Source organism: Phyllobates terribilis, unplaced genomic scaffold (genome assembly GCF_046119375.1).
Source record: "Phyllobates terribilis strain yellow unplaced genomic scaffold, ASM4611937v1 Scaffold_5__5_contigs__length_657084704, whole genome shotgun sequence".
NCBI classification, from domain to species: Eukaryota; Metazoa; Chordata; class Amphibia; order Anura; family Dendrobatidae; genus Phyllobates; species Phyllobates terribilis.
In genome coordinates this window covers 323,318,102-323,447,732 of record NW_027362765.1, presented here as the reverse complement: position 1 = coordinate 323,447,732, position 129,631 = coordinate 323,318,102, and the positions used below count along the sequence as shown (strand labels likewise).

Here is a 129,631-nt window from a genome sequence, read left to right as displayed (position 1 = left end):
CGTTTACGCTGCGGAAATTCCGCAGCATATACGCTTGAAAAACGCTACGTGGGCACACAGCCTAAGGATGGCTTGTTTCACCTACATGGAGAGCTCCTTTGACCGCATGTTTACTTCACAGCAAAACCTTCCAAATGCAAGCACCACACCTCAAATCAACTCCAGGCCTTTTATCTGCTTAATTGAGAATGACATAACGGAGGGATTGCCCACACCTGTCCATGAAATAGCCTTGGAGTCAATTGTCCAATTACTTTTTGTCCCTTTAAAAACAGGGTGGCACATGTTAAGGAGCTGAAACTCCTAAACCCTTCATCCAATTTTAATGTGGATACCCTCAAATAAAAGCTGAAAGTCTGAACTTCAACTGCATCTGAATTGTTTTGTTTAAAATTCATTATAGTAATGTCTAGAACCAAAATTAGAAAAATGTTGTCTCTGTCCAAATATATATGGACCTAACTGTATATGATATTTCCACAGTATATTCCCCCACTCAGTATGATGCTTCCTTGTTCTCCATCGTACACTATAATGTCCCACCACAGTACCCCTGAAATAAATGATTTGCCACCACAATCACAACAGTACAGTTTAATTCCCCAAAAGTGCCTACCAATGATGCCTTGAGGACTGTGCAATACAGCATGAAGCACCCACAGTGCTACCAATATAGTGTAAGACCACTACAATGCACTTGAATACATTGTATGTTACAGTGCCCACCAAGAGATGAGCACCCAATACAGTATCATACCCCCCACAGTGCCCCCAATACAGTGAGCCATAACCATTATCCAAAACAGTATGATGCCCCCAAAGGACCCCAATACAGTATGATTACTTTGTCACCCAATCAACTGATGCTACCACAGTACCCCCCACTATTGTATGAGGCCTTCACTGTGATTCTCCCACTGTGTTCCCAAATATAGTGTGATGCCCCTAGAGTGCTCCTATATAAAGTATGGTGCCCCTCCTCCCTTGGTAGAAAAATTCACTGATACAATAAAAATTAAATAAAGCTAGCTCTGCTCCGGTCTGTACATAATGTGGACTGAGGCTCTGTGCAGAAGGCATGACCTATTGATCTGTGCGTACAGACTGGTGGAACAAGGAGCTGATGGCTCCATGTTACACCATTGCATTCATTTGTATTTGCGTCCTAATGATTCAGATGCCATTGAAATTGGGATGATGAGCATGGCCAATAGCACCAGTTTTCTCCGGTTCACATGCCAGTTGAGAATCAAATAGTTGCCTCAACAACTATCTCAATCACAAAGAAGCCTTTTCCCATGCCTAATGTCAGATCAAGTGGAAGAGAGAAGCATGTCGGCCAACCACTTTCAAACTTGTTACTAATCGTTATTAAACATTTGTTTTTAAAACCTATATCCTTCTAGTTGGATCTATATTTCTTACAGGGGTGTTCTCAAGTTGAAACTTCAGCAGTGCACAGCTCTTGGCGCAGAGCTTCATGCTTTGCTGTGAGGCGATGCCCTCCTGAAGATTGACCTTTCCGAACTATGTTCTCTCTCTACAACATGGGAGAAGTGCAGAGGCACTGAGACTGGTCGGATCCAGTGATCCGGACAGCTTAAGAGCGGCTCAAGCAGGCTATAAAGTATAGAGCTTTTTCCTTCAGCACGTTCTTTGTCTAGGTAACTGGCCACACTAGGGCTGCAGGGTGGCCAGTAACCCAGACAATGAGCTGTACATTCTAACATTGTTACCCTCCATTCTTGAAAATGTAGAAGATTTCTAATAAAGGGCATATTGCAAAGTTTTTTAGGTTTACAAGAACTTTGCAGCTTTACCCATTTATGAACTTGAGACAAATCCTTGAATTTCTTAGATGTTAAGATATTGTCCTACAGTGCTGCTCACCATTATTGGAACCCGTTCATTTTTTTCCTAGACTGTACAATATCTTCAGAAATAAATGGACATGTACCAAAGTTATATCCTCAGGATTTTTTAATTAGTGATCCAAAGTAATACAACAATAAAAAATAGTTTTTCAACTATGTTGCAATTTCAAAGAAGAAACAGAATAAACAGCATGTGCAGCAATAAAGGCACCCCTAATTAATACTTGGTTGCTCACCCTTTGGCATTGCTGACAGCCTCCAAACGTTTCTTGTAGCCATCTATAAGCTTCTTGCACTTCTCAGCTGGATTTTTCTCCCACTCTTCCTTTGTAATTTGTTATATATATAATACTAAAATATGTAATGCTATGGCAGATGGCAATGAATATAATATAAATGGTTATGTCCTAACTTGTGAAAAATGTAAGTTACAATACGTTGGGTGCACCACCAGAACACTGCGAAAACGTATCTCAGAACATGTGTATAATGCACAGAATAAAACCACACGCAGCCTCTCGGGTGCTTCCCAATATTTCTACAATTATCACAAACTTCATTTAAGCACCTTTAGAGTTTGTGCTGTCGAAAATGTCCCCCCACCCAAAAGAGGAGGTGATAGATCACGCATTCTAAAACATAAGGGAGCATCGTGGATCTTAAAATTAAACCAAATGGTATGAATATTAGAACAGATTTAACCCTTCCACCCCGAAGCCTGTTTTCACCTTCCTGACCAGGCCAATTTTTTAATTCTGACCACTGTCACTTTGAGGTATAACTCTGGAACGCTTCAATGGATCCCCCTGATTCTGAGAATGTTTTTTCGTGACATATTGTACTTCATGATAGTGGTAAAAATTTCTTCGCTATCACTTGCGTTTATTTGTGAAAAAATCTGAAATTTGGCAAAAATTTAGCAATTTTCAAATTTTTAATTTTTATGCCCTTAAATCAGCGATATGTCACACACAATAGTTAATAAATAACATTTCCCACATGTCAACTTTACATCAGCACAATTTTAGAAATTTTTTTTTGTTAGAAAGGTTAAAAGTTGACCAGTAATTTCTCATTTTTACAACAATTTATAAAACCATTTTTTTTAGAGACCACATCACATTTGAAGTGACTTTGATGGGTCTACATGACAGAAAACACCCAAAAGTGACACCATTCAAAAAACTGCACCCCTCAAGGTGCTCAAAACCCCATTCAAGAAGTCTATTAACCCTTCATGTGCTTCACAGGAATTAATGGAATGTGGAAGTAAAAATAAATATTTAACTTTTTTTCACAAAAAATTTACATTAGACCCATTTTTTTTTTTACTTTCACAAGGGTAAGGGGAGAAAATGGATCCCAAACTTTGTTGAGAAATTTTTTCCTGAGCAAACCGATACCCAATATATGGGGGAAAACCACTGTTTGGGCGTACGGCAATGCTTGGAAGGGAACGAGCGCCATTTGACTTTTTGAATGTAAAATTTGCTGGCATAAATGGGGGACACAATGTCGTGTTTGGAGAGCCCCTGAGGGTCCTAAAAAGTGGAAACCCCCCACAAGTGACACCATTCTGAAAAGTAGAGTACTGCTTAGCCATATGGCGAGACTCTGGAGGGATGGTCCGCTTTTAGCCTTCTGGAGTGCAGATTTTCCTAGAATAGTTTGCGGACTCCATATAAAGAGCAAGTACGTGCTAGAAGAGCAGAACCCCCCTCAAATGACCCAACTGTGGAAATTATACCCCTTTGTGAATTCGGGGTACAAATTCAGGGAAGAGGCGTCTCAGCTCCTTCTCTCTTGAGCAGGTGCTGACAGGCCGCCTTCCCTGAATATCCTGAAGGACCCCGCAGAAATCTTGGGACCGAGGGTCACCATAGAGACGATCAGCACAACGTGATTGCATCGCATTGTGCTGATGGAAGCACAGAGGGAGGCCACTCCTCCTGCGATGCCCTACGATGTCACTGCACCATATTAAAGGGAGGATGGATGGGGTCATGTATCGAGAGATTTTGACTAACAACCTCCTTTCCTCAGTAAAAGCATTAAAAATGGGTCGTGGTTGGGTTTTCCAGCATGACAATGACCCGAAACACACAGCCAGGGCAACTAATGAGTGGCTCCGTAAGAAGCATTTAAGGTCCTAGAATCGCCTAGCCAGTGTCCAGGCCTGAACCCAATAGAAAATCTTTGAAGGGAGCTGAAACTCAATGTTGCCTAGGGACAGCCCTGAAACCTGAAAGATCTGGAAAAGATCTGTATGGAGGAGCTGGGCCAAAATCCCTGCTGCCGTGTGTGCAAACTTGGTCAAGAACTACAGGAACCATCTGACCTCTGCAATTGCAACCAAAGGAGTCTGTATTAAATATTACGTTCCGTTTTTCTAATGTATCAATACTTATTTCATGCAATAAAATGCAAATTAATTATGCAAAAATAATACAATATGATTTTCTGGATTTTTTTAAGATTCTGTCTCTCACAGTTGAAGTGTACCTACGATACCTCCATTCTTTGTAGGTGGGAACACTTGCAAAATCAGCAGTGTATCAAGTACTTATTTTCCCCACTGTATGTTAGATGCATTTATATCTAGCTAACTATATATTTATCTATCCATATATCAATCTAGTGAATATCAAACTATACAAGTGCTTCTCACTAAATTAGAATATCATCAAAAAGGTAATTTATTTCAGTTTTTCAATACAAAAAGTTAAACTCCTATATTATATAGAGTCATTACAAACAGAGTGATCTATTTCAAGTGTTTATTTCTGTTAATGTTGATGGTTATGGCTTACAGCCAATGAAAACACAAAACTCATTATCTCAGTAAATTAGAATACTTTATAACAACAGCTTGAAAAATGTCTTTAAAATCCGAAATGTTGTCCTACTGAAATGTATGTTCAGTAAATGCACTCAATATTTGGTCGGGGCTCCTTTTGCATCAATTCCTCATCAATGTGGCGTGGCATGGAGGCAATCAGCCTGTGGCACCGCTGAGGTGTTATGGAAGCCCAGGTTGCTTTGATAGCAGCCTTCAGCTCGTCTGCATTGTAGGGTCTGGTGTCTCTCATCTTCCTCTGGACAATACCCCATAGATTCTCTATCGGGTTAAGGTCAGGTGAGTTTGCTGGCAATCAAGCACAGTGATACTGTTGTTTTTAAATCAGGTATTGGTACTTCTGGCAGTGTGGACAGGTGCCAAGTCCTGCTGGAGAATGAAATTTCCATCTCCAAAAAGCTTGTCGGCAGAGGGAAGCATGAAGTGCTCTAAAATTTCCTGGTAGATGGCTGCGCTGACTTTGGTCTTGATAAAACACAGTGGACCTACACCAGCAGATGACATGGCTCCCCAAACCATCACTGATTGTGGAAACTTCGCACTAGACCTCAAGCAGCTTGGATTGTGGCCTCTCCACTCTTCCTCCAGACTCTGGGACCTTGATTTCCAAATGAAATGCAGAATTTACTTTCATCTGAAAACAACACCTTGGACCACTGAGCATCAGTCCAGGTCTTTTACTCCTTGGCTCAGGTAAGATGCTTCAGGCATTGTCTATTGGTCATGAATGGCTTGACAAAAGGAATGTGAAACTTGTAGCCCATGTCCTGGATACGTCTGTGTGTGGTGGCTCTTGAAGCAATGACTCCAGCAGCAGTCCACTCCTTGTGACTCTCACCCAAGTTTTTGAATGGCCTTTTGTTAACAATCCTTTCAAGGCTGCGGTTATCCCTGTTGCTTGTGCACCTTTTTCTACCACACTTTTTCCTTCCACTCAACTTTCCATTAATATTCTTGGATACAGCACTCTGTGAACAGCCAGCTTCTTTAGCAAAGACGGCTTACCCTCCTTGTGGAGTGTGTCAATGACTGCCTTCTGGACATCTGTCAAGTCAGCAGTCTTCCCCATGATTGTGGAGGCTAGTAAAACAGACTAAGAGATCTTTTTAAGCGCTTAGGAAGCCTTTGCAGGTTTTTTTTGTTAATTATTCTAATTTACTGAGATAATAACTTTTGTGTTTTCATTGGCTGTAAGCCATAATCATCAACATTAACAGAAATAAACACTTGAAATAGATCACTCTGTTTGTAATGACTCTATATAATATGAGTTTCGCTTTTTGTATTGAAGAACTGAAATAAATGAACTTTTTGATGATATTCTAATTTTGTGAGAAGCACCTGAATATCTACCAACCTATCAAGCTATTTATTATCTATTATACTTGTGTATATATATATATATATATATATATATATATATATATATATATATATATATATATATATAGAATGTATCTGGCTAGCTATTACATATCAAATCATATCTATCTATATCTACCCTAACTGCCATTTCCATGGTATTTACCCCCTGACTCTTTGTATATTCAATATTCCTATGAATATACAGTACATAGACTTTCTACCTCACCTTATCCATATAAACTAGGCAGCAAGAAAAATTATATTCATTATATATTGTAATGGACCGGTGGCACAGTGGGGTTGAACTTGTTCTTTTTATAAAATTAATACCGATATTGCCTCACTGGCAGAATATCATGAGCAGAGGTGATATATGTCTCCTCTTCTGCGTACTCCCACGCTGGTCCTCTGTAAACAGTGGGTGGCGTGTGCGCAGATTGAGACCTCGAATCGATGACTTGTAGATGTGACTGCGCTTGCATCGCAGATGGCGCTAATCTGTTGAAGACCTAATGTTTTTTTGGAGACCACATAAATTATGGCACTGCCACGATATTTAAAATAGGAGGCAGGTCACCAACGGATCAGTGCCTTGTCATTTAAACACAGGAGGATGTCGGAGGGGCCAGAGCACTAAGAAAAGACCCTGTGAACAGTCCCGCCCCCATACACGGAGATATGATTACAGGAAATCTTCAAACACTGATTAAACAAAAAACAAATTCTTCATGGATTCTTCCCTGCAGATACCACTTTAAATCAGTATTACAGCGCCAATATGGCCATGTCTGTACTCTACTTAGCAGAATCTGCTGACAAGATAAAAGTGAAATGAGGCCTGAGGTGTGGGGGTTGTAAATGCATATTCGTTCAAAGAAAGTGAATTTCTGAAAGCCACCCGTCTTTTCTATTAAGGTAAAGTCAAAATATTTCTGAACTGGAGATATCATGAGATGTTTTCAGAGTTAAAAATGGGATTATTCCTGATTCTGTCAGAAGATGAAGTAATTTAAGGAAACTATTCCAGTGCAACCATTGTTTTATTGAATCCCAGACAGAGAGTAGGTCATAGGATGGCCTAGAACGTGAGGTTAGCCACATCAAAGAGTCTAGAGATATAGGTTCTATATTCTAAAAGAGAGCAGAGTGGCACCCCCGCCGCTCAGTTGTTATCGGTGTCGGCGGCCGCAAGTCCTTACCTGCGGTGCTTGGTCGTCAACTTGTAGTGGCCGGCGCTTGTTACTGCACATCCGCCTCCTATTCAATTGAATGGGAGGCCGATGTGCAGTACCCCGTGCCGGGCACTATAACTTGACGGCCAAGCACCGCAGGTAAGGACTTCCGGCCGCCAACACCGATAACAGCTGATCGGCGGGGGTGCCGCCTATGGGACCCCTGCCGATCATACATTGATGCCCTATCCTATGGATAGGGCATTATTGTGAAAGTAGTGGACAACCCTTTTAAAGGAGTTGTCCATGCCTGGGGCGCAAGTCTGCAGTAACTCTTTGACTACAGATTTGTGACTGCTCAGGGTGCACAGTGTGCGCGCTGACAGTGTTCTCCAGTGCCGGTGGCAAGAGAAGGCGGGAGCATGACTGCAAGTATGCAATTTCCATACATGTGATCACATGCGCAGCCACATTCAATACAAGTGAACTGAGTGAAGCTGGACAGGTCTAGTCAGAATATGGCCGGAAGTATTCAAATTGCACATTTGCAGTCCCAGTGCACGCTGTGAGGATTCACAAATCTGCAGTCATATAAAGTGACTGCAGACTTGCAGCCTAAGCCTGGACAACCCCATTAAGTCTATGTGTCTATAAAATACTGTATGCCTAGCTATTCTTCGTCGAGAGGAGGCATTTGTGTCTTGTACATCTACTTACAGGGAATAATGGGGAGAACTCCACGTACTGGACTGTGGCAGAGGGGAAGCATACAAAGCAGAGAGTCATTGTAAGAAGTGGGTGCCAAAATTCTTTTTTTTTTTTTTTTTAGCATTAAAGGGAACCTGTCACCATCAAAAACATTATTTACCTGAAAACATAGCATTATTCTGAAGTTAAATAGCATTAAAACCTTGTGTAGACAGCTGACGAGAAGTGCGGCTACACATAGAAAATTAAGCTTTAATCTCCGTGTAACCACTCCCTCCGAGTCTCCGCCCTAGAGCAGGGGACTGATATTAGCTCTCATTATAATGTGAGCGCAGCTGTAATCACGTCCCAGCACTTTTGATTGACAGCCTGTTCCGCAGCATGTGTGCAGAGCAGACTGTCAATCAAAGTGCCAGGGTGTGATTATAGTCGAGCTAACAGTATAAGGAGTAGTGACGTAATCACTCCTCTGCACCGCCTCGGTGACTTGTCACATGGAGATTAAAACTTCATCCTTGAGTCAAGGTCTTTTACTCGGTTTAGATGTAGAGAAATAGAGGAGCGATTAAGTCTATGCAGATGATATGCTGCTTCTTATAGATAACATAACATCCTAAATTAGTTCAATAATGTCAATCACAACAGACTTCAGAAGATTGTCAGGTTTATCAATTGGAATAAATCTGTCCTGATGCCAGTAGATCCTCTGCTCCATTCTCCAATAGTGGATCAATCTCAGTTACAAATTGTAGTCAAGTTTAAATACTTGGGAATAACTGTCGGTACCAAACCTAAAGAATATGTAAGATTAAATGTAGACCCTTAGTTAGACAAAATTTAGAGCTAAGGTAAATGCATGGTCCAAACTCCCCTTATCAGTTATAGGTAGAGGAAGTCTTATCAAGATGATCCTTATGCCACAATTGTTATATGTGCTACATAACGCTCCCTGTTGGCTTCCTCCCCCCATATTTCGTAAAGTACAAACCATGTTCAAGGAATTAATATGACGTAAACAGCATGCTCGAATAAAACTACAAACTCTCCAACGTAATAAGGATGAGGGTGGACTGGCCATTCCTGATCTATGGCTGTATTTTATTGCATCCCAATTACAACACCTCCATGGATGGGGAAGTAGAAATGACATGGGCAAGTTGGGTGCTCTTCTTTAACAGAATATGAGATGGGCCTCATCTCTGTGTCTTCTGGAGTCTGGGATTTCTCCTCGGGGGAATCCTCTTACTCCCACACTGGCGTTAGTCTATAAAGTATGAGACAAGGGAAAGAAATTTATGGGTATTAAGGGATACACCAAATACACACCGCTATGGTATAATCCCAATTTGGGTGAAGTGTCAACGTTAAAGGGTTTTTCTGATTTGGAGCAAAAAGGGATCTGAATCGATAGAACAATTATTTACAAATTCTGTCCTTAAAAGTTTTTAACAGCTCCAAGAGGAATTCAATTTATTGTGTAACACTTTTTACCAATACTTACAAATCCGACATGCTCTCTCAGCTCAATCAGGTCTGATGGATATTAACATACATCATCCCCTAATAGATACCATTGTTTCTACAGGTCATACAAAGGGTTTAATTTCTACCATATATAAGTGCCCATTGTCATCCCAACTGACTAATCCCCCTCAGACAGTTAAAGCTAAATGGGAGGTGGATGTAGGCCTTATATCGATGGAGCAATGGAGAGAGACTCTAGAAACTACTCCCAAATTATCAGCCTGTGAGGACCAAAGGCTCTCTCAACTATATTTAATTCACAGAGTATACAAAACTCCAAGCTTTTTACACAGGGTATTTCCATGATGCAAAATGCCCTAGGGTGTGGGATTGATGAGGCACATTTGATGCATATGATGTGGGAGTGTAGACAGATAGGCCCAGTTTGGAATGAGATCATCTTGATGGAAAGGGTGTATGGAGTGAAATTGTTAATAGATCCCCTTATATGTATATTGGGAATATTTGAGGATGGAGTGGATCCCGACTTGCCCCTATTCATAGGTATCTCTCATATCTTATTTCAAGCACGTGAACTTCTTTGCATTTCACTGGTTAGACATACAACCTCCATCTATAACTACAACTAAAGATAAATAATATCATCTGGTTGGAAAGAGGAGTCTATCATAAACGTTATTCGATTCACAAATTTGAAAAGCTATGGATTCCTTGCTTGGATGCTCCAGGACTGCCCACAAATCTTCTAAATAGAGATAGCATCGTAAATATGCTAGTTGTTAGTCCTCTTTTTTACCTTCTTCTTCCCCTTTTGACAAATTTTATACTCCATTATTCTAGGAATGCTCTGAAAATGGTCCTCTCTGGAATGTTGGGATTTAGGTTTAGGGTGGGTTAGGGAATTGAAGTTGAGATACTTTGTCTATGTTTTATACTACAGAATTTTGTCATTCATGTTGTTTGAAAAATGGAAAATCTGTATTTGAAATTCTCAATAAAAATTATTTGATTTAAAAAAAAATAATAATTCTCTCTGTAGCCACACTTCGTTAGCTGGCTACACAGTTTTAATGCAAGCTATATCTGCAGGTAAATAGCATTTCTGGAGGTGACAGGTTCCCTTTAAGAGCATATAGCTCAAATCAATCGCATAAAAGGCCTTGCAGATATATAGAGTAAAACATGCCTCCTAAACCTTTTTCAGACATAATAAGGGCAAGGTGTATGGCTCTATGAGCGCTGTCCCCTGCCTGACAACCCAGCACAAATCCTGTTTGGTCGCTAGGAAGGTGTTATGGAGAGATAAAAGAATTTTAGTTCAGATTTTGATATCTATGTTTAATAGGAATATGGGACGGTAGTTGAAATCATTTAAGTTGTCCTTATCTGGTTTGGGGAGCACAGTGAAATTCACTGCTAAAGAAAAGGTCCTCAAGTAACCTAAAGCCTATGGTGCTTTTTGAAGGACATTGAACATGAAGACAAAATGTGGACCTGTGAGGCCGATATGTTTCTTATAATAAAAAAAAGTCTGAAATCCAATGGTTTGGAATTTTTGAGTGTTTAACAGTGGCAATCGCCTCAAGTGAAACCTCAGAGTATGTCAGCGACATATGCTAAGTTGTCGAGACTGTAAACTGAAGATAGGGAATAGGGATTCAAACTAGGTATGGGAAATACTCTGGTGTTTAGTATAAATAATTTAAACATTTTTTGGAAAATAATAGAATTAGCTGCAATAGGTTCATTTGGTTCTTTTATAGCAGGTGGAAATTGGTTTATAATCAATATAAAGCATTGTTGCTAACAGTGGGCCTGGCTTTTTACAGAGAGAATAGTGGGCCTAACTTATTAAAAGTGAAAATTGACATTCTGCTGCCTCGAAGTTGTGATTGTAAAATGGTTATCCTGTTGTTTCTAAGCTTTTGTGTGTGTGTGAGGCAAGCTCAATCAGTTGGACTGTCCAGGTGACAACCTCCCACAGAGTGATCGGAGAGAATACTTTGATCATATTCCTGATTGACTCCGAGGTAGTAGCACAAGAGAGAAGCGAGTCATTTAAGCGCCATGTAAGAATGGATGGGGTCTGGATGATGGTACATCATGTGTCAGACAGACTGAACATGGGGTGAATAGAATTGAGGCACAGGTGAATAAGGGAAGAGAGCAATAGTGGAAAGTGAATGGTCTATGCGACAGCAAGAGGAATGAAGACTGGAATAAAAAGTGGAATCCTCCATGTTAAGATGAAGTTCTTGCCAGATGTTGCGCAGGCTGTAACTTTGGAAAAGTTGTGAGAATGTAGATACTCTGGTATAACGGGGTGCCAGATTAGGGTGTCCAGTGGATTTACCTATAAGAGGGTCAATAATGAGATTTGAGTCTCCTGAAAGTAAGGGAAAGCCCTGATGAGGTGAGTGGGATCACTTTAAGATGATGGGAAAAGTGCTCCTGATGTGTGTTGGGGTGTAGTAGGAAATAGTAGTAAGGCCAATATCATACAAGGAGCCCTGAAGTAAGATATACCTTTAGGGGCAACTACTGTGGCTTGTGAAAGTGTGTATTCCCCTTGACTTTTTACCTATTTTTTTTTTAGATTACATTGGTTTAAGGGGAAATGTGTAATTGCTTTGGAGTGGCTCAGACAAACCCCAGATCTTAATCCAATTAAGAATCTGTGGTCAGACTTGAAGATTGCTGCTCACCAGAGGAAACCATCTAACTTGAAGGAGCTGGAGCAGTTTTGCCTTGATGAATGGGCAAAAATCCCAGTGACAAGATATGGAAAGCTCATAGAGACTTATCCAAAGTGACGTACAGCTGAAATTGCCGCAAAGAGTCTCTATAGAGTACTGACTTTAGGGGCTGAATAGTTAAGCACACTGAAGTTTTCAGTTATTTTATCCGATTTGTTGTTTATTTCACAATAATAAGAAAAACAAATATTCACAGTTGTAGGCCTGTGCTTTACATAAACTGATGCAAACGCTTCAAAAAATCTGTTAAATTCCTGGTTGTGAGGGAGCAAAACAGGAAAAAATGAAAAGGGGGTGAATACTTACACAAACCACTGTATTTCCTTAGAGTAGATATAGGGAAGGTTTTTCTTTAAAGCGATGGACACATCTCTTCTCCCAGGGCAAAAATGTTAAAATATACATATTTCATATATTTATTTATTCAGGACTTTTAACCAGATGTGATACTCCAAAGAAAATGTCACGATAATTCTTATAAAAAATGTAGAGCTTTATTGGATTGTCCACCAAAAGGAATCATTGCAGCAAAACATAAAATATGTGAAGTAATTACAAAGTAATTCTCCATTTGTCCATAATTAGCTCATTAGATTAGTTGAAGTTTGTTACCCATCTTTTCCTGGATTCAGAATGGAAGTTTGCATCTGTCGGTGTCAATATCATGGCCCAAGATGTTGCAGAAATAGGAACACGTGTCAGGCCTTTATGAATGAGTGTGAATGTCCATACTCTGGAATCACATGTCAGCTATGCACGCAGACCCTCTAATCAATGAAGTGAGAGAGAAGAAACCCCCCCCCCAACCTGTGTGTCACGTGGTATGTATATACCGTATTTTTCGGACTATAAGAAGCACTAGACCATAATAAGCACTTAGGTTTTAGAGGTGGAAAATAGAAAAAAAAAATACGCAAAAAATGTGGTCATGATGCACTATTAGCGGGAAGGGGGACTGCTGCTGACACTGTTATCGGGGTAATGTCCCCCAATTGTTAATATCCCCCATCCTGGTGTATATGTCCTCCTTTCTGTTATATGTGGCCCCCATCCCCATATGCATATGCACCCCTCATCCCCATCCTGGTATGTAAGGCACCCACTGATCACCATCCTGGTATTGCATGGCCCCCCCTGATCCCCATCCTGGTAATGCATGGCCCCCCCTGATCCCCATCCTGGTAATGCATGGCCCCCCTGATTCCCATCACACTGTGCACACAAAAATAAACAAACAATCATACTCACCTCCTCTCTCCTCCAGCGCTGTGTCCCAATCTGCTGCTGACACTCTCACTGTGTGAGCTGCGCATGGCAGGGCGCGCATGGCGTCCTTGCCATGCGCCCACACACTGGGATGCTCTGCTGGAATAGTTACTGTTCCCCGCGCCGGGACAGTGTGCATGGGGAGCAGTGACCATTCACACTCCTTAATAGCACGCACACTGTAGCTGAAGCGTGGCTCCTGCTGCCGCGCTGCGGTCAGTGTGCCCACTATTAAAGACCATGAATATTCACTACAACCCATGGGAGTGGGTTATAGTGAATATTCATGGGCTTTAATAGTGGGCACACTGACCGCCGAGCACAGCAGGAGCCGCGCTGCGGCTACAGTGTGCGCGCTATTAAGGAAAATGAATATTAATTGCTCTCCACGCCCATGGGCGTGGGGAGCAGTGAATATTCATTTTCTTTAGCAGCGGTCACAGCGTGGGCTGCAGCAGGCAGCTGCTACCTGCTGTGCCCGCTCCTCCGCCACTGCCACTCTCCCCACCACCCACAGTATATACAATGACTAGTATTCGGACTATAAGAATCACACCCCACTTTTTTCCAAAATTTTGAAGGAAAAAAGTGCATCTTATAGTCCGAAAAATATATCTATGTTTCACATAGCACCTGTTTCTATATATGGCTACCATTTACCTTGAGCTAATTGTACAAGAATAACCTAAACGTCATGTCAGCAAATATATCCAGCAGAGTGAAGAGTAAAAAATTAATGACCTAATTAACATTTAAGAAAATGATAAGTAAGTAGAATAAAGGAAAGTGAGGCTGAGAAATTTAGGTATAGCAGAGTTACAGAATCTGGTCTCCTGAAGGCAGACTATGTCAGCATGGCAATTCTTGTAAAAATGAAAGGCATTGGGGTGCATGTTAGGCTGGTTGAAGTCCTGTACGTTATGAGAGGGGAGTTTTAATTTGGCCATGGGAGGGTGCTAGAACAAATATGTGGGGTTGAATTTCTGTGATGGGAAAATAAAAAAATAAAAATAAACATACAAGTGGGTGGTGGTGGAGGGGCTTAAGGATTATTATTAGTGGATCATTATTGATTCCATGGTGCTGTACTTGATGAGGGGTTGCATACAAATATAAATTACAGTGAACAAACTAACAATGAAAGACTGGTACGGAGGGGAGAAGGCCCTGCCCTTATGGGCTTACAGTCTACAGGATAATGGAGAAGACAGAAGGTTGGGAGGTTTCGGCAGCTCCGATGGTGATAAGTGGTGGCAAGCTTTCTTGAAGAGATGGGATTTCAAGTTCTGTCTGAAAGTTGCGAACATGGTGGATGATCGGACATGTTAGGGCACAGAATTCCAGAGGATGGTGGATACTCGGCAGAAGTTTTGGAAGCGATTAGGAGAAGAATGTATAAGTGTGGAGGAGAGAAGGAAGTCTTGGGAGGACGGGAGATTACATGTTGGAAGATATCAGGAGATTAGCTTGCAAATATATGGAGGAGACATATGTATGGCTTTGTAGGTCAATGTTAGTAGTTTGAAGTGGATAAATTGGGGAATTGGGAGACAATGAAGGGATTTGCAGAGGGGAGAAGCATAGGAGTAGTGAGGAGAGAGGTGGATTAGTTAGGAGGATGAAGCTGAAACAAGTAGTAAGGGTGAGTAGCATTAAAGAAAGACACCAGGACTATGGTGTACAGACACAACAAGTAAATATGGCCAAGATCAAAAGCAATTTTGTGGGCCTTGGCCTCTACCAGAGATGGAGACATGGAGAAAACATAATTAATGTAAAGAGTGTAAGATGGCTGCCGGACATGTCCTTGAGGGGAGATATGTATCGCTGAAGTTGGCAGCTTCAGTGATGTAAAATCGGGAAAACATGCTCCAGCACACATAGTGCTGAGAGGGTTAATAGGGAATATCAGGGCCAGTTTTTACGAGCAGTCATAAGAGATGGGTGGGAGTGACTGCTCACATATCCCCACCCCAGGGCGTGGTTTGTTGTAAATAAAATGGAGGTCAAGTGTCTCATTTGCTGTCTGTGTCTGGAGACGTGTGGATCTCCAGTGTGTTGGTCTGTGCTAAGGCCATGAGAACTGGACACTGACCTCTAGCGGGCGAACCCACACCATTGCATGGACATTTTGCTTGTGTTTTCCCTTTGTGCCAGAAAAGGCTGTCTTTTGTTTGCCTATGCTAAGCGGTTTATGAAGTCAGAATAAACCTGCCTGAACATTTTTATGAAAACGTTTCCTGTTCCTACCTGCACCATGGCTGAGTGAGTACCAAACCCCTACAAGATGTAAGATCATCTCATCTCAGGCACCCGGAATATTATAATAGAATTATAGCTGCTAAAATAAGAGGACATTAAGTGGAAACAAGATGTCCACATCTGTTTGAAGTAGGCGTAAATGTAATTAACCAGCAAATAAGAAATTATACAGGTACGCGTGGTGTTTTCACCTCACCTAACTTGTCAAAATTGGTCAAAACAAAATATTCAATACAACATATGATGCATTAAGTGTTGTAGGATATTCTCTGCATAAAAATGGAACATAAAAACTTTATATAAAAGGATAGCATGAATACATTTGACTCAACATTGTAACTTTGAGTACATTGTACTTTGGTAAACTATAATGAACTACTTGGTTATTGTTGATATGGTGTTTCCACCAAAGAGAAAGAAGAAAATTGTATGTAGATAAGTCAGCAAATTGTTCTGTAAGAGTGCACAGGGAGTGGTTCTGTGTGTTGATCAGTGAAAGGGTTAGAATAGGCTGGAACTATGTAGAGTGTTTGATACAATGCACTATCTCCTAACTAGCAATATATTATAGAGATAACAGGACAGATTTAAAGGTGGGTTGGTAGCCCATGTAGAGGTGAACACTTTAAGTAAAAATGGGGGTGCAGGATAGTAATCAGCTAGATGTTTCAGGTTGGATCAATTAGCTGGTGATATGCTTTCTTGAGAATCGAGAATGCTTGGGTTAAGGTGGGAACTTAGTCCAAGATGATTGAGTGTGTTATCTCTCACAGTTTTGGCTTGGTTCGGTAGGCTTAAAGTGTTGATGAAGAAGCTTTAGTTGAGTCAACTTAGCGTTGAACTTACTAGCGCAATATAATAGTGTAGCGCCATCGTACTAGAAGGTCAGGTTAAATGGATTGCCCCAACGGTATTTGATGTTGGCAAAGGATCTCCAGTTGGGGGTTAAATTCTCATCATCTCTGTATTGTTTTAGGGGATAGGTCATCAAATAAGTGTAGCTATAATGATTGGAAAGTCAGAGAGAACTGGTTCCTGACCACTTGCATTCTAGATTTTTTGGATTGGTTGAAGATCAGTTTATCTACCACATCTCAGGGTTTGTCATCTGATCTTTTTGGCCCTAGATAATGATGAATTCTGTACATTTCGAGTCGTTCTATAGGTATAGAGGGGGGATATATCCTGGATTATGATTGTGAATGAGGGATTCAAAATTTTTGTACAGTTGAAATGAGAAGTTAACATACACTCTATAAAAAGACACATATGCATGTTTTTCTCAATACTTGACATGAAATCAGAATAAACCTTTCCCATTTTAGGTCAATTAGGATTACCATCATTTTTAATATTTGACAAATGGAGAGAGAGAGAGAGAGAGAGAGAGAGAGAGAGAGAGAGAGAGAGAGTTTTAAGGCATTTTTATTACTTATTGCAAAGTCAAAAGCTTACATACACTAAGATTACTAAGCCTTTAAACAATTCTGGACTGCCCATATGATTATGTCATGTGTTTCGAAGCTTCTGATTTTTTTGGCATCTTCTGAGTTAATTAGAGACACACCTGTGGATGTATTTTAATGCACACCTGAAACACACTGTTTCTTTGTGTAGCATCATGGTAAAGTATAAAGAAATCAGCCAAGATATCAGGAAGAGAATTGTGGACTTGCACAAGTCTGGCTCATCCTTGGGCACAATTTCAAGATACCTGAAGGTGCCTCGTTCATCTGTACAAACAATTGTATGCAAGTACAAACAAGATGGGAATGTCCAGCCATCATACCGCTCAGGAAGGAGACGGGTTCTGTGTCACAGAGATGAACGTGCTTTGGTCCGACATGTGCCTATCAACCCAAGGACAAAAGCAAAAGACCTTGTGAAGATGATGGCAGAAGCTGGTAAGATTATGTTGATATCTACAGTGAAATCAGTACTGTATCAACATGCGCTGAAAGGGCACTCTGCCAGGAAGAAGCCATTACGTCAAAAGAAACATAAAAAAGCCAGATTAATGTTTACAAATTAACACAGGAACAAAGACCTTAATTTTTGGAGACGTCCTCTGGTCTGATGAAACTAAAATTAAACTTTTTGAGCATAATGACCATCGTTACATTTGGAGAAAAAAGGGAGAAGCTTAGAAGCCTAAGAACACCATCGCAACTGTGAAACACGGGGGTGACAGCATCATGTTTTGGGGTTGTTTTGCTGCGAGGGACTGGTGCACTTCACAAAATAGATGGCATCATGAGAAAAGAAGATTATGTGGCAATGTCGAAGCAACATCTCAACACATCAGCCAGGATGTTAAAGCTTGGGCAGAAATGGGTCTTCCAAATGGACAATGATCCGAAGCATACTGCCAAAATGGTAACAAAGTGGCTTAAGGATAACAAAGTCAATGTTTTGGAGTGGCAATCACAAAGCCCTGATCTCAATCCTATTGAAAAATGTATGGGCAAAGCTGAAAAGGCAGGTGTGAGCAAGGCGGCATACACACCTGGATCAGTTACACCAGTTTTGTCAGGAGGAAAGGGTCCAAATTCTGACCAACTATTGTGAGAAGCTTGTGGAAGGATATCCCAAACGTTTGACCCAAGTCATTCAGTTTAAGGGCAATGGTACCAAATACTAATAAAATGTATGTAAACTTTTGACTATGCAGTAAGTAATAAAAATGCCTTAAAACATTCTCTCTGTCTCATTATTCTGGCATTTGGCAAATATTAAAAATCATGGTAATCCTAATTGACCTAAAACAGGAAAGGTTTATTCTGATTTCATGTCAGATATTAAGAAAAACATGCATATGTGTCTTTTTATAGAGTGTATGTAAACTTCTGGTTTCAACTGTATCTAATACTTTCCTGCTCCAATATTTGTACCTTTTAGAATGCATGGTAGACCTTTCTGGGGTGGTTCAACCTCCAGTACTAGTTACTCCAAAGATATGCCTGTTTGATCTTCTTAATGATGAGAGGTGACTATATCATAACTGTATATAATGATATGAAACTTTTTTTTCTAGCTTGGATGGATAGGAGACCCACCCTAAACTGATTCAGTGGTGTAATATGGTTAATAAAATTATCCCATATAAAAGGAACATTTGAAAAACTGAAGGTTTGGGATGATGTTGCTGTACTCTATCAGAACAGTTGAAGAGAAATCGATCCAGTGGCCATTTGGTCTCATATGAGCAATAGAACATCCTAATTGTTAGATGTGGCAAGATGGGTGTCAGATAGTTGCCTCAGCAACTGTCCTGATCATGTATAACAGAGAAGTGCCAGTCAATGCAGTTGCAGTTATAGTGTTTATATAAATAACAAGGTATCTACACTGCTCAAAAAAAATAAAGGGAACACTTAAACAACAGAATATAACTCCAAGTAAATCAAACTCCTGTGAAATCAAACTGTCCACTTAGGAAGCAACACTGATTGACAATCAATTTCACATGCTGTTGTGCAAATGGAATAGACAATAGATGGAAATTATTGGCAATTATCAAGACACCCTCAATAAAGGAGTGGTTCTGCAGGTGGGGACCACAGACCACATCTCCGTACCAATGCTTTCTGGCTGATGTTTTGGTCACTTTTGAATGTTAGTTGTGCTTTCACACTCGTGGTAGCATGAGACGGACTCTACAACCCACAGAAGTTGCTCAGGTAGAGCAGCTCATCCAGGATGGAACATCAATGCGAGCTGTGGCAAGAAGGTTTGCGGTGTCTGTCAGCGTAGTGTCCAGAGGCTGGAGGCGCTACCAGGAGAAAGGTCAGTACACCAGGAAACGTGGAGGGGGCCGTAGAAGGGCAACAATCCAGCAGCAGGACCCCTACCTCTGCCTTTGCGCAAGGAGGAACAGGAGGAGCACTGCCAGAGCCCAGCAAAATGACCTCCAGAAGGCCACAAATGTGCATGTGTCTACACAAATGGATAGAAACCGACTCCATGAGGGTGGTATGAGGGCCCGACGTCCACAGTTGGGGGTTGTGCTCACAGCCCAACATCGTGCAGGACGCTTGGCATTTGCCACAGAACACCAGGATTGGCAAAGTCGCCACTGGCGCCCTGTGCTCTTCACAGATAAAAGCAGGTTCACACTGAGCACGTGACAGAGTCTGGAGATGCCGTGGAGAGCGATCTGCTGCCTGCAACATCCTTCAGCATGACCGGTTTAGCAGTGGGTCAGTAATGGTGTGGGGTGGCATATTTTTGGAGGGCCGCACAGCCATCCATGTGCTCGCCAGAGGTAGCCTGACTGCCATTAGGTACCGAAATTAGATCCTCAGACCCCTTGTGAGACCATAAGCTGGTGCGGTTGGCCCTGAGTTCCTCCTAATGCAGGACAATGCCAGACCTCATGTGGCTGGAGTGTGTCAGCAGTTCCTGCAAGATGAAGGCATTGAAGCTATGGACGGGCCCGCCCCTTCCCCAGACCTGAATCCGATTGAGCACATCTGGGACATCATGTCTCGCTCCATCCACCAATGTCACGTTGCACCATAGACTGACCAGGAGTTGGCGGATGCTTTAGTCCAGGTCTGGGAGGAGATCCCACAGGAGACCATCCGCAACCTCATCAGGAGCATTCCCAGGCGTTGTAGGGAGGTCATACAGGCAAGTGGAGGCCACACACAATACTGAGCCTCATTTTGACTTGTTTTAAGGACATTACATCAAAGTAGTAGTGTGTTTTTCCACTTTAATTTTGGGGGTGACTCCAAATGCAGGCCTCCATTGGTTAATAAATTTGATTTCCATTAATTATTTTTCTGTGATTTTTGTTGTCAGCACATTCAACTTTGTACAGAACAAAGTATTCAATGAGAATATTTCATTCATTCAGATCTAGGATGTGTTATTTGAGTGTTCCCTTTATTTTTTTGAGCAGTGTATATACATAGTGAAACATATAGGAATGTTATATGGATTCTGCTTATTGATAACTAAATACGTTCCCCAATCATCATTTAGTGTTATAAATTGCTTTCACTTTTAGATGTGTGACTAACTTATTTGTAACTTTTCTTGTACAATTTGTCAATATAATTATTTTTTTAAAAAAGTAAAATTACTACTTACCTGTGTGATTTGTTTGATGATGTTTAAGAAAATATAATTTCTTGGTAAAACATTTTCCACATTCTGAACATGAAAATGGCTTCTCCCCCGTGTGAGTTCTCAGATGCATAACAAGAGCTGATTTAAAGAAATAACATTTCCCACATTCTGAACATGAAAATGACTTCTCCCCTGTGTGAGTTTTGATATGTTTAGAAAGATCTCCTTTGTAAGTAAAACATTTCTTGCATTCTGAACATGAAAATGATTTCTTCCCTATGTGAGTTCTCAGATGCGTAACAAGAGATGATTTAAAGAAATAACATTTCCCACATTCTGAACATGAAAATGGCTTCTCCCCTGTGTGAATTCTGTTATGTTTTACAAGATCTCCTTTGTAAGTAAAACATTTCAAACATTCTGGACAAGAAAATGGCTTTTCCCCTGTGTGAGTTCTGTTATGTTTAACAAGACCTCCTTTGTAAGTAAAACATTTCCCACATTCTAAACAGGAAAAAGGCTTCTCCCCTGTGTGAGTTCTCTTATGTTTAACAAGGTCTGATTTGTAGGTAAAACATTTCCCACATTCTGGACATGAAAATGGCTTCTCCCCTGTGTGGCTTCTCTGATGTCCAACAAGTTTTAGTTTACTGATATAACATTTTCCACATTCTGAACATGAAAATGGCTTCTCCCCCGTGTGAATTCTCTCATGTATAACAAGATTTGCTTTACACGTAAAACATTTCCCACATTCTGAACAAAAATATGGCTTCTCCCCTGTGTGAATTCTCTGATGTGCCACAAGACTTGCTTTGTCATTAAAACATTTCCAACATTCAGAGCAAGAAAATGGCTTCTCCCCTGTGTGACTTCTGTGATGCCTAACAAGTCTTGATTTAATACTATACGATTTCCCACATTTGGAACATGAATAAGGCTTTTCCCCTGTGTGAGTTCTCTGATGCATAAGAAGTCTTGATTTAATGCTAAAACATTTCCCACATTCTGGACATGATAATTGCTTCTCCCCTATATACATTTTTTTATGTTCAGCATCCCTCCTTTTATTTTTATTTTGCTTAACAGTCTGTGATGAATCAGATCTGTGGACCTGTTGAAAATGATTAGATAATAGATTTTTGCTGTGAAAGTTTGGAGATATATCTGGGATAATGTCATGCTCTTCATTTAGATCTGGCATGATACCACAATCATCTGCTTTAAATTCAGAAAATGCCAGTTGTCCATTTGACCTCCTAGTACAGTCATCTGCCAAGAAAAAAAATAAACATTTTTTTTTTTTTTAAAAATACTGCCTTGCAAAACAAATGATTAAATGTCAATTATCAATCAAGACAGCGGTAACAACAGTAGACGTCAATGCAGGGACCAATAAAGTAGCATATTAAACTTGAAACGAAGAGAAGGCAGCACTCACCGGTCCCTTTAAAATCCAAAGTAATAATCAAAACGTCACATTAAAACTGGCAGCAGGGAAGAGTGTGGCACATAGTACGGTCAATGGCCATTTTGTGCCAGGCTGCACCTCAACAGGTCCTGGATGCGTCCTATGTGCCACACTCTTCCCTGCTGCCAGTTTGAATGTGATGTTTTGAATATACCTTTAGTTTCTAAAAGGACCGGTGAGTGCCGCCTTCTCTTTGTTTCAAGTTTCACATGGACTGTTTCTGATGAGCACCTGGTTCCTTTCGATGGGATTGTTTTAATACGTTTGGAAACGTGCATGTTTTTTGGTGCCGGCTTTTCCTTCTTTTTTTGCCACAGTAAAATATGATGTTAGACCGATATGTTGTGCCCTTTCAATGTCCCATGCAGGGGGAGCTGATGGTTTGGATTGAATTATAAATTGAGTTATCCCAGGCTTAGGCAGGAGATGAGGCTTAAATTCATTGTGAATTTAATGGTGATGACAATGATGACATTGGCTTTGATGACCGGTTATCACATTCAGGGGAAAAAAGTGGTCACACTTGTGAGCATAGCAAGCTTCTTGCTCAGTTGTTTGCAGACTGTCAGGCATATTGTTGGCTGAATCAAAATTAAATCAAACTTTGCTGATCTCTACCATTAGCTAATACTTCTCCAAGAAAGCTTTCCCTACATTGTGCTTTCACCTGGCATAGAGCATGGGCTGCTCTTTGGAATTGCCGTTGTACAGCAAGGTGCACTCCAGCACAAGCACATGGAAAAACAATTACAGCCATGTTTTTTCTTGGCCACCTATAGTAGGTCAATGTTTTGCATAGTAGTGGTGACGATGCACCACAACCACAAGGCTGGGTTCTAGTAACATCTCCACGGTTGGGCAGGCCTGGCTCCAATAATAGATGGCGGTAATTCACCTTCTCCACATCCTCAAGAATGGATATCTTCTCGTACCGATTAGCAACAGGACAGAACTTGCTTCAACACCCTGTACCCCACACACTTCTTTGTTATATGTAAGCTCAAGCTCTGCCCTGCTATCAAACAGCTGACGTGCCTGGGCAAGAGAAGCCAAACAGCAAAGGAGTTGCTCCTCTGCATTAAACAGCAAATTTCTGCTCGATGTCTCCTCGCCAGCTAAAACTGGGCAAAGTAGTCAATGACAGTGGGAGGAACATTGCGGTTGTACTGCAGTTGAGCAATCTAACTTATTCTCCCTGAGTGGAGAATGTCATAAATTTGTTGTTGCAAAGTTTGTTTAAAAACATATACAGTGGCTTGCGAAAGTATTCACCCCACCTTGGCATTTTTTGTGTTTTACTACCTCACAACCTGGAATTTCACAGATTTTTTTTTTGAGGGTTTGCATCAGTTCCTGTAAAGAACATGCCTACAACTGTGAACATTTGGTTTTCTTTTTATTGTGAATCAAACAAATAGGACAAAATAATTGATAACTTCAGTGTGCATAACTATTCACCCCCATAAAGTCAGTACTTTGTAGAGCCTCCTTTTGCAGCACGTCGCTTTGGATAAGTCTCTGAGCTTTCCACATCTTGACTGTTCCAGCTCCTTAAAGTTAGATGATTTCCTCTGGTGAACATCAATCTTCAACTCTGACCACAGATTCTCAATTGGATTAAGGGTCTGGGCTTTGACTAGGCCATGCCAAAACATTTACACGTTTCACCTTAAACCACTTGAATGTTGCTTCAGCAGTATGCTTTGGGTCATTGTCTTGTTGGAAGGTGAACCTCCATCCCAGTGTCAAATCACTGACAGACTGAAACAAGTTTTGCTCAAGAATATCCCTGTATTTCGCACCATCCATCTTCCCCTCAATTTGAACCATTTTCTCTGTCCCTGCTGCCGAAAAACATCCCCACAGCATGATGCTGCCACCATGTTTCACTGTGGCGATGGTGTTCTTGGGGTGATGGGCTGTGTTGGTCTGACGCTAGACATAACGTTTACCTAGGTGGCCAAAAAATTTAATTTTGGTCTCATCTTACCACAGCTCCTTCCTCCATATATTTGGAGAGTCTCCCACAAGTCTTTTGGCAAACTTAAAACAAGACTTACAATTTTTTTTATAGCCCAACCTTGACTTGTACTTTTCAACAACTTTGTCCCTGACTTGTTTGGAGATCTCCTTGGTCTTCATGGTGTTGTTTGGCTAGTGGTGCCTCTTGCTTAATGGTGTTGCAGCCTGTGGCCTTTCAGAAAAGATGTGCATCTACTGACAGACAATGTGACACTTAGATTGCACACAGGGGGACTTGCACATCATGCACCAGACCACACAGAGACTGTGCTACTTTAATACCAGGTCAATTGCAGCTATGAAGCTCATGTGTTGCCTACTCAGGCCCTTTAAAGAGGCCACCAGATTTGTCAGTAGTGACCACTATGGTATAATTTCCCTGCTACTTATGTAAGGAGGAATGCTCACAGTAATGCAAATATGGATGGAGAAACAACAGTAAGTTCTAAATTCTCCATGCTGCGTTGGGGACTTATTGGGGACAATGTCACATATAGGAGGATATGGAGGAGGGCTTGAGTAGAAAGAGCAGCTGGATTTAGAGTGGAACATTGAGTTCTCAGCTTCAGGCAGGGAAAGAGAATTACACTCATTGTTAATTTGATGACCATGATGCAGGTTATGATTACTAACCATCGTATCCAGGGGCAGAATGTGAGCAAACAGATTCCTCAGTCAGTCACACTGTCCAGCAACCTACAAGGATCGGTACTTACATGTGCACAGATGTATCATAAACATCAAACAGAGGGAAGACTATTAAATAGTCATGCTTTTAGACCCAAGCAATAAAACAAAATAGGGATTTTTTTCTGCTTTTGAATGGGAAGCAAATTGGAATATTACCAGGATAAGATTTGCACACAGGCGGAGGCAGCTTTCACCGAGCAAATGCCTGCTGGTTGTATATCTGATGAGAAGGCCCTGCTCCACTCCCTGCAAAATCAATACTTCACCTTCTTTATCAGTGTTACAAGATTATGGGATATGATGAACCAGATGTTTTATCATCAGCTGTGCCAACCTGACATATTAATACATGGAGATATACCACAGGAACTACCAGGTTCAGTCATACCAGAACTTTTTCCTCTCTCTGAAAATTACCCGGAGGCCTGACCTCATGGACTTCTTGGTCAGCAGATTAAACCAGTAGCAGGATCTAACCCAGCATGAAAATGCTCAGATGGACAAGATTGTTTTCCACAAGTGAAAAAACTTGCATGTATTAAACATGAATCATGCATGGATCTGTGAGGATTTTCACACACACCTAAAGCTGATGACAGTTATATGATTTGCCATTACTGAGAGTGGGGACTGACTCAATGCTGCCACAGCCTTTCCATAATTTTCTTAATTGTACAGTAGCGTTCAAAATAATGGTAGTGTGTACAAAAACATGCATTAAGCACAATCTTTATACTAGTTTTTATTTCCATGCACTGAGAACATTGCACACTGTTTTCTAATTCAAAACATGAAGAGAAATGTACATAATTTTTAACTACTTTACCAAAAAATGAACATTGGGCTGTTCAAAAAAAATAGCAGTGTCTGCATTTGTCTTTACAAACTCACAATATGTACTCGTTTTAAGGATTTAGCATTTCTGTGAATCACTAACCTAATATTTAGTTGTATACCCATTTTTTTAGAACTGCTTCACATTTATGTTGCATAGAGTCAACCAACTTCTGGCACCTGTCAACTGTTCCAGCCCAGGATGCTTTGACTACATCCCACATTTTTTGGGGATTTGTTGGCTTTGCCTCAGAAACTGCATTTTTGATGTCACCCCACAAGTGTTCTATCGTATTAAGGTCCAGGGATCGGGCTGGCCACTCCATAACCTCAATTTTGTTGGACTGGAACCAACATTTTGCTCGTATACTGGTGTGTTTAGGGTCGTTGTCTTGTCGAAACACCCCTTTCCAAGGGCATATCCTCTTCAGCGTGAGGCAACATGACCTCTTCAAGTATTTTAATATATGCAAACTGGTCCATGATCCTTGGTATGCGGTAAATAGGTCCGGCACCATAGTAAGAGTAACATACCCGTACCATGATGCTTGCAGCACCATGCTTCACTGTCTTCAGAGAGTACTGTGGCTTAAATGCAGAGTTTGGGGGTCATCTGATGAATTGTCTGCGACCCAAAAAGAAAAATTTTACTTTCATCAGTCCACAAAATATTTCTCCATTTCTCTTTAGGCCAGTTGATGTGTTCTTTGGCAAATTGTATCTGCTTCAGTACGTCTCTTTTTTTAACAGTGGGACTTTGCAGAGACTTCTTGCTAAGATATTAGCTTCACACAGGCGTCTTCTAACTGTCACAGTACTCACAGGTAACTTGAGACTGTCTTTGATCATCCTGGAGCTGATCATTGGCTGAGCCTTTGCCATTCTGGCTATTCTTCGATCCATTCAAATGGTAGTCTTCCATTTTCTTCCACGTCTCTCTGGTTTTGCGTTCCATTTTAAAGCATTTGAGATCATTTTAGCTGAACAGCCTATCATTGTCTGCTCTTCTTTATAAGTTTTATCATCTTCAATCAACTTTTTAATCAAAGTATGCTGTGGTTCTGAACAATGTCTCTAAAGACGTATATTTCTCAGGCTTTCAAGGAGAAATGCATGTACAACATGTGCTGGCTTCACCCTTAAATAAGGGCCACCTGATTCACACCTTTTTCTTCACAGAATGATTGATCTCACTAACTTGAACTCCACAATGCTATTATTTTGAACACACTCCCTTTCAATTAATTATTCAAATACACCGGCTCAAAAACATGCAGATCATGAATATGGAGTCTGTTGGTTTTCTTAGAATCTACAGCATCAACTGGTAAATTGTTTGACATGTGGTAATATAATTTATACCAAAAAAAGTAATTAATCTAGTTAGTCATATTGGATTGCTATTATTTTGAACTCTACTGTATTAATGCTGTTCTTAGTGCTGATGTACCCATAATGCCATACATCTCCTGCTTTTCATTTTGGTTCCTTACTGTGATGATGCGGTCGCTGCAGCTACCCCTACAGATCCAGACATCATCATCTTGTCCATTATCTGCTATACATCATGTTATACCAGCCATGTCCTAATACCTCTACACCAGACCTGGGCAAAGTGCAGCCAGACTGGAACAACCAGAGGGCCAGATGTGGCCAGTGGACCGAGACAGCAAAAGGGCTGAAACAGTGGCCCATGGGTTGTACCGTGCCCTCCTCCACCTGCCATCCATCTGCCGCTTGCTGTCACTGCTCTCTGCATCCTGTGGATGCAGACAGCGATGAATACATTGGTGGAGGACGGCCCGGCTAGCTTCATTTTCCACCAATCAGCAGGTGAGCCAGCAGGCGCGATGACGTCATTTCATGGGGACTCATACTGTATATAGGAGGCTATATGGGGGCTCATACCGTATACAGGAGGCTATATGGGGGCTCATACTGTATATAGGAGGCTATATGGGGGAGCTCATGCTGTATATAGGAAGCTATATGGGGGAGCTCATACTGTACATCGGAAGCTGTGTGTGGGCTCTTATGGTAAATAAGGGGCTGTGTGCAGGCTCATACGGTATATAGGGGGCTGTGTACGGGCTCATTCGGTATATAGGGGATGTCAGCATACTTAATTCTGCTCAATATTAAGTCATACAGTTAATTTTAATATAAAATTATAATTAATATTAATATTGAGCAGAATTAATTTTAGCCTATTGGTTCAGTCCTCCACAACAGTCACGGTCTTTCATGTCGCCCCTCGGGAAAGTCATAAGTTACTTACCAGTAACGGGATTTTTCGGAGACCATGACAGCACCACGAAAAAGGGGATCCGCCCACCAAGGACCGGAAACCTACAGGCTTAAAATGGCGGCCCTCTCTCTCGCCTCAATTTGGATTACAGAGCATTGAGAGGACCACCAGGTTAGTAGACACAATAAACAATCATAAAAATAATATTTTTATACACCACTAAGTGAGAAAATTATGATTAATAAATGAGGAGTGCTCCCATAAAGTGAAGGAAGGTAATATAAGGGTGCTGTCATGGTCTCCGAAAAATCCCGTTACCGGTAAGCAACTTATGAGTTTATCGGTCGACCATGACAGCACCACGAGAGAATTGCAGAGATGAAGAAGTTTAGGGAGGGACCACAGCCTGGAGCACCCTTCTTTCAAATGTGAGGTCAGATGAAACACCCAAATCCAGTCTATAGTGCCTATAGAAGGTAGATGGAGAAGACCAGGTAGCAGCCTTACATATGTCTTCCATCGAGACACCCGTCCTGCCAGGTCACAGTTATATAGGGCACCTAAGGCAGAGACTTGGACTTTAAGGGTACTTGTTGCCAACCCCAACTCGAGGCCCTTCTGTAAAAACTCTAAAATTTTTCCAATTGGCAGCCCCTCACCAACTGTAGAACCAGAGGAAGATAAAAATTTCTTCCAAGTTCTGGATTAAATCCTGGTAGTGACAGGTTTTCTACTACGCATTAATGTAGCCACTAGGTTTTGGAAAAATCCTTTGCATTCTAACAGAGACCTCTCCAGTTCCACACCGTCAAGTGGAGGCCAGGAGCTTGAGGATGGACTATTGGACCCTGGCCGAAGAGATCCGGAATTTCGGTCAGGACCAAAGGATCGGAGATGGACATGTTCCTCAGGCATGAGAACCAGGGCCTCCTGGACCAAAAGGGGGCGACCAGAAGGACCCTCGCCTTGTCCTCTATGATCTTTCTTAGGACCATGGGAAGAAGATTCAGTGGGGGGAAGGCATCGGCCAGACTGAAATCCCAAGTCACTTGGAGAGCATCCACCGCCAGGGGGTTTTCCCTGGGATTTAGGGAGCAAAAGAGCTTTCGATTTAGCCTTGTAGCGAAGAGATCTACCACTGGAAGTCCCCATTTTCGGACTATTTGGGAAAAAATGTCCTGCTTTAGTTCCCATTCACCTTGCCTCAGAGAGAAACGGCTTAAGTAGTCTGCCTTTATGTTTTCTTTTCCTTTGATGTGGAGGGCGGTTAAGGAAAGGAGATGGCATTCCGAAATCTGAAAAAGATGATCAGTCACTCATCAATGATCCAGAACGTGTACCCCCCTGATGGTTCACGTAAGCTACCGCTATCCTATTATCAGAAAGGATCTTAACGTTTTTATCATGAAGGAAAGGCAAGAAATGATTAATCGCTTTATCCACTGCTAGTAGTTCTTTAGCGTTGGAGGAAAGGCCCTTTTCCGTGTCTGACCAGGACCCCTGGGCAACCATATCCCCCAGATGGGCCCCCCACCCGCGGGAGCTTGCATCGGTTGTAATTATTTTAGTGACTCTAAATACCCAGGGAACTCCTAGTGACAGGTTCGCCTCGTTCACGCACCACCGCAAGGATTCAAGTGATTGGGGTGACAAGGACATTCGTCCTTCTAAGTGCCCATCTAACAAGACTTCATTATGTAGGACGTCCCACTGTAGAACCCTGGAGTGGTATTGTGCCCACAGAACCCCAGGAAGGCAAGATGACAGGGTACCCAACAAGGACATCGCAGCTCTAAGGGACATGACTGGGTTTGATAATGCTTTCTCTTCCAGGATTTTAACCTTTTGTTTTTTTGGCTTCCGGGAGGAAACATATCTGAAGGTCTGAATCCAGCAAAATACCCAAGAACTGATGTATTTTTGAAGGCACTATCCTGGACTTCTCTAGATTTAGGATCCAGCCTAGACTTTCTAAGATGGAGGATACTAATTTTTAGGTGATTATAACATTGGGAGGCTGAGTCTCCAACTATCAAGAAATCATCCAGGTAAGGGATAATTAAAATATTATGTTCCCTAACATGAGCCATGACTTCCGCTATAATTTTAGTAAATACCCTGAGGGCGATGGCCAGACCGAACGGTAAGGCCCTAAACTGGAAGTGCTTAATTTCTCCATCTATGATCAAAGCCACCCTAAGGTATTTCTGGAAATCCATATGTATAGGTACATGGTAATAGGCGTCTTTTAGATCTAATACTACAATGTAACAGCCTGAAAAAAGTAACTTTATTGTAGATTTAATGGATTCCATCTTAAAGGTGGGAACTAACAAAAACTTATTAAGGGCTTTAAGGTTAATAATGCACCTAAAAGAACCGTCAGGCTTAGAAATCAAAAAAAGAGGCGAGTAGAATCCTAGCCCCTTTTCTGCTGTCGGGACCTCCACTAGGACCGCTTTATGGACCAAGGTCAGGATTTCCACTTGTAGGGCCGTCTGCTCTAATACCGAGGCACGGTTTGGGGTCAAGATGAATCTCCCACGAGGAATCTGCCGAAACTAGAACCTCAGACCCGAACCTACCAGATCAAGTATCCAGTTACTAGCAGAAATTTTTGTCCAGGCAGGTAAGAAGCCCAACAGCCTCCCCCCTACCTGGGCTGCGAGTCATTGACTTGGTTTCCGGGGTCCCCGGTTAGAAGGAGAAGAGCCAAATAGGAGCCCTCTACCTTTCGGTCTGCGGTCTTCCCACTTCTCGTGACCCTTCTGCGGTCTTTTTCGTAGAAACCTTCTCCTATGGAAAGGACGTTTATAAGTGGGGAAAGACAAGCTAGGGAAACCTTTCTTTTTGTCACTGGCTTTATCCAAAAGTTTGTCCAGAACAGGCCCAAAAAGATGCTCTCCTTCACATGGAATAGTACAGAGTCTCGTTCTTGCTTGATTATCACCTGGCCAACATTTAAGCCACAAGGCTCTACGGGCTGCGTTGGACATGGCGGCTGACCTCGCTGCCAATCTGACTGAATCCGCCGAGGCATCCGCCAGGAAGGCTGCTGCCCCCTGTAGGAGTGATATATTTGATAAAATCTCCTTCCTGGGGTGTTATTTCTCAAATAGGATTCAAGTTGGTCCAACCATATCATTAGGGACCTGGCAGTACAAGTAGCGGCAACCGCTGACTTTAAGGCCCCCGCAGACGTTTCCCAGGTCCCTGAGAAAGGTGTCAGCTTTCCTATCCAAAGGGTCCTTAAGAGCCCCCATATCGTCAAAGGGGAGAGAGGATCGCTTAGATGCCTTAGCTATAGCCACATCTATTTTTGGGGCTTTCTCCTAGGAAGAAGAAGCTGAGTCTTCAAAGGGATATTTTCCTTTAAAGAATGGAGGAAGAACACCCTTTCTTTCTGGCCTTTTCCATTCTCTACGTATCAAGTCCTGAATTTTATCGTTAAAGGGAAAGCTGCTTCTTTTCCTTTGTGCCAGCCCCCTAAACATTACATCCTGGACTGATTTTTCTGGTCTGGCCTTTGTAATACCCATGGTTGACCGAATTGCTTTAATCAAGCCATCAACTCCATTAAGTGGGAAACAATGCTGACCCGCACCACTATCTGAGGAAGTGGATGATGGCTGAGTCGTCAAGAGTCCAACTCATAAGCCGATGACAGAGAGTCATCAGGGGCTGGGGAGATCTCCTGGTCTGTATCCACCTTTCCTTTAGTCTTTTTAGAGAGGATTTTACTAATTTCAGACCTGACCAAGGTTTTTAATCCTGAGGTCAAGCTAGGGGTCTCCTCTGCTAGCGTCTGATTTATACAGGACTGACACAATTTTTTGGGATATGAGTCGGGAAAGACGGTGTTACACAATGCACATTGAACATGCTTGGTCTTGGAGGTACACTTCTTCCCCTATTAAAAATAGAAGGGTAGAAGGGATACTCCATCACTGAGTGAACTTTCTCGAAGATCACTTACCCAGGTGGCTCAAAAGGGCTGGTACCTATTTGGAGGAAGGACCCTTCTCAGCTGGGGGATCGTCCCTGGAGGCGGCAGATTCGTCCAACCTGTTGGAACCGTGATGACTGGACTTAGACGCCGAACCTCGCTTTCCTGAGGGCCGGGCGTTACCAGTAACACGAGGGCGATGCACTTTTTGGGGCTCCCCAAACAGCCGCTGAGATGGTGGAGATGGCGGCTGCTGAACTTGCTGCTGCTGCTGCTCATTATCGGACTCCATGATGGGGAGAACGAAGCTGGGAAGCCCTGAACAGTGGTGCTTGGGCCAGTTAAGTAGCACCTGTTCCACCCCTCAGCCACCTGAGTTTAATCGAATAAATCCCCCTTTTTTTTTTTTTTTTTTTTTTTTTTTTTTTTACACAGGGAAGCTTGGCGCCCCCTCGACGCGGTTAATACCGCACTTACAATTAGGTGCACGTGACATGCGATTGCCCAGAGGCGCGGTGACGTCGTTGGGCCCAGACTTACAGGAGGAGGCCGGAAATGTGCGCTCGCACAAGCCTCGCCCCGGGAAGCTCCAGTCGCCGCCGCTCCAGGTAGGCTCCCAAGTGACGTGCATGAGGTGAGCTGAGTTCATTGGACATGACCTCGGCTTATCTTTATGCCGTCACAGCCAGACACTGAGGAGCGCAAGCATGCCTGCTTTTCTCAGTGTCTGCAGCATGGCAAGCTGGATGGCAGCTTTCAGCTGCGATCCAGCCTGTTATGTGAATGTAGCAGAGCTGAAGCTGTCCTGGGAACCATGGAAAGGTAAGGATGAGGTTGCTTTATTATTTTTCTTTTATTGCAGGGGATCGTTGGCTTCAACTGGAATGGGCGTAATGGTAAGTATGGTTTAATTTAGAACAATAAAGAATTGTGTGTTTATTTCAATTAAAGAACTTTATTCTGGGTGTTTGTTTGTTTTTAACTTTCACTATGGGGTTAGTAATGGGGGTGTCTTATAGACGCCTCTCCATTACTAACCTGGGCTTGATGTCAGCTGGCATTATAAGCTGACATCAACCCCAGCCCTATTGCCCCACTGCCACCGCTACAGGGCAGTGGGAAGAGCGAGGCTAAGTGCCAGAATTGGCGCTTCCTATGGATGCGCAATTTCTGGGGCGGCTGACGGCTGGTGTTTCTAGCCTGGGAGGGGGCCAATATTCATGGCACCCTTCCTGGGCTATTAATATCAGCCACCTGCTGTCTGCCTAGCCTTTGCTAGCTATTAAAATAGGGGGGACCCCACGTCATTTTTTGGGGGGTCCCCCATTTTAATAGCTAGTAAAGGCTAGGTATTTAGCTGGGGGCTGATATTAGTAGCCTGGGAAGCTCTGTGGGTATTACCCCCTTCCCAGGCTTCAAACATCTGCCACAGCCGTCTGCTTAACCTCCGCTAGAGACTAAAATTACGGGGAACCCCACGTCAATTTTTTTTTTAATAAATCCTTTATTTTAACACTAAATGACAAGTACAGTAATCAACACTATCACTGTACTTCTTATATATGCAACTGACATGTTTCTATCTATCTAATCTATGTGTGATGCTCTATTCTTTCCATTCTAAATTGTCGGGTACCGATGCTGAATTGTCGGCCGGCTTTTTTAAAGAGACGGTGCATGAAAACACTATTATTTTTTTTAATAAAACCTTTAACACTAAATGACAAGTACAGTAAGCAACACTGTCACTGTACTTCTTATATATGTGATGGACATGTCTAATCTATGTGTGATGCTCTATTCTTTCTGTTCTAAATTGTCGGGTACCGGAGTATGCCGCTGCTGAATTGCCGGCTTTTCATGTAATACATTCTACATTATTCTTAGTTGTTTTCCTTCATGTAGAATTAACCTACAAGGAAAAAAAAGGGTTTATTTTCATTCCGATATTTGTGTCCCATTGACTTGCATTGGTTTCCGGTATCGGAATCGGCGATATCCGATATTTTTTGGGTATCGGTCCGATCCAATCCGATCTGATATTTCCCGATATCGGAAGGTATCGCTCAAGACTAGTGAAGAGCCAATATAGGGACGGTAGTTGAGACAGGGTGACACTAGACCAGACTAGTCTCCACTCCCCACTTTCCCTATTGTCTGGGCTCTCTTTCCCTCTGTGTTGCCTTGCGTGACCCAGGGTTGCCAACTTATCTTTTATTTTTTCTGGACAGCTTATCTGTCACGCGCAGTCTAGCGCTAAGTATCTGCGGTCTATTCTAGATGTTGCTGTAACTTTAACTGTGTTATTTTCCCTAGTACTGCATGAGTTAATGTGTGTCTCCTCCACCTAGCCTCTTTTTCCACCAGGTGGTGCTGCTAATAGAGTTTCACTCTATACCTGGAAGCAGTGCTGTGCTGATGCTGACCTGTTTGTTTGTGCGGCTGAAGTCCTTTCCTTTGAAGTTGCTGTACCTTTTCAGTGGAGGGAGGTGAGGGGGATTAGCACAGGGCTTGTGAAGGAGTTAGGGCTTAGGGTGGAGACCCGAAACCTTCTCACCATCAGAGATACCTTCGGGATCAGGGCTATTCAGGGTTCCCAGTCTAGGGACAGACTAGTTTTCCCTGCTCACCCTGCCCGTATCTGCCTTTTCCTCACCAGCATTCCCCCTACACTGTGACATTATCAAAAAAAAAAAATCAGACAATATTTTTTATGGAAAAAGTTAACCGATAAACATTTTGTTTCTGTCTTAGGTTTTACCTGTTTAATGGCCAGTGTGAACATGCTCCTATTTTGCATGCATACAAATGTATACTCCAGTTAATTTTTTCGGTTAAGTTTCAGGTTTCCCATTTTCTGGGTAGCCATATTCGGGACCCGGTCCTGCTCAAACCTTATTCACATATATGTTACTTTGACACATGGTAACATTTTAATACTAAAGGTTAGGACTGTTCCGATTTGAGTACACCTTGACACTGGTGAGATGGTTTTTAAGATTTTTTTTTTTTTTTATTAAAAATGGTGTTTACTAAGTACCCTATGTTATTTATATGCACTATTGCTTTTACTTATTTGCTTACAGCAGGGTATATGTTCATTTTGTTTCTGTTTAAGTTTTAAATACTTTTACGGACACATTTGTAAACCATAACTAATTATGATTATAATTGATACATATTTACAAGCCCAGAATTCTGATAAGACATAATCTACATTCACGGTAAACTGTAAAATGATGATAATTACAGTCAAAACAATCTGTATAAGTTCCTTAAGCTTTAAAAAAAAAATCAGACACAGCAACCCTGTCTGATACACCTGTGCTTTTAGAACTTACATGGCTAAGGCTACATGCTCTGATCTTTGATTGTCTGTCCAACCAGATTTCCCATGGGGCACCAACTTCTTTTCAAAACTGTCTAAAAGAGCTCTACTTCAACCACTATCTCTGGAACTCTGCTCTGCAAGTGGATGCCTCTGCTATTGGTCTAGGTGCAGTACGGTTGCAAAATTCTTCTAATTGAAGAAATCATCCCTGCGGATTCTTCTTAAAGAAATCTCTATTAGAATGGAATTATTTGATTGGTGACCATGAGCTCTCAGTCTTAAAGTTGACTCAAGAGGAAAGGCGATACCTACTTGAAGGAGCTACATTTCCGGTGTACATTAATACTGACCATAAAAATCTGAATTATTTTCAGTGAGCCGAAGGCTGAATCCTCCCCAATCTTAATGGTCCCTCTTTTCTCATGGTTTTATTTCATCCTCACTTACTGTGCAACCAAGAAAAACTAAAGGCTTTACTGCCATTCTAGGTCCTTTGATCCAGGTGATGCTTCTGGAAACGTGTACCCACATGTAATTGAACCTGAACGTATTCTTGATAGCATCTCTTCTTCCAACTTTCCACCTCAGGCCAGGGCCTCACTATCAGTATTTGGTCAGTGTTCGGTCAGTATTTTTTCTCAGGAGTGGGAGCCAAAACCAGGAGTGGGTGATAAATCCAGAATTGGTGACTTGTTTCTATTACACCTTTTCTCCCATTGTTCCTCACCTGGTTTTGGCTCCCACTCCTGAGAAAATATACTGACCAAATATTGATAGTGTAGCCATGGCCTAAAGGACATATTCTTGTCTCAAAAGCAGGGCTATAGAGTTGGAGTCCACTTAGGTGGAAAAGGAGTTGATATAAAATGGACCGACTCAGACTCCTAAAATATATAATAAATTGGGTACAGTAGTTCAGTTCAGTATATGCTGTCAATTTTTTTCATAAGAATTTGGGAAAGTTATGAAATGTCCTATAAATGTCTGTTCTATTCCTGATCTAAGGATCTCGGCTTTTAGTTGAGATGAATCTGTGCAGCAGTTTATGTACACGCTCAGTAGTGAGGCAGTGAGATGAATCTGTGCTGCACTTTATGTACATGCTCAGTAGTGAGGCAGTGAGATGAATCTGTGCTACACTTTATGTACACGCTCAGTAGTGAGATGAATCTGTGCTGCACTTTATGTACACGCTCAGTAGTGAGATGAATCTGTGCTGCACTTTATGTACACGCTCAGTAGTGAGATGAATCTGTGCTGCACTTTATGTACACGCTCAGTAGTGAGATGAATCTGTGCTGCACTTTATGTACACGCTCAGTAGTGAGGCAGTGAGATGAATCTGTGCTGCACTTTATGTACACGCTCAGTAGTGAGATGAATCTGTGCTGCACTTTATGTACACGCTCAGTAGTGAGATGAATCTGTGCTGCACTTTATGTACACGCTCAGTAGTGAGGCAGTGAGATGAATCTGTGCTGCACTTTATGTACACGCTCAGTAGTGAGATGAATCTGTGCTACACTTTATGTACACGCTCAGTAGTGAGGCAGTGAGATGAAGCTGTGCTGCACTTTATGTACACGCTCAGTAGTGAGATGAATCTGTGCTGCACTTTATGTACATGCTCAGTAGTGAGGCAGTGAGATGAATCTGTGCTGCACTTTATGTACACGCTCAGTAGTGAGGCAGTGAGATGAATCTGTGCTGCACTTTATGTACACGCTCAGTAGTGAGGCAGTGAGATGAATCTGTGCTGCACTTTATGTACACGCTCAGTAGTGAAGCAGTGAGATGAATCTGTGCTGCACTTTATGTACACGCTCAGTAGTGAGGCTGTGAGATGAATCTGTGCTGCACTTTATGTACATGCTCAGTAGTGAAGCAGTGAGATGAATCTGTGCTGCACTTTATGTACACGCTCAGTAGTGAGGCAGTGAGATGAATCTGTGCTGCACTTTATGTACATGCTCAGTAGTGAGGCAGTGAGATTAATCTGTGCTGCACTTTATGTACACGCTCAGTAGTGAGGCAGTGAGATGAATCTGTGCTGCACTTTATGTACACGCTCAGTAGTGAGATGAATCTGTGCCACACTTTATGTACACGCTCAGTAGTGAGGCAGTGAGATGAATCTGTGCTGCACTTTATGTACACGCTCAGTAGTGAGGCATTGAGATGAATCTGTGCTGCACTTTATGTACACGCTCAGTAGTGAGATGAATCTGTGCTGCACTTTATGTACACGCTCAGTAGTGAGATGAATCTGTGCTGCACTTTATGTACACGCTCAGTAGTGAGGCAGTGAGATGAATCTGTGCTGCACTTTATGTACACGCTCAGTAGTGATGAATCTGTGCTGCACTTTATGTACACGCTCAGTAGTGAGGCAGTGAGATGAATCTGTGCTACACTTTATGTACACGCTCAGTAGTGAGGCATTGAGATGAATCTGTGCTGCACTTTATGTACACGCTCAGTAGTGAAATGAATCTGTGCTGCACTTTATGTACACGCTCAGTAGTGAGATGAATCTGTGCTGCACTTTATGTACACGCTCAGTAGTGAGATGAATCTGTGCTGCACTTTATGTACACGCTCAGTAGTGAGGCAGTGAGATGAATCTGTGCTGCACTTTATGTACACGCTCAGTAGTGAGATGAATCTGTGCTGCACTTTATGTACACGCTCAGTAGTGAGATGAATCTGTGCTGCACTTTATGTACACGCTCAGTAGTGAGGCAGTGAGATGAATCTGTGCTGCACTTTATGTACACGCTCAGTAGTGAGGCAGTGAGATGAATCTGTGCTGCACTTTATGTACACGCTCAGTAGTGAGGCAGTGAGATGAATCTGTGCTGCACTTTATGTACACGCTCAGTAGTGAGATGAATCTGTGCTGCACTTTATGTACACGCTCAGTAGTGAGATGAATCTGTGCTGCACTTTATGTACACGCTCAGTAGTGAGGCAGTGAGATGAATCTGTGCTGCACTTTATGTACACGCTCAGTAGTGAGATGAATCTGTGCTGCACTTTATGTACACGCTCAGTAGTGAGATGAATCTGTGCTGCACTTTATGTACACGCTCAGTAGTGAGATGAATCTGTGCTGCACTTTATGTACACGCTCAGTAGTGAGATGAATCTGTGCTGCACTTTATGTACACGCTCAGTAGTGAGGCAGTGAGATGAATCTGTGCTGCACTTTATGTACACGCTCAGTAGTGAGATGAATCTGTGCTGCACTTTATGTACACGCTCAGTAGTGAGATGAATCTGTGCTGCACTTTATGTACACGCTCAGTAGTGAGGCAGTGAGATCAATCTGTGCTGCACTTTATGTACATGCTCAGTAGTGAGGCAGTGAGATGAATCTGTGCTACACTTTATGTACATGCTCAGTAGTGAGGCAGTGAGATGAATCTGTGCTGCACTTTATGTACATGCTCAGTAGTGAGATGAATCTGTGCTGCACTTTATGTACACGCTCAGTAGTGAGATGAATCTGTGCTGCACTTTATGTACACGCTCAGTAGTGAGATGAATCTGTGCTGCACTTTATGTACACGCTCAGTAGTGAGATGAATCTGTGCTGCACTTTATGTACACGCTCAGTAGTGAGGCAGTGAGATGAATCTGTGCTGCACTTTATGTACACGCTCAGTAGTGAGGCAGTGAGATGAATCTGTGCTGCACTTTATGTACATGCTCAGTAGTGAGGCAGTGAGATGAATCTGTGCTACACTTTATGTACATGCTCAGTAGTGAGGCAGTGAGATGAATCTGTGCTGCACTTTATGTACACGCTCAGTAGTGAGGCAGTGAGATGAATCTGTGCTGCACTTTATGTACACGCTCAGTAGTGAGGCAGTGAGATGAAGCTGTGCTGCACTTTATGTACACGCTCAGTAGTGAGATGAATCTGTGCTGCACTTTATGTACATGCTCAGTAGTGAGGCAGTGAGATGAATCTGTGCTGCACTTTATGTACACGCTCAGTAGTGAGGCAGTGAGATGAATCTGTGCTGCACTTTATGTACACGCTCAGTAGTGAAGCAGTGAGATGAATCTGTGCTGCACTTTATGTACACGCTCAGTAGTGAGGCTGTGAGATGAATCTGTGCTGCACTTTATGTACATGCTCAGTAGTGAAGCAGTGAGATGAATCTGTGCTGCACTTTATGTACACGCTCAGTAGTGAGGCAGTGAGATGAATCTGTGCTGCACTTTATGTACATGCTCAGTAGTGAGGCAGTGAGATGAATCTGTGCTGCACTTTATGTACACGCTCAGTAGTGAGATGAATCTGTGCTGCACTTTATGTACACGCTCAGTAGTGAGATGAATCTGTGCTACACTTTATGTACACGCTCAGTAGTGAGGCAGTGAGATGAATCTGTGCTGCACTTTATGTACACGCTCAGTAGTGAGGCAGTGAGATGAATCTGTGCTGCACTTTATGTACACGCTCAGTAGTGAGGCATTGAGATGAATCTGTGCTGCACTTTATGTACACGCTCAGTAGTGAGATGAATCTGTGCTGCACTTTATGTACACGCTCAGTAGTGAGATGAATCTGTGCTGCACTTTATGTACACGCTCAGTAGTGAGATGAATCTGTGCTGCACTTTATGTACACGCTCAGTAGTGAGATGAATCTGTGCTGCACTTTATGTACACGCTCAGTAGTGAGGCAGTGAGATGAATCTGTGCTGCACTTTATGTACACGCTCAGTAGTGAGATGAATCTGTGCTGCACTTTATGTACACGCTCAGTAGTGAGATGAATCTGTGCTGCACTTTATGTACACGCTCAGTAGTGAGATGAATCTGTGCTGCACTTTATGTACACGCTCAGTAGTGAGATGAATCTGTGCTGCACTTTATGTACACGCTCAGTAGTGAGGCAGTGAGATGAATCTGTGCTGCACTTTATGTACACGCTCAGTAGTGAGATGAATCTGTGCTGCACTTTATGTACACGCTCAGTAGTGAGATGAATCTGTGCTGCACTTTATGTACACGCTCAGTAGTGAGGCAGTGAGATGAATCTGTGCTGCACTTTATGTACACGCTCAGTAGTGAGATGAATCTGTGCTGCACTTTATGTACACGCTCAGTAGTGAGGCAGTGAGATGAATCTGTGCTGCACTTTATGTACATGCTCAGTAGTGAGGCAGTGAGATGAATCTGTGCTACACTTTATGTACATGCTCAGTAGTGAGGCAGTGAGATGAATCTGTGCTGCACTTTATGTACACGCTCAGTAGTGAGGCAGTGAGATGAATCTGTGCTGCACTTTATGTACACGCTCAGTAGTGAGGCAGTGAGATGAATCTGTGCTGCACTTTATGTACATGCTCAGTAGTGAGGCATTGAGATGAATCTGTGCTGCACTTTATGTACATGCTCAGTAGTGAGATGAATCTGTGCTGCACTTTATGTACACGCTCAGTAGTGAGGCAGTGAGATGAATCTGTGCTGCACTTTATGTACACGCTCAGTAGTGATGAATCTGTGCTGCACTTTATGTACATGCTCAGTAGTGAGATGAATCTGTGCTGCACTTTATGTACACGCTCAGTAGTGAGGCAGTGAGATGAATCTGTGCTGCACTTTATGTACACGCTCAGTAGTGATGAATCTGTGCTGCACTTTATGTACATGCTCAGTAGTGAGATGAATCTGTGCTGCACTTTATGTACATGCTCAGTAGTGAGATGAATCTGTGCTGCACTTTATGTACACGCTCAGTAGTGAGGCAGTGAGATGAATCTGTGCTGCACTTTATGTACATGCTCAGTAGTGAGACAGTGAGATGAATCTGTGCTGCACTTTATGTACACGCTCAGTAGTGAGATGAATCTGTGCTGCACTTTATGTACACGCTCAGTAGTGAGGCAGTGAGATGAATCTGTGCTGCACTTTATGTACATGCTCAGTAGTGAGGCATTGAGATGAATCTGTGCTGCACTTTATGTACATGCTCAGTAGTGAGATGAATCTGTGCTGCACTTTATGTACACGCTCAGTAGTGAGGCAGTGAGATGAATCTGTGCTGCACTTTATGTACACGCTCAGTAGTGATGAATCTGTGCTGCACTTTATGTACATGCTCAGTAGTGAGATGAATCTGTGCTGCACTTTATGTACATGCTCAGTAGTGAGATGAATCTGTGCTGCACTTTATGTACACGCTCAGTAGTGAGGCAGTGAGATGAATCTGTGCTGCACTTTATGTACACGCTCAGTAGTGAGATGAATCTGTGCTGCACTTTATGTACATGCTCAGTAGTGAGGCAGTGAGATGAATCTGTGCTGCACTTTATGTACATGCTCAGTAGTGAGATGAATCTGTGCTGCACTTTATGTACATGCTCAGTAGTGAGGCAGTGAGATGAATCTGTGCTGCACTTTATGTATATGCTCAGTAGTGAGGCAGTGAGATGAATCTGTGCTGCACTTTATGTACATGCTCAGTAGTGAGATGAATCTGTGCTGCACTTTATGTACATGCTCAGTAGTGAGGCAGTGAGATGAATCTGTGCTGCACTTTATGTACATGCTCAGTAGTGAGGCAGTGAGATGAATCTGTGCTGCACTTTATGTACACGCTCAGTAGTGAGGCAGTGAGATGAATCTGTGCTGCACTTTATGTACATGCTCAGTAGTGAGATGAATCTGTGCTGCACTTTATGTACACGCTCAGTAGTGAGGCAGTGAGATGAATCTGTGCTGCACTTTATGTACATGCTCAGTAGTGAGGCAGTGAGATGAATCTGTGCTGCACTTTATGTACATGCTCAGTAGTGAGGCAGTGAGATGAATCTGTGCTGCAGTTTATGTACATGCTCAGTAGTGAGGCAGTGAGATGAATCTGTGCTGCACTTTATGTACATGCTCAGTAGTGAGGCAGTGAGATGAATCTGTGCTGCACTTTATGTACATGCTCAGTAGTGAGGCAGTGAGATGAATCTGTGCTGCACTTTATGTATATGCTCAGTAGTGAGGCAGTGAGATGAATCTGTGCTGCACTTTATGTACATGCTCAGTAGTGAGATGAATCTGTGCTGCACTTTATGTACATGCTCAGTAGTGAGGCAGTGAGATGAATCTGTGCTGCACTTTATGTACATGCTCAGTAGTGAGGCAGTGAGATGAATCTGTGCTGCACTTTATGTACACGCTCAGTAGTGAGATGAATCTGTGCTGCACTTTATGTACATGCTCAGTAGTGAAGCAGTGAGATGAATCTGTGCTGCACTTTATGTACACGCTCAGTAGTGAGGCAGTGAGATGAATCTGTGCTGCACTTTATGTACATGCTCAGTAGTGAGGCAGTGAGATGAATCTGTGCTGCACTTTATGTACACGCTCAGTAGTGAGGCAGTGAGATGAATCTGTGCTGCACTTTATGTACACGCTCAGTAGTGAGGCAGTGAGATGAATCTGTGCTGCACTTTATGTACATGCTCAGTAGTGAAGCAGTGAGATGAATCTGTGCTGCACTTTATGTACACGCTCAGTAGTGAGGCAGTGAGATGAATCTGTGCTGCACTTTATGTACATGCTCAGTAGTGAGATGAATCTGTGCTGCACTTTATGTACACGCTCAGTAGTGAGATGAATCTGTGCTGCACTTTATGTACATGCTCAGTAGTGAGGCAGTGAGATGAATCTGTGCTGCACTTTATGTATATGCTCAGTAGTGAGGCAGTGAGATGAATCTGTGCTGCACTTTATGTACATGCTCAGTAGTGAGGCAGTGAGATGAATCTGTGCTGCACTTTATGTACATGCTCAGTAGTGAGGCAGTGAGATGAATCTGTGCTGCACTTTATGTACACGCTCAGTAGTGAGGCAGTGAGATGAATCTGTGCTGCACTTTATGTACATGCTCAGTAGTGAGGCAGTGAGATGAATCTGTGCTGCACTTTATGTACATGCTCAGTAGTGAGGCAGTGAGATGAATCTGTGCTGCACTTTATGTACACGCTCAGTAGTGAGGCCGCGCTGTGGAGTCTGAGTCATGGAGTCTGTGTTGGGAGCCAGGGAAAATGAGGAGTGAAAGGTTTGGCTTACCGACTCTACAGCCCTGGTCAAAAGCCCTGGAAAATCTTAACTTTGGCCCATTTGATTTCTTTTCTCACTTCTACTGGTGGCCCAAATGAAAACAAAAAGTCAAAGAATTTGTAATATCTTCTACATTTACGTGAGTCGCTCCTTGGTCCAGTTTGACCTATTCCTATACCACAAAAGGCCTAGACTGGGATTTCTATGGACTTTATTACAGATCTGCCTGGGGTGCAAAGGGTCAATACTACCTAGGTCATAGTGGACCATTTTTTCCAAGAAGTCTCATTTTGTTATGCTACCAGAACTTCTATCTGCTCTACAGTTCACAACATTTTTTTTTCAAATAAAATTTTCCGTTTCCACGGTCTCTCAGCTTGCATAGTCTGACCATAGTGTGCAATTTATTTCCATAAGGTAGATAAACAAAAAAAGCAGCCTCACCGTGTCCTCTTTGTATAGCTCAGTCCGTTTTGCAATGCTGTGGGTCTCCAACCAATAGCCGTGACTTAAGGCTTCACATAAGAAAAATAAATTTAGTGAGTCCCAAGAATAATTAAAATCCTCAATTTATTAGAAAAAAAATTAAAAGATCATACAGGTTGGGGATACATCTCAACGCGTTTCTGGCAAAAGCCCTTATTCACTGAGATACAGATTCCTTATGATACATGGTATAAAAACAAATGGTGACCAACCATTGATCAATAAACACATATGTTAATAATCAGTCACATTTGAGAATAATCAGAGAGAAAAAAAAAAAAAAAAACGACATTCAATTCTCTGAGATCTAATATAGATAAAGGGTATCATTCCTATAGTTCATGCCATTGGGGTATTTTGTATCCAGTTTGATAATCCAAAATAACTCTCTTAGGAGGAGTTTTTTCCTCCAATCCCCTCCTCTAATAGGAATATCTACTTTTTCTAACCCATAGAAAGAAAAAAATTTTAATTCCCCTTTATGTCTCTCTACAAAATGTTTGTAAGCTCCTGAATAGGATGCGTTTTTATTTTTGATGTTGGTAACATGTTCTGCCATCCTTTTCTTTAATTTGCGTATTGTGCAGCCAATGTATTTAATTTTACATTCTTTGCAAAATATGCAATACACAACATAGTTAGTATTGCAATTAATAAATCTTTTTATATCATTGGCTGCATCAATTTTCTGAGTTTGCAATGTATACTGGCACATTGTACATTTGGAGCATGCACATTTAAAAAAACCTTTACAACTGAGCCAGATTTTTTTATCACTTTTTTGTGGCATGTATAGACTTGGGGAAAGAGTAGCACCTATTGCTCTCCCTTTTCTCGGCACACATACTAATCCATTTTCCAGGATTTTGTTTAAATCTCGATCCTGAAATAATACAGGGACATATCTGTTTATAATATTTTTTATTTCCTGAAATTGGCAGCTATATGGGGTACTGAAGATGGGTTTTTTGTTATTAGTTTCTGGCTGTTATTAATACCATCATGTTATTTAAATGAGTGTTTCTTGCAAGAACTTTTTTTTAATGCTGAATCAATATGTTTTTTCTTATACTCCCTTTCCATTAATCTAGATGTTGCTACCTTTGCTTGTTCATTGAATAGTGTGATATCAGAGCTATTCCTATAAATTCTATTTAATTCCCCATAGGGGATTGAATTCACAGTATGGGCGGGGTGGCAGCTGTCTGCTCTAAGTGTAGTGTTCCCACTGACAGGTTTTCTATAGTTGCGATATTTAACCCTTTGTTGTTTTACATCCCCCATGAGATACAAATCCAAAAAGCTAATTTTATCCTGCGGTTCAGTATAAGTAAATTTTAGATTTACATCATTAGCATTGATATAGGATAAAAAGTATGGAATTTTTTCCACTTCTCCTACCCATATTAACAAAACATCATCCAAATATCTAACATATAGTTCAATGTCATTTTTGAAAGGATTTATGTCTGTAAAAATAGTACTTTCTTCCCACCATGATACAAAAAGTATGGCTAAGGATGGGGAGAAACATGAGCCCATTGGGCAACCTTTGATTTGGAAATAATATTCTTCATTGAACATAAAAAAATTATGCTCCAGAAGATATTCAATACTCCGGATAATCATTTCTTTTGTTTCATCCGTATAGCCACTATATTTTTGTAGATGATGGAACACAGCAGTTAATGCCAGATTATGTGGAATAGATGAAAACAGATTTACCACATCACAAGACAGAAATGTAGATTTTTCAGACCATTTCACATTTTTCATATAATCAATCACTGATGACGTGTCTTTTAAATAACCCGGTGTTCTGGGAATTAATGGCTGTAGATAAAAATCTACCCACCGACTTAAATTTTCGTTCAAAGAAGAAATATTCGATATGATGGGGCGTAAAGGTGTAGAAATTCTAGTTTGTGGGTTTTAGGGAGCCCATGAAAAATTGGTGTCATCGGATTATCAGGTATTATATTATAACTCATTTTCTCAGTAAACACCCCCATTTTATCTCCATCTTCAACCAATTTACTCAAGATTTTCCTGCATGATTCTGTAGGATTAAATTGTATCCTTTTATACGTCTCATTATCATCCAGGATATCAAACACATTTTTCATAGAGTTTCTTATCCATAACAATACAGCCTGCTTTGTCAGATTTTTTAATCACCAGGTCATCTCTCTTTGATAAGCTGGTGACTGCTTTTTTCTCATCTATGGTTTAAATTATTTTTTTCATTTGATACACTCTGTTTAATTCTTTGAGAAAGTTCTATCAAATCTCTTTCAATTAAAGACTGAAAAGTTGAATTTATAGAAATAGCTCTGATATCACACTATTTAATGAACAAGCAAAGGAAGCAACATCTAGATTAATGGAAAGGGGGTATAAGAAAAAACATATTGATTCAGCATTAAAAAAAGTTCTTGCAAGAAACACTCATTTAAATAACAGAGATGATGATATTAATAACAGCCAGAAACTAATAACAAAAAAACCAAACAATATGGACAAAAAAACCATCTTCAGTACCCCATATAGTTGCCAATTTCAGGAAATAAAAAATATTATAAACAGATATGTCCCTGTATTATTCCAAGATCGAGACTTAAACAAAATCCTGAAAAATGGATTAGTATGTGTGCCGAGAAAAGGGAGAGCAATAGCTACTCTTTCCCCAAGTCTATACATGCCACAAAAAAGTGATAAAAAAATCTGGCTCAGTTGTAAAGGTTTTTTTAAATGTGCATGTTCCAAATGTACGATGTGCCAATATACATTGCAAACTCAAAAAATTGATGCAGCCAATGATATAAAAAGATTTATTAATTGCAATACTAACTATGTTGTGTATTGCATATTTTGCAAAGAATGTAAAATTAAATACATTGGCTGCACAATACGCAAATTAAAGAAAAGGATGGCAGAACATGTCACCAACATCAAAAATAAAAACGCATCCTATTCAGGAGCATGCAAGCATTTGTAGAGAGACATAAAGGGGAATTAAAAATTTTTTCTTTCTATGGGTTAGAAAAAGTGGATATTCCTATTAGAGGAGGGGATTGGAGAAAAAACTCCTCCTAAGAGAGTTATTTTGGATTATCAAACTGGATACAAAATACCCCAATGGCATGAACTATAGGAATGATACCCTTTATCTATATTAGATCTCAGAGAATTGAATGTCGTTTTTTTGTTTTTTTTTCTCTTTTTCTCTGGCTTTCTTGGATTTAGCCTTGTGATTATGCTGATTATTCTCAAATGTTGCTAACATATGTGTTTATTGATCAATGGTTGGTCACCATTTGTTTTTATACCATGTATCATAAGGAATCTGTATCTCAGTGAATAAGGGCTTTTGCCAGAAACGCGTTGAGATGTATCCCCAACCTGTATGATCTTTTAATTTTTTTCTAGTAAATTGAGGATTTTAATTATTCTTGGGACTCACTAAATTTATTTTTCTTACAATTTATTTCCAGGTTCTGTAAGGCACTCTGCAAGAATCTAAAACTGTCCTTAGACTTCTCCTCTGCCCATCACCATCAAAGTAATGGGCAAACAGAGAGTCAATCAGTCCATTGAGCAATATCTACAATTTTTCTCCAACTCCCGTCAGCATAATTACCTGGTTTTAGATCCTTGGGCTGAATTTGCCCACAACAATTCAGTTGCATAGGTTTCTGAGAAATCTCAGTTTGATGCAGTGCATAGTCAGGAGCCTTGTCTTCCTCTGCCACTTGCCCCGTGGCTAAAACACAATAGAATGCTGATCGACACCATCGACCTGTTGCCAACATTACTCTCAGAGATAAGGTTTGGCATTCCATCAAAACCATCCATTTAAAGACTTCCTGCAGAAAGTTGGCTCCAAAGTTCATTGGCTAATTAGGCATTGTTTGGCACTTTCCGCCTGAAGCTGCCTCCCACATTAAAAATTCCTAATGCTTTTCAGATTTCCTTACTACAACCTCTGTTCTTCAACAAATTCTCTCCTCGAGTCAGGACAGTGTCTGCTTCTACCTTTGTTCCATATACGGAGCATGAGATCAAATCCCAAATGTAACAAGGTATGTTAGAATCTCTTCTACTTGATAGACTGGAAGGAATACAGTCCCAAAAAGAAATGTTGGGTACCCAAAAAGGAAATTTATTCTCCAATCTTGCTCAAGAGATTTCATACCAAGCAGAATATTTCTGCTGATACTGAGTTTTTTGGGAGCTAGGAGTGACTCTTAAAGGAAGGGATGTACTTTTAAGGCACCTGTCTTAGCTCCAGGATGGAGCATGCGCGGGATGGGAGGCAGAGCAGGGCACGTCACCGGGCCTATCACAGGGCCCTGTGACGTGCAGGGGAGGGGGGAATATGGTAATTTAGCACAGAGGCGGCGATTTAGGGGAATAGTAAGCAGACAGGAGGGGTTTTCTTGGCGTCCCCCGGACACCAAGCCTCTGGAAAACAGACTTTATAAAACCAGATTTCTCTGCATCAGACCTCTGCTATGGGCCATACAGGTAAGTATAGATTTACTTTTCTATACCCTGTATGCCCATAGTAGAGGTCTGATATCGCCCAGGGGGGGTGACAGATTCCCCATAATGACCAGGCTTTATTTTTTAAATCTGACCACTGTCACTTTATGAGGTAATTACTCTGGAATGCTTCAACGGATCCCGCTGATTCTGAGAGAGTATTTTTTTCGTGACATACTGTACTTCATGATAGTGGTAAAATTTCTTCGATAAGAATTGCGCTTATTTGTGAAAAAAAAACGGAAATTTGGCGAAAAATGTGAAAAGACGGATTTTGGTAAGACCTTACCTGTAAAATCCTTTTCAGCGAAGGAAGGAAGGGAGACACAGTTCCATTACTAGTGGTAGGCGGAGCCCCACAGGATAGTTCACCTCAGATTAGAAAAAGTGATGACCGGCCCCTCCAGCTTAGGCTCCTCCTACTCCCATGTCCTTCAGTCCGTACACAAGCTAAGGAAGAGCAGACAACACCAGCGGAACAACACAACCCCTTCCGAAAATTCAGAAATGCAAGAGAACAGGTTATGTATATAACAGAAACAAAACACACAGTCCCAGGCACTACTCACTGGACCTGACAACTGCGATGAGCTAGCAATGCTGGAACAGAGCCCTAGCGCGCTGATCCCAGTCCAGATGACCGCCATCAGAAAGGAGTCGCGCCGCATCTAGAAAAACAATAATACACTTCTGCCATGGGAGGGTGCTGTGTCTCCCTTCCTTCCTTTGCTGAAAAGGATTTTACAGGTAAGGACTTACCAAAATCTGTCTTTCAGCAGCAGAAGGGAAGGAAGGGAGACACAGATCCATTACTAGTGGGACGTCTCAAAGCAGTCCAGAACTCAAGGGTGGGAAACAGTGGCAGAATCGCCAACACCCCAACAACATAGTCAAGCACGCAACAAGCGCCAAAACTAGATAAAGAGATGACCTAAACCACCGCCGCCTGCAGGACCCTGCGTCCCAAAGCCGCATCGGCGGAAGCACTCAAGTCCACTTTATAAAATTTAGTAAAAGTGTGAACAGAGCGCCAGGTAGCCGCCCGGCAGAGCTGCGCTGCCGAGGCCCCCTGATGAAGAGCCCACGATGAACCAACAGCCCTCGTGGAATGAGCTCAAACCTTAACCGGACAAGGCTCGCCCTTGAGCCAGTACGCCTCCAGAATAGCCGAACGTATCCACCGAGCTATAGTGTCCTTGGAAGCCCGCTGACCACGCTGACGGCCAGCAGGAATCACAAAAAGAGAATCCGACTTCCGAAACCCTTGCGTGATTGTAAGATAGAACTTCAAAGCCCGCACCAAATCCAACGAGTGCAAGGCTCGCTCCTTTGGACTTTTTGGATTCGGACAGAGGGAGGGCAACATGATGTCCTGATTGACGTGGAAACGCGACACCACTTTAGGCAAAAAAATCGCCACGGGTACGAAGCACCACGCGATCCGAGTGGAACTCCAGAAAAAGGGGGCGAGCAAGACAGTGCCGCCAACTCAGAAACCCTTCTCAAAGAGGTGACCGCCACCAGGAAGGCCACCTTCCAAGAAAGCAAGAAAAGCGTAGCTGAATCCATAGGCTCAAACGGCCCATGCTGAAGAGCCTCCAAGACTAGATTGAGCCGCCAAGGAGCCACTAACGCCCTCCGAGGCGGAAACTGATGTGCAACCCTGCGAAAAAACGAACGCACGTCCCTGCGCAAGGCAATAGCCTTCCGAAAAAGCACGGATAGTGCAGATACCTGACCCCGCAAGGTACCAACTGCCAGACCCTTGGCCAAACCACATTGCAGAAAAGCCAAGAAGTTGGGAATGGAAAACACCCTCGGGTTCCTTGACGATCCAGAACACCATGAATAGAAGGCCTCCCAAGTTCTGTGATAAATCCTAGTCGTAGCTGGACCTCTGGCCGCCCGCAAGGTGGCAAGGACCTCGGCCGAAAACCCACGACGGGTCAAGATCTCGGTCTCAAGTGCCATGCCGTCAAACGAAGCGACTTCAGGTCCGGATGACGAATGGGCCCTTGGGTTAACAGGTCTGGGCAAAGAGGCAGTGGAAAGGGAGGCGCCGCCAGAAGAGACACCAGCGTTGAATACCACGCCCTCCGCGGCCAATCCGGCGCCACCAAAATTGCCGGAATTCGTTCGAGTTTGATCCGCAGGATCACCAGAGGAAGTAAGGATACCGGCGGAAACACGTAGATCAGCTCGAACTGGTCCCACTGGGCCACTAGAGCATCTACCGCCACAGCCTCCGGGTCCCTGTACCTGGACATGAACGTCGGAATCCTGGCGTTCAGCCTGGATGCCATCAAGTCCACCTGGGGAGTCCCCCAACGGGAGCACAGCAGTGCACAAACATCCGGATGAAGACTCCATTCTCCGGGATCCACCTGCTCGCGACTGAGGAAGTCCGCCGTGGTATTCAGCACTCCTGGGATGTGAATCGCGGAAATGGCGGGAACCCTGGACTCGGCCCATGCCAGGATCCGAGAGACCTCCATCATGAGTCTGGAACTCCTCGTCCCGCCCCGATGGTTGATATACGCGACAGCTGTTGCATTGTCCGCCTGAATCCGGACCGGCAGACCGCTCAAAGGGACCGTCCAATGTCGGAGGCAGAGAAATATCGCTCTCAACTCCAGGATGTTGATCGGCAGAGAAGACTCCTCTGACGACCAGACCCCCTGAACCCAGAGATCGTTCCAAACCCCCCCCCCCAGCCAGTCAGGCTGGCATCGGTGGTAATGACCGACCACCATGGGAGGAGGAAGGATTTCCCCAGGGATAAAGCCTCCGGACGTAACCACCATCCAAGAGACTCTCGCACCCTGCGGGAGATACCGATACAGCGATCCAGCGAAGCCGGCGATCGATCCCAACGGGTCAGAATAAGATCTTGGAGACCCCGGGAATGAAATTGTGCAAACGGTACAGCTTCCATTGCCGCCACCATCAGACCCAGAAGACGTATACACTTCCGAAGGGACATCGCCATCGCAGACCTCATAGCCTGGACATGGTGACGAAGGTTCGCTTGTTTGTCCGGAGGCAGGGACACCACTGCCTGTACAGTGTCGAAATGCATCCCCAAGAACAGGATGGACTGCGATGGCTCCAAAGACGACTTCTTCCAATTGACCAGCCACCCGAAGTCCTCCAGGTGCTGAAGGGAGAGATCGCGAGCTGTCACCGCCTCCTCTGCTGTGGGCGATACAATTAACAGGTCGTCCAGGTAGGGGAGAATCGTAACTCCTTGCTTTCGAAGGAGCGCCATGAGTGGTGCCAGAATCTTTGTAAAAACCCTGGGCGCCGAGGCCAACCCGAATGGTAGGGCCACAAACTGGTAATGGGCCTGACCTATGGCGAAACGCAGGAAGTGCTGGTGAGCCCTGCCGATAGGGACATGTAAATAGGCGTCGCGGATGTCAATCGACACCAAAAAAAATCGTACTGCGAAAGGGCTGCCACGACGGAGCGAAGAGACTCCATACGGAATTTCCGGGTCCGGACATGAAAATTCAATTCTTTGAGGTCCAGAATGGGGCGAAACTTGTCCTCCTTTTTGGGGACCACAAAAAGGTTGGAGTAAAACCCCCTTCCCCGGTCCTCCGGCGGAACCGGAACCACCACCCCCTGCTGCAGAAGAGAGTCGACCTCCCGCAGCAGTGCGGCAGCCAGCTTGGGCTCGGACGGGATGCGTGACTGACGAAACCTGTCCGGGGGTCGAGAAAGGAACTCTATGAAATAGCCTGCCGACATAACCTGCGTCACCCAGGCGTCCGATACGTCGGACGCCCAAACCGACCCGAATTGTAGCAGACGACCTCCCACCCGAGAGCCCTCGAGTGCAGTCCTGGCGTCAGTCCGCCTTAGCGGGCTTTTTGTCAACCTCCCATTTGTTCTGACGGAAGTGTTGTTTCCAGGGAGTATGGGATTTCTGGGTGGTCTTCTTACCGGAAGACGAGGGACGACCCGATCTCCAAGAGGGCTGACCGAATCGTCCCCTGGGCCGAAAGGACCGACGACCACTACCGGCACTTGACCTACCAGACGTAGAAGCCGATGCCTTCCACTGCGGCAATGCCGCATCCTTGGCCTTTGCCTTGGCAATCAGCTCCGTGAGGTCCTGACCAAAAAGCTGACCGCCCTTGTACGCTAGACTAAGCAAACCTTGTTTGGATACTGCGTCTCCAGTCCACTGTTTAAGCCATAGTGCTCTACTGACTTTGACGGCCGAGGATTGAGCCCTGGACAGAACGGAAGTAGTATCTAGCACTGCATCCCTGCCATATCGGGCCGCCTCTTCCAACAGCTGGAAAAGCCTTTCCACCTCAGACAGCGGAGTCCCATCTTGCCACGCCATCCGCAGCTGATCCAACCACCTCAGAGAAGCCTCACCATCCCACATGGCCCCCAAGGCCGCTCGGAATCCATGACCCGCGGCCTCGTAGATGGACTTCGCCGCTAACTCCGTTCTTCTGTCCAGTGGATCCTGTAGACTGGCCTTCCCTTTAACAGAAAGCAAAGAAGATTTGCTCAGCTGAGATAATGGCACGTCCACTTCAGGAGAGGGGACCCAATTAACGATAGTCTCCGTGGAGCAGGGATACAGGGCATCAAAAAACCGCACCCCCTGGAAGCGTTTATCCGGACACAGGCGTTCTTTCTCCACCGCCTCGTTAAGTTCATCATGCGCCGGCAGTGTCAAACGAGCCCGACGCGACTCCTGATACAGCCGGGCCGACTTGCCAGGCCTCGTCACCTCTTCAGACAGCTGTAACGCTTCCCGCATGGCTCCAATAAGAGCATCCACGCGGCCCGAAAGCGAAGCAGAGCGACCCTGCCGATCCTCTTCATCAGAATCGGAGATCTCACCAGCAGAGCTTGTCGGTGATTCCGAAGCCTCCGATGCGCTGCGCGGAGGAGACAGCGCCACCACAGGCCTGTGGCGCTTCTTGCCTTGTGACGTCGGTTGGGACTTAGCTGATACCCAATGACCCAGGAGGTCAGAAAGACTGTCAATGGAGCGAGTGAGCGCCTCCGCTTTAACATCACTGAGACCCCTGACCAGAGTCGAACCTGACGCCGTCGAAGACCTGGGCGTATCGGATACGCGTGACCGATCCTGAAACGGGTCGGGAGAGAGGTCCGCGCCCCCTGGTCCCTGATCCGACATGCCTCCCACGTCAGTTGCGAGCGTCTTACAATGGGTATGGTAACCGAGGATGTGCGATTTCGCGATCACAGCCTGTTTCCACAGAAATTTTTTTTCCAAGCACTGAAGGGTTAAAGGTCTTCCTTAGACGGAGAAAAGCTACCCCAGCACTGCAGAGCAAAAGTTAACCTAACAGACTGGGGAGATGCACCCTCTGAACCAGAAGCGTGCACCTCCAGAAAGGGTTAACTGCCCTGATGCGGCCTGACCCTGTTCAGAAGGGGTTAATGCTGCCGACCACGCAAAACCCCTCTGCCTTAAGAGGACAGAGGAGCGCGTCCCAGAGTGTCTCTCAGCAGAGAAGCGGTAGCGCCGGATAAAGCCCACCTTGTCTGCCTTAACAGGTCAGCTAAGGTGCTCTGCGCTGTAAAAGTGAGAAAAGGGGATCTTCTGCCTTAAAAAGCAATAGAGACTCACCAGCTGGCCGCGGTGACTGCTCCTCCTGAGTCTGAGTGTGAGTGTGAGCGGGGAGCAGAGAGCAGGAGGTGCACGAGGTAATGGCCGATAGCTAGCAGGACCCGGAAGTGGAGAGAAGCAGGAGGGGCGGGGACAGCTCAGCGCGTGCTTTACTGGGAGCTTCCTGACAGCTATGATTGTAGGAAGCCAAGCGACGCGAAGCCACGCCCCCGTGCATACTAACGGAGCCCGCGCTAAAAGTGAAAGCGTGCGCTTTCCTGGGAGCTTCCTGACAGCTATGATTGTAGGAAGCCAAGCGACGCAAAGCCACGCCCCCGTGCATACTAACAGAGCCCGCGCTAAAAGTGAAAGCGCGCGCTTTCCTGGGAGCTTCCTGCCTGAGCTATGATGGCAGGAAGCCAAGAGACTCGAAGCCACGCCCCCTACTAACGGAGCCGTGCTCCTCCGTCCCTGCTCCCCTGCTAACAGTGAGTCAAAAGTCATACACCGTCTGCAAAGACAAAAAAACAGGCAGTCACCACTTGACAGTAACAGCGGCCACCGCAGCCGCTGAAGCACTCCACACACAGAGAGCACTTACCCAGCTGAGCGCCACAGGGACCCCAGGGATGTGTGGCGCCGTGGCCCTTTGCTCCCCCCCCACGGCGGAGCGCGCAGGGACCCCACACGAGCGGTGTGCGTCTCCGCCAGGGAGCGCCCTGTATCCCCCGGAGCCGGCAGGCTTCTGCGGGGACCTCCTTAGGGGGTACGCAGATCTGCCAGGGGAGGGTCAGGGGTCCCAGCAGTGCCGAGACCCCCTGAGACCTCTAGACCACGGGGGGTCTAGGTCTCCTTGGAAAAAATAAAAAAACTTCTGAGGAGCTGCAAAGGCAGCGACTATCCTCTGCGACCTCAAATTTAAGACTGAAGGACATGGGAGTAGGAGGAGCCTAAGCTGGAGGGGCCGGTCGTCACTTTTTCTAATCCGCCTACCCACTAGTAATGAATCTGTGTCTCCCTTCCTTCCCTTCTGCTGCTGAAATTTAGCAATTTTCAAACTTAAAATTGTTATGCCCTTAAATCAGAGAGATATGTCACACAAAATAGTTGATAAGTAATATTTCCCACATGTCTACTTTTCATCAGCACAATTTTGGAAACCATTTTTTTTTTTGTTAGGAAGCTATAAGGGTTAAAAGTTGACCAGCGATTTCTCATTTTTCCAACAAAATTTACAATACCTTTTTTTTTTTTTTTTTTTTTTTTTTTAGGGACCACTTCACATTTGAAGTCACTTTGAGGGGTCTTTATGGCAGAAAATACCCAAAAGTGACACCATTCTAAAAACTGCACCCCTCAAGATGCTCAAAACCACATTCAAGAAGTTTATTAACCCTTCACGTGCTTCACAGGAACTGAAGCAATGAGGAAGAAAAAAATTTAACATTAACTTTTTTTCACTAAAAATTGAATTTAGACCCAAATTTTTTTTATTTTCACAAGGGTAACAGACAAAAATGGACCCCAAAATGTATTGTGCAATTTCTCCTGAGCATACAGATACCCAAAATGTGTTGGAAAACCACTGTTTGGGCACATGGCATGGCTCGGAAGAGACGGAGCGCGATTTGACTTTTTCAATTCAAAATTTGCTGGAATAATTAGCGGAAGCCATGTTGCATTTGGAGAGCCCCTGATGTGCCTAAACAGTGGAAACCCCCCACAAGTGACACCATTTTGGAAACTAGATCCCTCAGTAAACTTATCTAGATGTGTGGTGAGCACTTTGAACCCCCAGGTTTCATCAAAAATGAACTTTTAGCCCCAATTTATTTTTTATTTTCACAAGGGTAGCAGGAGAAAATGGACCCCAAAAGTTGTTGTGCAATTTCTTCTGAGTTCACTGATACCCCATATGTGGGGGAAAACCACTGTTTGAGTGCACAATCAGTGAATGTGAATAGCGGTATCAGAGCGCCAATAACAGGGCAAAAATTAATGAAAATGACTGATTTATTAATACACACAAAGCGTTTCGGTGGACAAGGCCACCTTCATCAGCTGGGAACTACTTTTAAGGCATAGTGCAAAGGTCAGAAGGGAAGGAGCACTATATTATAGTACAGATTTTACGGTTATGGTTTGAGGGTGCCATGACCCACTAGGAGATCCCCTGAGGTGCCAGAACAGCAGAACTCCCCATAAGAGACCCCAGTTTACAAACTACACCTCTCAATGAACTCATCTATGGGTGCAGTGATCATCTTGACTGGGCAGTGAAGAAAAAAGAATTAAATTTTCACCGCAAAAAGTTTGTTTTAGCCCCAGATTTTACATTTTCAAATGGGGATAATGGATAAAACAGGCAGCACAATTTGTCCCACAATTTCTGCCGAATGTGGCAATACCTCATATGTGACTGTACAGTACTGCTTAGCTACACGGCGACACTCGGGAGGGATGGAGTGCTATTTGCTTCCTGGAGCGCATATTTTCCTAGAATAGTTTGCAGACTCCATATACAGAGCCCCTAAATGCGAGAAGAGCAGAATCCCCCCCCTCAAGTGACCCCATTTTGGAAATTATACCCCTGCAAAACATGTGGAGGCTAAATGTGGTTTAGGCACACTGGAGCTCAGAAGGTCGGGGGGCATTAGAATTTCAGAGCGCATAATTTGCTGAATTTCTTTTGGGGGCGAGGAGCCATTTCACTTTTCCAGAGTCTTTGTGCTACCAGTAACATGGAAGCCCCCTATGTTTACATTAACAGATTATGGACCTGAGTGGCTTTTTTTTTGTGGATTGAGTTGAAGCTTTTATTGGGAACATTTTAGGCTATGTGCCCACGTTGCATTTATGAAGCAGAAAATTTCTGCTGCATAAATGCAAGTCCTCTCCCGGAAAAACGCATGCGGAATTCCGCACGCGTTTATCGCGCATTTTTCTCGCGTTTATCGCGCGTTTTCCACATGCGGAATTGCCTTGCGTTTTTTATGCATTGGACTAAGGCAATTCCGCTTGCGGAAACGCAAAATTAAATGACATGCTGCGGATTTTTGAACGCGGCATAAACGCTGCGGAAAAATCCGCAGCATGTGCATAGAACTTGCGGAATCCCATTGGGGACCATGGGGTGCGGATATACATGCGTTTTTCAAGCGTTTACGCTGCGGAAATTCCGCAGCATATACGCTTGAAAAATGCTACGTGGGCACACAGCCTTACATAACATTTATCCGCCTCTCTACTCTGAGTAATTACTTTGGGGTTGACATCTAAATCTCTGAATGACGTGATTCAGGTGACATCCCCCAGGGGATCCATTCACTGTAATGAGGTAGCAGAGTTACTCTGGACTCTGTCTGGCCTCTGTTCAGTGTTGTCTTTCTTTTCAGAGGTGCACAAAACTGCTGCCGACCGCGCTTTTATGCACATATAAAGACGGACACAGCCGGATCACAGGTCACACGACGTCCACAGTGCCTACATCTGCCTCATTATAGGGAATCTTCCTCCGGGACCGTCATGTACGGGCTTGTTTGTTGCGGGACGAGTTGACATTTTTATTGGTACCATTTTCGGGCACATGACATTTTTTGATCGCTTTCTATTCCAATTTTTGGGAAGGGAGAATGACCAAAAACTGGAAAATAAGGAATGGTTTTATTTATTTGTTTTTTTATGCAGTTCCGCGTGTGGTAAAATTGATAAGGCAGCTTTATTCTTTGAGTCAGTAGAGCTCCTGTCCCTCTGTCTGCCTCCTGAAAGCTGCGATCACGCTCGATCGCAGCATTCAGGGGGTTAACAGCCAGGGGCGGTGATGACACTGCTCCTGGATGTTTAGTGCCGGAGTTCAGCCACTGGCAGCACTGACCTCCGGCACTGATCGGGCAGGAGGTACTGATATTACAGCATCTCCTGCGTGATCATGCTGAGATCGGTCAGTCAGACTGACTGACCGATTGCAGCGATCTGGGTGTGGGGACCGACTGCATCGGTCCCTGCACCGCTTCCCGTGCCGATCAGCTGTGTGTGACAGCTGTCGGCACAAAACTGTCATTGCGTGTTTACACGCAGTGACCATTTAAATGCATGAAGGGGATAACCCGTCATGGTGCGCGAATTAGCATCCGGCCATGGCGGTTTATCCCTGTCATTGGGCGTTATGGGGTTAATGGCTCAGACCTACAGAATAATTATTTTTCTGCTGTAAACATAAAGAAAGGTTATCTGGACTTATCTGCATCAGAGTGGCTATCTGGCTCCTGCATCAGAGTGTATCTACTCTATAAACAAGTTTTCCTCTTCATCTCTGCTGTCAGGGGCTATTCTTTGATTGGTGATTAACCCTTTGTCTGGTGTAAGCATAACAAACTCTCCTCTGGACCCGTTCACAGCACACTACAGCAATTCATGGACTGGATATATCTCTTCAGTTTGTGTCTTTGTCCAAATGCCTGGATTTTTGTTTTCTTGTGTGTCCGGTTCAGCTTGTTGCATGCCTATCACCCAGCTTACTCAGTTGTCCTGGTCCTTGCTGGATGGTAGGCAGGCAAGACATGTACTTAGCTTACACCCCTTGAGAAAACATATGTGAAACGCTCATTTTTACACAATTAATTAACATTTTATTGCATGAAATAAGTATTTGATACAATAGAAAGACCCAGTCACCACCCATCTTCTATGCTCTTACTGAGGGAAGGAGGTTGTTGGCCAAAATCTTGCAATACATGACCCCATCTATCCTCCCTTCAATACGGTGCAGTCGTCCTGTCCCCTTTGCAGACAAGCACCCCCAATGCTTCATGGTTGGGACAGTGTTCCTGAGGTTGTACTTAACCTTCTTCTTCCTCCAAACACAGCGAGTGAAGTTGATACCAAAAAGTTTTATTTTGGTGTCATCTGACCCCATGACCTTCTCCCATGCCTCCTCTCAATTATCCAGATGGTCACTGGCGAACTGCAAACAGGTCTGGACATGTGCTGGCATTAGCAGGGGGACCTTGTGTGCCCTGCAGGATTTTAATCGATGACGGCGTGGTGTGTTACTAACGGTAATGTTTGAGACTGTGGTCCCAGCTCTCTTCAGGTCATTGACAGGTCCTCCGTTCTACTTATAAGTGGGTTCTTCATGCAGTGTCAGGTCATTTGGTCTCAAAAAGGAAATATAAAGGAAGAATGCCTTTTTTCACTTTTTGTGCCACGGAGCAGAATTTCAGTATTGGTGATTGAGAACTCGCTTGGAAGAAGTGAAGACACCTTCTCGAGAATGATGGTCACCTGGTGACTGACTATAGTGACACATCTTACAGCTTGAATCCTTGACAAGTTTCTTTGCCCTTGCTGCTCTCCTAAAGTTTTGCCTTGTAGTCAAGAATGTGAAATACAATGCCATATTTAGTCCTTTTGACATAAGAAAGTGCAAGTGCCTACCAAAATCTAACCTGCTTGTCACTTCCTCTGCCTTTTCCCTATTCTCCTTGAACTCATCTGACTATAGACTTTATAACAGATTTACCCATCTCACCTGACTGTACAATTAAGTGACAGATTGTAAGCAGTTGTCCAAAATGGTGGACTTACTTGTTCTACCTGGTCTTCCTACAGCTGCCCATCTTTCATTAAGGCTGAACTACAGGGCGACGTGTTACATGACATGAAGGTCGTGATGTCACATGCAAAATCACATTGATGATAGTCAGTGGGGTTGTGTTGCAACCAGTGACGTACCAAAGACTGCTTCATTACTGTGGCAGAAATTCCAAACTTGACAGATTAATTCAAGTTGTTTCTTACAGCCAAAACTGCAGCTTTAAAATAATCTTGTGACAGCAGACAAATATTTTTTTTGCTATTTCTGAGAATGACTTTTGTGCATCAGATCGCTGTTTAGCTCATGTATTAAAAGGAAAGCTGTTGTCTGCATGGATTCCCATTGCATGTTGCCTTTGAAAAAGGTGCACTATTTGTAACAAGGTTAGGAAGTGAGCTCTGGAGATTATTGCAGGTTTATGTTAGATTTCTTTTTGCCTGTCACCCTCAGTCCAAGATGTATGATTTCTTTTCGGCCTGAAGTCAAAGGCTGGCTCTAGTCAAGACATACTGTACTAAGCAGATCAGTTTGATGTACTACAAGCTGCGCATTGCAGCATCTTTGAGGTGTCTCAGTTTTTTTTAAAGTGTCTCTTCTTAAGATATTGAGACCTAATAATTGTTCTTAAAGGAAAACTGATTGAAAGTTGCCTCTATACTGATGCACTGCTGAGCTGGCTGTCAATGCCGGACATGGTTACATAGGTTCTCAGAAGGAATAAAGGTAATTTTCTTATGGTAACTGCGCTTTCAGTGCAGCGGCCTCATAATTTTGAAACTCTATTAACCTGCAGATTGACAATGTATCTGCAGGTTAATAGCATTGTTTGACATAACAGTTTCCCTTTAACTCCTTAAGCCCCGCGGGTGGTTTGCACGTTAATGACCGGGCCAATTTTTACAATTCTGACCACTGTCACTTTATGAGGTAATTACTCTGGAACGCTTCAACGGATCCCCCTGATTCTGAGAATGTTTTTTCGTGACATATTGTACTTCATGATTGTGGAAAAATTTCTTCGATATCACTTGCGTTTATTTGTGAAAAAAACGGAAATTTGGCGAAAATTTTGAAAATTTTGCAATTTTCAAAATTTGAATTTTTAAGCCCTGAAATCAGAGCGATATGTCACACAAAAGAGTTAATAAATAACATTTCCCACATGTCTACTTTACATCAGCACAATTTTGGAACCAAAATTTTTTTTTGTTAGGGAGCTATAAGGGTTAAAAGTTGACCAGCGATTTCTCATTTTTCCAACAAAATTTACAAAACCATTTTTTTAGGGACCACATCACATTTGAAGTCACTTGGAGAGGTCTTTATGACAGAAAATACCCAAAAGTGACACCATTCTAAAAACTGCACCCCTCAAGGTGCTCAAAACCACATTCAAGAACTTTATTAACCCTTCAGGTGCTTCACAGGAATTTTTTGAATGTGGAAGAAAAAAATGAACATTTAACTTTTTTCACAAAAATGTTACTTTAGACCCAATTTTTTTTATTTTCACAGGGGTAACAAGAAAAAATGGACCCCAAAATTTGTTGTGCAATTTCCCCTGGGCACGCAGATACCCAATATTTGGGGAAAAAACTCTGTTTGGGCGCACGGCAGGGCTCGGAAGGGAAGGAGCGCCATTTGACTTTTTGATTGTAAAATTTGCTTGAATAATTAGCGGACGCCATGTTGTGTTTGGAGAGCCCCTGTGTGCCCAAACATTGGAGCTCCCCCACAAGTGACCCCATTTTGGAAACTAGACCCCCCAAGGCACCTATCTAGATTCATAGTGAGCAATTGGAACCCCAGGTGCTTCACAAATTGATTCATAAAAATGAAAAAGTGTTTTTTTTTTCACTTTTTCATTTTTACGAATCAATTTGTGAAGCACCTGGGGGTTCCAAGTGCTCACTATGCATCTAGATAGGTGCCTTGGGGGGGTCTAGTTTCCAAAATGGGGTCACTTGTGGGGGAGCTCCAATGTTTGGGCACACAGGGGCTCTCCAAACGCAACATGGCGTCCGCTAACAATTTGAGCAGATTTTCCATTCAATTTGTTAGCGGACACCATGTCGCGTTTGGAGAGCCCGTGATGTGCCTAAACAGTGGAGCTCCCCCACAAGTGTCCCGATTTTGGAAACTATACCCCTCAAGGATTTTATTAAGGTGTATAGTGAACATTTTGAACCCAGAGGTACGGCACAGAATTTGTTTACATTAGGTCATCATATTGAATAAGTTGTCATTATTCTTGAGCGCAAGTGCTCGCTACTTGAGTTTGCATCGGGTACTCAGGTATGCACCATGTACAGCGTGTGCTTGAGTGACATGCTCGAGTCCCTGCTCCGCATGTTTCACGGTTATTAGACACACAAAAAAAACATGCGGGGGATCGCTCGTGCATGGCAGGCAATCCCCGTAAAGTTTTTTGGCCGCGAAGCATATGGGGCAGAGACTCGAGCATGTCACTCAAATACCCACGATACTGAATGCATACCAGAGCACCCGATGCAAACTCAAGTAGCGAGCACTTGCTCTCAACACTAGTCGCCATATCGTCATCTTTTTTTCTTACTTTTGAAAAAAATCCCAACCCCAGCACAACCCTAGCCCCAGCACAACCCTAGCCCCAGCACAACCCTAGCCCCAGCACAACCCTAGCCCCAGCACAACCCTAGCCCCAAACCCAGCCCTAACCCTAGCCCAATCCTAACCCAAGAGTTTATTTTTGACGCTGTTCCTTGTGCGGTATAAGTGATTAGACGACTTTATTCTTCGGGTCGGTGTGATTACAGCAATGCCAGAATCATATGGGGTTTTTATGACTGACAGCTGTCACACACTAAAAGACGCATTTTTTGTAAAATCTAGTTTTTGCATCGCCATATTTTGAGAGCTATAATTTTTCCAGATTTTGGCAGACAGTCATGTGACGGCTCGTTTTTTGCGGGATGACTTGACGTTGTTATTGGTGCCATTTTCAGGCACGTGACATTTTTTGATAGCTTTCTATTCCGATTTTTGGGAGGCAGAATAAACAAAAACCAACAATTCAGGAATTGTTTTTTTTTTTTTTAATTCTGTTCCGCGTGTGGTAAAATTGATGAGGTAGCTTTATTCTTCGGGTTAGTACGTTTACAGCGGTACCACATTTGTATCATTTTTCTATGTTTTGGCGCTTATACACAATAAAAGCTATTTTATAGAAAAAAATATTTTTTAGCATCGCTTTATTCTGAGAGCTATAACTTTATTTTTCGGCTGATGGAGCTGTATGACGGCTTGTTTTTTGCGGGACGAGATGACGTTTTCAGCGGTATCATTTTTATTTATATGCGTCTTTTTGATCGCGTGTTATTCCACTTTGTTTGGCGGTATGGTGGTAAAGCATTGTTTTTTGCTTTGTTTTTTTTTTTTTTTTTTTTTTTTTTACCGTGTTCACTGAAGGGGTTAACTAGTGGGACAGTTTTATAGGTCAGGTTGTTCCGGACGTGGCGATACCAAATATGTGTACTTTTATTGTTTTTTTTTTTGTTTTTTTGTTTTTTTTTTATAATAATATTTATTGATGGGTACATTATATTTTTATTTTTGGTGGATTATTTTTTATATTTTTTTTTTATATTTTTGCAAATTTTTTTTTTATTTTTTTTTCCACTTTCACACAGTTTATACACTTTATTACTTTGTCCCACTCTGGGACTGTCACTTTTTTTTCTCTGATCGCCTGCATGGCACAGGAATGGAGCACCATCCCTATGCCATGCAAGCTGGCAGAAATGCACAGTGTGAAGATTGCTTGGAGATGCACTGCGCATGTCCAAGCAATCTTCCTGCTGTCTGGTGACCCGGATGTTGTCATGACGACATCGGGTCGTCATGGCAACACCCGAGAAGCCTTTGCAGACTGCGCTGGAAGCCGGAAGAGGAGGTGAGTATCGGCGATCACCTCCCCTTGCCCCCGCAATGCCGCGATCGACTTCGACTTCGATCGCAGCATCGCGGCGGTTAATGTGCTGGGAGCGGTGCAGGACCGCTCCCTGCACATAGTACCAGGTGTCAGCTGTGACAATCAGCTGACACCCGGCGGCGATCGCGCCCGCACAGCCTGTGTGCGCGCGCGATCGCCATGACGTACTAATACGGGTCTGGCTCTTAAGTCCCAGGGCACAGACGCGTATTAGTACGGAAAATGTTGTTAAGGGGTTAAACTCCCTCTGTATTCCTAGAATCTTCTGCAGGTCCCAATGTTAATTCAAGGACAATGATATTGTGGATGTAAAAAGACTCAGAAGTAAACTAATTTGCATTGTAGATTGGAAAAACAGTAAAGGAGCAGATTACCACTGAAATTATATTATAGAAATATATGTAAATTTATTTTTCTTTCTTAAAAAAAGCAATGTAGTATGCATTAAAAAAAAATACATCATACTCATCTTACTGGTCTCCCCACATTTCATTTCCAATGTTGCCCTGATATTCCGCCAGTCTCCATACTTACTTTTCTGACAGGCATGTGGCCGCTGCAGCCAATACCTGACTGCAATAGTGACAAGAACGTCTTTGCTGACGCCAGGGACTAGCTACAGTGATAGTAAGGGTGTAATACCAGAATAAAATATATAGAGCACGGCTTTGTATTTCTTTGTTTTGTGGGGGGAAAAAAGTATTTTTTTGCAAAGTTTTTTTGCCTTTAAAACACAAGAAAAGAGCCAACATATTTTTTTGCTTATTTCATTTACAAACCAGATATCTGTGCCAGTAAAATTAATTGAAAAAAATCTGTAACAGCCTACATAATTGTACCAGTCAGAGAATGAGTAGATTTTATAGGCCTACAACTCACCTGAGCGATTATCTGTTGGAATCTCCTCTTTATACCGCTCATCACCTCTAACATATGTCTCTGTAGCATTTACATGGGTCAGATCTTTACCCTGAAACAAATATTGTAAATGTCACATAAAGATGGAGAATTCATATAATGTCCAAAAATGACATGGCAGCACTAGTTATTGGAGCTACATAGCTGCTGGTTCCTTATTGTACCTAGCAGTCTCCGAAACTAGCAAATTAGATCCAGACAATATTTAATGTCTATGATCAGCTACAATCCTGCCATCTCCATGTAAAACATATGAGGCCGTGTCAGGCAAAATGTATTTTTGCCCGAGTTTTAAAAATGAGAGATGTTCTAAATTTCCACCCCCTGTCCATTTGTAAGACATAGAACTCAGTGCTTTCCCCCCACATCAGGAATTTTTATTACCGCCATAAAATCTCAGCGAAGAGCAAACCTTCTAGTCTAAACTGGTCTTTCCCTCCAAAATCCTATTGTTTAAAAGTTTGTACAGTTAATGTAGAATTTAATCAGGCACATGACTGTCACAAACCCAGGCACCACATTTTTGGAATGCTCACCTTTTTCCGGTTACAATGGTATATCTTGCATGGCTGGGAAACCGCCGGAAGCCCGGGAAATGGGTTCTGAGCTTCTGAGCATCATAGAGATATCATATTTGATATCCATCTGAATGAATATTAGTGACGGCAAACATGATGTCTCCATCTTGGATGTGGGACCCCCCCCCCACACGAAGATATGAAAGATGGAGGATTTTTATGTCTTATGCAGCTGGGTGAGTTCACAAAATCGAGCCCCCGTGTGAGGTAAGCGATATGGGCGTGTCCTGGTGTTTTGGCCCCTTACTATAAACCAGAACGGCCATAAAGCAGCAGATTCTTGCCAGGGACATCAGACGCATGCACACCTCGCTGCGTGGAAGAATCACATCTAATTTCCGGGGAGCCGTCCCCCCCACAGAATCTGAGACCATCACCTCGTGGCGCAGGTTTTGCTATTACTTATCCCTTTTATTTTAATAACTGTTTTATGCATATATGTAAATTGTCTCCTTTATAATATCTTGTATATCTTTTGTAAACACTGCCCACTTTCGGGAGTAAATCATTATTATTTACCAGCTTCGATCTTCTTGTCCTATGTCGAGCAAACACGTTCCTCACCCGCTAATTCACGTTACCTAAAGGGTACCCGATCCACCTGTTAAGCGATCGGTGGTGGCAGTATACCAGTATTTATGTGATATTGTGGTTTGAGGGTGGCTGGACGGAGGTATATATACGTTCCTGGAAGGAACTGGTGGTATATATACACATCTTGTCACATCACGTGCCACAATAGTCGACATAAATGAGAGCAGCTGCGCCCTGTTGCTTATCCTCGGTCAATACAGTGTCTGACCAGCAGGATAAGGGGGCGCCAGAGGGCTGCAAGGACTGACCAAGTGTCGTTTTCCTGACAGGCCGGGCTCACACTAGCATATTTCACAGTTTGTATATGCACTAATATGCCCAGACAGACTGACTATGGGTCTTGATATTTATGACTCTGAATGTTCGGGTCGGGAGAACGTTTAGTCATCTTGTTTGTACACAGACCATGAAATACTCTGGTGTGAAACTGGACTAATACTGGTGGATAAAACAAGACTAAACACAAGACCTTCACAGACTCCTACACATCATAGGGAAGATTTCATGAAACCTTCTCTGCATTTACCTGATAATCTTCAGGAACATAGTGATATTCTTCTGACCAGTCCTGTGGAAGAAGAGGACAGGGCCATCTCTCTGGTGTCGTCCTCTTGCTGGATAGAACTGTAGGGAACACATACAGGAAGTGAATTCATTCTTTACATAAGTTAAGTATAGGACATGTGTATTTATTTATTTCTATTACCTGGTGATGTAAGGGTTTGGTTACTCTCTACAATGACGTCCTTGTACAGATCCTTGTGTCCTTCTATGTACTCCCACTCCTCCATAGAGAAAGAGACTGCAACATCCTGACATCTTATAGGAACCTGACACACAATAATGATACAGTCATCACCCCAATCCCTCCATAGTGTTACTGTATAATGTACCAGTTTTCCCAGCAATGTCACCTCTCCAGTCAGCAGCTCAATCATCTTATACGTGAGTTCTAGGATCTTCTGGACATTGATCTCCTCATCTCTCAGGGGGTGAGGTTGAAGCCCCGTGGTTAGACTCGGGGGTTTCCTTCTTCTTTCAGACACAGTGGCCTTAGGGTGCTTAGAGGTCTTTTTCACTGCTGTATAATTCTGTTTATGGAGATATGTATTAATAAACCTCACTACAGACAATTCCAGAGTCCTCACCTCTCCAGTTATGTCCATCTGGTATTACCATAGATAAGAATGATATAATGTGACCTCGTCATCTCTCACCTCTCCAGTAAGCCGGAAGAGGATCTCTAGGATGAGGTGTAATATCCTCTCTGTCATCTCTTCTCTGTCCCTATCCATCCTTGACAGGTTGATCAGGAAAGTTGTCTTATGTAGAAAATATCCACAGAGAGGATTTGATATTGTAGGAACCTGGATGGGAAGAATATGTGAAATGTAAAATCGTAAAGAATCCCATGAAAGAAATATCCAAAGCATGCTACCTGCTTCTCATGATCCCTACATCCAGTCATGGGCATCATCCTGCCCCCGGTATAACATACAATTATAGTTTACATACATACATACATACATATAATGGATATAAAATTTCAACACACCCCTGTTAAAATGCAGGTTTTTGTCATCTAAAAAAAAATCATACCAAAACGAATCATTTCAGAACTTTTTCCACTTTTAATGTCACCCATAATCCGTACAAATCCATTGATAAACAAATTGAAAGCATCTTGAGAGGGAAAATAAAAAATAACAAAACTAAAATAATGTGGTTGCTTAAATGTAAACACCTTAACTTTTAAGGGTTTAACTTTTTGGCCATCATTGCAAAAGATATGTTTGGTGCAAAGACAACACTGTGCACCGCCAAAAGAACACCATCCCCATAGTAAGGCATGATGGAGGCATCATTATGCTGTGGGGCTGTTTTTCTGCAGCTGGAACTAGGGCTTTAATCAAGGTAGAGGGACTTATGAACAGTTCTGTATATCAGTAAATTTTGCATCTGCTAAAAAACTGAAGGAGAGGAGAAATTTCACCTTTCAGTACAACAATGACGCTAAGCATATTTCCAAATCAACTAAAGAATGGCTTCGTCAGAAGAAGATGAAAATTTTGGAATGGCCCAGCCAGAGCCCAGACCTGAATCCAATTGAAAATCTGTGGGTGACCTGAAGAGGGCGCTGTACACAGGAGATGCCCTCGCAATCTGACAGATTTGAAGATACTGCAAGGAAGAGTCGGCAAAGATAGCCAATTGAAGATGCACGATACTGATAAAATCCTACGAAAAAGACTGAATGGTGTCATAAGTTCAAAGGATACATCAACAAAGCATTAGGTTAAGTGTGTGTATATTTATGCAACAACATTATTTTAGTTCTTTATTTTTCTTTTTCCACCCGAAAAAATTTCAGTTTGTTTCTCAATTTAATTGTTCAGATCATGGGTGACATTAAAGGTGGAAAAAGTTGGGGGGCGTGGCCTGGCCGGGCATGTGAGTAGACGTGAGGCAGAAGAGCTCCTATAACCCTGTCCTGTAATCCTTCCTGCCCGAGGGAATTATTGCTTCTAAAAGATCTCACCAGGTGGCCTGGGGTCTCAGGAGTGCGGGGGAGCAGTCGGTGGTGCAGAACGAGATGACCCGGCGAGATAGCAAGCAGAGGCAGGCGGCTGGCTCATCACAGCACGAGGGCCAAAATGGTGCCGTGGCCTCTGAGGCGGGAACTGAAACTCCAAGACAGCGGGAGAAGCGCATGGAGGTGGTGAACAGGCTCTCCAAATATGCGCATGGCGGAGGAGCTGAGGAGCTTACACCCGACCGGAATGTGCAGTCATTAAAAAGCACGGTAACTGAGGGGGATGTGGAGAGGGCAGCAGGGGAGGCACATGAGAGGAATGTGCAGGCTGCTAAAACAACTACCCCCAGCAGAGAGGCTCAGGTTACCAGTGGTGCTGACTCACTGGCAGAGGATGATGAGCCTACTTTAAAAGATGTGCTGCTGGCCATCTCACATAGTAAAGCTGATCTCACTGAACACATAGGGTTTGTGAAAGTGGACATATCTCATATACGCCATGACATGCAGAAAATGAGGGAGCGCCTCACTGCAACAGAAGGTAGAGTGGGGGATTTGGAGGATACTGTGTCTCCTATGACTAAAACACTTAAAACAGCTACTGACTCTATTAACTATTTACTCAACAAAGCGGATGATCTTGAAAATCGTCTGAGAAGAAATAACGTGCGTATTGTGGGTGTGCCTGAGAAAGCAGAGGGCAGGGAGGTGGTGGACTTTTTTGAGAAATGGCTGCTGCAATCCTTTGAAAAAGATAAATGCTCTAAAATGTTCGCTATTGAGAGGGCACACAGGGTCCCCACCAGACCTCCACCGCCTGGGGCAATGCCACGTACAGTTTTAATCAAAATGCTGCATTTTCGTGACAGAGATAAAATCCTACAATTGGCGCGGTCTGCTAATGACTTATGTATAGAGGGGGCGAGAGTGTCCTTCTATCCTGATTTTTCTGTGGAGGTTCAAAGGAGACGCGCCCAATTTCAAGATATCAAGCGCAGATTGAGAGCACTTCAAGTACCCTATGCAATGCTATATCCTGCACGGCTGCGGGTCATAGCACTGGGTGAAACTCATTTCTTTGATTCACCAAAGGAGGCTGCAAAGTGGATGGACTTAAAAGAGAGACAAATCCGGACGGGCTGACGCCAATTTTGAGAAGATTCTTGACAGAATATAATATAATAATTCAAGAAATTTGAATTCTAGTGGATAATACTCCGCTGTTGGCTAATGAATCTCTGTTTATAAATGTCATCATTATTATTTTACAGTTATTATATACTGTTCATAACTTGGCTCTCATATATACCTCGGGCAGGCCAATATACTTATATGGTTGTTGAGGTGCTGGTTTCACCTACAATGTATAGGCAGGGTTAAGACACTCTGTCGTTTGAATGTTCTGGGAACGTTGTGTGGGGGGGAATGAGGGAGTCTCTGATGCAACTCATGCTGCGGCGCCTCGTGTGCTTAAGGCCTACTAGGCTGCATGAGGCTAAACACCAGACTCTACAGAGTACGGCTGTTGGTATTCATTTGATTAAGGGGGTGGGGGGTGTTAAATGAGGTAGCGATGGGGGGTAAAAGAACAGAACTTACTTTGATTGGTGCAGACTGTGTATTATTACAATACCATAATCTTGATGATCAGACACACGTGTGGGTGCGGAGGGATGTATGTGACAGTTCATTTTCAATCGTTAAAACATGGTTAAGCAGATTAATGTAGTATCCTGGAATATTAGAGGTATGGGAGATCACAACAAAAGATTTGCGGCACTTAAATATCTTAAGGAATATCGGGACTCGATAATCTGTCTGCAAGAGATGCATTGCAATACGGAGGCCGCTGCGGCACTGAGCAAGCTTTGGAGGGGACCGGCCTATCATTCTATACATAGTACTTACTCTAGGGGGGTTAGTATATTGATTCATCCGAATTTACCCTTTGAATGTGAGAGAAGTATTTGTGACAGGGAGGGTAGGTATGTATGTCTAGTGTGCAGAGTGGCTGGGCTTAGAATTTGCCTAATCGCTCTATATATTCCTCCACCTTTCTCTATACAGACTTTGCGCCAGCTATTCCCGTGGATAACGGAATTTGCTACCATACCCCTGTTAGTTATCAGTGATTTTAATATGTATCTACATGCTGAGCTTGATAAGTATAGGGGTAACGTGGGGGGAGGGGCTGCTCAAGAGACATCGTTGGCAAGGGTCCTACAGGAAATCAATCTGGTGGATGTGTGGCGGGTTCGTTTCCCAAATGTTAAGCAGTATTCGTGTTATTCAGCATCCTATTCTTCTCTGTCCAGAATTGACCAGGCTTTGGGAAATAGTCATCTAGTCCCTTTAGTTACTAAAGTAGAATACTGCACGAGATTGTTATCTGATCATTCTCCATTATTGGTTGTTCTGGGGATAGATCCTGGCATCATAAACAGAAGGGCACTGTGGAGGTTTAATCCCTACTGGCTGGACGTATTCGGGAAACAGTTAGATTTAGCAGGTAAATTGGAGCATTTCTTTAAAGACAATATAGGCTCTGCTCCTTTAGATACGGTATGGGAAGCCATGAAGGCGTTCTTAAGGGAGATCCTGATTAAGGAAATTTCCATGATCAAATCCAAAAATAGGGCTCGTACTCAGGAGTTGCGGAGGGAAGTAGACATACTGGAGCAGAGGTATGTTGGGTCTCCAATCATAGAGAATAGGGAACACTGGACTCGGGCACAGGCTACACTAAATGACCATATATTGAAACAAGCAGAACATAAAAGGTTTTTTCTTAAACAGCAATTTTATGTGGAGGGAGAGAGTGCAGGGCACTTGCTGGCCACTATAGCCAAGGCCCAGACTGGGGCTCCTATGATTGCAGCTATCAGGGATACTAAGGGTGCGGTAATTACTGATTCAAAGGCTATAATGGAAGAATTTTTTCAGTTCTACAGACAATTATATGCTTCCAAACGGACTTAGGCGCAAAGGGACATAGATCTATACCTTCATGATATGCAAATACCATGCCTAACAGATAGCCAGAGAGAGCAACTAGATGCACCAATTACACTGGAGGAGATGCAGGAAGCTTTAAAAGATTTTCAAAATAACAAAGCCCCTGGTGCTGATGGAATCCCCGCGGAAATTTATAAGGAGGCTGGGGGGGTTTTACTTCCCAGGTTACTGAAAGTGTTTAAAGAAGCGAGGGAGGGGGGGGCCTTGCCAACTTCAATGAGGGAGGCTAACATAGTTCTTTTGCCAAAACCTGGAAAGGATGCACTAAACCCCGAATCATATAGGCCAATATCCTTACTCTCGGTAGATGTAAAAATTTTAGCTAAGGTCTTGGCTACCAGCTTGGTGGTGGTTATTACACATCTGGTTGCAGAAGACCAGACTGGGTTTATATCGGCCAAGTCGACGGCAATTAACTTGCGTCGGCTTTTTCTTAATCTACAAATGCAGTCACAAAATGCAGGTGGTAGGGCAGTACTATCACTTGATGCCGCTAAGGCTTTTGATAGTGTCGAATGGGAGTATTTATGGGCTGTTTTGCGAAAAATGGGGTTCGGTACTGGATTTCGGGCCTGGGTACGGCTTCTATATAACAATCCGGTAGCTCGGATTAGAATTAATGGCAATCTTTCTGGTAGCATTGAAATGGGCAGGGGCACGCGTCAGGGCTGCCCGTTGTCTCCCCTACTGTTCGCCCTGGCTGTGGAGCCATTGGCTGCTAAGCTTCGTTCCAGCAGTGAAATTCAGGGTTTCCGCTACAAAACACTGGAGGAGCGGGTGGCCCTATACGCTGATGACCTTCTGTTGTTTTTGGGTGACACGGAGCAATCTCTGATGGCGGCTATGAATTTAATAAGGGAGTTTGGAGACCATTCTGGCTTACGGATTAATTGGGACAAATCAGTTCTTATGCCGGTTGATGGTTTGTCTCAGAATACTAGGGTAGGGAGTACTTGCTTGAAGGTGGTGCGAGAATTTAAATATCTCGGAGTTAGAGTGACCGCATCTATCGGAGATTATATTCCTTTAAATTTACTTGAACTGCTTACTAAATTTCAACAAAAGGCCAATACTTGGAGCAAACTTCCCCTATCAATGGTAGGTCGAACTAACTTAATTAAAATGGTGTTAATGCCCCAATTATTATATATCCTTCATAATTCACCGGTTTGGATCCCTATGAGAATATTTTATAAGTTTCAGGCACTGTTTCGGGAATTGATCTGGAAAAAAGGGGTGGCCAGAATCAGCTTGGATACACTTCAAAGGCCCAAAGATCAGGGGAGACTAGCCGCACCTAATCCATGGATATATTTTCTAGCTTCTCAAATGCAACAGCTCTGGTTAATCCAGGGGAACCTAGATAAACTGATACGTCTACTCTCACACAATCTGCCAATTACCTCCTTTCTAGAAACAGGAACCTCGGGGTGGGATGCTAGGCGACACCTCCCGACCCTAACACTTATGGGGAAAACGTGGCAGAAAATCAAATTGTTGTTGGGAATAAAAGGCTTTACCCCGCTTACTCCGTTGTGGCATAATGCGGGCCTTCCAGAGATCCATAAATTGAAAGGATTCGGAATATGGGAAAAATTGGGAATAACTAATGTGGCGCAAATATTAGAGGGGGAAATATTTAAATCGTTCCAACAGATAAAAGAATATTGTGTCCCACAAACCAGTTTTTACTTTTATCTCCAATTGAGGCATGCATGGTTTGTACAGCCGCAACATATGCAAAGTAAAATCCAACATCATCTACTGTTTAACACATTATTATGCCATAGAGGTGGGAAGGGATTGATTTCCAGAATTTACGGGATACTTATGCAGCAATTTCAGTGGGACAGACCCTTAAATGTTAAGGAGAGGTGGGAATGTGACATTGGTACTATATCCTCAGAGGAGTGGGAAGATGTGGTGGGGAGCGTTCCGATTCTATCTACATGTGAGGCACATAGACTTTCACAGTTGTACTTATTACATAGAGTATATAGAACCCCCAAATTTCTACAGCGCATTGGGGCAAGGAATGACAGTGCGTGTCCAAAATGTGGAGAGGAAGGAGCAGATCTTATGCATATGATGTGGACATGTAGAAAGGTCGCTGTATTCTGGAATGAGTGTGTGCAATACATTAATGATGTGTTTGAGTGTAATTTACCCCTATATCCTAAAGTATGTGTATTAGGCCTTGTAGAAATATTAGGATGTGAGGAGGATGAAATAATAGCCATTAAGAGGACTCTATACCAGGTCAGAAAGCTTATACATTGGCTGGATCCCTCCCCTCTCAGGCTCCAGGAATTTTTGGATAGAATGCGTCTTTTATTGAGATTAGAAGAGGGAGTGTACAAAAAGCGGAAGGCTATATGTAAATGTGATAAAATCTGGGGTAAATGGAATATGTTTCATGGTTATCATATTATGTCTATTTTAAATATCACTTGAGTTTGAAATGTTGTGGTCTCATGTTCTGTATAACTAATTGCTGATCATCAGATATTAAGCTCTGTACCCATGGATCAAATCATTAATGCTTTAACAGTCGGATAAGCTATATGATGGTATACGGTCTGTAACAAAAATTTGCTTTTGCCATATGGTTCTTGGGGCTGTTATGGGTGGGGGGGGGGGGGGACGGGTGGGTCTTGAGAGGCACTGCTAGTTTAGTGATGCCTCACTGTTTATGCATAATGTTTATAAAAAGTTTTTTAATAAAAAATATCTGATTTAAAAAAAAAGGTGGAAAAAGTTAATGAAATGATTCTTCTTGGTATGAGTTTTTTTACATAACAAAAACCGGGCATTTCAACATGTATGTTTAGACTATTTTTTAACAACTGTATATCCACTTCAACACCAAAAACAAAGAAGCAAATCTAAAAGAAAAAAATCTAAAATATTTATATCTCTTTTAAACATTTCATAAAAACAAGAAAACATTTTAAAGATCAGGTAACATCCACTGATCGGGATCGTTGTGCCAAAGAAGTCAGTAACAAATGAAATAGCATTAATTAGAAATGAGAGAATTGAATTCTCAAATTTTACAAACATTGGTAATCTCCAATTTTTGTGGACATTTTGCTGCACTATGGAGGGTCAGGCAAACAGATAAAAAAGTAATAATAATGCTCATCTCACCAGTCACCTGTCTGACCGTCCCTGCAGCCTGCTGTCTGGTCCAGTCTTCTTCTTCTTCTCTTCTTTTTCCTTTTCCGTCACACGCATTCGCTTCGTCCTCTTCACCCCAGACCATGGTTTGATGCTCGACTAGGCCTTGGATATTAGTGCATGCCGTGCAGTGGCAGTGCACATTGGTCATTAGCTCTAGTAACGTCTGAAGCCTACTTGAGCAGGAAGACACGGTCTGGAGTGAAGAGGCCAAAGAGAATATGTGCAATAGGAAAAGGAAAAATAAGAGACTAGACAGCTGACTGTGGGAACTGAGGCACAGGTGAGAGGCTGTAAGGAGAGGGACATACTGCCCACATTCCCCCTTGAAGACGTGTGTATTGCTGCAATGTATTATGATGTTTCTATGTGTAGTAATCTGCATTGTTAGTGATGAAGCTGTATTCCGCCCAGCAACAGCTAGTTAACAGGGACAGTTAAGGTTAACAGTTGGGATTAGCCCAGAGTGGGAGGGGATAAAGTGAAGGGACAGATAGAGTTTGCTGTCAGGATGTAAGATGGGGCCTAGTTTGCAGCTAGAGCAGACCTCTGGTCTGATAACCCAGCAGAGCCACAAGAAGCGAGCATAGAAGCTCGGTAACGGCCATAGCGGCAAAGTAGCTCCCCTAAGGGGAAAGGCGGTACTGCGGGTTGAAGTACAGGACTCTCACTGACTGTAGTGCATTTATGGAGGATGACGGAAGTTCCTGAAGTACCGTGCTGGGTGGTGGTGAAGATATAGGATGAGTGAGGCAGAACCGAGTCATTCTGGGGAGGACAGGGAGAATGTATGTGAAGATGTTCCATGCACCAAGAGAAACCTCCATGAAGCTATGCATCCGCTATCTGTTGTAGATAATACCCACTATGTTACTGTTCAGTAAAAGACCATTTGATTAAACGTGGTGGTCTCCCTCACTGAACGTTACAAGACCTGGTCCTGGCCAGCCGAAGTCAGCAGCATCATGCAGACTGCAGGGGCGTAGCGCCCCCAAAAGTACAAGTTCCCACACCCAGCCAGGACCCCCACTTTCATGTAATGTTCCAGGGTGTACCACCCGCACCATGTTACACAGAGACGAGTTATTTCTTGCTTTTACATCCTATATGCATTATATTCTGGGTCAGGAGACATCACAGAGCATAATAACAACCATTACTTCACTGGGAATCTAATTTCCTTGTAAAACCTGCGAGATTTGGCAGATTCCATCATTTCTAACATTAATATATCCTGATAGTGTCCAACATGGAGCGGGTGACGATCATAATGGGGACTGTACAGCATTAGGGCAGGAGGGAAGTAGTCACATCTAACACACTAAGGCTAGAAAAGGATACAGCGCTACAGCCGATGAGGAGCTGCACAGTGATGGACCAACAAGCCAAGTCAGGAGGGAAGTAGCCACATCTAACACACTAAGGATAGACCAGGATACAGCGCTACAGCCGGTGAGGAGCTGCACAGAGATGGACCAACAAGCCAAGTCAGGAGGGAAGTAGCCACATCTAACACACTAAGGCTTGACCAGGATACAGCGCTACAGCGGTGAGGAGCTGCACAGTGATGGACTAACAAGCCAAGTCAGGAGGGAAGTAGCCACATCTAACACACTAAGGCTAGACCAGGATACAGTGCTACAGCTGGTGAGGAGCTGCACAGTGATGGACCAACAAGCCAAGTCAGGAGGGAAGTAGCCACATCTAACACACTAAGGATAGACCAGGATACAGCGCTACAGCCGGTGAGGAGCTGCACAGTGATGGACCAACAAGCCAAGTCAGGAGGGAAATAGCCACATCTAACACACTAAGGCTAGACCAGGATACAGCGCTACAGCCGGTGAAGAGCTGCACAGTGATGAACCAACAACCAAGTCAGGAGGGAAGTAGCCACATCTAACACACTAAGGCTAGACCAGGATACAGCGGTACAGCCGGTGAGGAGCTGCACAGTGATGGACCAACAAGCCAAGTCAGGAGGGAAGTAGCCACATCTAACACACTAAGGCTAGACCAGGATAAAGCGCTAAAGCTGGTGAGGAGCTGCACAGTGATGGACCAACAAGCCAAGTCAGAAGGGAAGTAGCCACATCTAAAACACTAAGGCTAGACCAGGATACAGCGCTACAGCCGGTGAGGAGCTGCACAGTGATGGACCAACAAGCCAAGTCAGGAGGGAAGTAACCACATCTAGCACACTAAGGAGAGACAAGGATACAGCGCTACCGCCGGTGAGGAGCTGCACAGTGATGGACCAACAAGCCAAGTCAGGAGGGAAGTAGCCACATCTAACACAATAAGGATAGACCAGGATACAGCGCTACAGCCGGTGAGGAGCTGCACAGTGATGGACCAACAAGCCAAGTCAGGAGGGAAGTAGCCACATCTAACACTAAGGCTAGACCAGGATACAACGCTACAGCCGGTGAGGAGCTGCACAGTGATGGACTAACAAGCCAAGTCAGGAGGGAAGTAGCCACATCTAACACACTAAGGATAGACCAGGATACAGAACTACAGCCGGTGAGGAGCTGCACAGTGATGGACCAACAAGCCAAGTCAGGAGGGAAGTAGCCACATCTAACACACTAAGGCTAGACCAGGATACAGCGCTACAGCCGGTGAGGAGCTGCACAGTGATGGACCAACAAGCCAAGTCAGGAGGGAAGTAGCCACATCTCAAACACTAAGGCTAGAACAGGATACAGCGCTACAGCCGGTGAGGAGCTGCACAGTGATGGACCAACAAGCCAAGTCAGGAGGGAAGTAGCCACATATCAAACACTAAGGCTAGAACAGGATACAGCGCTACAGCCGGTGAGGAGCTGCACAGTGATGGACCAACAAGCCAAGTCAGGAGGGAAGTAGCCACATCCAACACACTAAGGCTAGACCAGGATACAGCGCTACAGCCGGTGAGGAGCTGCACAGTGATGGACCAACAAGCCAAGTCAGGAGGGAAGTAGCCACATCTCAAACACTAAGGCTAGAACAGGATACAGCGCTACAGCCGGTGAGGAGCTGCACAGTGATGGACCAACAAGCCAAGTCAGGAGGGAAGTAGCCACATCTAACACACTAAGGATAGACCAGGATAAAGCGCTACAGCCGGTGAGGAGCTGCACAGTGATGGACCAACAAGCCAAGTCAGGAGGGAAGTAGCCACATCTAACACACTAAGGCTAGACCAGGATACAGCGCTACAGCCGGTGAGGAGCTGCACAGTGATGGACCAACAAGCCAAGTCAGGAGGGAAGTAGCCACATCTCAAACACCAATGCTAGAACAGGATACAGCGCTACAGCCGGTGAGGAGCTGCACAGTGATGGACCAACAAACCAAGTCAGGAGGGAAGTAGCCACATCTAACACACTAAGGCTAGACCAGGATAAAGCGCTACAGACGGTAAGGAGCTGTACAGTGATGGACTAACAAGCCAAGTCAGGAGGGAAGTAGCCACATATAACACACTAAGGCTAGAAAAGGATACAGCGCTACAGCCGGTGAGGAACTGCACAGTGATGGCCCAACAAGCCAAGTCAGGAGGGAAGTAGCCACATCTAACACACTAAAGCTAGACCAGGATACAGCCGGTGAGGAGCTGCACAGTGATGGACCAACAAGCCAAGTCAGGAGGGAAGTAGCCACATCTCAAACACTAAGGCTAGACCAGGATACAGCGCTACAGCCGGTGAGGAGCTGCACAGTGATGGACCAACAAGCCAAGTCAGGAGGGAAGTAGCCACATCTAACACACTAAGGCTAGACCAGGATACAGCCGGTGAAGAGCTGCACAGTGATGGACCAACAAGCAAAGTCAGGAGGGTAGTAGCCACATCTAACACACTAAGGCTAGACAAGGATACAGCGCTACAGCCGGTGAGGAGCTGCACAGTTATGGACCAACAAGCCAAGTCAGGAGAGAAGTAGCCACATCTAACACACTAAGGCTAGACCAGGATACAGCGCTAGAGCCGGTGAGGAGCTGCACAGTGATGGACCAACAAGCTAAGTCAGGAGGGAAGTAGCCACATCTAACACACTAAGGCTAGAAAAGGATACAGCGCTACAGCCGGTGAGGAACTGCACAGTGATGGACAAACAAGCCAAGTCAGGAGGGAAGTAGCCACATCTAACACACTAAGGCTAGACCAGGATACAGCGCTACAGCCGGTGAGGGGCTGCACAGTGATGGACCAACAATCCAAGTCAGGAGGGAAGTAGCCACATCTAACACACTAAGGCTAGACCAGGATACAGAACTACAGCCGGTGAGGAGCTGCACAGTGAAGGACCAACAAACCAAGTCAGGAGGGAAGTAGCCACATCTAACACACTAAGGCTAGACCAGGATACAGCGCTACAGCCGGTGAGGAGCTGCACAGTGATGGACCAACAAGCCAAGTCAGGAGGAAAATAGCCACATCTAACACACTAAGGCTAGACCAGGATACAGCGCTACAGCCGGTGAGGAGCTGCACAGTGATGGACCAAGAAGCCAAGTCAGGAGGGAAGTAGCCACATCTAACACACTAAGGCTAGACCAGGATACAGCGCTACAGCCGGTGAGGAGCTGCACAGTGATGGACCAACAAGCCAAGTCAGGAGGGAAGTAGCCACATCTAACACACTAAGGCTAGACCAGGATACAGCGCTACAGCCGGTGAGGAGCTGCACAGCGATGGACCAACAAGCCAAGTCAGGAGGGAAGTAGCCACATTTAACACACTAAGGATAGACCAGGATACAGCGCTACAGCCGGTGAGGAGCTGCACAGCGATGGACCAACAAGCCAAGTCAGGAGGGAAGTAGCCACATTTAACACACTAAGGATAGACCAGGATACAGCGCTACAGCCGGTGAGGAGCTGCACAGCGATGGACCAACAAGCCAAGTCAGGAGGGAAGTAGCCACATTTAACACACTAAGGATAGACCAGGATACAGCGCTACAGCCGGTGAGGAGCTGCACAGCGATGGACCAACAAGCCAGGTCAGGAGGGAAGTAGCCACATCTAACACACTAAGGCTAGACCAGGATACAGCGCTACAGCCGGTGAGGAGCTGCACAGCGATGGACCAACAAGCCAAGTCAGGAGGGAAGTAGCCACATCTAACACACTAAGGCTAGACCAGGATACAGCGCTACAGCCGGTGAGGAGCTGCACAGCGATGGACCAACAAGCCAAGTCAGGAGGGAAGTAGCCACATCTAACACACTAAGGCTAGACCAGGATACAGCACTACAGCCGGTGAGGAGCTGCACAGCGATGGACCAACAAGCCAAGTCAGGAGGGAAGTAGCCACATCTAACACACTAAGGCTAGACCAGGATACAGCGCTACAGCCGGTGAGGAGCTGCACAGCGATGGACCAACAAGCCAAGTCAGGAGGGAAGTAGCCACATCTAACACACTAAGGCTAGACCAGGATACAGCGCTACAGCCGGTGAGGAGCTGCACAGCGATGGACCAACAAGCCAAGTCAGGAGGGAAGTAGCCACATCTAACACACTAAGGCTAGACCAGGATACAGCGCTACAGCCGGTGAGGAGCTGCACAGCGATGGACCAACAAGCCAAGTCAGGAGGGAAGTAGCCACATCTAACACACTAAGGCTAGACCAGGATACAGCGCTACAGCCGGTGAGGAGCTGCACAGCGATGGACCAACAAGCCAAGTCAGGAGGGAAGTAGCCACATCTAACACACTAAGGCTAGACCAGGATACAGCACTACAGCCGGTGAGGAGCTGCACAGCGATGGACCAACAAGCCAAGTCAGGAGGGAAGTAGCCACATCTAACACACTAAGGCTAGACCAGGATACAGCGCTACAGCCAGTGAGGAGCCGCACAATGATGGACCAACAAGCCAAGTCAGGAGGGAAGTAGCCACATCTAACACACTAAGGCTAGACCAGGATACAGCTCTACAGCCGGTGAGGAGCTGCACAGTGATGGACCAATAAGCCAAGTCAGGAGGGAAGTAGCCACATCTAACACACTAAGGCTAGACGAGGATACAGCTCTACAGCCGGTGAGGAGCTGCACAGTGATGGACCAACAAGCCAAGTCAGGAGGGAAGTAGCCACATCTAACACACTAAGGCTAGACCAAGATACAGCTCTACAGCCGGTGAGGAGCTGCACAGTGATGGACCAACAAGCCAAGTCAGGAGGGAAGTAGCCACATCTAACACACTAAGGCTAGACCAGGATACAGCGCTACAGCCGGTGAGGAGCTGCACAGTGATGGACCAACAAGCCAAGTCAGGAGGGAAGTAGCCACATCTAACACACTAAGGCTAGACCAGGATACAGCGCTACAGCCGGTGAGGAGCTGCACAGTGATGGACCAACAAGCCAAGTCAGGAGGGAAGTAGCCACATCTAACACACTAAGGCTAGACCAGGATACAGCGCTACAGCCGGTGAGGAGCTGCACAGTGATGGACCAACAAACCAAGTCAGGAGGGAAGTAGCCACATCTAACACACTAAGGAAAGACCAGGATACAGCGCTACAGCCGGTGAGGAGCTGCACAGTGATGGACCTACAAGCCAAGTCAGGAGGGAAGTAGCCACATCTAACACACTAAGGCTAGACCAGGATACAGCGCTACAGCCGGTGAGGAGCTGCACAGTGATGGACCAACAAGCCAAGTCAGGAGGGAAGTAGCCACATCTAACACACTAAGGCTAGACGAGAATACAGCGCTACAGCCGGCGAGGAGCTGCACAGTGATGGAACAACAAGCCAAGTCAGGAGGGAAGTAGCCACATCTAACACACTAAGGATAGACCAGGATACAGCGCTACAGCCGGTGAGGAACTGCACAGTGATGAACCAACAAGCCAAGTCAGGAGGGAAGTAGCCACATCTAACACACTAAGGCTAGACCAGGATACAGCGCTACAGCCGGTGAGGAGCTGCACAGTGATGGACCAACAAGCCAAGTCAGGAGGGAAGTAGCCACTTCTAACACACTAAGGCTAGACCAGGATACAGCGCTACAGCCGGTGAGGAGCTGCACAGTGATGGACCAACAAGCCAAGTCAGGAGGAAAGTAGCCACATCTAACACACTAAGGATAGACCAGGATACAGCGCTACAGCCGGTGAGGAGCTGCACAGTGATGGACCAACAAGCCAAGTCAGGAGGGAAGTAGCCACATCTAACACACTAAGGCTAGACGAGAATACAGCACTACAGCCGGCGAGGAGCTGCACAGTGATGGACCAACAAGCCAAGTCAGGAGGGAAGTAGCCACATCTAACACACTAAGGATAGACCAGGATACAGCGCTACAGCCGGTGAGGAACTGCACAGTGAAGAACCAACAAGCCAAGTCAGGAGGGAAGTAGCCACATCTAACACACTAAGGCTAGACCAGGATACAGCGCTACAGCCGGTGAGGAGCTGCACAGTGATGGACCAACAAGCCAAGTCAGGAGGGAAGTAGCCACATCTAACACACTAAGGCTAGACCAGGATACAGCGCTACAGCCGGTGAGGAGCTGCACAGTGATGGACCAACAAGCCAAGTCAAGAGGGAAGTAGCCACATCTAACACACTAAGGCTAGACCAGGATACAGCGCTACAGCCGGTGAGGAGCTGCACAGTGATGGACCAACAAGCCAAGTCAGGAGGGAAGTAGCCACATCTAACACACTAAGGCTAGAAGAGAATACAGCGCTACAGCCGGCGAGGAGCTGCACAGTGATGGACCAACAAGCCAAGTCAGGAGGGAAGTAGCCACATCTAACACACTAAGGATAGACTAGGATACAGCGCTACAGCTGGTGAGGAACTGCACAGTGATGAACCAACAAGCCAAGTCAGGAGGGAAGTAGCCACATCTAACACACTAAGGCTAGACCAGGATACAGCGCTACAGCCGGTGAGGAGCTGCACAGTGATGGACCAACAAGCCAAGTCAGGAGGGAAGTAGCCACTTCTAACACACTAAGGCTAGACCAGGATACAGCGCTACAGCCGGTGAGGAGCTGCACAGTGATGGACCAACAAGCCAAGTCAGGAGGAAAGTAGCCACATCTAACACACTAAGGCTAGACCAGGATACAGCGCTACAGCCGGTGAGGAGCTGCACAGTGATGGACCAACAAACCAAGTCAGGAGGGAAGTAGCCACATCTAACACACTAAGGATAGACCAGGATACAGCGCTACAGCCGGTGAGGAGCTGCACAGTGATGGACCAACAAGCCAAGTCAGGAGGGAAGTAGCCACATCTAACACACTAAGGCTAGACGAGAATACAGCGCTACAGCCGGCGAGGAGCTGCACAGTGATGGACCAACAAGCCAAGTCAGGAGGGAAGTAGCCACATCTAACACACTAAGGCTAGACCAGGATACAGCGCTACAGCCGGTGAAGAGCTGCACAGTGATGGACCAACAAGCCAAGTCAAGAGGGAAGTAGCCACATCTAACACACTAAGGCTAGACCAGGATACAGCGCTACAGCCGGTGAGGAGCTGCACAGTGATGGACCAACAAGCCAAGTTAGGAGGGAAGTAGCCACATCTAACACACTAAGGCTAGACCAGGATACAGCGCTACAGCCGGTGAGGAGCTGCACAGTGATGGACCAACAAGCCAAGTCAGGAGGGAAGTAGCCACATCTAACACACTAAGGCTAGACCAGGATACAGCGCTACAGCCGGTGAGGAGCTGCATAGTGATGGACCAACAAGCCAAGTCAGGAGGGAAGTAGCCACATCTAACACACTAAGACTAGACCAGGATACAGCGCTACAGCCGGCGAGGAGCTGCACAGCGATGGACCAACAAGCCAAGTCAAGAGGGAAGTAGCCACATCTAACACACTAAGGCTAGACCAGGATACAGCGCTACAGAGGGTGAGGAGCTGCACAGTGATGGACCAACAAGCCAAGTCAGGAGGGAAGTAGCCACATCTAACACACTAAGGCTAGACCAGGATACAGCGCTACAGCCGGTGAGGAGCTGCATAGTGAAGGACCAACAAGCCAAGTCAGGAGGGAAGTAGCCACATCTAACACACTAAGGCTAGACCAGGATACAGCGCTACATCCGGCGAGGAACTGCACAGCGATGGACCAACAAGCCAAGTCAGGAGGGAAGTAGCCACATCTAACACACTAAGGCTAGACCAGGATACAGCGCTACAGCCGGCGAGGAGCTGCACAGTGATGGACCAACAAGCCAAGTCAGGAGGGAAGTAGCCACATCTAACACACTAAGGCTAGACCAGGATACAGCGCTACAGCCGGTGAGGAGCTGCACAGTTATGGACCAACAAGCCAAGTCAGGAGGGTAGTAGCCACATCTAACACACTAAGGCTAGACCAGGATACAGCGCTACAGCCGGTGAGGAGCTGCACAGTGATGGACCAACAAGCCAAGTCAGGAGGGAAGTAGCCACATCTAACACACTAAGGCTAGACCAGGATACAGCGCTACAGCCGGCGAGGAGCTGCACAGCGATGGACCAACAAGCCAAGTCAAGAGGGAAGTAGCCACATCTAACACACTAAGGCTAGACTAGGATACAGCGCTACAGTCGGTGAGGAGCTGCACAGTGATGGACCAACAAGCCAAGTCAGGAGGGAAGTAGCCACATCTAACACACTAAGGCTAGACCAGGATACAGCGCTACAGCCGGTGAGGAGCTGCATAGTGATGGACCAACAAGCCAAGTCAGGAGGGAAGTAGCCACATCTAACACACTAAGGCTAGACCAGGATACAGCGCTACAGCCGGCGAGGAGCTGCACAGCGATGGACCAACAAGCCAAGTCAAGAGGGAAGTAGCCACATCTAACACACTAAGGCTAGACCAGGATACAGCGCTACAGCCGGTGAGGAGCTGCACAGTGATGGACCAACAAGCCAAGTCAGGAGGGAAGTAGCCACATCTAACACACTAAGGCTAGACCAGGATACAGCGCTACAGCCGGTGAGGAGCTGCACAGTGAAGGACAAACAAGCCAAGTCAAGAGGGAAGTAGCCACATCTAACACACTAAGGCTAGACCAGGATACAGCGCTACAGAGGGTGAGGAGCTGCACAGTGATGGACCAACAAGCCAAGTCAGGAGGGAAGTAGCCACATCTAACACACTAAGACTAGACCAGGATACAGCGCTACAGCCGGTGAGGAGCTGCACAGTGATGGACCAACAAGCCAAGTCAAGAGGGAAGTAGCCACATCTAACACACTAAGGCTAGACCAGGATACAGCGCTACAGAGGGTGAGGAGCTGCACAGTGATGGACCAACAAGCCAAGTCAGGAGGGAAGTAGCCACATCTAACACACTAAGACTAGACCAGGATACAGCGCTACAGCCGGTGAGGAGCTGCATAGTGATGGACCAACAAGCCAAGTCAGGAGGGAAGTAGCCACATCTAACACACTAAGGCTAGACCAGGATACAGCGCTACAGCCGGTGAGGAGCTGCATAGTGATGGACCAACAAGCCAAGTCAGGAGGGAAGTAGCCACATCTAACACACTAAGGCTAGACCAGGATACAGCGCTACATCCGGCGAGGAGCTGCACAGCGATGGACCAACAAGCCAAGTCAGGAGGGAAGTAGCCACATCTAACACACTAAGGCTAGACCAGGATACAGCGCTACAGCCGGCGAGGAGCTGCACAGCGATGGACCAACAAGCCAAGTCAGGAGGGAAGTAGCCACATCTAACACACTAAGGCTAGACCAGGATACAGCGCTACATCCGGCGAGGAGCTGCACAGCGATGGACCAACAAGCCAAGTCAGGAGGGAAGTAGCCACATCTAACACACTAAGGCTAGACCAGGATACAGCGCTACAGCCGGCGAGGAGCTGCACAGTGATGGACCAACAAGCCAAGTCAGGAGGGAAGTAGCCACATCTAACACACTAAGGCTAGACCAGGATACAGCGCTACAGCCGGTGAGGAGCTGCACAGTTATGGACCAACAAGCCAAGTCAGGAGGGTAGTAGCCACATCTAACACACTAAGGCTAGACCAGGATACAGCGCTACAGCCGGTGAGGAGCTGCACAGTGATGGACCAACAAGCCAAGTCAGGAGGGAAGTAGCCACATCTAACACACTAAGGCTAGACCAGGATACAGCGCTACAGCCGGTGAGGAGCTGCACAGTGAAGGACAAACAACCAAGTCAGGAGGGAAGTAGCCACATCTAACACACTAAGGCTAGACCAGGATACAGCGCTACATCCGGCGAGGAGCTGCACAGCGATGGACCAACAAGCCAAGTCAGGAGGGAAGTAGCCACATCTAACACACTAAGGCTAGACCAGGATACAGCGCTACAGCCGGCGAGGAGCTGCACAGTGATGGACCAACAAGCCAAGTCAGGAGGGAAGTAGCCACATCTAACACACTAAGGCTAGACCAGGATACAGCGCTACAGCCGGTGAGGAGCTGCACAGTTATGGACCAACAAGCCAAGTCAGGAGGGTAGTAGCCACATCTAACACACTAAGGCTAGACCAGGATACAGCGCTACAGCCGGTGAGGAGCTGCACAGTGATGGACCAACAAGCCAAGTCAGGAGGGAAGTAGCCACATCTAACACACTAAGGCTAGACCAGGATACAGCGCTACAGCCGGTGAGGAGCTGCATAGTGATGGACCAACAAGCCAAGTCAGGAGGGAAGTAGCCACATCTAACACACTAAGGCTAGACCAGGATACAGCGCTACAGCCGGCGAGGAGCTGCACAGCGATGGACCAACAAGCCAAGTCAAGAGGGAAGTAGCCACATCTAACACACTAAGGCTAGACCAGGATACAGCGCTACAGCCGGTGAGGAGCTGCACAGTGATGGACCAACAAGCCAAGTCAGGAGGGAAGTAGCCACATCTAACACACTAAGGCTAGACCAGGATACAGCGCTACAGCCGGTGAGGAGCTGCACAGTGAAGGACAAACAACCAAGTCAGAAGGGAAGTAGCCACATCTAACACACTAAGGCTAGACCAGGATACAGCGCTACATCCGGCGAGGAGCTGCACAGCGATGGACCAACAAGCCAAGTCAGGAGGGAAGTAGCCACATCTAACACACTAAGGCTAGACCAGGATACAGCGCTACAGCCGGCGAGGAGCTGCACAGTGATGGACCAACAAGCCAAGTCAGGAGGGAAGTAGCCACATCTAACACACTAAGGCTAGACCAGGATACAGCGCTACAGCCGGTGAGGAGCTGCATAGTGATGGACCAACAAGCCAAGTCAGGAGGGAAGTAGCCACATCTAACACACTAAGGCTAGACCAGGATACAGCGCTACAGCCGGCGAGGAGCTGCACAGCGATGGACCAACAAGCCAAGTCAAGAGGGAAGTAGCCACATCTAACACACTAAGGCTAGACCAGGATACAGCGCTACAGCCGGTGAGGAGCTGCACAGTGATGGACCAACAAGCCAAGTCAGGAGGGAAGTAGCCACATCTAACACACTAAGGCTAGACCAGGATACAGCGCTACAGCCGGTGAGGAGCTGCATAGTGATGGACCAACAAGCCAAGTCAGGAGGGAAGTAGCCACATCTAACACACTAAGGCTAGACCAGGATACAGCGCTACAGCCGGCGAGGAGCTGCACAGCGATGGACCAACAAGCCAAGTCAAGAGGGAAGTAGCCACATCTAACACACTAAGGCTAGACCAGGATACAGCGCTACAGCCGGTGAGGAGCTGCACAGTGATGGACCAACAAGCCAAGTCAGGAGGGAAGTAGCCACATCTAACACACTAAGGCTAGACCAGGATACAGCGCTACAGCCGGTGAGGAGCTGCACAGTGAAGGACAAACAACCAAGTCAGGAGGGAAGTAGCCACATCTAACACACTAAGGCTAGACCAGGATACAGAGCTACATCCGGCGAGGAGCTGCACAGCGATGGACCAACAAGCCAAGTCAGGAGGGAAGTAGCCACATCTAACACACTAAGGCTAGACCAGGATACAGCGCTACAGCCGGTGAGGAGCTGCACAGTTATGGACCAACAAGCCAAGTCAGGAGGGAAGTAGCCACATCTAACACACTAAGGCTAGACCAGGATACAGAGCTACATCCGGCGAGGAGCTGCACAGCGATGGACCAACAAGCCAAGTCAGGAGGGAAGTAGCCACATCTAACACACTAAGGCTAGACCAGGATACAGCGCTACAGCCGGTGAGGAGCTGCACAGTTATGGACCAACAAGCCAAGTCAGGAGGGAAGTAGCCACATCTAACACACTAAGGCTAGACCAGGATACAGCGCTACAGCCGGTGAGGAGCTGCACAGTGATGGACCAACAAGCCAAGTCAGGAGGGAAGTAGCCACATCTAACACACTAAGGCTAGACCAGGATACAGCGCTACAGCCGGTGAGGAGCTGCATAGTGATGGACCAACAAGCCAAGTCAGGAGGGAAGTAGCCACATCTAACACACTAAGACTAGACCAGGATACAGCGCTACAGCCGGCGAGGAGCTGCACAGCGATGGACCAACAAGCCAAGTCAGGAGGGAAGTAGCCACATCTAACACACTAAGGCTAGACCAGGATACAGCGCTACATCCGGCGAGGAGCTGCACAGCGATGGACCAACAAGCCAAGTCAGGAGGGAAGTAGCCACATCTAACACACTAAGGCTAGACCAGGATACAGCGCTACAGCCGGCGAGGAGCTGCACAGTGATGGACCAACAAGCCAAGTCAGGAGGGAAGTAGCCACATCTAACACACTAAGGCTAGACCAGGATACAGCGCTACAGCCGGTGAGGAGCTGCACAGTTATGGACCAACAAGCCAAGTCAGGAGGGTAGTAGCCACATCTAACACACTAAGGCTAGACCAGGATACAGCGCTACAGCCGGCGAGGAGCTGCACAGCGATGGACCAACAAGCCAAGTCAAGAGGGAAGTAGCCACATCTAACACACTAAGGCTAGACCAGGATACAGCGCTACAGCCGGTGAGGAGCTGCACAGTGATGGACCAACAAGCCAAGTCAGGAGGGAAGTAGCCACATCTAACACACTAAGGCTAGACCAGGATACAGCGCTACAGCCGGTGAGGAGCTGCATAGTGATGGACCAACAAGCCAAGTCAGGAGGGAAGTAGCCACATCTAACACACTAAGGCTAGACCAGGATACAGCGCTACAGCCGGCGAGGAGCTGCACAGCGATGGACCAACAAGCCAAGTCAAGAGGGAAGTAGCCACATCTAACACACTAAGGCTAGACCAGGATACAGCGCTACAGCCGGTGAGGAGCTGCACAGTGATGGACAAACAAGCCAAGTCAAGAGGGAAGTAGCCACATCTAACACACTAAGGCTAGACCAGGATACAGCGCTACAGAGGGTGAGGAGCTGCACAGTGATGGACCAACAAGCCAAGTCAGGAGGGAAGTAGCCACATCTAACACACTAAGACTAGACCAGGATACAGCGCTACAGCCGGTGAGGAGCTGCATAGTGATGGACCAACAAGCCAAGTCAGGAGGGAAGTAGCCACATCTAACACACTAAGGCTAGACCAGGATACAGCGCTACAGCCGGTGAGGAGCTGCACAGTGATGGACCAACAAGCCAAGTCAGGAGGGAAGTAGCCACATCTAACACACTAAGGCTAGACCAGGATACAGCGCTACAGCCGGCGAGGAGCTGCATAGTGATGGACCAACAAGCCAAGTCAGGAGGGAAGTAGCCACATCTAACACACTAAGGCTAGACCAGGATACAGCGCTACAGCCGGCGAGGAGCTGCACAGCGATGGACCAACAAGCCAAGTCAAGAGGGAAGTAGCCACATCTAACACACTAAGGCTAGACCAGGATACAGCGCTACAGCCGGTGAGGAGCTGCACAGTGATGGACCAACAAGCCAAGTCAGGAGGGAAGTAGCCACATCTAACACACTAAGGCTAGACCAGGATACAGCGCTACAGCCGGTGAGGAGCTGCACAGTGAAGGACAAACAACCAAGTCAGAAGGGAAGTAGCCACATCTAACACACTAAGGCTAGACCAGGATACAGCGCTACATCCGGCGAGGAGCTGCACAGCGATGGACCAACAAGCCAAGTCAGGAGGGAAGTAGCCACATCTAACACACTAAGGCTAGACTAGGATACAGCGCTACAGCCGGCGAGGAGCTGCACAGTGATGGACCAACAAGCCAAGTCAGGAGGGTAGTAGCCACATCTAACACACTAAGGCTAGACCAGGATACAGCGCTACAGCCGGTGAGGAGCTGCACAGTTATGGACCAACAAGCCAAGTCAGGAGGGTAGTAGCCACATCTAACACACTAAGGCTAGACCAGGATACAGCGCTACATCCGGTGAGGAGCTGCACAGTGATGGACCAACAAGCCAAGTCAGGAGGGAAGTAGCCACATCTAACACACTAAGGCTAGACCAGGATACAGCGCTACAGCCGGTGAGGAGCTGCACAGTGATGGACCAACAAGCCAAGTCAGGAGGGAAGTAGCCACATCTAACACACTAAGGCTAGACCAGGATACAGCGCTACAGCCGGTGAGGAGCTGCATAGTGATGGACCAACAAGCCAAGTCAGGAGGGAAGTAGCCACATCTAACACACTAAGGCTAGACCAGGATACAGCGCTACAGCCGGCGAGGAGCTGCACAGCGATGGACCAACAAGCCAAGTCAAGAGGGAAGTAGCCACATCTAACACACTAAGGCTAGACCAGGATACAGCGCTACAGCCGGTGAGGAGCTGCACAGTGATGGACCAACAAGCCAAGTCAGGAGGGAAGTAGCCACATCTAACACACTAAGGCTAGACCAGGATACAGCGCTACAGCCGGCGAGGAGCTGCACAGCGATGGACCAACAAGCCAAGTCAAGAGGGAAGTAGCCACATCTAACACACTAAGGCTAGACCAGGATACAGCGCTACAGCCGGTGAGGAGCTGCACAGTGATGGACCAACAAGCCAAGTCAGGAGGGAAGTAGCCACATCTAACACACTAAGGCTAGACCTGGATACAGCGCTACAGCCGGTGAGGAGCTGCACAGTGAAGGACAAACAAGCCAAGTCAAGAGGGAAGTAGCCACATCTAACACACTAAGGCTAGATCAGGATACAGCGCTACAGAGGGTGAGGAGCTGCACAGTGATGGACCAACAAGCCAAGTCAGGAGGGTAGTAGCCACATCTAACACACTAAGACTAGACCAGGATACAGCGCTACAGCCGGTGAGGAGCTGCATAGTGATGGACCAACAAGCCAAGTCAGGAGGGAAGTAGCCACATCTAACACACTAAGGCTAGACCAGGATACAGCGCTACAGCCGGTGAGGAGCTGCACAGTGATGGACCAACAAGCCAAGTCAGGAGGGAAGTAGCCACATCTAACACACTAAGGCTAGACCAGGATACAGCGCTACAGCCGGTGAGGAGCTGCATAGTGATGGACCAACAAGCCAAGTCAGGAGGGAAGTAGCCACATCTAACACACTAAGGATAGACCAGGATACAGCGCTACAGCCGGCGAGGAGCTGCACAGCGATGGACCAACAAGCCAAGTCAAGAGGGAAGTAGCCACATCTAACACACTAAGGCTAGACCAGGATACAGCGCTACAGCCGGTGAGGAGCTGCATAGTGATGGACCAACAAGCCAAGTCAGGAGGGAAGTAGCCACATCTAACACACTAAGGCTAGACCAGGATACAGCGCTACAGCCGGTGAGGAGCTGCACAGTGAAGGACAAACAACCAAGTCAGGAGGGAAGTAGCCACATCTAACACACTAAGGCTAGACCAGGATACAGCGCTACATCCGGCGAGGAGCTGCACAGCGATGGACCAACAAGCCAAGTCAGGAGGGAAGTAGCCACATCTAACACACTAAGGCTAGACCAGGATACAGCGCTACAGCCGGCGAGGAGCTGCACAGTGATGGACCAACAAGCCAAGTCAGGAGGGAAGTAGCCACATCTAACACACTAAGGCTAGACCAGGATACAGCGCTACAGCCGGTGAGGAGCTGCACAGTGATGGAAAAACAAGCCAAGTCAGGAGGGAAGTAGCCACATCTAACACACTAAGGCTAGACCAGGATACAGCGCTACAGGCGGTGAGGAGCTGCACAGTGTTGGACCAACAAGCCAAGACAGGAGGGAAGTAGCCACAACTAACACACTAAGGATAGACCAGGATACAGCACTACAGCCAGTGAGGAGCTGTACAGTGCTGGACCAACAAGCCAAGTCAGGAGGGAAGTAGCCACATCTAACACACTAAGGCTAGACCAGGATACAGCGCAACAGCCGGTGAGGAGCTGCACAGTGATGGACCAACAAGCCAAGTCAGGAGGGAAGTAGCCACATCTAACACACTAAGGCTAGACCAGGATACAGCGCTACAGCCGGTGAGGAGCTGCACAGTGATGGACCAACAAGCCAAGTCAGGAGGGAAGTAGCCACATCTAACACACTAAGGCTAGACCAGGATACAGCGCTACAGCCGGTGAGGAGCTGCAGAGTGATGGACCAACAAGCCAAGTCAGGAGGGAAGTAGCCACATCTAACACACTAAGGCTAGACCAGGATACAGAGCTACAGAGGGTGAGGAGCTGCACAGTGATGGACCAACAAGCCAAGTCAGGAGGGAAGTAGCCACATCTAACACACTAAGGCTAGACCAGGATACAGAGCTACAGAGGGTGAGGAGCTGCACAGTGATGGACCAACAAGCCAAGTCAGGAGGGAAGTAGCCACAACTAACACACTAAGGCTAGACCAGGATACAGCGCTACAGCCGGTGAGGAGCTGCACAGTGATGGACCAACAAGCAAAGTCAGGAGGGAAGTAGCCACATCTAACACACTAAGGCTAGACCAGGATACAGCGCTACAGAGGGTGAGGAGCTGCACAGTGATGGACCAACAAGCCAAGTCAGGAGGGAAGTAGCCACATCTAACACACTAAGGCTAGACCAGGATACAGAGCTACAGAGGGTGAGGAGCTGCACAGTGATGGACCAACAAGCCAAGTCAGGAGGGAAGTAGCCACAACTAACACACTAAGGCTAGACCAGGATACAGCGCTACAGCCGGTGAGGAGCTGCACAGTGATGGACCAACAAGCCAAGTCAGGAGGGAAGTAGCCACATCTAACACACTAAGGCTAGACCAGGATACAGCGCTACAGAGGGTGAGGAGCTGCACAGTGATGGACCAACAAGCCAAGTCAGGAGGGAAGTAGCCACATCTAACACACTAAGGCTAGACCAGGATACAGCACTACAGCCGGTGAGGAGCTGCACAGTGATGGACCAACAAGCCAAGTCAGGAGGGAAGTAGCCACATCTAACACACTAAGGCTAGACCAGGATACAGCGCTACAGAGGGTGAGGAGCTGCACAGTGATGGACCAACAAGCCAAGTCAGGAGGGAAGTAGCCACATCTAACACACTAAGGCTAGACCAGGATACAGCGCTACAGCCGGTGAGGAGCTGCACAGTGATGGACCAACAAGCCAAGTCAGGAGGGAAGTAGCCACATCTAACACACTAAGGCTAGACCAGGATACAGCCGGTGAGGAGCTGCACAGTGATGGACCAACAAGCCAAGTCAGGAGGGAAGTAGCCACATCTAACACACTAAGGCTAGACCAGGATACAGCGCTACAGCCGGTGAGGAGCTGTGTCTCCTGCATGTGACTACAGGGCTGAAGGGGTTAATGCTGAATCTCCACATACCTCCACCTGGAGAGCTGCACACTAGATATGACTGACTTACAGGACCTTTGCCGATGTCACAGTCATGTGATCTGACATATGGATGGGAGGAGTCACGAGGTCACATGATCTATGCAGGACTTTGCTCTACTGGCTGTGATCCGTGTTTGTTGATTTTATGTTTGTGATCAGGATGGATATATATTGGGTGCAGAGCAGAGCCGTGCGTGTAATGTATGTGCAGAGCAGAGCCGTGCGTGTAATGTATGTGCAGAGCAGAGCCGTGCGTGTAATGTATGTGCAGAGCAGAGCCGTGCGTGTAATGTATGTGCAGAGCAGAGCCGTGCGTGTAATGTATGTGCAGAGCCGAGCGTGTAATGTATGTGCAGAGCAGAGCCGTGCGTGTAATGTATGTGCAGAGCCGAGCCGTGCGTGTAATGTATGTGCAGAGCCGAGCCGTGCGTGTAATGTATGTGCAGAGCAGAGCCGTGCGTGTAATATATGTGCAGAGCCGTGCGTGTAATGTATGTGCAGAGCAGAGCCGTGCGTGTAATGTATGTGCAGAGCAGAGCCGTGCGTGTAATGTATGTGCAGAGCAGAGCCGTGCGTGTAATGTATGTGCAGAGCCGAGCGTGTAATGTATGTGCAGAGCCGAGCCGTGCGTGTAATGTATGTGCAGAGCCGAGCCGTGCATGTAATGTATGTGCAGAGCAGAGCGTGTAATGTATGTGCAGAGCCGTGCGTGTAATGTATGTGCAGAGCCGTTCGTGTAATGTATGTGCAGAGCCGTGCGTGTAATGTATGTGCAGAGCCGAGCCGTGCGTGTAATGTATGTGCAGAGCCGAGCCGTGCATGTAATGTATGTGCAGAGCCGAGCCGTGCATGTAATGTATGTGCAGAGCAGAGCCGTGCGTGTAATGTATGTGCAGAGCAGAGCGTGTAATGTATGTGCAGAGCAGAGCGTGTAATGTATGTGCAGAGCCGTGCGTGTAATGTATGTGCAGAGCCGAGCCGTGCGTGTAATGTATGTGCAGAGCCGAGCCGTGCATGTAATGTATGTGCAGAGCCGTGCATGTAATGTATGTGCAGAGCAGAGCCGTGCGTGTAATGTATGTGCAGAGCCGAGCCGTGCGTGTAATGTATGTGCAGAGCCGAGCCGTGCGTGTAATGTATGTGCAGAGCCGAGCCGTGCGTGTAATGTATGTGCAGAGCCGAGCCGTGCGTGTAATGTATGTGCAGAGCCGAGCCGTGCGTGTAATGTATGTGCAGAGCCGAGCCGTGCGTGTAATGTATGTGCAGAGCCGAGCCGTGCGTGTAATGTATGTGCAGAGCCGAGCGTGTAATGTATGTGCAGAGCAGAGCCGTGCGTGTAATGTATGTGCAGAGCCGAGCCGTGCGTGTAATGTATGTGCAGAGCCGAGCCGTGCGTGTAATGTATGTGCAGAGCCGTGCGTGTAATGTATGTGCAGAGCCGAGCCGTGCGTGTAATGTATGTGCAGAGCCGAGCCGTGCGTGTAATGTATGTGCAGAGCCGAGCCGTGCGTGTAATGTATGTGCAGAGCCGTGCGTGTAATGTATGTGCAGAGCAGAGCCGTGCGTGTAATGTATGTGCAGAGCAGAGCCGTGCGTGTAATGTATGTGCAGAGCCGAGCCGTGCGTGTAATGTATGTGCAGAGCCGAGCCGTGCGTGTAATGTATGTGCAGAGCCGAGCCGTGCGTGTAATGTATGTGCAGAGCCGAGCCGTGCGTGTAATGTATGTGCAGAGCCGAGCCGTGCGTGTAATGTATGTGCAGAGCAGAGCCGTGCGTGTAATGTATGTGCAGAGCCGTGCGTGTAATGTATGTGCAGAGCAGAGCCGTGCGTGTAATGTATGTGCAGAGCAGAGCCGTGCGTGTAATGTATGTGCAGAGCAGAGCCGTGCGTGTAATGTATGTGCAGAGCAGAGCCGTGCGTGTAATGTATGTGCAGAGCAGAGCCGTGCGTGTAATGTATGTGCAGAGCCGAGCGTGTAATGTATGTGCAGAGCCGAGCCGTGCGTGTAATGTATGTGCAGAGCCGAGCCGTGCATGTAATGTATGTGCAGAGCCGAGCCGTGCATGTAATGTATGTGCAGAGCCGTGCGTGTAATGTATGTGCAGAGCCGTGCGTGTAATGTATGTGCAGACCAGAGCCGTGCGTGTAATGTATGTGCAGAGCCGAGCCGTGCGTGTAATGTATGTGCAGAGCCGAGCGTGTAATGTATGTGCAGAGCCGAGCCGTGTAATGTATGTGCAGAGCCGAGCCGTGCGTGTAATGTATGTGCAGAGCAGAGCGTGTAATGTATGTGCAGAGCCGAGCCGTGCGTGTAATGTATGTGCAGAGCCGAGCCGTGCGTGTAATGTATGTGCAGAGCCGAGCCGTGCGTGTAATGTATGTGCAGAGCCGAGCGTGTAATGTATGTGCAGAGCCGAGCCGTGCGTGTAATGTATGTGCAGAGCAGAGCCGTGCGTGTAATGTATGTGCAGAGCAGAGCCGTGCGTGTAATGTATGTGCAGAGCAGAGCCGTGCGTGTAATGTATGTGCAGAGCAGAGCCGTGCGTGTAATGTATGTGCAGAGCCGAGCCGTGCGTGTAATGTATGTGCAGAGCCGTGCGTGTAATGTATGTGCAGAGCAGAGCCGTGCGTGTAATGTATGTGCAGAGCCGAGCCGTGCGTGTAATGTATGTGCAGAGCCGAGCCGTGCGTGTAATGTATGTGCAGAGCCGTGCGTGTAATGTATGTGCAGAGCCGAGCCGTGCGTGTAATGTATGTGCAGAGCCGAGCCGTGCGTGTAATGTATGTGCAGAGCCGTGCGTGTAATGTATGTGCAGAGCAGAGCCGTGCGTGTAATGTATGTGCAGAGCAGAGCCGTGCGTGTAATGTATGTGCAGAGCCGAGCCGTGCGTGTAATGTATGTGCAGAGCCGTGCGTGTAATGTATGTGCAGAGCCGTGCGTGTAATGTATGTGCAGAGCCGTGCGTGTAATGTATGTGCAGAGCAGAGCCGTGCGTGTAATGTATGTGCAGAGCAGAGCCGTGCGTGTAATGTATGTGCAGAGCCGTGCGTGTAATGTATGTGCAGAGCCGAGCCGTGCGTGTAATGTATGTGGAGAGCCGAGCCGTGCGTGTAATGTATGTGCAGAGCCGAGCCGTGCGTGTAATGTATGTGCAGAGCCGAGCCGTGCGTGTAATGTATGTGCAGAGCCGAGCCGTGCGTGTAATGTATGTGCAGAGCCGAGCCGTGCGTGTAATGTATGTGCAGAGCAGAGCCGTGCGTGTAATGTATGTGCAGAGCCGAGCCGTGCGTGTAATGTATGTGCAGAGCCGAGCGTGTAATGTATGTGCAGAGCAGAGCCGTGCGTGTAATGTATGTGCAGAGCCGAGCCGTGCGTGTAATGTATGTGCAGAGCAGAGCGTGTAATGTATGTGCAGAGCAGAGCCGTGCATGTAATGTATGTGCAGAGCAGAGCCGTGCATGTAATGTATGTGCAGAGCCGTGCGTGTAATGTATGTGCAGATCAGAGCCGTGCGTGTAATGTATGTGCAGAGCCGAGCTGTGCGTGTAATGTATGTGCAGAGCCGAGCGTGTAATGTATGTGCAGAGCCGAGCCGTGCGTGTAATGTATGTGCAGAGCAGAGCCGTGCGTGTAATGTATGTGCAGAGCCGTGCGTGTAATGTATGTGCAGAGCAGAGCCGTGCATGTAATGTATGTGCAGAGCAGAGCCGTGCGTGTAATGTATGTGCAGAGCAGAGCCGTGCGTGTAATGTATGTGCAGAGCCGAGCGTGTAATGTATGTGCAGAGCCGAGCCGTGCGTGTAATGTATGTGCAGAGCAGAGCCGTGCGTGTAATGTATGTGCAGAGCAGAGCCGTGCGTGTAATGTATGTGCAGAGCAGAGCCGTGCGTGTAATGTATGTGCAGAGCAGAGCCGTGCGTGTAATGTATGTGCAGAGCCGAGCCGTGCGTGTAATGTATGTGCAGAGCAGAGCCGTGCGTGTAATGTATGTGCAGAGCCGTGCGTGTAATGTATGTGCAGAGCCGAGCCGTGCGTGTAATGTATGTGCAGAGCCGAGCCGTGCGTGTAATGTATGTGCAGAGCCGAGCCGTGCGTGTAATGTATGTGCAGAGCCGAGCCGTGCGTGTAATGTATGTGCAGAGCAGAGCCGTGCGTGTAATGTATGTGCAGAGCAGAGCCGAGCGTGTAATGTATGTGCAGAGCAGAGCCGTGCGTGTAATGTATGTGCAGAGCCGAGCCGTGCGTGTAATGTATGTGCAGAGCCGAGCCGTGCGTGTAATGTATGTGCAGAGCCGAGCGTGTAATGTATGTGCAGAGCCGAGCCGTGCGTGTAATGTATGTGCAGAGCCGAGCCGTGCATGTAATGTATGTGCAGAGCCGTGCGTGTAATGTATGTGCAGAGCAGAGCCGTGCGTGTAATGTATGTGCAGAGCCGAGCCGTGCGTGTAATGTATGTGCAGAGCCGAGCGTGTAATGTATGTGCAGAGCCGAGCCGTGCGTGTAATGTATGTGCAGAGCCGAGCCGTGCGTGTAATGTATGTGCAGAGCCGAGCCGTGCGTGTAATGTATGTGCAGAGCCGAGCCGTGCGTGTAATGTATGTGCAGAGCCGAGCCGTGCGTGTAATGTATGTGCAGAGCAGAGCCGTGCGTGTAATGTATGTGCAGAGCAGAGCCGTGCGTGTAATGTATGTGCAGAGCAGAGCCGTGCGTGTAATGTATGTGCAGAGCAGAGCCGTGCGTGTAATGTATGTGCAGAGCAGAGCCGTGCGTGTAATGTATGTGCAGAGCCGAGCGTGTAATGTATGTGCAGAGCCGAGCCGTGCGTGTAATGTATGTGCAGAGCAGAGCCGTGCGTGTAATGTATGTGCAGAGCCGTGCGTGTAATGTATGTGCAGAGCAGAGCCGTGCGTGTAATGTATGTGCAGAGCAGAGCCGTGCGTGTAATGTATGTGCAGAGCAGAGCCGTGCGTGTAATGTATGTGCAGAGCAGAGCCGTGCGTGTAATGTATGTGCAGAGCAGAGCCGTGCGTGTAATGTATGTGCAGAGCAGAGCCGTGCGTGTAATGTATGTGCAGAGCCGAGCGTGTAATGTATGTGCAGAGCCGAGCCGTGCGTGTAATGTATGTGCAGAGCAGAGCCGTGCGTGTAATGTATGTGCAGAGCCGTGCGTGTAATGTATGTGCAGAGCCGTGCGTGTAATGTATGTGCAGAGCAGAGCCGTGCGTGTAATGTATGTGCAGAGCAGAGCCGTGCGTGTAATGTATGTGCAGAGCAGAGCCGTGCGTGTAATGTATGTGCAGAGCAGAGCCGTGCGTGTAATGTATGTGCAGAGCCGAGCCGTGCGTGTAATGTATGTGCAGAGCAGAGCCGTGCGTGTAATGTATGTGCAGAGCCGAGCGTGTAATGTATGTGCAGAGCCGAGCCGTGCGTGTAATGTATGTGCAGAGCCGAGCCGTGCGTGTAATGTATGTGCAGAGCCGAGCCGTGCGTGTAATGTATGTGCAGAGCCGAGCCGTGCGTGTAATGTATGTGCAGAGCCGAGCCGTGCGTGTAATGTATGTGCAGAGCAGAGCCGTGCGTGTAATGTATGTGGAGAGCAGAGCCGTGCGTGTAATGTATGTGCAGAGCAGAGCCGTGCGTGTAATGTATGTGCAGAGCCGAGCCGTTCGTGTAATGTATGTGCAGAGCCGAGCCGTGCGTGTAATGTATGTGCAGAGCCGAGCGTGTAATGTATGTGCAGAGCAGAGCCGTGCGTGTAATGTATGTGCAGAGCAGAGCCGTGCGTGTAATGTATGAGCAGAGCCGTGCGTGTAATGTATGAGCAGAGCCGTGCGTGTAATGTATGTGCAGAGCCGTGCGTGTAATGTATGTGCAGAGCCGAGCGTGTAATGTATGTGCAGAGCCGAGCGTGTAATGTATGTGCAGAGCCGAGCCGTGCGTGTAATATATGTGCAGAGCAGAGCCGTGCGTGTAATGTATGTGCAGAGCAGAGCCGTGCGTGTAATGTATGTGCAGAGCCGTGCGTGTAATGTATGTGCAGAGCCGTGCGTGTAATGTATGTGCAGAGCCGTGCGTGTAATGTATGTGCAGAGCCGAGCCGTGCGTGTAATGTATGTGCAGAGCCGAGCCGTTCGTGTAATGTATGTGCAGAGCCGAGCCGTGCGTGTAATGTATGTGCAGAGCCGAGCGTGTAATGTATGTGCAGAGCAGAGCCGTGCGTGTAATGTATGTGCAGAGCAGAGCCGTGCGTGTAATGTATGAGCAGAGCCGTGCGTGTAATGTATGAGCAGAGCCGTGCGTGTAATGTATGTGCAGAGCCGTGCGTGTAATGTATGTGCAGAGCCGAGCGTGTAATGTATGTGCAGAGCCGAGCCGTGCGTGTAATGTATGTGCAGAGCCGAGCCGTGCGTGTAATGTATGTGCAGAGCAGAGCCGTGCGTGTAATGTATGTGGAGAGCAGAGCCGTGCGTGTAATGTATGTGGAGAGCAGAGCCGTGCGTGTAATGTATGTGGAGAGCCGAGCCGTTCGTGTAATGTATGTGCAGAGCCGAGCGTGTAATGTATGTGCAGAGCAGAGCCGTGCGTGTAATGTATGTGCAGAGCAGAGCCGTGCGTGTAATGTATGAGCAGAGCCGTGCGTGTAATGTATGAGCAGAGCGTGTAATGTATGTGCAGAGCCGTGCGTGTAATGTATGTGCAGAGCCGTGCGTGTAATGTATGTGCAGAGCCGTGCGTGTAATGTATGTGCAGAGCAGAGCCGTGCGTGTAATGTATGTGCAGAGCCGTGCGTGTAATGTATGTGCAGAGCCGAGCGTGTAATGTATGTGCAGAGCAGAGCCGTGCGTGTAATGTATGTGCAGAGCAGAGCCGTGCGTGTAATGTATGTGCAGAGCCGAGCGTGTAATGTATGTGCAGAGCCGAGCCGTGCGTGTAATGTATGTGCAGAGCAGAGCCGTGCGTGTAATGTATGTGCAGAGCAGAGCCGTGCGTGTAATGTATGTGCAGAGCAGAGCCGTGCGTGTAATGTATGTGCAGAGCAGAGCCGTGCGTGTAATGTATGTGCAGAGCAGAGCCGTGCGTGTAATGTATGTGCAGAGCCGAGCCGTGCGTGTAATGTATGTGCAGAGCAGAGCCGTGCGTGTAATGTATGTGCAGAGCCGTGCGTGTAATGTATGTGCAGAGCAGAGCCGTGCGTGTAATGTATGTGCAGAGCCGAGCCGTGCGTGTAATGTATGTGCAGAGCCGAGCCGTGCGTGTAATGTATGTGCAGAGCCGAGCCGTGCGTGTAATGTATGTGCAGAGCAGAGCCGTGCGTGTAATGTATGTGCAGAGCAGAGCCGTGCGTGTAATGTATGTGCAGAGCAGAGCCGTGCGTGTAATGTATGTGCAGAGCCGAGCCGTGCGTGTAATGTATGTGCAGAGCCGAGCGTGTAATGTATGTGCAGAGCCGAGGCGTGCGTGTAATGTATGTGCAGAGCCGAGCCGTGCATGTAATGTATGTGCAGAGCCGAGCCGTGCATGTAATGTATGTGCAGAGCCGTGCGTGTAATGTATGTGCAGAGCAGAGCCGTGCGTGTAATGTATGTGCAGAGCCGAGCCGTGCGTGTAATGTATGTGCAGAGCCGAGCGTGTAATGTATGTGCAGAGCCGAGCCGTGCGTGTAATGTATGTGCAGAGCCGAGCCGTGCGTGTAATGTATGTGCAGAGCCGAGCCGTGCGTGTAATGTATGTGCAGAGCCGAGCCGTGCGTGTAATGTATGTGCAGAGCAGAGCCGTGCGTGTAATGTATGTGCAGAGCAGAGCCGTGCGTGTAATGTATGTGCAGAGCAGAGCCGTGCGTGTAATGTATGTGCAGAGCAGAGCCGTGCGTGTAATGTATGTGCAGAGCAGAGCCGTGCGTGTAATGTATGTGCAGAGCAGAGCCGTGCGTGTAATGTATGTGCAGAGCCGAGCGTGTAATGTATGTGCAGAGCCGAGCCGTGCGTGTAATGTATGTGCAGAGCAGAGCCGTGCGTGTAATGTATGTGCAGAGCCGTGCGTGTAATGTATGTGCAGAGCAGAGCCGTGCGTGTAATGTATGTGCAGAGCAGAGCCGTGCGTGTAATGTATGTGCAGAGCAGAGCCGTGCGTGTAATGTATGTGCAGAGCAGAGCCGTGCGTGTAATGTATGTGCAGAGCCGAGCCGTGCGTGTAATGTATGTGCAGAGCAGAGCCGTGCGTGTAATGTATGTGCAGAGCCGAGCCGTGCGTGTAATGTATGTGCAGAGCCGAGCCGTGCGTGTAATGTATGTGCAGAGCAGAGCCGTGCGTGTAATGTATGTGCAGAGCCGTGCGTGTAATGTATGTGCAGAGCCGTGCGTGTAATGTATGTGCAGAGCAGAGCCGTGCGTGTAATGTATGTGCAGAGCAGAGCCGTGCGTGTAATGTATGTGCAGAGCAGAGCCGTGCGTGTAATGTATGTGCAGAGCAGAGCCGTGCGTGTAATGTATGTGCAGAGCAGAGCCGTGCGTGTAATGTATGTGCAGAGCCGAGCCGTGCGTGTAATGTATGTGCAGAGCAGAGCCGTGCGTGTAATGTATGTGCAGAGCCGAGCCGTGCGTGTAATGTATGTGCAGAGCCGAGCGTGTAATGTATGTGCAGAGCCGAGCCGTGCGTGTAATGTATGTGCAGAGCCGAGCCGTGCGTGTAATGTATGTGCAGAGCCGAGCCGTGCGTGTAATGTATGTGCAGAGCCGAGCCGTGCGTGTAATGTATGTGCAGAGCCGAGCCGTGCGTGTAATGTATGTGCAGAGCAGAGCCGTGCGTGTAATGTATGTGCAGAGCAGAGCCGTGCGTGTAATGTATGTGCAGAGCAGAGCCGTGCGTGTAATGTATGTGCAGAGCCGAGCCGTTCGTGTAATGTATGTGCAGAGCCGAGCCGTGCGTGTAATGTATGTGCAGAGCCGAGCGTGTAATGTATGTGCAGAGCAGAGCCGTGCGTGTAATGTATGTGCAGAGCAGAGCCGTGCGTGTAATGTATGAGCAGAGCCGTGCGTGTAATGTATGAGCAGAGCCGTGCGTGTAATGTATGTGCAGAGCCGTGCGTGTAATGTATGTGCAGAGCCGAGCGTGTAATGTATGTGCAGAGCCGAGCGTGTAATGTATGTGCAGAGCCGAGCCGTGCGTGTAATATATGTGCAGAGCAGAGCCGTGCGTGTAATGTATGTGCAGAGCAGAGCCGTGCGTGTAATGTATGTGCAGAGCCGTGCGTGTAATGTATGTGCAGAGCCGTGCGTGTAATGTATGTGCAGAGCCGTGCGTGTAATGTATGTGCAGAGCAGAGCCGTGCGTGTAATGTATGTGCAGAGCCGAGCCGTTCGTGTAATGTATGTGCAGAGCCGAGCCGTGCGTGTAATGTATGTGCAGAGCCGAGCGTGTAATGTATGTGCAGAGCAGAGCCGTGCGTGTAATGTATGTGCAGAGCAGAGCCGTGCGTGTAATGTATGAGCAGAGCCGTGCGTGTAATGTATGAGCAGAGCCGTGCGTGTAATGTATGTGCAGAGCCGTGCGTGTAATGTATGTGCAGAGCCGAGCGTGTAATGTATGTGCAGAGCCGAGCCGTGCGTGTAATGTATGTGCAGAGCCGAGCCGTGCGTGTAATGTATGTGCAGAGCAGAGCCGTGCGTGTAATGTATGTGGAGAGCAGAGCCGTGCGTGTAATGTATGTGGAGAGCAGAGCCGTGCGTGTAATGTATGTGCAGAGCCGAGCCGTTCGTGTAATGTATGTGCAGAGCCGAGCGTGTAATGTATGTGCAGAGCAGAGCCGTGCGTGTAATGTATGTGCAGAGCAGAGCCGTGCGTGTAATGTATGAGCAGAGCCGTGCGTGTAATGTATGAGCAGAGCGTGTAATGTATGTGCAGAGCCGTGCGTGTAATGTATGTGCAGAGCCGTGCGTGTAATGTATGTGCAGAGCAGAGCCGTGCGTGTAATGTATGTGCAGAGCCGTGCGTGTAATGTATGTGCAGAGCCGAGCGTGTAATGTATGTGCAGAGCAGAGCCGTGCGTGTAATGTATGTGCAGAGCCGTGCGTGTAATGTATGTGCAGAGCCGAGCCGTGCGTGTAATGTATGTGCAGAGCCGAGCCGTGCGTGTAATGTATGTGCAGAGCCGAGCCGTGCGTGTAATATATGTGCAGAGCAGATCCGTGCGTGTAATGTATGTGCAGAGCTGAGCCGTGCGTGTAATGTATGTGCAGAGCTGAGCCGTGCGTGTAATGTATGTGCAGAGCAGAGCCGTGCGTGTAATGTATGTGCAGAGCTGAGCCGTGCGTGTAATGTATGTGCAGAGCTGAGCCGTGCGTGTAATGTATGTGCAGAGCTGAGCCGTGCGTGTAATATATGTGAAGAGCAGAGCCGTGCGTGTAATATATGTGAAGAGCAGAGCCGTGCGTGTAATATATGTGAAGAGCAGAGCCGTGCGTGTAATATATGTGAAGAGCAGAGCCGTGCGTGTAATGTATGTGCAGAGCTGAGCCGTGCGTGTATTGTATGTGCAGAGCAGAGCCGTGCGTGTAATATATGTGAAGAGCAGAGCCGTGCGTGTAATATATGTGAAGAGCAGAGCCGTGCGTGTAATATATGTGAAGAGCAGAGCCGTGCGTGTAATATATGTGCAGAGCCGAGCCGTGCGTGTAATGTATGTGCAGAGCCGAGCCGTGAGTGTAATGTATGTGCAGAGCCGAGCCGTGTGTGTAATATATGTGCAGAGCAGAGCCGTGCGTGTAATGTATGTGCAGAGCTGAGCCGTGCGTGTAATGTATGTGCAGAGCAGAGCCGTGCGTATCGTGTGTACAGAACAAAGCTGTGTGTGATGAAGCAGTGAATCATCAAATAAATAATTTTTCAGGGACTACAAGGATTGGACTGCAGAGGACTGGGGTGATCTGATTAAGTGAAGCCCCCTTCAGACTGTTTGTGACATTGTCTGGAGAAGAAAAGGTGATCGCTGCCATGAGTCCTGTGTCACGCCAACAGTTAAGCATCCTGAGACCATTCATATGGAGGCTCTCTCACAATTTTGCTCAAGATCTAAACATCCTCCAGGACCAACTTCTTCTCCCAATGACCCAGGAGCAATTTGGTGATGAACAATGGTTTTTCCTGCACGATTGAGCACCTTGTCTCAAGGCAAAGGTTATAACTATGTGGCTCAGTGAACAAAACATTCATATTTTGGATCCATGACCAGAAAACTCCTCAGATCTTAATCCCGTTGAGAACGTGCGGTCAATCCTCAAGAAGGAGGGTGGAGGAGGGGGGGGGGGGGCAAACAAAAAACAAAACTACAAGCACTGACTAGGCAAGAATGGATTGTCATTAGTCAGAATATGGTCAATTAGTTGATATCCAACTGCCAGGGCGAAATGTAGAGGTCTTGAAAAATTAGGGTGAACACTGTAAATACTGAGTCTTTCCATAAACTCGATGTATTTGTTAATAAAAAGGTAAAAACTTCTGAAATACTTATTATTGTACTTCAGTAACCATAGAAACATCTGACTACAAGATCTCACACTGAAACTTTGTGAAAACCAAAATTTGTGTCAGTTTCAAAACTTTTGGCTGTGACTGTTCACTGAAGTCTAGACATGACAGTACACTCATAGCAAACTGGGCCATTTCTTTCTACTGGTCCAAACTGCTGACCCAGAAGTCAATGGGATCAGGGCTCGGGGTACGGTATGTATAGTGAACCTGAAAAAGGACACAGGATAGGTCAGACTGAACCTGGCTGCTCAGTCCATGCTTCTGTTTATTGAAGTGGGTGAGGTTGGTGCAATTGCAGATTAAGCATACAGCCCATTATGTGAAATATGTTGCTGCCATGACTACTTGTTGGAGCCCTCATGCTGGCATAGGCAGGGGAGCGGAGAGAGGTCTCCTGGTCAGTTGTGCAGTCGGCAGGCATCCGCTTGCTGAAAGCTTCACAGAGACGGTAAGGGCTGTTTCACACATCAGTGTCTCCAATACATGTGATGTCCATTTCCACACATACCAGAGACACTGACACACGTAGATGTATTCAAAAGAATGGGTCTTTGCACGTCAGTGTGTTTCCACAGACCATGTATATGTGGGCAAAACACGCTGACATGTCTGTTTTTTTAACACGCTGCACGGGCCGCAGAACATCCCACACCGATGTCACACGGATGATACGTGTACAGTTAGCGCTGTTCCCAAGTGCTGGATGCTGAAAAACATTATACTCAGCTGGTCTGAAGTGACCGCACACGCTGAGGAGCAGAGGAGAATGACGAAATGAAGCGAGCAAGCCCTTGACTTGCGCTGAGCTCACTTGGTGACAGGACACCGATCACTGTGCTCAGCGCAACTCTGGGGCCCACTCGCTGTAGCGAGTCATTCTCCTCTGCTCCTCCACATGTGCGGTCGCCTCAAGCCTGGTGAGTATAATGACTTTTTTATTTTATTCTTATTTTTACAGGTTTCGGAGACATCCGGAGCACAATACAAGTCTCATCATTGTCCCCAGCTGGTGCTGATCGCAGCGCAAGTAGGGGACAGTGATGAGGGCAGCGTTTAGCACATTGCAGCCTCAATTCCTCTGAAGATGCCAGTTATGGCAAAACATGTTGGGATGGGAGTTGGTTATGTCTTTTAAGAAAGCAATAGATGTGTTTGGTCAAAGAAATAAGCAATAAGTTGTGTTCTGTGGCCACATCAAGCAGAGTGATACTAGAACAATAAGCTGTATAGCTAAAGTTAATAAGTGTAATTACCAGTGTAGACAGCTAGTCCATATGTTATATGGGACTGGAAGATAGATAGATAGATAGATAGATAGATAGATAGATAGATAGATAGATAGATAGATAGATAGATAGATAGATAGATAGATAGATAGATAGATAGATAGATAGATATGTGAATGGTTAACCTTGACTACACTGTTAGCATTGAGAGTTTATTAACAATTGTTTAGTCCCTCATTATATGGGAAATATTGGCAGCGAGATAACGTCGAACTAGTAGGAGACGTCCTCTAGTGGATGTCTTCACTATCAATGAATATAGGCGATACCTTGGAAAAGATAATATAGTCTCTCTCACTGGTGACAAATCAATAAATTAGAACGCTTTACATCAAGTAAATAAAAATGATATATTAATAGACAATCTTGAGTTAGGGATCATTTAATAAGTTACTAATATCCTACGCTGATTCCAAGAACAGTTGAAGCATTCAGCACCTGGCACTTGGGAACAGCGCTAACTGTACCACTGATTCCCAGGTGCCAGTACGTGTGAAACTGATGCGGCACACAGTTGCCACATGTATCACACTCACGGACACAGATATCTCCGGTACTGTTTTTTCCAGTACCGGAAATATCCGGACATGTGAAAGAGGCCTAACACAGTTTGTTCTAGTAATGAGCCAATTTGGCCTCCCTTTCTGAAGCCAGAAAAAATTCCCCCATTTTGCAGTCATAGTAATGGTCTAATAGCATGACTATCAAATAGTCCTCCATTTGTCTGATGGCAACAATACCATGCCACAAGTATTCCAATACTGTACCATCCCGCAAGTATTCCACCATATAGCTTGCCATACTTGCCAGAATGGCAATACTTTCATATTTTCATTATGCCACTGCAGAGACATAGCTAGGGGTTCAGCTTAGGAAAGGGGGGCAAAACATCTGAGTGGGCTCCTATCCGGTAACCCTGATTACAGTGGCGCAGTCTAATTGTGGATATAGGGGAACCTCAGCAGATGATCGTGCTGTTACTGAAGATAAATCTCTATACTAAGATGAAGACGGATATTACTGCCATACGATGACCATATAGTGTTCGATACCAGTCTTACAGAACATACAAGTGATTACAGTGCAGTTATAGATAGTGACTTACAGCTGATGTTCTTTCTGGTTGTTCACTTTTCCATCTGGCCAAGACTGACATGACAACTTCTTCCAGCCACAACTTGTCTGCAAAAATTACAATACAGAAATATTTGACTTTTCACATTTCTTGCACCATCTCCGTCTACTCCTGACCTGAGCAAACCACTCAACCCAATGCTGAGCCTCTGCTGCTATATGTGTCCCTATTACTGCACCCACTGTTTGATACAATAACCGCGCTCCTCTTACTGCCCCACGTAGTAATATCTACCACTGTGCCCCTTACATAGCAATAATACCTCTTTTGTGCCCTCTAGATGGTAAAATTGCCATTGCGTCCTAGAACATGTATTAATGCCTTGTGCAAATGCCCTAGAAAATAGTGATCACATTTTGCCCCTAGAAAGTAATAATGCTCCCTGTGCACCTTTGAAGGTAACAGTACCTTGAGTGCACCTATAAAAATAATGCTTCTTAAGTGCCCACTTAACATTTAATAATGTCCCGAGACCCCCAATGTACAGCTCCTCTATACACATTATATGGGGAACTGTGGGCTCATCATAAAATATATTGGGTCAACAGCTCCACTATACACGGTACAATGGGCCCACAGTTCCCCTATACAAAGTATAATGGGCCAACAGCTCTCTTATACACAGTATATTGGATCAATAGCTTCCCTATACACAGTATAATGCCCCCACACAGTATGATGAGCCCACAGCTGACCTATAAGCAGTATGATGGGCCCGCAACTCCCTTATATACTGCATGATATCCACACAAATCCCCTATGCACAGTATGATGTCCCCACTGCCCCTATATACAATATGATGGACCCAAAGCTCCCCTATACACACACTATGATGGCCTACAGCTCCACTTTACACAGTAGAATGGCTACACAGCTCACTAAATACAGTATGTGGTTTCCACTGCTCCCCCAAAGCACAGTATAATGACCCCCACAGTAGCCCTCACACTGCATAATGGCCCCTACAATAGTCCCCACACTTTATGATGGTCCCAACAGTAGTCCTTAAACTGTATAATGGTCCCCACATTAGCTCCCACACTGCATAATGGCCCCCCAGAGTAGTCCCCATGCTGTATGATTGCCCCCATGATAGGCCCCAAACTGTATAATGGCATTCAAATTAGCTCCAACACTGTAATAATTATAATGGATACCACAGGAGTCTCTTTGCGTGGAACAAAGATACTACAGAACACAGTTTATAGGTGTCAAAATTTATATTATAAACACACGGTGTTTCAAACAAGTGCAGCCAAAAACTCAAAGTCCATAAACACTCAGGGGAAAATGCAATCAGCAGAGTAGTCTGTAAAGCACAGTTCACACTAGAGGATGCTAGAAAACAAGTCCATATATATATATATATATATATATATATATATATATATATATATATATATATATATATATATATATATATATATATATATATATATAGATGCAAGGAAGTCCATGCAATATATATTAGATAATCCAGGGAGACCTGGGTAGGAAGTCCCTGATAGTTGCAGAGCACGGGTCTGTGCTGCACTATCTAATGAAGGCGAGTCAGAGCAGAAACCAGCTTACTTGTTAGCAAAATGCAGGTGAGGACTGAGGCTCAGAGGAAGCAGCAGTAGCAGCCAGGAGAAGGAGGAATGCTGGTAACAAGTGAATGCAGCAGAATCTCTGCGAGCAGGTAACAGGAGATCCACACAGGTTTGCAGGGGAGAGCAGGAAACTAGGAAACCGCCAGGAACAGGTCACAGGCAGAATACTCTAGCACTGACTAGAGGTTGGGGTGGAGTTATAAAGCAGGAAGACAAGGGGCACATGAGACAAAAGACACCATCTTGAAAGAGGGCAAAAATGGCCAAAATGTAATCAAAAATATTCGAAGTCCTGACAAACGCTGTATAATGGCCCCCAAACATTGAGAACCCCCGATAGATGTCTCTACAATGCATGAGGGGCTCACCCACAATATAAGGGCCCCCCACAGTTGTCCCCACACTAGCGCCACATTAGCCTCCAAACTATATAATGGCCTTTGCCTTAGCCCCCAAACTATATAATTGCCCAGCATTAGCCCCCAAACTGTATAATTGCCCACACATTGACTCCCATGCTGTATAATGGTCTCACACTTTGAGGGGCCCCCACAATGTATGAGGGTCCCCCATTGTTTATGATGCCCCACAGTCACATCACAAGTTTTAATAAAAATTAAAAACATCATATACTCACCTAATCCAGGATCCTGAGGGGTGATCGCACTCTCTGCCCTTCCCCCCGGTAGCCAAGCTACTGCGCCACTATGAATGTCGGTTGTTAGGGCCAATGTCCCCCTCCACATTTGCCTGTTGGTCTCCTCTTTCTCCTCTTCATACACATCCTGCAACATGTAACATGGACATTAAGAGTCCACAACAGCTACAAGGCGGGGAAGAACATATACAAGTTTCTGTTCTTCCACCACCCTCTCTTGCATTCTGGTGAGCATTTTTCCAGGATAAATTTGATGGGGATGATATCATTGATTCTTCATGTGTCCCTAATGACAATTTTTTTCGCCTCTTCAAAAGGCTTCTTTAGGCAACACAAGTCCATTATGAGCTGCCAGACCTCAAAGTAACCCATGCTCCAGTTTGTTTTTTGCATAAGCAGCATCAAAATCCATTGGGATACTATATTGCAAATCAGATGGAACTCTGACAGACTGTTATGTTTTTGCAAATACAGAAGAGAGTGTGTTGCCACGTAAGAACAGTTGAAATGAGCAGGAACTTTCCTGGCTGCAGCCACCACCCTTCTCAATTTTTTATACTTCTGAAAGAAATGTACAATTACAGTAAATTCAGGATGTGTGCTATGCAAGGAGCATGAGTTACTTTACCCAACTGTAAGGCAGACAGAATTTTTGGAGTATTGTCGCTCATGACAGTTCACAGCTACAGTTGACAGGGACCCAGCATACATGAGATTTGCAGCTTAATGAACAACAGCAACTCATCTGCAGTAAAGCTTTTGTCCCATTCTTTAAAGCTGCCATCTTCCTGAAAAGGCCAGCCGATTCCACAACGTGGTACAGCAGTATCTGCGTCACCAGCAACTTGACAAAGTGAGAGTTTGGTTGGCACAAAATCAGATGACTTGGAGCATATGCTTGTTTCTTCGACACACAATTAGGGATAGATATCTGCTAGTGCAATGGAGGAGAAGGAGGCATACTGGGAGTATAATAAGCAGTAGTGGTTGATGACTATGATGGGGAAACGTGAGGGTCCAGCCAGGATGACAGAAAGAAGAGCGTGAGGAGAAAATGGAGAAAGACAACTTAAGACTTTCTCTGATTGCTGGCTGACTTGCTTCTCCCAAATGAGCAGGTGATATCACTTTGTGTTGTGATAAAGAGCCACAGGTCCTAGTGTAAATGAACCAGGATGTCCATGGCTTATTTTCTTCTTGTAGAGCTTGAAGACTTCTAAAAGAATCATCTAGTGGCAACATGCAAAAGAATTTACACATATGAGGTGATCACACTTACGACTCACCACCAGCACAATCTTTCAGGTTCTCTTGAGCATCCTCAACCAACAGCACATGCAGCATCATCGACTGTAGAGTTTACAGCAGAACAAGCAGATTTTGCCCCAGATTACCTTTTAGCCACATGTCACTTGTGGCAAACAACCTCCTCCTCTGATGACATCACCTCCTTGGTACCTCTGTCTGGTTCACCACAGAATCATCATCACCATCCTTAATTCATCCGACAGTTGTTCTGTGTCGGAAATGGTTTAAGCCCCCTTCACTGAATACAGATTTTAACCAGTAATTGAGAATTTTGAAAATTAATAACAAGTCCTGGCAGAGAAAGAAGTAAATTTCTAAGATCAGATATATAACAACGTTTCCTATCTTTATGTGTACTATTGATTTATAGAATATAAAAATAAAACAAAAGTTACTCTTTAAAAACGCTTGTTCACGATAATCTTTCAGTATCAATGCATCCTTAAATATTATTATACAGTCATAACCAAAAGTTTTGAGTCTGACACAAATTTTTGTTTTCACAAATTTTTATAGTGTCAATTTGCATTAATGCTAGATTGTTATGAAGAGTGAACAAATGAATTGCAAAAAATTTCACTCATTCCTTGCCATGAAAATTAACTTGATCAAAAATATTCTATTTCCACTGAATTTCACCACTGCCACAAAATTACCTTCTTACATCATTTCAGTGATCTCGTTAGCTCAGGAGAAAGTGTTAATGAGGACAAGGCAGCAGATATCACAATGTAATGCTGATTGAATTATAAGAGGAGACTGATTACTTTAGGGGATAGTGCTTCAAATCATTGTCTTATTCTGTTAACCATATTAAGCCCCAAAGGAAATAAGTGCAGTCATCATTGCTTTGCATCAAAAGTGCTTTACAGGCAAGGACATTGCTTGTGATATTGCTCATAAATCAACCATTTATCGGCTCATGAAGAACTTCAAAGAGAGAGGTTCAGTTGCTATGAAGTACACTTCAGGGCACTTAAAGTCCAGGACCATCTCCTAAAGAGGATACAGCTATGGGATCAGTTCAGCACCAGTGCAGAGCTATCTCAGGAATGGCAGCAGGCAAGTGTCAGTGCATCTGCATGTACAGTGAGGTGAATGCTTTCTTTTGGAGACTGCCTGGTGTCAATAATAGCAGCAAAGAAGCCACTTCTATCCAAGAAAAATATGATGGACAGACTGATATTCTGCAGAAAGTACAGTAATTGGATTGTAGAAGACTGGGGTAGAGTTATTTTATTTGATAAAGCCCCCTTCAGACTGCTTGAAATATCTAAATTACCACATAGTCAAACAGTAAACATGTCACTCCAAAATTAAAGATTTACAACACAATACCCACGTACTTCCACTCATGGGTATAGAGGAGTATAGACAAAATCTAAAAATGTAGTATTTTATTTGAATAATAAAAAAAAAATGTAATTATCAACCAATATCAAATAAGCAGGAGAATGTTTTCAGCTTATCAGGGACTCATCACACAAGCCTGTATATATCCAAGTGCTGATCATACACATGGCCTATTGTGCTGACAACTGAAGATAATAGACTTCTTTAATTTCATTTATACATATATATTTTGTATGTTTAGGAGCAGATCAAAATAACACAAAAATGAATGTGTAATGTAATGAATGATACTTCCTACAGCATTCAAAATCAATAAATAAAGTAAAGTGCAAGTGCCTAGCAGCAGAAGATCTCATAACAAAATCAACCCCATAAAGAATCAAAGGAAGAAAGAGGAGTCAAATATATGTACATAGATGGTCTGAAAAGTCAGCGTACTTACAACTAAATGGGTGAAGTGTCCATGAGCCCTATAGCTATACCCCGATGACGCCGTTTCGCCACGCTTCTTCTAAGGGGGTGTTGACTACCTGTGATAGAATGCTTGTTAAATCGTGACCATAGCCAATGAAAGGAATCCCCAAAATATTGTGATCTCTGTTGTTGCGGCACATGTAGCGCTTGTCGCATCTGAAATTGAATGCTGGACTTCTGGTTCCGGCACATGGAATGCTCAACCCTCCTAATGCTCCGGACCGGAAGTGACTGAGAGCCGCAAGTTGCGAATGCGCAACAACCAGGAATGCGATAGAGAATGTGAATTCTCCAATCCTAGGGTTAGCTATATATAAAAGGGGCGGGCTATTTGAGTATGTAGGTAATTATTATGCGGCTTGCGCATCTATGGCAAACAAAGTCGTAGGACAGCGTGTAAATAGAGGAAAGAGGAAGGGGGGAGACTACTTTATATAGAGATCATAAGCCAGTAATCAATTTGAATGTGTCATGTGATGTAAATATGACAGTGATCAAGGACCGTGACTATATGAGACCTTGATAGTAAAATATGTGCTATATTAAACCACGAGGTATATGATATATAAAGCTAATAATGATGTGAATAAGTGTCACATGACAAGTATATGTGAAAATATAAAAATGTAGAAAAAGCCCAGCCAAAAAAATAAATCTAAATTCATGTGTATAATTTATAATAATAATAGTACATTTTCACAAAGGGTGTACAAAAAGTTAATAAATATAGATAAATAGGGCATAAAGTGATCAGTGCAAAAAAAGTGTGTAGTATCCATGTACAACAGAATAATAGATGTTTTGTATACACTAAAAAAGTGCAAAGTGCTTAATAAAAAAGTGCATAGTGCTATAATAGAAGTGAGCTATGATACATGAAGGTACAAAACATGAAAAGACGCAGCCTGTATAGAGGTATGTGAAAGTGCATATAGGGGTAAAAAAGCGCACGAGTGCTTCATGGACCAGTGAGTCATAGCCGGTACCTAACATAAAGCCTGTCCATGACTATAGAAAAATATGAATCAACAAAAGACACAATATCTATATATAACATGAATGGTTAGACATTATTTATCCATCATACTATTATCCATGCTGAATCTAATAAGCAATGTTAGGCATAATTGGATTTTCTTAAATACGAGCCAGAGGGAAATTGCTAGACATTCCAAGTCATTGCAACCGCAATACCCACATATATTGTTTCATATTGCCCAATTGCAATGATTCCTAAGATAGTCCAATTAATTCCTCAATCAACCATTTATCGGCTCATGAAAAGCTTCAAAGAGAGAGGTTCAATTGCTATGAAGTAAACTTCAGGGCACTCAAGAAAGTCCAGGACCATCTCCTAAAGAGGATACAGCTATGGGATCAGTTCAGCACCAGTGCAGAGCTATCTCAGGAATGGCAGCAGGCAAGTGTCAGTGCATCTGCATGTACAGTGAGGTGAAGGCCTTGTGTCAATAATAGCAGCAAAGAAGCCACTTCTCTCCAAGAAAAATATGATGGACAGACTGATATTCTGCAGAAAGTACAGTGATTGGATTGCAGAAGACTGGGGTAGAAGTTATTTTATTTGATAAAGCCCCCTTCAGACTGTTTGGAACATCTAGAAGAATGATTGTCTGAAGGAGAAAAGATGAGCGCTATCATGAGTCCTGTGTCATGACCATTTATGTGTGGGGTTGCCTTTCATCCAAGGAAGTAGTCTCACTCACAATTTTTGCAGAAGATCACTGCCATTAATAAAGAATGGGATCTAATCGTCTTCCAAGAGCAATTTCTTTCAATGATCCAACAGCAATTTGGTGATGGACAATGTTTTTCTTCCAGCATGATGGAGCACCACATCACAATAGAAAAGTGATAACTAAGTGACTTGGCGAATAAAACATTGAAATGTTGTGTCCATGGTGAAATCCACCTAACTAATATTCTTATTATTATGGATTGCCTTATGGATTAGATAAATAACAATCCGATGTCACTGGCCACCAGTCACCATCTCTTCTGTGAGTAAATAATTAAATATGCAGCGAGCCGACAGTGGCAGGAAGTACAAATGTTCTCTGTGTATTTGTATCGCTAAGAAAACGGATGCTAAAATATTCGGGAGATGATAATGGCCCTACGTTAGGTGGTACGTCTCTAGCATACCAGGAATATCACATGAAATTGCAATATTTCCATGTTATGTCAATAATTATCTGTGGGTTCAAGCACCAAGATTTTCAGCCTTGGGAAACCACAAGAGTGTAAAATCCATCCGAATTATCATATATTGCAGTCATGTTTGATGTGTCTAGGATAGTGAAAGTGTGCTCGGAAATATGGTGGTTAAATTTTTCTACTAACAGGCTTCTTTGGGAAAATATGAATAAATAAGAATTATACCCATGCACCCATGTTTCCTTGCATACCATTAGCCATTCTCCTCTCACTTGACCAGGAGGAAGGATGGAGCGTATGGATGACATCCTCTGTAATACAGTAGAACAGAAGGAGAGCATCCAAACTTGAGTGAAGTAAAAAATATGTTCTTTTTATTCTGCCAAATACAGTGCAACGTTTGACAATACCAGTCTTTATCAAACATGCTTGATAAAGACTGGTATTGTCGAAACATTTCACTTTATATGGCAGAATAAAAAGACGATTTTTAGACGATCTATTCTACTGATGATTGATTTATCCTAAGGTAAATAAACAAAAAAGCAGCCTCACCATGTCCTATTTATATGGCTCAGTCTGTCTTACAATTTTGTGGGTCTCCAACCAGTAGTCGTGACTTACTGCTTCACATAAGAAAAAAAAATTAGCTCTGATATCACACTATTTAATGAACAAGCAAAGGTAGCAACATCTAGATTAATGGAAAGGGGGTATAAGAAAAAAACATATTGATTCAGCAATAAAAAAGTTCTTGTAAGAAATATTCGTTTAAACAACAGAGATAATAGTATTAATAACAACAAGAAACCAATAATAATAAAATCTAATAATATGGACAAAAAAAAAAACATTTTTGGTACCCCATTTTTCAGTACCCCATATAGTTGCCAATTTCAGGAAATAAAAAATATTATAAATAGGTATGTCCCTGTATTATTCCAAGATCGGGACCTAAATAAAATCCTGAAAAATGGATTAGTATGTGTGCCGAGAAAAGGGAGAGCAATAGGTGCTACTCTTTCCCCAAGTCTATACAGGCCACAAAAAAGTGATAAAAAAAAACCTGGTTAAGTTGTAAAGTTTTTTTCAAATGTGCATGCTCCAAATGTACAATGTGCCAGTATACATTATAAACTCAAAAAATTGATGCAGCTAATGATATTAAAAGATTTATTAATTGCAATACTAACTATGTTGTGTATTGCATATTTTGCAAAGAATGTAAAATAAAATACATTGGCTGCACAATAGGTAAATTAAAGAAAAGGATGGCAGAACATGTCACCAACATCAAAAATAAAAATGCATCCTATTCAGGAGCTTACAAGCATTTTGTAGAGAGACATAAAGGAGAATTAAACAATTTTTTATTCTAGGGGATAGAAAAAGTGGATATTCCTATTAGAGGAGGGGTTGGAGGAAAAACTCATCCTAAGAGAATTATTTTGGATCATTAAACTTGATACAAAATACCCCAATGGTATGAACCATAGGAATGATACTCTTTACTTATATTAAATTTTAGGGATTTGAATGCAGGTTTTTTTTCTCTCCTTCTGGTTTTCCTTGTGATTTAGCCTTGTGATTATGTTAATTATTCTCAAATGTGACTGATTATTAACATATGTGTTTATTGATCAACGGTTGGTTACCATTTGTTTTTATACCATGTATCATAAGGAATCTGTATCTCAGTGAATAAGGGCTTTTTGCCAGAAACGCGTTGAGATGTATTCCCAACCTGTATGATCTTTTAAATTATTTTGAAATAAATTGAGGATTTTAATTATTTTTGGGACTCACCAAAATTTTTTTCTTAAATTTATCCTAGTGAGCTCCTTGGAGATCGGGATTCTGCATCCGTGTGGGTATGATGACCTGGTTCCTAGAAGTCCTGATAGAGTGCTACAGATAACTTTCTACTTTCAACCCTCTATAATACAGTCATGGCCGAAAGTATTAGTACCTTGAAATTGTACCAGAAAATGAAGTACTTCTCCCAGAAAAGTATTACAATTACACATGATTTCTTATATACATGTTTATTTTCTTTCTGTTTATTGGAACAACAAAAAAAAAATAGATAAAAAAAGGTAAATTGTACATAATTTCATACAAAACCCCAAAAATGGGCCAGACAAAATTGTTGGCACCCTCTACTTAATATTTGGTTGTAACCCTTTGGAACAAATAACTGCAGTCAATCGCTTCCTATAACCATCAACAAACTTCGTTCACCTCTCAACTGGAATTTTGGACCACTCTTCTTTTGCAAACTGCTCCAGGTTCTCTTCTCCTCTTTCTGTTCTCCATGCTTAGCTTGACACACACAGACACACAATGCAAAGATTGAGTCAACTTCTTCCCTTTTTATCTGGTATCAGGTGATTTTCATATTGCCCAAACCTGTTACTTGCCACAGGTGAATTTGAACATCACATGTTTGAAACAAAGTTGTTTACCCCATTTTGGGGGTTTTGTGTAAAATTATCAAATTTGACTTTTTTTCAGTTTTTTTTTTTGTGTTGTTAGAATACACACAAAGGAAATAAACATGTGTATAACAAAACATATAATTGCAATCATTTTCTGGAGGAAATACTTTATTTTCTGGACGAATTTCAAGGATGCCAACACTTTTGGCCATGACTGTATCTCATTCAGAGAAACTCATTGTCAGATTCAGCAGAGACGACGTAAATTGTAGATTTAATTTCTGTGCCAATCTCATCTGAATCACTAATTGTAAGAGACTTCTTCATTGATTCTTGTTGTTTAAGACTGTTTCTGGCTTTTCCATATGTCTTTTGTTATTTTGTTTTTTTGTGACTTTGTAAGCATTGTATCTTTTTTTTATAGTAAATCTAAAATGTAAAACATTTTTCTTGCTGCTCTAAACGTAGGCAAAACCCTGAAGTGTGAAAGTATAGTCTGGTTGTATTACCCATTGTATGCCAGGCTGCAAGAAGTGTTCCCGTCAAGCGGTGTGCATGTGTACTAGTGTGTTACCCTGGGTGGCGCCTCGCAGAAAGTAGTGTGGTGTGGATGTGTGAACTGGTTGTGGGGTGCGCTTAGCTCATTAGCAATCTATTGCAATAGTTGAGTGGACAAGTGGGTATGAGAAGCAGAGTCCCCCTTTACAGTTACATCAAAGTCACGTGTGCAACAAGTGATTGGTGTCCATGACACTTCTGATTAAAATGGAGGAATGTCACATCTCCTTACTGGGCTGGAGAGTGCATCAATGTACAGAAGACAATTTGCACAACTTTCTGACTTCTTATCACATCAATAGGAAACATGAAGGAAATGCATAACAACAACTAGTCCTGATCCTTCTACATAAACTCTTAAAGAGGCCAAAATATTTTTGCCATTGTTGAGCCTGATCATGTAACAACTCCAGAGGGTGTTCTCCAAACTAGGATATCTTCCAAGGAAGACCACTCAGAAATGGGGATTGTCAACCTTGCAGTATTTTGTACCCTATAGAGGAACGATAGTCTTTGGTGCAATGACAATCCCATGATATTTGTTATTTTTCCTCCAGTAGGTATTGTACAGCAGCATCACACTTCACATAGCCATAATTCTGTAAGGGCCAAGTAAAAATATTCAAGGCAGCAGATGTTCTCCTCAGTAAACTTCATTAGTTACAGCACATAGAAAAAAATAGTGAAGTTTTGGCCACAAATGGCCTTTATCAAGCCAAATCAAAAAGGAGAGATTACATATCCTTGTCTTGTATCCATTGCATGGCAGTACCGCTCATGTGATTGATACTTGTCTTCATGACTGGTGCAGGGATGGCCTCATTGCAGGGTGCCAGCTGTTTGGGTTCATGGCTGGCACATATGAGACGTGTTCTCACACTACAATGTTGCTGTTTGTGACTTATCAGGTTAAATTACTGACACATAGATAACACCGTCGCTGGGCGCTGGTCTTTTATGGTGACCTTCGATTTTCTATTAGGTCACATGACCAGCACAGGAATTATATTAATGTAGGACACTGGCCCTTCATTTGATAACACTCCTTAATCTGTGTCCAGCGTTCTAAGGGCTCGCTCACACCATTGTATTGTCCGTGCGAGTGTGATCTGACAAAGCATCAAATAGCACTCAAGCCAAGGTTATTCTATGGGGTCACATATACAGTACAGACCAAAAGTTTGGACACACCTTCTCATTTAAGATTTTTCTGTATTTTCATGACTATGAGAATTGTACATTCACACTGAAGGCATCAAAACTATGAATTAACACATGTGGAATTATATACTTAACAAAAAAGTGTGAAACTTCTGAAAACATGTCTTATATTCTAGGTTCTTCAAAGTAGCCACCTTTTGCTTTGATGACTGCTTTGCACACTCTTGGCATTCTCTTGATGAGCTTCAAGAGGTAGTGACCGGAAATGGTTTTCATTTCACAGGTATGCCCTGTCAGGTTTAATAACTGGGATTTCTTGCCTTATAAATGGGGTTGGGACCATCAGTTGTGTTGAGCAGAAGTCTGGTGGATACACAGCTGATAGTCCTACTGAATAGACTGTTAGAATTTGTATTATGGCAAGAAAAAAGCAGCTAAGTAAAGAAAAACGAGTGTCTATCATTACTTTAAGAAATGAAGATCAGTCAGTGCGAAAAATTGGGAAAACTTTGAAAGTGTCCCCAAGTGCAGTTGCAAAAACCATCAAGCGCTACAAAGAAACTGTCTCACATGAGGACCGCCCCAGGAAAGGAAGACCAAGAGTCACCTCTGCTTCTGAGGATAAGTTTATCCGAGTCACCAGCCTCAGAAATCGCAGGTTAACAGCAGCTCAGATTAGAGACCAGGTCAATGCCACACAGAGTTCTAGCTGCAGACACATCTCTTCAAAAACTGTTAAGAGGAGACTTTGTGCAGCAGGCCTTCATGGCAAAATAGCTGCTAGGAAACCACTGCTAAGGACAGGCAACAAGCAAAAGAGACGTGTTGGGCCAAAGAACACAAGGAATGGACATTAGACCAGTGGAAATCTGTGCTTTGGTCTGATGAGTCCAAATTTGAGATCTTTGGTTCCAACCACCGTGTCTTTGTGCGACGCAGAAAAGGTGAATGGATGGACTCTACATGCCTGGTTCCCACCGTGAAGCATGGAGGAGGAGGTGTGATGGTGTGGGGGTGCTTTGCTGGTGACACTGTTGGGGATTTATTCAAAATTGAAGGCATACTGAACCAACATGGATACCACAGCATCTTGCAGCGGCACGCTATTCCATCCGGTTTGCGTTTAGTTGGACCATCATTTATTTTTCAACAGGACAAATATCCTCAAACACACCTCCAGGCTGTGAAAGGGCTATTTGACCAAGAAGGAGAGTGATGGGGTGCTTTGCCAGATGACCTGGCCTCCACAGTCACCAGATCTGAACCCAATCGAGATGGTTTGGGGTGAGCTGGACCGCACAGTGAAGGCAAAAGGGCCAACAAGTGCTAAGCATCTCTGGGAACTCCTTCAAGATTGTTGGAAGACCATTTCTGGTGACTACCTCTTGAAGCTCCTCAAGAGAATGCCAAGAGTGTGCAAAGCAGTCATCAAAGCAAAAGGTGGCTACTTTGAAGAACCTAGAATATAAGACATATTTTCAGTTGTTTCACACTTTTTTGTTAAGTATATAATTCCACATGTGTTAATTCATAGTTTTGATGCCTTCAGTGTGAATGTACAATTTTCATAGTCATGAATATACAGAAAAATCTTTAACTGAGAAGGTGTGTCCAAACTTTTGGTCTGTACTGTATGTATGATTTTTTTTACTTGGACTGAGGCGGCTTGGTCGAGAAAAAAATTGCAGCATGTCCGAGTTTGATCCGATTATCACATCACATTCTGCCATGCAAATCAATGAGTGTGTGGAAATCATTGGACTGCACTCGGATGACATCTGAGTGCAGTCCAATTTCCACGCACTGACACAATGGAGAAGATGGAGAAATTTTGTTCACCATCATCTCATCAGTGTGCTCTGATTCACTCATTTGAGATAATCAGATCACACTGTGCTGACTCTTATCAGTGTTTGTGACGCACCCCTGGGCCTGTGTCGCACAGCGTTGCGTATGCAGGAGCTTACCCGGAGCCGGATCTGTTGAGGGTTGTAGTCTCGTGGCGGTGACCCGGTCCGTGCCCAGGGAGTCAGACTAAGTGGCGTTGTATTAGCGGTAGATGTTGGACGACTACGCCACCCGTTGAATGCAGCGAAGGAGCTGCCGCTGCAGGGCAGACCGCTGAGGCCTGTGGTAGGATTGTGCAGCGTGGTAGTATCACCCCCAACGGGAGGGGTATGGCCTCAGGGCAGCCGACGTGGATGATGGGGGTATCAGGAATCACTCAGAGACGATGCGGTGTAGTTCAGGGTCTTTACTGGTGATAAAGATAGACCCTCCCGGAGTACTGGCTAGCGATCAGGGCCTGGTCAGTCCTTGAGCAGATGGGATCTCCCCTGGCCAGGCGGAGTTGTAGGCCTCCCAAACTGACTGTACTCTTCTGGCTACCTTGCTAGAGGCGGGTATAAGTAGCCCACGTCCCTGAGTGTACTGTGTGGTGCTCACCCGTATGGCCGGTGACTCGGGGCCTTCTAGTGGCGTCCGCTCCACGACGGCGGTGCTGGTCCCACGCGTGTGACCGTGCCTTCGGGTTTCTTGGCCAGAGGACCTGAAATCCCCTGCCGGGCGGTTTCTGCTGCTGGGTAAAGATTAGTCCCCACAGCCTCGGACTCTGGGTCCGGTGATAGCTTCTCAGTCAGGGCGAGCTCTGCAGCTGCCAGCCCCTGACTCCTTATAGCACTGCTCCCACAGAGCTCCTGATGTTCTTCTCCTATATCTGCTGCTCTTCTCTGTCTCTACTTCTTCTCTACTCACTAACCCTGCCTCAGCCCTAGGTTTAAATAGGGGAAGTTCTTCCCCTCCCAGGACTGGGCAGGAGGTGTGGCATGCATAGGATCCCTGACCAAGAGACCTCCCACCTGCTCTCAGACATAACATTGCTGTTACTGTGGAAACCAGACCCCTGGGGTGCCACATTCCCCCCTAGTGAAATTTAGTACTCCGGGACTAAACATATTTTTAGAAAAACATAACAAGGTATAAACAATAATAATACAATAAGAAAAACACATAAAGATGGTTACGGCGTGTCCGCAACCGGGTGCAGTTTTGAAGAAAAGCAAGGTGTCCATTTCACCAAAACAGGGAGACGTAACCAGGTAGGGGTCTGTCCTGCCCCGAGTCCTTAACAGTCTTTAGTCCATTCCTAGGTTACGCTCCAACCAATTGTACAAGGATTCCCGGTAAATCCACCAAGGACTCCTAAAAATAACTAGAAACACATAATTATTTACAAGTAACAGACAGGTGACCTCAATAAAACAATTTTAACACTTCAAATCCTCCAACGTGCGGGTAACTGGCCTCTAGTGGCCCTAGTGGACCTACGGAGCTGACTGTCTGGCCCTGAACTACAGGGTGTAGGAGCTGTCAAGGGTAAACTGGGCAGCTGTTTACGGGCTCTTTGGCTCACTAGGGGTACGGCAGGCTCACTATGAGCAGAGGGTTGATCCTCCTGTTCTGCTTGTGTGGAGTCCGCTGCCTCCTGGACCGGCTGCTCTTCCAGCTCTACCTGTTGCTCCGTAGGCACTTGGGATGCTGGTTGGAGGAACGTGAGGACGGGTACCACAACTGCACCATTGACTTGAGTCCAGGACCGAGGGAAGTCTCCGAGCACAGTACTAACCATATCTTCCCTTTCCTCTACGGGTCGAGGGTCTTCTTGCTCTCCTTCTGGGTTCCGTAGCTGTTCGGGACACTTCTTCAGGTGATCCCGGGATACAATGGCTGTGGTTTCCCCTCCGTCTTTACTGATGGTACAAACCTTTGGGTTGTCGTGGCTTGAGGGCAGTACGGTGTACGGGTCCTTCTCCCACTGGTCGTCCAACTTGTGGAGCCGTCTCTTCCTCTTCAAGACCTGCTCTCCGGGTACCAGGGGAACAGCGGGAGCATACTGGTTGTAAGTTTTCTCTTGTCTTTCCCTAGCGAGACAGAGACTTCGCTCCACGCTCTCCTGTACTTTCCGGTACTGCTGCTGCCTCTCTGTGTCCCAGTCTGCTTCCGGTGAAGTGTCCTCGGGTGTCAGGACTCCCATCTCCAGGTCAAAAGGTAGCTTACCAGGCCTTGCCCTCATTAGGTAAGCCGGGGTACAGTTGGTGGAACCTACAGGGATGTAGTTGTATAGGTCCACCAGGTCGGGCAGCTTCTCAGGCCACAGACTGCGTTCTTCCAGGGGCAACGTTTTCAGAAGATCCATTACCACCTGGTTCATTTTCTCACAAAGTCCATTAGTTTGCGGATGATAGGGTGTCGTCCTGATCTTCCGGCAGCCATACAGATTGCAGAATTCCTGGAAAACCTCCGCTTCAAAGGCAGGTCCCTGGTCCGTCAGCACTTGGTCCGGGTACCCGTGTGGACGGCAGAAGTGCTGCTGGAAGGCTCTAGCTGCTGTTTGAGCTGTTAAGTCCTTAACGGGGACGACAACCAAGAACCGGGAGTAATGATCCACAATGGTTAACGCGTAGACGTAGCCACTTCTGCTTGGGGTCAGTTTTACATGATCCAAGGCTACCAGTTCCAACGGCTGCTTGGTGACGATGGACTGAAGGGGGGTCTTCTGGCTGGCACGGTCCTTCCTTCTTAGGTTGCACGGGCCACAGTCTCTGCACCACCTCTCGATGGTTCCCCTCATGCCTACCCAGTGGAACTGCCCGCGCAGCAGGAACTCCAGCTTCTTCCATCCGAAGTGTCCAGCCCCGTCGTGGTATGCCTCCATCACCATGGCTGCGTCTCTTCGTGGCACCACTACTTGCCAGATTAGTTCATGCGTCCGGGAGTTAACCATTCTGCGGCACAACTTCCCCTTGTAAAGGAACAGTCGACTCTTCTCAGCCCACAGTTGTTTGGCTTCCTCCGGAGCGTCTGGGTCTAGGCGAGCCTCTGGCCGAGTCAGCATCTCCTTCACCAGTCGGACGGCAGGGTCACTGTCTTGCGTTTCCTCCCAGTTGTAGTGAGGCAAGGGGTTAAACGTAGCGGCTTGCTTACTCCTTACCCGATGGGAATACTGGATAGTCCCATGACGGTGGAACGCGGGGAGTTCGACTTCTTCCAGTCCCTCTGGATCTTCTCCTACGTCCGCTAGGTTTGGCATCCTGGACAGGGCGTCCCCGTTGGTATTGGAGCGTCCTGCCCGGTATTTGATTGTGAACTCGTAGTTGGACAGACGGGCCATCCATCTCTGCTCTAGGGCACCGAGTCTTGCCGTGTCCAGGTGTGTCAACGGGTTGTTATCCGTGTACACGGTGAACCGGGAAGAAGCGAGGTAGTGCTTAAAGCATTCGGTGACTGCCCACACCACTGCCAGGAACTCTAGCTTAAATGAGCTGTAATTCTCAGGGTTTCTTTCGGTGGGTCGCAGTTTTCGACTGGCGTAAGCGATTACTCATTCTTTCCCCTGCTGGATCTGGGACAGTACGGCTCCTAGCCCGATGTTACTTGCGTCGGTGTAGAGGATAAAGGGCTGGCTGTAATCAGGGTACGCCAGGATTTCATCCCCCGTGAGGGCCATCTTCAGCTGGCGGAAGGACTCTTCTTCTAACTTCTCCCATTTGAAGGGCGGCTTCTGGTTCTTGGCCTTCCGGGACTGACCTATCAGGAGGTCCTGCATAGGAGCTGCCTTTTTGGTGAAACCGGGGATGAATCTGCGGTAATAGCCTACCAACCCGAGGAACTGCCGCACTTCCTTTACACTGGAGGGACTTGGCCATTCCTTAATTGCGGTGATCTTATCAGGGTCGGGAGCCACTCCGTCAGCGCTCACCACGTGTCCCAGGTACTGCACCTTTGGTTTTAGGAGGTGACACTTGGAGGGTTTTACCTTTAGGCCGTAGTTTGCCAGAGCTTCGAACACTTCCGCCAGGTGTTTCAGGTGGTCCTCATAAGTCTTGGAATATACGATGACATCGTCCAGGTACAACAGGACCGTCTCGAAGTTTCTGTGGCCCAGACAGCACTCCATTAATCGTTGAAAGGTTCCTGGTGCGTTACAGAGTCCGAACGGCATGCAGGTAAACTCGCTAAGTCCCATCGGGGTGGTGAATGCGGTCTTCTCCCGGTCCGCCTCTGCTACAGGAACCTGCCAGTACCCGCTAGTGAGATCCAAGGTAGAGAAGAAGTTAGCAGATCTTAAAGCAGCCAAAGACTCCTCTATCCTTGGTAAGGGGTACGCATCCTTGTGTGTGATACGGTTGATTTTCCGGTAATCTACACACATCCTCATGGTGTTGTCTTTCTTTTTGACTAAGACTAGTGGAGCTGCCCAGGGGCTACAGCTATCCCTGATCACCCCAGCCTCCTTCATGTCCCTAAGCATCCCCTTGGCGTGTTGGTAGTGTGCAGGGGGTACGGGTCGATACCTCTCTTTTATGGGAAGATGGTCTCCCGTGGGGATGTGGTGTTCTACCCCCTTGACTCGCCCGAAGTCTAACGGGTGTTTACTAAACACTCTCTCGTACTCTTGAACCACCCGATAGACTCCCTGTCTCTGGTGTGAGGGAGTGGAGTCAGTACCCAAATGTAGTTGCTGACACCAGTCCTCCATTGTTTCCTTAGAGCCGTTACTTTCCTCCGGGGAAGATGGAGGCAAGGGTTCTACGGACTGTATGGAATTTTGATTGATGGTATACAATTTGGCTAGCGTGGCATACCGGGGCAGGTACACTTCCCTCTTCCCGATATTTATTATGCGAACGGGCACCCTCCCATGGCGTACATTGACCACCCCCCGTGCTGTCAAAATGGTGGGCCTACTGTCTGAGTAAACTGGTTCTACCATTGCCTGGTAATCTCTACCTCTCAGACCAATAGCTGCCCGGCACCAAATCATCATTTCACTTTTTGGGGGCATGGCAATAGGGAAAGGGTCACACATTCTTACGCTACCAATCTCACCACCGGAGAGTTCTATCTGTTGCCGTCGCATCAGTGCCCGGATCTCTTTCTGGAGCACTCGCTGCTGGCCGGAGCTGGCGTTCTTGGCAACCTGCTGTAAAAGGAAAATCACCTCTGCAAGACAATTTTCAATTACATTAGTTCCTAGAGTTATCTTTGGGTGACTCTCGTGCTTGTCAATGTCTACAATGATCAGTCCCTGTGCCGCCAGTTCAACTCTACCGATTTTAATGGTCACCTCTTTAAATCCAATCTGTGGCACGGGCTGACCATTGCTGGCGATGATACTCAAATCGTCGTCAGGGTAGCGGGTGATATCCGAGTCATTCCAGTACTGCTTGAAGAGCACGTACGGGATAGTGGTAACCTGTGACCCGGTGTCCAGTAGGGCACTCATAGGGATGCCATCCAGTACCACAGGCAAGACTGGACGTCCTCCCACATATTTGTCGCGCCAGTTCGATGGGCCTGATGATCTTTTTCCTGGGGTTTGGCCCTCTACCCCAGGTTGTGCCAGTTTAAAGGACAGTACCTTGCCATATGTCCGGGTTGATTGCAGCGGCGGCAGATGGGTTGTCCGTCCTCGTTGTATCGGTCGCTGGGTCTTCCTCTGGCCGGTGGGGTCCTCCTTGGTCGACGCCACGGGATGTCCTCCAGTCCGGATGCCAGCTGGATCTTCCCTGGAGTGGAAACCTGTAAAGACTGCACAGTTCGGGTTAGCGCGGCAACGCTTTTAGCTAGCTCTTGGACCTGATGGTGCAGGTCCGGAGCCGGGTCATTGTTCAAAGCCTGAGCATCAGCCCCCACAGGCCCTGCCGACAAGGGCGCCGCCTCCTGGTGGTAAGTGATAGTAGGGCGCCTGTGGGTCACAACGCCACCCGGTGCCGGTTCTCGGAGCACCCGGATGGCTCTGTCCTTGAACTGTGCAAAGTCCAGATGAGGATCCTGTAAGGCCATTGCCCGCAACTGGGTCCGGTGGGCATTGCAATATAAACCCTCTATAAATTGTTCAGTCAACAGCCTGTCCTCGTTTCCCACGCCGTCAGGGTCGGTCTGCTTAATGGCTCTCAGGGCCTCTTGTAGGTTCAGGGCATAGTCCCTTATACTCTCGTGTGCTCGCTGCTTGCACCCGTAGAATCTAAGCTTGATCTCGGCTGAGGTGCGGGTATCAAAGGTGTCCCTCAGCCGGGTTAGTATCCCTGCAACAGTCCTCCCCCCAGGTGGCCAGGACTTTACCTCCCTTTGGGCTGCCCCGGTTAATTGGGCCACCAGGATGCTCACTTTTTGCTCTTCTGTGAGGGGATACACCTGGAAGAGGCTATCCAGCTTTTCTCTAAAGTCATGCAGGGTATGTGACTCCCCTGAGTACTGGGGTAGCCAGGCCGCTCCCGGGATATAGGGCATGGTGAAAGGCATGACTGCAGCAGCGGTGGCGCTGGCGGGGGTTGAGGCAGTGAAGCTCTCCTCCGTATCCGACATCTTCCTCCCCCCTAGTGGACCGTGGCCTACCTTGCGATGATCCTCTTCCGTAGGCCGCGGCTCCGCAGTGGATCGTCAGGGTTGAGGACCTTCCGTCGCGCTCCTGTGACGTCGGCGTCTGCTGGGCTCCTTCCAGGACCTTACGCAACGTCCGGACGTGAGGCGGGGCTTCAGTTCTCGCGCGCTTTCGGAGTCCACGCCCCTCTTCTTCCCGCGCGGCATCTTCAAGATGGCGTCCAACGGCGGGAAAACTCCACGGATGGCGGGAAGAAGGCAGAAGATGGCGCCGGATGGCGGGAAAACTTCGCGGATGGCGGGAAGAAGGTAGAAGATGGCGCCGGAGGGCGGGAAACCTCCACGGATGGCGGGAATCTTCACCACTGGTAAGTTTTAACAGTCTTTTTCAGGCACGCAGTACCCGGTGGTTGCGGGCACGAGATCCTGCCGACTACGCCAAAAGTTGACGCACCCCTGGGCCTGTGTCGCACAGCGTTGCGTATGCAGGAGCTTACCCGGAGCCGGATCTGTTGAGGGTTGTAGTCTCGTGGCGGTGACCCGGTCCGTGCCCAGGGAGTCAGACTAAGTGGCGTTGTATTAGCGGTAGATGTTGGACGACTACGCCACCCGTTGAATGCAGCGAAGGAGCTGCCGCTGCAGGGCAGACCGCTGAGGCCGGTGGTAGGATTGTGCAGCGTGGTAGTATCACCCCCAACGGGAGGGGTATGGCCTCAGGGCAGCCGACGTGGATGATGGGGGTATCAGGAATCACTCAGAGACGATGCGGTGTAGTTCAGGGTCTTTACTGGTGATAAAGATAGACCCTCCCGGAGTACTGGCTAGCGATCAGGGCCTGGTCAGTCCTTGAGCAGATTGGATCTCCCCTGGCCAGGCGGAGTTGTAGGCCTCCCAAACTGACTGTACTCTTCTGGCTACCTTGCTAGAAGCGGGTATAAGTAGCCCACGTCCCTGAGTGTACTGTGTGGTTCTCACCCGTATGGCCGGTGACTCGGGGCCTTCTAGTGGCGTCCGCTCCACGACGGCGGTGCTGGTCCCACGCGTGTGACCGTGCCTTCGGGTTTCTTGGCCAGAGGACCTGAAATCCCCTGCCGGGCGGTTTCTGCTGCTGGGTAAAGATTAGTCCCCACAGCCTCGGACTCCGGGTCCGGTGATAGCTTCTCAGTCAGGGCGAGCTCTGCAGCTGCCAGCCCCTGACTCCTTATAGCACTGCTCCCACAGAGCTCCTGATGTTCTTCTCCTATATCTGCTGCTCTTCTCTGTCTCTACTTCTTCTCTACTCACTAACCCTGCCTCAGCCCTAGGTTTAAATAGGGGAAGTTCTTCCCCTCCCAGGACTGGGCAGGAGGTGTGGCATGCATAGGATCCCTGACCAAGAGACCTCCCACCTGCTCTCAGACATAACATTGCTGTTACTGTGGAAACCAGACCCCTGGGGTGCCACATTTGCATAATGTACCCGTTTCTCTTGAGTGCCAGAATCTATAGTCGTGTGACCTTAGCATGGTTGCAAATAGATGTGCCCCTCCCACACATTCCACCAGAGTAAGCTGCACATATTACCAGACATCCTTTTGTTCACTCTGCCACCCTCCACCTTTGGGTGGTTCTACAAATGTGATGTATTGGGGATTGATGGGATGGTCTGGACTGTTATGACACCATGCAAACCAACTTCTTTCTATAATAATCAGTGGTGCAGGGGATTATTATAATGGTGGCTCCATTTCATTATCCCGCTGACAGTATGAACCTTTCTGCTTTACATTTTATTCTTTTTATCATGACTTTTACCCTCTGTTTAGTGTTCTTATGACAATCGAGGTGGGATCAGTGCGGATATGCACCATTGACTTCCCACAATAAGTAGCACTGCATCTCTCTGTGATTGTATATGTAATCTCTCTTTTTTTGATAAGGCTTAATAAAGAAAAATTGAAGCCAAAACAGCGCAAAATTTTCTATGTGCTGTAGCTAATAATGAAGTTTACTGAGGAAGACCCCCAGTGCATCGGACACTTTTAATTTGAGATATTCGGCAATACTGTGGAGATTTGCCTCAAGAGAGCATGGATCTGAAGGAGTGGTGCACAGGTCCATGACATGAACTGTAAGTGTTTTTTCCATAATCATGCAGGTGAATGAGGAAAATCTTTTCTTTCAAGGAAGCCTAGCTTATTAATTTCTTCAGGATGTTCATGTTTTTCTGATGACTTAAAGGGATTGTCCACTGGTATTCAAAATAGCCCAATGTGTTTTTATGCTGAATAGAAGCTTCTAATTACCTCCCTCTGCTGTTTTTGCCTGCGCGCGCTCTCCGTCTCCTCATTCATTGGGAAAGCGCCCGGTGGATGCTGAGTGTGACGAGGGGTAACCCC

The 129,631-nt window shown here is 45.7% G+C and overlaps 1 protein-coding gene across 1 annotated transcript; it reads right to left on the bottom strand.

Annotated features, from left to right (window-relative positions):
- Nucleotides 1–17,156: 17,156 nt before the first annotated feature.
- On the bottom strand, nucleotides 17,157–93,279 carry LOC141273133 (uncharacterized). The gene is made up of 7 exons (XM_073684574.1): nucleotides 93,193–93,279; nucleotides 66,949–67,098; nucleotides 66,646–66,822; nucleotides 66,438–66,561; nucleotides 66,258–66,355; nucleotides 64,521–64,611; nucleotides 17,157–22,093 (listed from the first exon to the last, which is right to left on the bottom strand). The coding sequence occupies exons 2-7, from the start codon at nucleotides 67,024–67,026 to the stop codon at nucleotides 20,835–20,837; spliced, it is 1,827 nt and encodes a 608-aa protein (XP_073540675.1). The 5' UTR covers nucleotides 67,027–67,098; nucleotides 93,193–93,279; the 3' UTR covers nucleotides 17,157–20,834.
- Nucleotides 93,280–129,631: the final 36,352 nt, after the last annotated feature.

What these genes read in the sequence shown, in the direction of transcription:
- LOC141273133 (XM_073684574.1), bottom strand. Translation starts at nt 67,026, where the DNA reads ATGGATAGGGACAGAGAAGAGATGACAGAGAGGATATTACACCTCATC. An exon ending in CCAAACCCTTACATCACCAG is followed by an intron (nt 66,356 to 66,437) that starts GTAATAGAAATA and finishes TGTTCCCTACAG; the next exon opens with TTCTATCCAGCAAGAGGACG. An exon ending in TCCAACAGATAATCGCTCAG is followed by an intron (nt 22,094 to 64,520) that starts GTGAGTTGTAGG and finishes TTTTCTTGGCAG; the next exon opens with ATGACTGTACTAGGAGGTCA.